At 43.8% G+C, this 144179-nt stretch overlaps 2 protein-coding genes across 2 annotated transcripts; both read right to left on the bottom strand.

Annotated features, from left to right (window-relative positions):
• Nucleotides 1-37442: 37442 nt before the first annotated feature.
• LOC147899087 (uncharacterized) lies at nt 37443-38282 on the bottom strand. Its single transcript, XM_087378212.1, has one exon. The coding sequence runs from the start codon at nt 38280-38282 to the stop codon at nt 37443-37445; it is 840 nt and encodes a 279-aa protein (XP_087234338.1).
• Nucleotides 38283-55733: 17451 nt separating this feature from the next.
• Nucleotides 55734-106142, bottom strand: LOC147899086 (uncharacterized). Its single transcript, XM_087378211.1, has 7 exons — nt 105225-106142; nt 105042-105147; nt 75983-76187; nt 67291-67422; nt 56320-56425; nt 56042-56172; nt 55734-55936 (listed from the first exon to the last, which is right to left on the bottom strand). The coding sequence occupies exons 1-7, from the start codon at nt 106140-106142 to the stop codon at nt 55828-55830; spliced, it is 1707 nt and encodes a 568-aa protein (XP_087234337.1). The 3' UTR covers nt 55734-55827.
• Nucleotides 106143-144179: the final 38037 nt, after the last annotated feature.

Raw genomic sequence — 144179 nt, 5'->3', positions numbered from 1 at the left:
ACGTTCAATGTGACTTTAAGGGGAGAGGAGATAACGTTAAGGTGTAGAAGCTGCAAACGTAAAACTATACACCATTAACAATATTATAATGCAGTCTTATTCAACCCTCAAATGTATACAGAGAAAGATTACCTATGGCAAAGGGACATAGAAAACAAACCATGTATTCACCCATGACCACGCAGTACTGGTTCTTTGTCTGTAAGACCATCTATACAATATAATTGACTTGAAGTTCTACTTTACCATAATTACTTTCTTGCATGTCTATCTATAATTCACCATGACCTGTTGCAGGGCATTTTTGCCCCACATCCTACTGACCTGATAGTGCCCCCATACTGCATCTATTTGCCATCTACTTGGGCCTGTTGCAGCCCTGATCTATGGCCCATGGTCTTCTCATGCCAGGAGCCAATCAGCTCCAACCTTCTGCCTACTGTTTCGCATCTATACCAGCCCTAGATCTTGCCCTAGATCCACCATACCAGCCTCATACATGTTGCTGCAAGTACCTATAGAACCATGCACTCCTAGGCTATACCAGCTCTTCCAAGCCATCCAATCTCAGCCTGATTGCTAGAGGATGTCCACACAGTCTTGCACAGGCCTCCATGCTCCAGTCAGCATGTTCCATGCTCCAAATCGCCCAGAACTATTCTGAATTGTTCCACCTTGTCATGTGTCTGCTCCGTATGAAATCTCTCCATCAAGAGCTCCGCTCTGCCTATTGTTTTGCATCTGGACCAGCCCTAGATTTATCGTACCAGCCTCATACATGTTGCTACAGACATCCATCATGAAGGTGCCTCTAGATCCATGCACTCCTAGGGTGTACCAGCTCTTCCAAGGCATCCACAATCTCAACCTGACTGCTCCAAGATGTCTATACAGTCTTGCAAAGGCCTCCATGCTCTAGTCGGCGTGTTCCAAGCTCCAAATCTTGCCCAAAACTGTTACAAACTATTCCACCTTGTCACACATCTGCTCCATACAGAATCTCTCCACCAAGACCTCCACTCATGGCCAGGTAAGTCTCTAATTGTGCTGTCCACATGGCAGCCTATGTGCTACCCATGGGGCAACCCCATGTTACTTTTCTTGATTGCTGGTATGCTGCCCATATGGTAGCGACGATGCTGCCCATGTGGCAGCCCCCTCTTCTTTGTTTTCCCTCTGAGTTTGCTACCCACATGGGAGCCAATAAGCTGCCCATGTGGTAGCCCTAACCTTGAGTCCACCTCACCCAAGCTCTCCTCATATGGGGGCTTACAGATGGAGAGGTGACACCCTCTCACCGACACATCTCGTCTTGATCCCAACTCATTGATGAAGATGCTCAAGCAACTCCCGTGTTGTAGCCCCCTAGAATAATGCAGTGTCTATGTCACTTCCTAGTCATTCAACTAGTGGCTCCTGCTCCACCATGTCTAGTCTCGCGTGAGCACAGCACCTTGGTACACAGGTCCATCTTTGGTAGCACCAGATTGCACCCCCTCCTTCAAACACATACCCACCTCCAAGCTTGAGCACCCAAGCATCGATCAGATGTTCCCCTCAAAAAAGGTGAACCACCTGAGGTTATTAAGACACCATGCTCCTCTGTTGGCTGAAGTGCTGCTCCAGAGACCTCCTCTTCACCTCGTCCCTTCTCTCCTCTCTTTCTGCCTCCCCTTTGCTTCTCCTGGCTAGCCCTGAGCCTCTTTCTCCTGTATGCAGCCTGCACAGCCTGCCCTACTAACCTCAGGCAAGCCGTTGCATAGGCAGACATCAGGAGAGACCTCATCGGCTTCGCCCCCCCCTCCCTCTCTTTCTCCTTTGGAGCTTTCGTAATTTGTCAGTGCGGTATGGCGGCGTTAAGCCCGGAACCGGTGGCCCAAACGGACCCCTCCCTTCCTTCAACCTATCGCGTAACACTGACAGGTCTCGCTGGTGAAGCAGGCTTCCAACGACTTTACCCACACTTCCATATATGGACGAGTCATTGGCTACTCCCCTTCACGAGCAGACATTAGGGACTGGCTTCAGTCCACCCTATACCTTGAGGACAGCCACATTGAGGAGGTCGCACTCATGGGACGTGGTATCTTTTGGCTCAAGCTTTCCTTGGTGTAGGTTGCGAGCGATATGGTTAGAGGGTCCCCTACCTCCGTGGGTGGGAAGATCATCCTTATGGTCTCGTGGTATAGGGGTTTCAGTGTAGCGGACTTTGATGCCCGCTTCCACATCCCCCCCCATCAAGTTACCCTCATCTTTCCAAACCTCGCAGCAGAGCTTTGCCCGATCATCAAGGACCTGGGGACACACTTTGGTTGGCTCATGCAAGACACCTTCGTTGATGCGGTGGCAGCCCAAGGGTTCCACGCGTGAAAGTGGCAGTCTTAGATCCGCAGAGTATTCCTCAGAGATCGAGATTGAGATGGATGTAGGTGTGGTGACGTAGCGCATCATGGTCACTGGTTGCCCAGATCAGTGTCTGAGATGCCACGGCTTCGGGCACCAGGCACACTCTTGCCCTCGCTTCATGAGGACAGAACCCCTGACGCAGCCCCTAGCCAGGCAGCTCAGGATCCCCCCGCCAGGCGTCGACAACCCCTCCATAGGAGGAAGGTTGGACTGAGGTCAAAAAGAAAAGGAAAAGAAACAAAACAAAAACCAAAAAGCCCCCTCCCCAGTAGGAGACCCTTGAGGTCAGCAGTCAGTAGCAACAGCCTGGTAAGGGGAAGGAGAAGGTCAGCCAGACTCCTCCTCACCTTTCACCCCACCCCCCTCTCCTCCCCCCTCCTCCTCGGTTCCCCTACCTCCCCCCCCTCCGGGACCCCCCCCGCCGCCTTTGGTTTCATCCCCCCCCTCCTTCGAGCATGATCCCGCCGGGACCCCCCCTCCTCCTTCAGTTTTGCCCCCGAAGATAGCATAGGCCTCCCCCACGCCTACCCCTCCCAGCCCGTTGGAGGGGAGAGGCCCTCCTCCTCAGGCAGCTAGCACTACTCCAGCTCTTTCGGTGGCCAGCACCCCTCTTTCTGGTCCTGGCTCCTCATCTTCGTCCCCCCACCCAAGGTCAGCTCCTAGAGCTCTACCCTTGGAGTTCTATCGAGCAAGACCTTGGGACTATTTGGATGCAGCTAGTATTGGCTCCTTCCCTGCATGCCTAGACATCAGCATCTTCTTCCTCCGAAAGAGGGCGGAGGGTAAGGTGTCCGTCCTCGCCTCCCATGATGGTCCCAGCTATTCCTTCACTATCACTAGTGACGGGACTGAGCAATGGACGAATGAAAATGTTTGGGAGACGATTCGTGATCAGTCCCAAGACCAGGTACAGGACTGGATTGGTAGCAGAGCAGTGGAGCTTCTTCAGCAGCAGTGGAAGGAGGGAGACATCCATCTGAGATGGCGCCGCAGTGCCAAACGCTTCCGTCTTTTGGTCATCATTCGTCCGCCTTTGGAGTGGATATACACGGAAGGGCTCTACCCTTGGAGGACCTCAGAGGTAGCGGGCTTCTACAGTATCTCTCTGGCTGAGGCTTCGAGTTGGTTAGAGAGAGCTTACCACCATGGGATAAAGGGCCTTTCCCCTCTACTGAAGGTTTTAGAGGATGGGTCGGATGATTCGGCCTCACCCTCGAAACCCTCACAGAAGCGCCTTCGTCTGCACACCGGACATCCTCCGACCACCTCGACATCGACCGCAAGCAGACAGCTGTTTGCAGCCCATCTCTCCTCTTCATGAGTATACGCATTATCTCTTGGAACATCAACAGGTTCCACTCATCTGGAACCCGTGGCCCCAGGAAGATGGTGCTCAGACAGGAGCTCCAGCCAGCTTTGGTGGGAAGGGTAGATGTGCTCCTATTACAGGAACACAAGCTTTCGGCTTCTCAGACCAGTAAGTGTGGGAAGGTTCTCACAAGGCGCTCCCACACCTACTGGGAACCTTTGATTGGCGAGCAGGGGAGGAGCAGAGGTGTTTGTACCTCCATCGACGCTCCTCTTGTACAACATGTGTGCAGTTTTGGCACCTTGATCCCAGGACAAGCGCTTTGGGTGGGCCTAAATATTGAGGGATCCCGCATTGGCATCCTCAATATCTATGCCCCGACCGACCTGAGGCGGAGAGCCGCTTTCTGGAGCTCCTTGACAGACTTATTGCCACAGATGGATTCTAGGATTGTAGGCGGGGATTTCAACAACCTTGAGGCTCTAGAGGATCAGCAGGGACGGGGCCCAGAGTTCCTCGATATAGCTCAAGTGGAGCAATCGAAGTGGGACTCCTTTTTGTTTGCCATGGGAGGTCGGGACAGTTGGAGAGAGCCCTCCTTTTGCAGGTGGCCAGGGATCTTGGACTTCTCTTGGGGTTACAAAAGGAAGGGAGGCAGACTTCTGGAGCGGTTGGACCGTTTCTATGTCAGTGATTGGGCGATAGGCAGAGGTGGAGAGTCAGGGGTGGTTCCAGGGATGACCCTTTCTGACCATGCCCTAGTCATCCTAGTCCTGGACTCAACCTCTCACTCCTTACCTCCCCGCATGTGCCAGATCATCCCAGACTCCATCTATTCCAGAGCAGAGGTTCGCAGCAGGATAGTGGACCTATGGGAGCAGGATTGGGACCCCCTGGGGGATATGGCAGCTCAGGTATCGCAGGTCCTTGCCGAGTCTAGTCTCATCTGCCAGCAGGAGGCGATTTGGGTCAGGCAGCAGTGGTGGGTGAAGGAGAGGGGCCTCAGGCGAGACCTTGCCTCGATCAGCGGATGCATCAGTCTTCTCCAGGCTCCGAGGAGCTCAAACGACAGGAGGTTAGAGCCCGAGCCATGTTAGAGAAGATCACCCAGAGACGTTCAGAGTTCTCATTCCACGCTTCCAAGTCCTTTTAGGCTAGGAAAGGCGACAGGATGTGCAGAGAGTTCTTCAGGACTCATGGCCAGAGGTCAGCAGCAGGGGAGCAGATCCGCTCTCTTAGGGCGCAGGATGGTTGGTTCAGGACAGATCCTGACTTGGTCCGAGACTTGGTGACAGATTTCTATAGATACCTATTCCAGCAGGAGCCCCTAGACCCTTGTGCCTGCCGCTACAGGGAGGAGGTGTGGAGGCATACGTCGACACTCGTGCAGCTTAGCATGAGTGAGGCCCTTCTCGCCCCATTCACCGTTTCAGAGATGCAGGATGCTGTGAGAGATATTGATGGGCAGAAATGCCCAGGTGAGGATGGGCTCTCTAGAGCTTTCTTCACCACCTTTTGGGAGCAGATCCACTAGCCCCTGCTCGCAGCCTTCCAGCATATCTTTTCCAGCGAACAGATGCCAGAGATCCTTGCGTCAGGCTTGATTTGCCTCATCCCCAAAGGGGGGGACCATCAAGAGATTAGACAGTGGTGCCCTATCACCCTCCTTCCCACTGCCTAGAAAATCCTCGCCAAGATGATCAGTAGCCGCATCCGCCCCCTGCTACATGACCTGATTGATGACACCCATACTAGTTTTGTCCAGGATCATAGTATTTTGGACAACATCTTCACATTCTCAGAGGCAACAGAGTGGGCCCAGCATAGTGGCCAGCACCTAGCCATACTCCTTTACTTTGAGAAGGCGTATGACAAGGTAGACTGGTCCTTCTTAGAGGGCACACTTTCTCGGTTCGGTTTCCCGAACGAGTGGATTAGAGGTATTGCTAGCCTCTACAGATCAGTCGGGTTATCATCGGTGGCAGGATGGGGGAGAGATTCACCCTCGAGTGCTCGGTACGTTAGAGCTGCCCGCTTGCGCCCTACCTCTTCCTCTTCTTTGCGGAGGCCATGGCTCACTACGAGCCCGTACCACTGGTCTTCGTGGGATGCACCTCCCTATCAGGGATGATGTAGAAAATCTGGACTCCGAGTATGTAGACGACATGGCCCTATATGTGCAGAATGATATTGAGTCACTGGAGCGAGTGAGACTGTCTCTAGAGGTCTTCTGCCTAGCCGTTGGGGCGAAAATCAACTGGCATAAATCAATTGGCTTTCTTACGGATCCTGGAGCCAGCTCGCAGTGGGGTATTTTCCTGGAGTAGCCAGGTGACAGATGATACAGGTCGCCAGCTTGGAGAGAGGTCCCATATCCCATGGGCGATCTGGGCAAGTGGGCCTACGCACTCGCTCCGAGTTTGGAGGGATGTCTTTAGATAGTTGGGCCTAGATGAGCTCGTACCAGTAGGCATGCTCTTGGGGCTCTTCAGCGCACGTACCAGTAGGCATGCTCTTGGGGCTCTTCAGCGCAGGCTACCCACCAAGGTACATAGTTGGTATGCCCAGGGGATATCTCTGGTCTTTCTTCGTACATTCTGGAAGACCCTATGGGCAAGCTGGCGGCCGAGGAAGATCTCTTACTTTCTTTGGATGGTGGTCCATAAGGGGCTACCAGTTGGGAGCTGGCTGAAGCAGATGGGGCAGGAGGGGCATTGCCAGATGTGTTTTCAAGATGAGGAATCCCTAAAGCACTACCTTTGGAGCTATTCTCATGCTCAGATAGTGTGGAAGGGAGCCATGGGGATCTTAGCGAGGGCGGCACTCGAGCTAGGACTGGTCACTTGGGGAGCTTTTGGTTGGTGCAGCACCGAGATGGGACATCACCTGGCCTACAAGTTCTCTTGGCAAGATCTAGTTTTCTTCATCACGCAGGCCACCTGGGCACACATGGAAAGCTTCCCTTGGCATCTAACAGAGACAGATGCAGGAGCGATGACTCAGCACCCATTTTGGGAGATCATTGGGAGTATCATAGGCTGGCACATCTGGACCTCCAGATGCGCGCAAACCCTAGGAGATCAGGCTTCTCCCACTACCCAGACCCTCGTGGACATCTGGAGCACGATCATTCACATGCTCAAGGGTCAGTGGGATTAGATTCAGGGGGACTTCCGGGAAGGGAAGGAGAAGAGACGGCACTTCCTTCGCAACTGGGACCATCAAGAGCTTTTCTTCCAGCACTCTGTTCAGAGTCTTCACATTACTCGCCCCCATTGTGGCTGTTTGTCCACACTCAGATGATTATGCCCTGAGAGGCTTGTAATTTAATTTTTGTTTACCCCGGGCTGCATCCGTTTCGTGATTGCAGCCCGCTGGCGTTTAGGCCTTCTTGTACTCTTGTTTTTCAAATAATATAACAAGCACTACTTTTTGCACAAAAAAATTTAAGACACCATGCTATCAGGGTTTGTTTCAACTCGTCCTTTTGACAAGGTCTACAACTAAACAACATACTTGAGAAATCAAATCCAAGGAACAAATCCAGATTACTTGGACCATGAGTTCCCACTGAGGTTCCAGCTTCCATATGTAGTCTTGTCATGCCCCATTCTAACTGAAAGTATTCATATGACTCTGAATCTATAGGTCCTGCCAAAGAATCCTCCTCTATGTTAGCAATACCAACTAAGCACTTGGATAACTCCAAGCTCTCATCACTCTCCTTCACTTTTACAAAAGTTTTTGACTCCTCATCCGATCACATCTCAATATCAGACATCCTTACCAAGACACCAGGGTCTGCATATCTCTCCTCAACATCTCCTAAAGTCACCAAGAAGAGTTCAGCTATGACCACCACATTAGCCATGAGATAAGAGTACAAAAGTTGTACACCTGTCTGAACCTCCGCCTCCCTTGAAAGGGTACCGTCCTTCAGACATCAAAGTAGATTCCCCCAAGCTTTGAATCAAGATCGCCCTTCAGCAAGGTCATTGCCTTCAAGCTTCACTTCTTGTGAGCTTCCGTCATCAGAGCACCATGTTAGTAAAAAGATACGCAGCAGAAAGACTTATAGAGCCTAGGAAATTCACACAAAAGAGGTTGTGTAAGTGGAATCTAAAACTTCTTTACTTTGTGTATTTAATATACATGTGCAATGAGTGAATGAGCAGATGCACAAGGAGATATAGAACCAACAAAGCTTTATATTTTCGTCCAAAGATAGATACAATACCAAAATGGATGTCTTCAATGTGCCACCCTCTACCAGCAAAATGCTTGGCTAGACGTGCCTCGTGAATACACAAAACAGTGTTGTCCTCCTACCTCCGCGGCACTCTCCAAAAACTCAGCATGTGTGCTCCCTTATGAGCTTTGGTGGGCCTCATTGTTGTGCCCTACAAACACACCTTTAAGCTATCCTTTCAGAAAGCATAGGCAAGGCAGTGTCTGACCTTTAATCTTGACCTCCTTGCTGCCCTGACGTGCAGCAAATGGTGAGGCCCAAGCTTCTCCTGATGATCCCTGATCCTTACTGCCCTAAATGTTGGCCGAGTATCCAATCACCCTCTGAGCTATGTCTGCAACACCCAGACTACCTGAAGTATGGCCCCACTCATGCTGTCCTGCACATGGCAGCCAATAAGCTGCCCATGTGGCAAACGGTGGCATCCCTAAACCTAAGCCCCCCCCTATCATAGGGGCATGAAATTCTAAGTACTTTAATGTACTACAAGACCGTGACAACTTTGGTTTTAAAAGACCAAGCGTGGGCTTAATAATGTGTAATTAAACACGGCACGGTGCCTAGCACATAAGCGTAATTAATCCCTAGGCCCAAAGGCATTCCAAGAAATTAAAAGAGTGGTTGTTGGGAAATGATGACGCGGCATTTTTAATGGGCCCCCTAGAGGGCCATGTACCTTCAGTGGCCCCCCTAGAGTTCCAGGTGGCTCTAGTGCCTTCTACATGCTCCTTTGCCATTCCTGGACCTTCCTGGGCCTTCTAAACTTCACATGTGTGGTTTTCTCTCTCATCTTCTCCCTTTGTTGAGATTTTGGACTAGTTTTTCAGCCTCCTTCAGCTGAATTCCGTTTTTCTTCATAACTCCTCACCTGTTTGGATTCCTCGACTTCCGTTTGGCCCGATGGCTTTCCCTCTGCCTCCCCTTCATAGTGATATGCTTTTCCCTCCGTGTGTTTGGTAGAACGGGCAGAGCTAAGAACTTCTTTTGCTGGTTGAATTTGCAAAAGTGGCTTTTTCTTGACCTTTTTGCTTCTACCGCCTCCTGGGCCTCTCCTCTTACAAAGCTACAGCTTTCTGTTGAATTTGGAGTGGTCCCACATGCTGGTTGACTGGTTTTTCTCAGTTTTGGAGGACTTTCCGACGATGAAACTTCTCCAAAACCTTCTCAATGCACTCCTCTCTGAAGCACGCTTCTTTTGAGCCCAAGAACTCCCATTTCTTCATGATAGAAGTGCTTCTTTTTGCATTTTTCAGTGGAATTCTTGCTGGTCAGCTCTTGTAAATGCTCTTTCTTCATGCCTTTGCACTCCTCTTTGGCTGAGAATGCAATTGGGCATTGGCTACTATGTCCTCTTGGCGATTGAGGACTTGGTTCGAGTTTTCAGGGCTTGGTGAGTTGTGATTTTGCTGCTGCAATTTCTTTTTGCCATAAGCTATTGGTTGGCCTCGTGTGCCGCCTCTTTCTTGGCTCACAGGTGCCTAGGCAATGCTACATGAGTCATTCTTTGATTGGGTACTTTGCTGAATTTATTTTGGAGCTTTGAAAAGCTTTGTGAATGCCATCTGGAAACCACTGAAAGAGAGTGTAGCTGGGGTGCAGTGTGATTGCATCTGGACAGCCAATGGAATTACACTCAGAAAAGAGAATGCCTGTGGATTGAGTCTATGGGTTAAGTGCACTTATGTGATGGTGTTCTATGCTTGAAAGCCTTGCGAAGGCTTAGTGAATTGGGGCTATGCGCTCAGAGTTGCAGGGAAGGTCTCCCAGATGCAACTTGTAATCATTTCACTATGAAATATAAAGAAATACTGAAAGGGAAGCCACGGTGTTTGGGGCCAGTCGGGTGCACTTGTCTATGTTTGTTGAGCAGAGGCATTCTAGCCTCCATCCCTTTTTCAGTGGTTTTGTTTGTGAACAAATGGGTAAATGCCAAATGGTGATCATGCAATGGTTAATGGTTGTGATATATGCTTTGTGAGCTGTAAATAAGTGCTGAAGTGATTAAAGGTTTAGCTCCACTGTCCTCTGAGTGATTAGAGGCCGGTTTCATTGGTTCCATTGCCAGGATACCACACACTCTTTCTCAAGAGGTGGGCCTCGGTAGTTTGGTGGAAGGATACCTTTGCTGCACTTTTTGATAGCTGAATATTAGAACCATAAACATGGTGAGTACCCATGAGCAAGAGAGCTCCACATCTCCTCAAAGGAGAAGGCAGGAAAGCCTTAATGATCCAGCTAGTGTACAGCTGTAGGGAGCACAACAAATGCCTTTTGAGCAAGCCACACATGAAGCTACAACTGAGCTCAACGGTGATACTAGTTCTAGCAGTGAGTCAAATGATGCTACTATGTTGAATGCACAGCTTGCAAGTGCAGTGACTGCATTGACTCAGCTGGCTCAAAATTTGTGCTCAGATTGTGCAAACAAATGCCAAGAAGAAGAAGAAATCAAGAAAGCACAAGCACGAAAAGCGTGAGTACACACATGCATCAGCTTCTCATGGAAAACCGCACACTCATGCATCAATTTCCCATGAGGGACAACCGTCAAAAATGACTCAGAAAGTGACTTCCAAGAGACAAGAATCACCCAAAAGAGCACTTGAGAAAGAGGTACAAAAAGTACGGCCAGTGCAACAGTATGAGCAGCCAGCACAAGGCCTTGGTTTGGGTACTTCTACTCCTCAAAATAATAATGTGCAGTCCATAAATGTGGCTCAACCACCTCAGCCATATTTGAGGCAGCAACCTGAATATTTTGGTACATATTCTATCTTTGATGCTATGTTGATTTCACCACCAATGGGGCATAGAAAGCAAGCCATGTATGACAATGTGGGAATGCAGCCAAGCATGCAAGCCACATCATATGCTCCCATGCCTAATGTTTAGCCAAGCATGGCTCTCCCTAGTGAAGGGAATGCTGCAAATATACAGCCATCTTTGGGACAGCCAATATCAAATGTATATAAAGAATTTAAGGATGGTGGTTCTCATGTCAAGTTTGAGACATATAATGGAGTATAGGACAGGTACAAAGCCCTCACATTCCTTCAACAGATTGATGCTGCATTTCTTGGGGGTTTGTTTACAAAAGCATCCAAGATGAGGAAGGTTGCCACATTTTTGAAAGGCAATGCACTTAAGTGGTACACCAACCTTATGCTTCATGGAGATGCACCTGCTACTTGGCTAGAATTTAAGCAAGTGTTCTCTTCTACTTGGCTTACTCCAACTTTTGAAGTTGAAGTACTTTCACACTGGCATGACTTGTCATACAAACTTTGCAAGAATCTTGATGATACACCCAGAGGTTTTGGGATGTTTTGCTGCCATTGAGCTCTTACAGGCGTGTTTCTTTGAAAGAGAAAATAGAGAGGTACTGTTGTGGATTGCCTAGTGAGCTATGTGATTATTGCATCAAAACCAAGGTGGGTTCTATGACTCAATTAATTGAGAATGCAAGGACAGCATATGCATGGATGCAGGAGAAGAATTTGGGCTTTATGGACAGCAACAAAGAAGACAACAAACGGGCTGCCAAACACCAGGATAAGGACATCAAATCTGAAAATAAAAATTAAAGCAAACGACCATTTCAAAAGGGAGGAAAAGCCCAATTTAAAGTTGGTCAAAGGCATGGACAGCCTAATAAACAGCCCCGTACCAAGTTATCTCATGAAGAGAAAAAGTCACTCATGGAGCAAAACAAATGTTTTATATGCAAAGGAGAGGGACACCGCTCTTATGATTGCCCATTCAAGAAAAGAGACAGGCCACATGATGATAAAAACGGTGATAAACAGGCTGATCGGAAGGGCAAAAGGCCTAAACTTTCCGTAGGACTTCTTCCAGATGTGATTGGGAGTTTGCCACATGCACATGACGAAGAAGAAACAAAAAAGACTGAGATGTGCAGAGCATGGGGAAAAATCAGAAATCAGAATTGTTTGTTTTTCTTTGATTCTGGGGCAAAGGCAAATTTCATAACTCCTGATATGGCAGGAAGGCTTGGCATCAAGCTTGAGGAAATGGGGCCATCCGACATGTGTGATATGGCCAACCCTGAACTCAACACACCTATCACTCCTATCATTGGCAAGTTGAGGATGCATATCCAGGGATATCAGGATGCAAAGGAATTCTACATTATGCCTTTGCCAAAGTGTGATGCTTTGCTTGGGATGCCTTGGATGTACAGGGTGGGGGCTGATGTGCAGATGAGAAACAAGAAGATTTCTTTAACTCATAGAGGCAAAAATCATATACTTGATGTAAAGTTGAAAGGGGAGTCCATCCCTAGAGTCTCAGCTTCTTGTATTTCCAATGTAATAAAGCGTCATATTTCAGCATACTTGATTTTTATCAAAGAGGACAGCCAACCCCAGTTCAGGAAGGCTCTACTCTTTCTGCTTTAGATAGAGAAAGGGCTGCTTTTATTTTAGATTTTTAGGACTGTTTCTCAGATGCACTTCCTCAAGAATTACCTCCCAAGAGGCCCGAGGATCATCAAATTGATATAATTCCAAGAAGCTCACCGTCTAATATACCTCCCTATCGTGTCAGTAAGGCACAACAGGAAGAGATAATGTCACAAGTGAAGGAACTCTTGGAAAAGGAATTACTACAGCTAAGTAATTCTCCTTACTATTCGCCTGTGTTGCTTGTGCAAAAGAAGGATGGCAGTTGGAGAATGTGTATTGATTATAGGGCTTTGAATAAAGTCACAATTAAGAACCGTTTTCCAATTCCATGCATTGATGATATATTGGATCGGTTGGAAGGTTCCTCAATGTTCAGTCGTATTGACCTAAAAAGTGGATACCATCAGATAAGGATACGGCCTGAAGATGTCTACAAGACTGCCTTCCACACTTCATTTGGCTTATATGAGTTCCTTGTGATGCCTTTTGGTTTGACATGCACCTGCCACTTTCAATAGAATGATGGATAGAATTTTTAGAGCACACAGAAAGTTTGTGAGCACTTTCTTCGATGACATCATTGTGTTCTCTAAAAATGAGCAAGAGCACAGGAAACATCTCACTATTGTGTTTCAAGAGTTGAAAAGACACAAGCTATTAATAAACACCAAGAAAAGTGAGTTCTTCATGCATGAGATTCATTTTCTCGGTCATATAGTGTCAAAGGATGGAGTCAAGATGGATCCTGCAAAAGTTAAGGCCATAAGGAGTTGGCCAATTTTGAAAAATCAGCATGAAGTCAGAAGCTTTCTTGGGTTGTGTTCATGCTATCGGAGGTTTATAAAGTACTTTGCAGAAATTGCTTCTCCCTTGCATGCTGTACAAAAGAAAGCTATACCATTTCGGTGGGGACCAAAGGAAAATGCAACTTTTGAAGAGCTGAAGCAAAAGTTGTGTTCTGAACCCGTTATTATCTTGCTAGATCTTGCAAAACCCTTTGCTGTAACTTGTGATGCATGTGGGAACAGCATAGGAGACACTTTGATGCAGGATGGCAGAGTGGTTGCATATGAGAGTAGAGTTCTCAAAGATGCTGAATTGTACTTGCAGACATACGAGAAGGAAATGTTAGCAGTGATACATGCTTTGACCACATGGAAACATTACCTTCTTGGAGCTGATTTTTATGTGCAAATAGATCATCAGTCACTTAGATATTTTCTCACGCAAAGAAAATTATCTGAAAAGCACATGAGATGGGCTAACTTCCTCTCAATGTTTCATTTTCAAATTGTACATGCCGGGTAACAAAAATGTCGTGGCTAATGCACTTTCCAAGAAACCACAGCCTGAAGCAGTCTCCAAGAAACTCAGTGTTTCAGTAGTGAGCATTGCTTACAACAATGTGTTAGATGTGATGAAAGATCAATATGTTAATGATGCTGATTTTTCAACTATTTATGATCGACTTTCTGATGGTCAAAGGCATGATCACTATATGTTGAAAGAGGGTTTCATTTTGATGCATGGACGACTCTGTGTCACTGATCTGGTCCTTTCCAGGTTTCTGAAAAGATAAACGAGGTAGCTTATAGGCTGAAGTTGCCTCCGCATTGGAAGATACATAATGCCTTTCATGTGAGCTTATTAAAGCAATATCATGGAGATATTCCCAAGGATTAACCTAATGAGGTGCAGCCTGAAGTGGAAGAACAGGATGAACTTCTGGTCCCAGAGCAGATTCTAGCACACAGAGATAGAAAGCTCAAGGGTAAAGTTATCTGTCGCTACTTGCTAAAATTTAATTAGGTATTCTATGTTAATGTTCTTATATATATTTATGCATTCTCCTTTTTTGCTTGGGAATAAGTTATCTAACTAAACCAAAATATGCTAAATTTTCTTTACTTGATTCATATGTTCTGTAACTTTTTTATTGGGGTAAATTTTTCCTTATGAGGTTAGTTATTGTCGCATTCAATCCTTCCAGTATTTACATACATTTAATTACAATTATATGTTCCTATATACCTATATAATCTTTGCATATTTATTGTCACAATTATGAATATATTGGTACATTTTCTTTAAGCTATGTGTATTCTTTCCTTTTCATGCAATTTTTAATTCTTTCTTATGCAATTTTTCAATACTGAGTATGCTATTAATACTACCATGAGATTATCTTAGTATCAACGCTACCGGAGTATTTTTCAATACTGGATATGCTATTAAATCCTACCATGATATTATCTTACTTAGATAAATTCCTTGAATTTATTTTTAGGGCATTAATTGTTATCCGAGATACTGAGCTGACAGTATTTCTGCTGTGAGACTTCATGATATTAATGCATCTTGACTATTGATCGCCAAGGATCACATAGATTTTAAGCAGTGTATATGGATGGATGCATGTCTCTCCTAGCCATATTTTCACTGTCTCTGTATACTATAGCTGCGGCTTTCTTGTATACTCTTTTATGCTATATTTCATGCTCACTCCTGTGCTTTGGGGCAGCAAACTATGGTTTGCTGTTTCAAGAGAGGGGTATGTCATGGGGGCGTGAAATTCTAAGTACTTTAATGTACTACAAGACCGCGATAACTTTGGTTTTAAAAGTCCAAGTGTGGGCTTAATAATGTGTAATTAAACGCGACATGGTGCCTAGCACATAAGCGTAATTAATCCCTAGGCCCAAAGGCATTCCAGAAATTAAAAGAGTGGTTGTTGGAAAATGATGACGTGGCATTTTTAATGGGCCCCCTAGAGAGCCATGTACCTTCAGTGGCCCCCCTAGAGTTCCAGGTGGCTCTAGTGCCTTCTACATGCTCCTTTGCCATTCCTGGGCCTTCTAAACTTCACGTGTGGTTTTCTCTCTCATCTTCTCCCTTTGTTGAGATTTTGGACTGGTTTTTCAGCCTCCTTCAGCTGAATTCCGTTTTTCTTCATAACTCCTCACCTGTTTGGATTCCTCGACTTCTGTTTGGCCTGATGGCTTCCCCTCTGCCTCCCCTTCGTAGTGATATGCTTTTCCCTCCGTGCGTTTGGTAGAATGGGCAGAGCTGAGCACTTCTTTTGCTGGTCGAATTTGCAAAAGTGGCTTTTTCTGGACCTTTTTGCTTCTACTGCCTCCTGGGCCTCTCCTCTTGCAAAGCTACAGCATTCTGTTGAATTTCAAGTGGTCCCACGCGTTGGTTGACTGGTTTTTCTCAGTTTTGGAGGACTTTCTGGGGATGAAACTTCTCCAAAACCTTCTCAATGCATTCCTCTCTGAAGCACGCTTCTTTTGAGCCCAAGAACTCCCATTTCTTCACGACATAAGTGCTTCTTTTCACATTTTTCAATGGAATTCTTGCTCAATTCTTGCTGGTCGGCTTTTGTAAATGCTCTTTCTTCATGCCTTTGCATTCCTTTTTGGCTGAGAATGCAATTGGGCATTGGCTACTATGTCCTCTTGGCAATTGAGGACTTGGTTCGAGTTTTCAGGGCTTGGTGAGTTGTGATTTTGCTACTGCAATTTCTTTTTGCCATAAGCTATTGGTTAGCCTCGTGTGCCGCCTCTTTCTTGGCTCACAGGTGCCCAGGCAGTGCTACATGAGTCATTCTTTGGTTGGGTACTTTGCTGATTTTATTATGGAGCTTAAAAAAGCTTTGTGAATGCCATCTGGAAACCACTCAAAGAGGGTGCAGTTGGGGTGCAGTGTGATTGCATCTGGACAGCCAATGGAATTGCACTCGGAAAAGAGAATGCCTTTGGGTTGACTCTATGGGTTAAGTGCACTTATGTGATAATGTTCTATGCTTGAAAGCCTTGCAAAGGCTTAGTGAATTGGGGCTGCATGCTCAGAGTTGCAGGGAAGGTCTCCCAGATGCAACTTGTAATCATTTCACTATGAAATATAAAGAAATACCGAAAGGGGCACCACGGTGTTTGGGGCCAATCGGGTGCACTTGTCTATGTTTGTTTTGTTGAGTAGAGGCATTCTAGCCTCCATCCCTTTTTCAATGGTTTTGTTTGTGAACAAATGGGTAAATGCCAAATGGTGATCATGCAATGGTTAATGGTTGTGATATGTGCTTTGTGAGCTGTAAATAAGTGTTGAAGTGATTAAAGGTTTAGTTCCATTGTCCTCTGAGTGATTAGAGGCCGGTTTCAGACCTGTTTCAGATCGACTGGACCACCAATTTTTGAGGAACGTACTTATCCACATCGTGGTCTTGGGAAAACATAGACACTACCATGCTGCGAGGGGCTTCCTCCTGCAAAGCCCAAGCAGCAGCAGTAGCAGTGGAGACGTTTGGCACACCATTGTGCAAGGAGATGAAGGGAAGGGGGATCATCGTCGTCACACGGCAGGGTGAGGGCCTTACTCCTACATCTTTTGAGCGTGAGGTCAGCATGGATGCATTTGGAAGCGGAGGTGAAGATATGGAGGGTGTATAGATGAGGAGAGGACCTCTAACCCCTCGAGCTCTCATACTGTTGTGCTCTTTAAACACGTTTGACAGTTGCTTTGGTTCTTGCACTAAGCGTGCACACGCTCTCGCTGCAGGCTTCGTTGGAGTTAAGGGACTTTGGCTACTAGCTTTGGTGCTCCCCCCTCCCCTCCCCTCCCTTGCCCTGCTCCGTCTTCCCTCATAGCTCTTCATGCCGAGCCAGCTTGGTAGAGTCACACATGTCATTCTCCTCGTAGCTTGGAGGTTATTTGCAAGGAGGAGAAGGAAGCATGGCTGGCTTGTGAAGAGCCTCACATGCATGGTAGAGCGTCTTCCCTCCATTGCGGTGCTTCGTGATGCTCCCCTCTACCTTCACCCATTTCTTCCATTTCGCATCGCCCTTCCGTTTAATCTTGAAGACGATGTGGAGCTATTAGGTCGGCGCGAGAGTTGGTCTATCAAGGCTGGAGGCATGAAGGTAAAACTGGCGCGTGAGAATTGGAGATGGGCAAGAGTTGATGGACAGCATTCAATGCTCTGCGGTGCTCCCTTCATTTCCACAGCCACCCTCTGCCCTTAAGACAGAGCCACGTGGTGCAAGCTGAAAGCCTCTCGAGTCTCCTCCCGAACCTTAGGGAGCTCCACAATGACATGTGGCATCGTCTCGCCTCCCCTCCACACCCGAACCTCCCTCCTCTCCTCCGAACCTCTAGAATGCTCCCCAAACCTCCATATCCCTGCCACAAGAGAAGAGATAAGTAAGAGATGAGAGGGTTGCGAGTGAAAGAAACTTTGTAAAAGACCTCGACCCTGCATAGCTCCATGAGGGCACCTGGTCAAGCGTGATCACACAGGACTGCCCACGGGCCACAACGATGCTCCTTCGTGGCGATTGCATTCCGACCAACCAATCATCCCACGGTGCAATTCATCCAAGCAATCAACTCTACTTCCTTCAATCGATGCAAACCCAAAATTGGGTCGACAACAAGCTTCCAATTGTCAAAGCCGACAACCCAATTTCGAGTCATTTCTATGCGTGGGTCGTCAAGGGAACCTGCTCGATTTTCGCTTTGATTGGAGCTTTATCCTACTCCTCCAGATGTTCTTGGCGGTAGCATCTCTTTGCTCAGATCTTTTTCCACTCGGGCAGAACCCTAAGTAAAGTCTTAAATAGCAGAATTGAATAGAGTGCATGCTTGTGAAAGCGAGAATGGATGCATCAGAACGATGCTACCAAGCTCAGTGAGGCCATGTCGAGTAGCCACCACAATCTTCTTGCATTCGCAAGATGCTACAAATGTGGCTCACGAGCAGCCCTGCAGGTCGCTCGGTGCTGCAGGAAAAACACATAGTTGATTGTTCAGGCAAATTCGAAATCAGGATGATTGGCGAGGGCTTTGTCATAGGACTGCAAGAACTCTCTTGTGAGGGCCAAGCTGGAAACCACGACAGGAGGCATACAGCCGAGTGATGGATGCTGCTGGGGTGAGCAAGCAAGCAATGGAACGTAATTGCAAATTCACAAGGAACTTCTGATAGGGAAAACCTCAAAAACTCGATATAATGATGCATTTTGGTATGTTTATCTAGAAAAGCTCATTACCTAGATAAAATGCATACCTCTATCTAGAAAAAGAGGTGGTCACCTAGGAAATTAGACGAGGGTGTTACATTTCCACATAGGAAATCTCATTCCCTCTCATTCCCTGGATACCTCTATCCAAGAAAAAGAGGTTTTCAGCTAGGAAATAAGAAGTGTGTGTTACATTCCTATATAGAAAATCTCTTTCCCTATATACCATACATACCCCTATCTAGGAAAAGAGGCGGTCACCTAGGAAATTATAAGAGTGTGTTACATTATTCCTATATACAAGGAAAATTTCCTTCATGTAGGAGATTAGACTACATGCATAGCGATTAAGCAAATGTGATCAATTGGATTCTACCTTAGTTTCTATCTAAGAAATTTAGAATGCAAGAATATATCTTGTGTTATGGATGGTACAATAAGTCATTGTTATTGCAGGTTACTTGAGGAAATGAGTTGTTTATCTAGGAAATAAGCAAGAACATTGTATTCTCATGTTGAAAAGCTTTTTTAATTTTAAAAAATGATCATTTATAATTTACATACACAAGAAGCTTATATATTTATATTATAGGATGATTATCTTGATTCTATCTTTAAAATGCTATTTTATTTATTCTATACATCCAATAAACATTAAAAGAATTTTAAATGAAATGATTTAATTCTAAGGACAATACTCGAATTGCCAAATGTGTACTAATAAACATACAATGTGTAATGATCAAAATACATTGAGCAATGTCAAATTGATATTTAAATGAAAATGTCAATGAAGATAACAATGAAATTATTATTCAAACAAAATTCTCAATTATATTATCATAATTTCTAAGATAAAAGTACAAATTAAGAATAAATAATAATAATAAAGGGTGAATAAGTTCATAAGCTACAAAATGCATGATGCACAATGGCAATTTGGTTGTTTAAATGTAAGGTTCGATTATCTCAAACTTTATATGATAAATCTGTACTCAAAATTAATTTTCAAAAACATAAGATAAATAAATTTTATAATTTAATAATGAATAAGTAATCTAAGATAAGTAATTGACTAGGGATATTCTATGCATAAACCTAAAACATCCAGCATCCGCACGTGGAGTTTTGTAGGGACATAAAAAATACTTAACTTTAGGGCCTTGCAAACTTTGGTGCCAATCTGATGGTGGGACATACGGATGTCGATGTCCGTTGCGTATTTTTCCTTTACATACGTAGCATCCACATTCGATACAGCACCAAATGCATCTGATCCTTTGCAAGGACATTAAATCAACTTTTTGTAAGACCCCTAAAAAGTTTGGTTCCAATCTGATGGTGGGATATACAGATGTAGGTGTCCGCTGCACATTTTTCCTTCACATACATAGCATCCACATGCAAATAGGGGCATTCTTGTTTCTTGGTGGAACATCTAGCATCCAATCCACTTGAGACTCTGCAAGAAGACTTGTGCAAATTTTGGTGTTGATCCGATGGTGGGAAATATCATCCGTATAGATTTTAAATACCATACATGCATCATGGATACTATTCTAACATATACATGTATACTTTATGTTTATATGCTTGTCACCTCATGTCCATACCAGGGTGGTCTTAATGGTTGTATGCATAAGGCTTGAAATGTTTATGTCCTTAAGATCCTAAACATGTGGGCATAAGACAATGTAAGTATATAAGTTCATAAGCATACTTACATGCTAAGAATATAAGTATATACATCTAGGCATATAACTAAGACATACAAGAAAATAAGTAATTATTTATATAGAAATATAAATATATAAGTATATAACTTCACAAGCATATAAAATATTAGTGCATGGTCACATGCTCATATGCTATTGTGACTGCATGCTCTTAACCCCATATGCTCACTTGTTTTTATGTAGATATGCTCTTATGCTCACATGTTGTTATGCTCGTATGCTCAAATGCTCATATGTTTTTATGGTCATATGCTAGTATGCTCATGTGTTCTTTTCCACATATGCTCATATGCTCGTATGCTCACACGCTCTTCAGCTTATATGCTCATAAGCTCATATATTCATATGCGCATATGATCTTATGCTCATATGCTCATATGTTTGTATGATCATATGCTCATGTGCTCAGAGGCTATGCTTGAATGATCACATGTTTGATGCTTGTATGCTCATATGCTCATATTACATACATGACCACATATAAACATGTATATAGAAACACAAGAATGGCTATATATATAACTTTTCATTCATTTTGTTGCTCTTAATTCATTATGTTGTTTATAGATCTTCTAGCTATCTTCTGTTGCATTATGTTGCTATGTAAAAATGCTATAAAAAATTTTGAGTAGAATTCAAGAATATTATATGCCCCAATCACTAAAGTAGTGGCATGCTTTGATGTAACTTTGTATGAATGGATGGAATAGACTGCTTCTTTGATGTAACTTTGTTTATGTTATGGTTATTTTCTTGGGACTAGTTTCTTTCATATGACTTCTTTGTCTATGACATATGTATGAAGGCATACAATTTCAACTCCAAATTTATTGTTGTTGTTCCTGATCATGCATTGTATGATGGATTGTGTGCACATAGATGGATGGTGTACCTAGACCAGGCTATAGGCAGGCAGTGCATGTGGAACTACAGGTGCAAACACACACTTAGTGGAATGCAATTTGTGAGTAGGGCAATATATTTTCAGCATTTTCGGTATGATGTACGTGGATCTATTCATCCAGCTCTTAGGAGACAAGTGGAAGAAGCAAGTATATTTGAGGCTATGCCATAAGTACATTTGCAGGGGTCGCAACCTATTCACAATCTCGATAGAGCAAGAGAGAGAGCGAGAGAGAGAGAGAGAGAGAGAGAGAGAGAGAGAGAGAGAGAGAGAGAGAGAGAGAGAGAGAGAGAGAGAGAGGCAAGCACACATATGCAGGAGCCTAGTCCTACTTCCAACCCTGATAAAGATGCAAGAACACATATGCGAGAGTCAGGTTCTACTTCTAATTCAGAGAGATGAGCAAGGAGGGTATGGTGCAATTGCACTGTCTATTGTGGTGGAGGACGCGAGGTAGCACCTTTGACTCTCACAAAACACAAATAAATTCAAGAAATATAGCCAAGGAGACTATCAAATTTTGTGTTCTCATCATTGGATGAGGATCTGGAAGGATGCCATGGGTTTAATGCTGAAGGAGAGGTTGATTTTAGCTACGATGAGGATGATCTCTTCAAGGACACTAGGGTTAGGGATGATGAGGATCCACAAGAGAATACTAATGACAACCTGCAAGAAGGAAATATTCACTTCACCTTAGAGGATAAAATAATAGAAAGATGCATTGACATGCAAGGTTTGTGGGATAGACATCAAGCATCGATACAATTTCAAGATGAGATGCTTTAGCTATTATTTGGAGATATGGGAGGCAAAAGGGTCAGAAGAGAAACACGACAAACAAGAAGCAAAGTCTAAGTTCATTATTGGTTTAGCTTCCACTGATGTGGGATGGTGATCTTGATGGAGTTAGAGTTCCAGCTTGTTGGAATCAGCTAAATAACTTGTACACTAGATTGGGTAAGGTCCAATCACCATGCTTCAAAATGTGCACGGGCACTAAAGACTATGCACATGGGCCTGAGGTGTTTCAGCCCAATAATGAAGATAGATATATAGGAATGGTCATGTATTGTCTTTGTGATAGAGATGTTAGAAAGAAAAAGAAGATGAAGTGTGATTGCATACAATGCTCTGGGAAGTGTCAAAAGTGCAATCGTATGAGGAAGGACATGATTGTGCTTGATTATGTCCCTTTGTGTTAGCAACTATCACTACTAACAAAGAGTTGGTCCTTGTGCCATGATCTTCTTACAAGCGAGTACGACTAGCATTGTTAAAAGAAGACCAAAGGATAGGACAGAAGTGGAAAGTAGATATTGAAGAGGAAGAATGGGGGAGTTGGAGTTGTTGTATTATGTTGTGTAAATGGATCATTATTGCAAGGATGAGAGTAGAGGTTGATGGGAAAGTGAGAAGCTTTCCAATGGCTTGGCAATCCATTGTGTAACTAATGATTTTGATAGACCTATTTATGTTTCTTGTATATTTGTGGCAAATGCATAGGCGAATCCTTTGAAGGTAATCCTAAACTTATATCTAATTTATCCTTTCTCTTTATTGTATTTTTATTCAAGATTTTAGACACTTATGCATTAAATCAAATTCTTAACACTTCTACTTTTCTTTTTATGAGATTTTCTTGAATTCTTTTGTGGTTTTCTAGATTTTTTCTTGATGAAGGTGATAAACTTTGTATTTGTGATAGGATTCTTTCTCTTGCTATCTTCATGGATGCATAACGTAGTGAAGGTGATATTGCTCGCTTCCTTGAGCATATTTTAAAGTCCAAAGAGCTGAGTCCTTTGGTACAAGACATGCTTGCTAGTGTCAAAGCCCCAACCACACATGATGATATTCCTTCTAACACGATAGACGTCAAGGAGAAGATGAATGGTAGATGTAGATCTAGCATTGACCCTTTGGTAGAGACACTGACATACGAGTAAATAATTCATGTTCTAAGAAAAAAATATCATGATGCTACCAAGCTATATGGGAAAGAGCTTCTCTTGAAGCACTTTAAAGAGCAACATTGCGTGTTATGTGTCAACCGACGTCATGTTCATAGTTGGTTTGACAACACCAATCTAGACTTGCACCACAATTCAAAGGAAAAGGGAAAATCAAAGACATAATCTCTCAAAAGCTCCACAAGATATTACCCTTGCACTTTTTAGGAGCTAGCTACTTTTGGAAAGATGAAGACATATATAAGTGGGTCTTAGTGTGGATGCAAGGGAAAAGTAAGTATGAAAATAGGTAGAGAAAAGAGATGGCTATTTTTCCAAATGCAAGTTCAAGCCCACAAGAAATGGTGAGATAAATGTAATAATATGACACTAATCATAGTGCTTTTCAGATCTTCATCTTGATTTTAAACTAGTTTTTTGAAAGATGAAGAGATTCTTGTCTTCTGAAACATGCATATATTAGATTTAATTTCTCATTGGACATGTATAGGATAGTGATGCACTTACAAATGCAAGTCACAATAGCAATCTAGATGGTACTTTCTCAAATTAGGTACTTGGTAGTTTCACTGGAGCTCGTATTTATTCTAAATTGGTTTCCTATGATATGCATGCAATTGACTTTCTATTAAAATTTCACGCGTTTGAGTTTAATTATATTTATCTATGTTTAATTTAGTCATGAGATATATCTTAAACTTTCTTGAATGGAATTTTGCAAGACAAGGAAGTTGTTACCTTGCACAACACAAGCAAAGAAGACATGTGTAATTCACCCTTGGATGAGGTATAGGGGTATACCAATTGGAGTCATAGTACTATTTAGAGCTTCATGTTGCTTTTGAATTAGTTTCTTGATTTTTATATTGATAATCATATTAAATCCTTGACCTTTCAAAGTTTAATTTGGTCATGAGATATACCTTAAACTCTCTTGAATGACATTTTGCAGGAAAAGCAAGTTGTTAACTCGCACAACTCAAGCATGAAGACATGTGTAATTTGCCTTTGTCTAAGGTATAAATTAGGATCATAGTACCTTTTAGATCTTCATCTTGATTTCGTATTAGTTTCTTCACATGAAAAGAGTTTGGAGTCTTCTTAAACATCTAGTACTTTTTTGAATCAAGTACTTGGTGTGCCACTAAAACTCTTACTTATTCGATATTAGTTTCTTAAGAAATATGTGCATCCTAATTTCTATAAGAGCTTTAGTTATATTAATTTAGAATGCCTTTTCATATTGTAGGACAATGATACACAAATTCATATGGGTCATGAGAGTGTTGTTATGGGCACCTTTCTAAATCAGGTACTTTGTGACTTCGAACATGTTAAATCCTTGACTTTTGATAGTTTAATTTAGTCATGAGATATACCTTTTACTTTCTCCAATGAAATTTTATAGGATCATGAGAGTGTTGATGGGAATGATGACCTTGATGAACAAGATGGAGAGACAGGTGGATGGAAGGTATGAAAGCTCAATATTTTATGTCAAGATGTCTCATTATTAATACTAGTTTAATTTTGAAGTTTTATTAAAATACTTAAATTGTGTAGGAGAAAGAATCAAGTATGTATCAAGCGAATATGAGTACCATGGGATCCTCATTTTCGTTTCAGGTATAAGTATGCATTTAATCAACTTTTTTCTTGTGTATATTTTAGATTGAGTCAAACAATATAAATATATTTAAAAATTTGCAACCTTGCTAATTGTAGGATGATTATCGCTTAAGCATGGAAAATGGGACACAATTTCCAAGTTGCAGATCTTTCAAGGTGTCTGTAGCAATGGCACAGCTTTACGAGATGTGCCATATATGCAAGCAAAGATTTATTCTTTCTACATTAAATACACAAAAAATTGTTAATAATTGACATAATGATTTGTTAATGTATTGTTTGTTGTCATCTGTTTTAGAAACAAATAACAAATCAGCAAAAAACTATGCTTCACACTTTTAATAGTAGTTAAAAGAGCCAAGGGCCATGCCAAGTATTGTTGCCTTCACTAATATTTTTATACAAGTCATGTTTAGTTATGTATTACTAATTATTTGAAAGTTGTATTGTTCAATATCAAAGGTTCATTCTAACACATGCTATTTTTTTTCTCAGAATCATGTAGAAAAGCAAAGCATGTCAAGATCGCTACTAGTGATGTCATTAGGAAGAGTGTACGTCCTTGAAAGGTATGAGTAACTCTTCAAATGATTTAAAAAAAACAAGAGAGGGGTGTTAGATTTATTGAGCTATATTTTGCATTGCTAGGTAAGCATGAAATTGAAAAGAATAATGGGCGATGAGATGAAAAAAGATTCCAAGAAAAACTCGGGGGGGTCACTCATCATATGTAACCCTATCACGTGAGTTCAACAGAAGGATATTTTTTATTCCTAAAATTTACAGAAATAAATATACATAAGGGACTATTTAAAATAGTTTTGGAAAAAATTTACAGATTTGTATAGAAAAGGGGTACATTTTATTAATGAAAAAATTTACAGATAAGGGATTTTAAATATAGGCCTTGAACGCACGTGATATAGAGGGTTTATACATAGTGACCCCCCCGAGAAGAAAAATGATTCCTACATCTCAAAAGTATATTCTATACATACAAATGCGTTCTTTACCCAATCCAATTTATGTGAATCAATAAAGCGTCTATCATTATATGTATAAATACTCATAACATTTTTAACTTTCACATAGATTGAGCATGAAAAGAGAGTTTGCCATGACAAGGATTTTAACATTGGACCTATCAAAGAAAAAAGAAAGTTCAAGGTAATTATTTGCTTCTAAAGCTGTTTGGGATAATTCTATTTTCAAATGTATTAATCATTGGTTTTTTCAACTATAATAGGAATTGAATCAGCTTGAAAGCTCCACGTTACAAATTAGTGATTTCACACATCCGAACAAGGTGACACATATTTTTATAGAGTTTTCAAAATCTCTATTATGCTATTTGATACATTTGATTTTGATTAGGTGTATTTGATTTGGATTGATTTATATTTTAATTGTTGCAGGAAAGAGGTTGGAATATAGTCAATCAAGAGACCATACTCATGAAGTTCATTGGTGCTAAGACTGTAGACAAAATGTATGGTCAATTAAAAATCGTATGGAATTGCATAAGGGCAAGTCCAAAAGTTCACAGGATAAAGATAATCATTCCGTGAGAGAGGGAGTGGTAGAGTGGCTTTTGCAAGAAAGCAAACTTGCCATTAGAAATGGTGCATCATCAAATTTGAACCTTGATGATGTAATAGTAACATAGTTGTAACATTCCGACAATCATTTGATCTTTCGAAACTACATTTTTCTTATATTAGATTTTTTTCATATGAAAATTTACATTCATAGTTCTTTGGGATTATATATGACTGCTTCATTACATGTGTGGGAATGTGAATTCCCCTCTGGTTTTATACATGTGTGTGAGTGATTTCATAAAAAAGTGCATGTGTGCCTCTCTGGTTTTATACATTATATATGGTTCCTCTAGGATTTTTTATGCAAAATTTTGCTATTCGAAAAGGATAGAGTCTCTTTGCATTGCATATAACTGCTAAGGTGGATTTACTCCCCCATTATGCGCCTTTTGTATCTTTTATTTGCCGCTCAACCTTACACAATCAAATGGTACCATTGGCTTTTATGGCCACTGACACTCCCTATAATGCTTCTAGCATGGGCTTTTGCTAAACCTTTCAGTGGTGGTCGACACCAACTAGGCGACAGCTTTGAAGTACACACTTGGCTAATTCCTTGATATAACTTCCAAGTAGAGTGGCTTCCTGATCGCATTTAGCCAAGGCTCCATTGCACCCTTCAATTCGTGTATACTAACCAGGTTGGCCAAGTCTACTAGAACCTTCTAAAATCATGTGAATTGCTTGTGCACGCCATGACTTCTAAGTATTCAAGGATAAATGGTTGGATCAAGGATTGCATCTTGGAGGCCCAATTAGCAGGTGCAAAAGTCATTGGACTAGGATTGTTGAACAAAGTAAATACTCGGTGCGTGCTCAAAATTTTTATGATGCTGACTTTGCAGAGTGTCGGAACGTTGAGCTTTCCTGGTTCTTTAGGATCGGCAAATAGACATATTTGCATCAGTAGACGAGCCCAACTAGCTCATGAGTCAAACAAGAAGAGTAGAGAAGGATTTGGAGCAGAAACAACCTGAAATCTGCAAATGATGAAGGTAAGGTGACGTTCCAGCTTCTAAACCATGACTATATACATTTCTTAATGCAACAACAAGATAAAAAGTAGCTAGTTTTCATTTACAGAATCCTTCTAGACGTTTTTCACAATCAGCCCACATCACTACTTTATTCCTTGGAAGGTCTAGAAAGTCTAGTGGATTGGGAAAGGATAATGCAGCTACAGTCAAAAGATGGTTCGTTTTTTAACTCGCCGTGAGCAACAGGCTGCGCCTTCGATGCACACAGTGCAAGCATACTAGTGCAAGCATATCTTCGAAGCTTTCAAAGTCCAAGAGTATGTGGCTAGGGGAAGGGGGGGAGGAGGGGAGCTAGAGGAAGAGGGATCTAGGAAAACAGTACGGTAGAGAGGTAAGGAGCTACTTTCCCTGCTGTGGTACTACAATTGAGGAGGAACTATGGTAGTCCACAAGCAGGTGTAATGCCAAAAGGGTATGGAATGCTCATGTTTCCACATACGGGCACTAAAGACTATGCACATGGGCCTGAGGTGTTTCAGCCCAATAATGAAGATAGATATATAGGAATGGTCATGTATTGTCTTTGTGATAGAGATGTTAGAAAGAAAAAGAAGATGAAGTGTGATTGCATACAATGCTCTGGGAAGTGTCAAAAGTGCAATCGTATGAGGAAGGACATGATTGTGCTTGATTATGTCCCTTTGTGTTAGCAACTATCACTACTAACAAAGAGTTGGTCCTTGTGCCATGATCTTCTTACAAGCGAGTACGACTAGCATTGTTAAAAGAAGACCAAAGGATAGGACAGAAGTGGAAAGTAGATATTGAAGAGGAAGAATGGGGGAGTTGGAGTTGTTGTATTATGTTGTGTAAATGGATCATTATTGCAAGGATGAGAGTAGAGGTTGATGGGAAAGTGAGAAGCTTTCCAATGGCTTGGCAATCCATTGTGTAACTAATGATTTTGATAGACCTATTTATGTTTCTTGTATATTTGTGGCAAATGCATAGGCGAATCCTTTGAAGGTAATCCTAAACTTATATCTAATTTATCCTTTCTCTTTATTGTATTTTTATTCAAGATTTTAGACACTTATGCATTAAATCAAATTCTTAACACTTCTACTTTTCTTTTTATGAGATTTTCTTGAATTCTTTTGTGGTTTTCTAGATTTTTTCTTGATGAAGGTGATAAACTTTGTATTTGTGATAGGATTCTTTCTCTTGCTATCTTCATGGATGCATAACGTAGTGAAGGTGATATTGCTCGCTTCCTTGAGCATATTTTAAAGTCCAAAGAGCTGAGTCCTTTGGTACAAGACATGCTTGCTAGTGTCAAAGCCCCAACCACACATGATGATATTCCTTCTAACACGATAGAGGTCAAGGAGAAGATGAATGGTAGATGTAGATCTAGCATTGACCCTTTGGTAGAGACACTGACATACGAGTAAATATTTCATGTTCTAAGAAAAAAATATCATGATGCTACCAAGCTATATGGGAAAGAGCTTCTCTTGAAGCACTTTAAAGAGCAACATTGCGTGTTATGTGTCAACCGACGTCATGTTCATAGTTGGTTTGACAACACCAATCTAGACTTGCACCACAATTCAAAGGAAAAGGGAAAATCAAAGACATAATCTCTCAAAAGCTCCACAAGATATTACCCTTGCACTTTTTAGGAGCTAGCTACTTTTGGAAAGATGAAGACATATATAAGTGGGTCTTAGTGTGGATGCAAGGGAAAAGTAAGTATGAAAATAGGTAGAGAAAAGAGATGGCTATTTTTCCAAATGCAAGTTCAAGCCCACAAGAAATGGTGAGATAAATGTAATAATATGACACTAATCATAGTGCTTTTCAGATCTTCATCTTGATTTTAAACTAGTTTTTTGAAAGATGAAGAGATTCTTGTCTTCTGAAACATGCATATATTAGATTTAATTTCTCATTGGACATGTATAGGATAGTGATGCACTTACAAATGCAAGTCACAATAGCAATCTAGATGGTACTTTCTCAAATTAGGTACTTGGTAGTTTCACTGGAGCTCGTATTTATTCTAAATTGGTTTCCTATGATATGCATGCAATTGACTTTCTATTAAAATTTCACGCGTTTGAGTTTAATTATATTTATCTATGTTTAATTTAGTCATGAGATATATCTTAAACTTTCTTGAATGGAATTTTGCAGGACAAGGAAGTTGTTACCTTGCACAACACAAGCAAAGAAGACATGTGTAATTCACCCTTGGATGAGGTATAGGGGTATACCAATTGGAGTCATAGTACTATTTAGAGCTTCATGTTGCTTTTGAATTAGTTTCTTGATTTTTATATTGATAATCATATTAAATCCTTGACCTTTCAAAGTTTAATTTGGTCATGAGATATACCTTAAACTCTCTTGAATGACATTTTGCAGGAAAAGCAAGTTGTTAACTCGCACAACTCAAGCATGAAGACATGTGTAATTTGCCTTTGTCTAAGGTATAAATTAGGATCATAGTACCTTTTAGATCTTCATCTTGATTTCGTATTAGTTTCTTCACATGAAAAGAGTTTGGAGTCTTCTTAAACATCTAGTACTTTTTTGAATCAAGTACTTGGTGTGCCACTAAAACTCTTACTTATTCGATATTAGTTTCTTAAGAAATATGTGCATCCTAATTTCTATAAGAGCTTTAGTTATATTAATTTAGAATGCCTTTTCATATTGTAGGACAATGATACACAAATTCATATGGGTCATGAGAGTGTTGTTATGGGCACCTTTCTAAATCAGGTACTTTGTGACTTCGAACATGTTAAATCCTTGACTTTTGATAGTTTAATTTAGTCATGAGATATACCTTTTACTTTCTCCAATGAAATTTTATAGGATCATGAGAGTGTTGATGGGAATGATGACCTTGATGAACAAGATGGAGAGACAGGTGGATGGAAGGTATGAAAGCTCAATATTTTATGTCAAGATGTCTCATTATTAATACTAGTTTAATTTTGAAGTTTTATTAAAATACTTAAATTGTGTAGGAGAAAGAATCAAGTATGTATCAAGCGAACATGAGTACCATGGGATCCTCATTTTCGTTTCAGGTATAAGTATGCATTTAATCAACTTTTTTCTTGTGTATATTTTAGATTGAGTCAAACAATATAAATATATTTAAAAATTTGCAACCTTGCTAATTGTAGGATGATTATCGCTTAAGCATGGAAAATGGGACACAATTTCCAAGTTGCAGATCTTTCAAGGTGTCTGTAGCAATGGCACAGCTTTAGGAGATGTGCCATATATGCAAGCAAAGATTTATTCTTTCTACATTAAATACACAAAAAATTGTTAATAATTGACATAATGATTTGTTAATGTATTGTTTGTTGTCATCTGTTTTAGAAACAAATAACAAATCAGCAAAAAACTATGCTTCACACTTTTAATAGTAGTTAAAAGAGCCAAGGGCCATGCCAAGTATTGTTGCCTTCACTAATATTTTTATACAAGTCATGTTTAGTTATGTATTACTAATTATTTGAAAGTTGTATTGTTCAATATCAAAGGTTCATTCTAACACATGCTATTTTTTTTCTCAGAATCATGTAGAAAAGCAAAGCATGTCAAGATCGCTACTAGTGATGTCATTAGGAAGAGTGTACGTCCTTGAAAGGTATGAGTAACTCTTCAAATGATTTAAAAAAAACAAGAGAGGGGTGTTAGATTTATTGAGCTATATTTTGCATTGCTAGGTAAGCATGAAATTGAAAAGAATAATGGGCGATGAGATGAAAAAAGATTCCAAGAAAAATGATTCCTACATCTCAAAAGTATATTCTATACATACAAATGCGTTCTTTACCCAATCCAATTTATGTGAATCAATAAAGCGTCTATCATTATATGTATAAATACTCATAACATTTTTAACTTTCACATAGATTGAGCATGAAAAGAGAGTTTGCCATGACAAGGATTTTAACATTGGACCTATCAAAGAAAAAAGAAAGTTCAAGGTAATTATTTGCTTCTAAAGCTGTTTGGGATAATTCTATTTTCAAATGTATTAATCATTGGTTTTTTCAACTATAATAGGAATTGAATCAGCTTGAAAGCTCCACGTTACAAATTAGTGATTTCACACATCCGAACAAGGTGACACATATTTTTATAGAGTTTTCAAAATCTCTATTATGCTATTTGATACATTTGATTTTGATTAGGTGTATTTGATTTGGATTGATTTATATTTTAATTGTTGCAGGAAAGAGGTTGGAATATAGTCAATCAAGAGACCATACTCATGAAGTTCATTGGTGCTAAGACTGTAGACAAAATGTATGGTCAATTAAAAATCGTATGGAATTGCATAAGGGCAAGTCCAAAAGTTCACAGGATAAAGATAATCATTCCGTGAGAGAGGGAGTGGTAGAGTGGCTTTTGCAAGAAAGCAAACTTGCCATTAGAAATGGTGCATCATCAAATTTGAACCTTGATGATGTAATAGTAACATAGTTGTAACATTCCGACAATCATTTGATCTTTCGAAACTACATTTTTCTTATATTAGATTTTTTTCATATGAAAATTTACATTCATAGTTCTTTGGGATTATATATGACTGCTTCATTACATGTGTGGGAATGTGAATTCCCCTCTGGTTTTATACATGTGTGTGAGTGATTTCATAAAAAAGTGCATGTGTGCCTCTCTGGTTTTATACATTATATATGGTTCCTCTAGGATTTTTTATGCAAAATTTTGCTATTCGAAAAGGATAGAGTCTCTTTGCATTGCATATAACTGCTAAGGTGGATTTACTCCCCCATTATGCGCCTTTTGTATCTTTTATTTGCCGCTCAACCTTACACAATCAAATGGTACCATTGGCTTTTATGGCCACTGACACTCCCTATAATGCTTCTAGCATGGGCTTTTGCTAAACCTTTCAGTGGTGGTCGACACCAACTAGGCGACAGCTTTGAAGTACACACTTGGCTAATTCCTTGATATAACTTCCAAGTAGAGTGGCTTCCTGATCGCATTTAGCCAAGGCTCCATTGCACCCTTCAATTCGTGTATACTAACCAGGTTGGCCAAGTCTACTAGAACCTTCTAAAATCATGTGAATTGCTTGTGCACGCCATGACTTCTAAGTATTCAAGGATAAATGGTTGGATCAAGGATTGCATCTTGGAGGCCCAATTAGCAGGTGCAAAAGTCATTGGACTAGGATTGTTGAACAAAGTAAATACTCGGTGCGTGCTCAAAATTTTTATGATGCTGACTTTGCAGAGTGTCGGAACGTTGAGCTTTCCTGGTTCTTTAGGATCGGCAAATAGACATATTTGCATCAGTAGACGAGCCCAACTAGCTCATGAGTCAAACAAGAAGAGTAGAGAAGGATTTGGAGCAGAAACAACCTGAAATCTGCAAATGATGAAGGTAAGGTGACGTTCCAGCTTCTAAACCATGACTATATACATTTCTTAATGCAACAACAAGATAAAAAGTAGCTAGTTTTCATTTACAGAATCCTTCTAGACGTTTTTCACAATCAGCCCACATCACTACTTTATTCCTTGGAAGGTCTAGAAAGTCTAGTGGATTGGGAAAGGATAATGCAGCTACAGTCAAAAGATGGTTCGTTTTTTAACTCGCCGTGAGCAACAGGCTGCGCCTTCGATGCACACAGTGCAAGCATACTAGTGCAAGCATATCTTCGAAGCTTTCAAAGTCCAAGAGTATGTGGCTAGGGGAAGGGGGGGAGGAGGGGAGCTAGAGGAAGAGGGATCTAGGAAAACAGTACGGTAGAGAGGTAAGGAGCTACTTTCCCTGCTGTGGTACTACAATTGAGGAGGAACTATGGTAGTCCACAAGCAGGTGTAATGCCAAAAGGGTATGGAATGCTCATGTTTCCACATACGTTGGTGCATTCAGTACAGGTTGTAGGGTGGCAAGCCAGAGAGAAGATGAGGGAAGAGAGAATTGAAGGTATAAAGGGAAAGCTGAAGGGCCAGCTCAAAAACTTGAAGATTGACATGAGAAGGTGGTGGAGCAAACTTTAGAATTAATGGAGTTTTGCAATCGATGAAGGTGTAGAAGGATTATCTAACACATTCCAAATGTTGAAAGAGCTACTGCCAGGCTGAAGTAGTTCGTGGATGCGAATAATGCACCTGAACGCTAAACCGCATGACTTGAAACAAATTCAATAAATGAAGCTCCTACTAGGTTTCATGGTACACATGAAGGTAGTTTGTAATACATTAAATGGCGGAGACCAGTTGAATGTGGAGGCTGCAAAACAATTGAGAAGCAGGATGCCATGTCCAAGGATAGAACTTAGAAGCAAGCAGTGAGTCGTGACTGCAATGACCGGCATGCAGCATGATCAGTCTTTCCCCCCCATGTGTAATAGAGTGTGAGTGCATTCCTTTTCTCTTCTTGCATTGGCGCAATGCAAAAAAATCTGGACTGCACCCCAGTTTTTATTGTGAAAATGGGTCCACACTTCTCAGCCCATGGAAAAACGTCAAATCCTCAGCTGGTAATTTGCCAATAGGGGGAGGTAGCGAGGAGCATGAGGCAAGTAATGTGGAGGATCTCAAGAATGTACAAGGTGAGCATGGCAACCAGAGAGCAGAGCAAGGCAACAAATTTCTTAGCCCCTACCAAATCATGCTCCAAGAAATGGGACTTTGCGATCAGCTCTTAATCACCGACGACCAGGCTCCTCTGCAATACAATGCAAGTGCGGCATTTTTGGCTGCTCCTTACGCAAACTATATGATCATGGTAGTCATAATTCCAGGATGGAGCTACAGGCCGACTTTCTTAACGTCTAAAGGGTTGAGAAACTTCTCAAGTCACAAGTACACTTGATCTACACACATTTCATCAATAGAATGCATCAACAATTTCCTCTTGAACAATTCAACTAAGATGATATTGATGTAATCCATCAAAATATGTAGGGTTTGATGAATGTTGAATGCTACTGTGAAATTTCAAAATCCTTTGCTTGTGATTAGGTGCTGAATTTCCACTCATAATTTCCACCACAAATAGACTATGTTTTGGGCAACAATCCCAACAAGATGAGCGATGTAGTGGGATACAGCCTACAGAAAGCACTACCCAACTCATGTTCACCACTACAGAGCATCAATCCCTAGCAACATCATATCTCATGGATGCATACCCACAAACAAATACAAGGACATGAAATCCCTCAATCCTCACGTCATTCAAGGAGCAATGGTGGGAGAACCTGACAGAGCAAATTATAAGCTGGCTACAATGTCTTAGCTGGTAAGCTGGATTTTTTCTATATGGGAAATGGTCAGAAAGTTCATCTAGGAAATTTCCTGCATAGGGAAAAATCACTATGTAGAAAATATGGCGTACATGGGAAATTTGACAATAGTATCCTATTTGTTTTCCTAGGTAAGGATCTAGAGAGTGTTCACTTTTTCCTACTTAAGACTTTTCCTAGTTCTTTGCATTTGGAACTAGGAAAAACTCTTTTTTTTCCTATTTGGAGATTAGTTAGAAGTTCCTTGTGCAAGCCGCTACTTCAGATGACCATTGGATCTGTAGTCGATGGCCTGATGCTTGAGTAGGAATTATTCACCAGTAAAAGTCTTTTGCCTTGTAAGTTCACATCATGTAGCAGCAAACCAAAATGAAGAGTCAAAGAAGGGATAGGCATTGGGGATGGATGGAGAGCTGGTATTGGCCAAAAATCCAACCATCAGAAGAACAAGTAGCTTGACCCGCCATCTCTGACTAGTTACAGATAGATGGGTAAATATTTCTTACCATTCTTTCGTTTTTTTCAACCACTGAAGCTATGAACTCATGCATAATCTTTGGTTCCTCACATGCTAATCTAAAATGAACTATTTTCTCAAACATTCCATTAGCTATTTTCTCAAACATTTCATCTTCATGAAAGATGAGGCAAGTGTAGCCTTGATATCTACCCTTGATGACCTTAACAGTCATCACCACTTGACCTCTTTTGTTTTGTCCTTCCCTCTCTACTCTCTCCTCTCTTCCTAGATCTCTCGACACCCTTTGCTCTCTACCTCTCTCTAAATTCCCCTCATTACTTCATGATACCTCCCACCTTGCCTCTAGTGTCTCTCTCTCTTCATGACCTTCACCCCCTCACAATAATTGCTCCCCTCATTGCAGCTCCAAATCATTATCTCCCCTCTCCTCATGGTTGTTCCTTCACCCTCCCTCCCCTCTCCTTGTGGCTTCTCCCTCCACCCCACTTCTCTACTCACCATCCCCTTTGCATAATTGCTCTCCTCCTTCGTCTCCTTATTCTTAAAAGCTAGCCTCCTCACCTTTCCTCTACCATCCTCTCCCCTCTCCTTGTAGCTGCTCTCTAACCTTTTCTCCATGTCTCCCTTCTTTGTCCTTGTGGCACGGTTGCTCCCTTTGCCCCTCAACCTCTTCTCCCTACCACCTTCTTTCACCACTTTTTTCTTTCGGATGTCTCTCAAGCCCCATCAATTTTGTCCACCTCCCCCTCCCCACTCATTATGGTTGCTCCCTTAGTCCCTAACCACTCCTTTCTCCCAGAGTTGTTCTCTCGACCTAGAGCATCTTTGCTCCACCTTCGCCTCCCCTCTTCTTATGGTTTCTTCCCCTTGCTTCTATCATCACTCACCCACCCCTCCACACCTCAGCTCTCACTGACTCATTCTTACATATTTTCTCTTAGAGCCCCTCACCTTTTCTCACCAACATTCCTTGTGGCTACTCTTTGAGCCTCCCTCACCTTCATTCTACCACCCCCTTTCCTCTCATCATGGCTGCTTGCCCCTCTTCTTGTGGCTACTCCCTTAGTCTCTCTATGTGCAAGTGTGTGCTTCCATTCCAATGGCTATGTGCGTGCATGCCCTCCTTCCATGTGTCTCAATTTCTCAATGTCATGAGAAGGTATTCAATCAAATTCTTTCTTGGTCTCTCTCTCTCTCTCTCTCTCTCTCTCTCTCTCTCTCTCTCTCTCTCTCTTTATCCATGTTTATATATATATATATATATATATATATAATATCATATTAAGTATATCTTATACTGTACATGTAGATGCAATATATTATATTTAATAATAATGTAATATAATGTTATATAATATCTATATAATATATATGAAATAATATCAAATATACTCTCTCTCTCTCTCTCTCTCTCTCTCTCTCTCTCTCTCTCTCTCTCTCTCTCTCTCTCTCTCTCGCCTTATCCATGTTTATATATAAATATATATATATATATATACATATATATATACATATACATATATATAAATATACATATATATATATACATATACATATATATAAATATACATATATATATATACATATACATATATATAAATATACATATATATATATATACATATACATATATATATATATATATATATATATATATATATAGATACGTACATACACACGCGCACACACACACACACACACACACACACACACACACACACACATATATACGTATACATATACATATATATATGTATGTATGTATATATCATGTTAAAAATATACTATATTCTGTAAATGTAATATATTATATTTAATCATAATGTAATATAATATTATATAATATCTATATAATATATACTCTCTCTCTCTCTCTCTCTCTCTCTCTCTCTCTCTCTCTCTCTCTCTCTCTCTATCTCTCTCCCTCTCTCGCCTTATCCATGTTTATATCAACAAAGCTCCTTCGTGGAATATGGCTACAAGGGCAGAGCAGTGGAGGTAGAAGGTAGCATGTGACAGAAGTTGCGGCTGCATAGCCACTCATAGCCTCTACCTTCTTCGCTCTAGCATTCGCACCTCCCCACAAAAATCTCACCAAGCAATACGTGCTGTCATAAATTGCCATATCATTTTGCCTATCGGAGAGTATGGAGTTGCTTTCTTGGGTTGTGATGAGACATGTCCAATCTTAAGAGTGGAACATATTACCTCTTTAGCTAAGCCTAGGGTTGTGGAGCAAAATATCGCTAGGACCATAGCACACCATGGGAGGCGAGTAGAGAGTGTGGCTGCAAATACAAAATCCTGATCATCCTGAGCAAAGTGTGTATGTGAGCTAGATGCATTGTTCTCAGTATGAGCCACAAAATTACTGTTTGAGTTGCCTTGCCTCTTCTTCTCATTTGCAATGCATTTCTAACATTCTACAATGTAATGGCCTGGCTTCTTGCAGTAATTGCACCTGCCCTTTTTCACCTTAGCATCTTTGCTTGATCTGGCATTATTGGTACTATTATTTGCCCCATGTGGCTGGTTGTTTTTAGGCTTATATTTTTGAAAATTTCCCCTCTCCCCAGTGGCTAAAGCTTGCTCACTGCCATGAGAGCCATGAGAAAAATTATGAGCTCTTTCTTCTTCCTGCAATAACAAACCAATCAATTCTGCAAAAGAAACATGTGCAGCCCTGAGAGTGATGCTCAATAATGTAGCAAATGTACTATATGAAGGAACAAGACTATTAAGAGTGATAGAGACCAATCTCTTCTCTTCAATCTCCTCATCAACATTTGCAAGCTGATCTCGCAAATCTGTAATTTTTGCTACATGCTCTGTGATGGTTTGACCATCAATCATTTTCAGATCCTTAAGCTGATTGTTGAGTGCAATCACCCTGGCCATATTCTTAACATTATGCATACTTGACAACTTGTCCCAAGCATCCTTAGAATAAGTACAAGACTTAATAGTCTTCATGATGTGCCTCTTCCCTGACAAGGAAATCAAAGAAAGTGCTTGAGCATTGCGACGGTCAAACTTCTTTTGCTCCTCAAAAAGAGGATGAGATGAGCTAGCAATAGAACCTTGACTGCTAGGAGTACCAGGAGCAGTCACAGGCCTAATTTCATCTCCACTAACAATATCCCAAAGGCCTTTTCCAACCAAAATATTCCTTAGCATAAAAGACCACAAGGCATAGTTTGATCCATCCAACTTATCCACTTCAGTCAGGGTGCCAAAATTCTCAGAAAGAGACATGATTGCACTTCACAAGTAACCTGAAAATAAAATGCAAATATAGATAGCAAATCTGCCCCAAAAGTGTTGTCACAAAGCACAATTCCCTTCCGAAATCACAAGGCAAAATGGGCAATAGTATTTGCTCTGTAAGTATTCTGAACTTTTAGCCCAACAAAGGCTCGATAAGCATCAACCAAAGGTATAAAATCTGAAGCAAATGCTTGCTTAAAAAGGCATCCAATGATAGCATTCACTGTTAGCCAACCTTTGGCTCAATATGCATCCAATAACTTGCCCCCAATTCTGATTTTTGTCTGCTACGTGTAAAATATCACAAGAAAAGTGATCTCCCAGTCGAAAATAGCTTCAAGATGACTTCAGAAAGAAGTTGACCAAATTTTGGGAGCTGAATCAATCCAAAATCAGCAACAAAACTACCAGGAATGAGGTCGCCCAACCCAAATGGTCCTGCTAGAGAATCGCGAACTAAAAATAGGTTGGAAACTGATGAAAATCAGCAAGGAAATGCCAGATCTAAAGTTGTCCAAGCACAGGAAGCTCCAAGAAGCAATTCGAGCTGATGTAGGGGCTGGAAACTGATAAAATCAACAGCAAAAGTGCCCAAAATGAGGTCGCCTAGCCTAGATGGAGCTCTTGAAGATAGGCGACTAAAAAAAATGCTGTAAATTAGCAAATGGAGCTGATTTTGAGGATGTCTAGCTACGAAATACCTCGAAAACATGAAGTTTGTAGTCGCCTAGGTCTAGTAGTGACCCTAGTGAAGGCACCCAACTACAGGAGACCTCCAAAAAGCCAGGCAAAAATGAGCAGGCTGGGCTGATTTCTTCACGACAGAAGTGACTCTTTGCGAGAGAACTGAAACCCAGGAGTGGTAGAAGCATGGGAAGCAATGCGGGAGCCAAGCTCTGATACCAATTGTTGGAATTGTGGGGAGACACGAAGTGGATAAAGAACACGAGAGTCCATAAATGTTTTGCTATTGAGACATCACTGAAACAATGGATGACTTTGGTATCAAGATGCAACAACCATGAGCGCAAGCTTACTCATCTTCTTTTGTATTATATTCACTCTCAAGGTCGATGGTCCTCCCAAATAAATATGGAAATCATCTTTGATAAACGAGATATTTTTTATGAAGACTTGCCATACATAAAACCACTTACCAATAAAAATATTTTGGGCCATTCATGCCCTAGAAATAATTAAAAACTCACAATAATAAGGCACAAAAGAAACCAACTTCCTCTATGAAATGACTGGCCTTGAGGCATAATAATGCCTTTAGTCAAAGTATGAAGCTATAAAGAACGACAACCATTAAGAGGTACAAAAGAGCCCTTTAATAAGGCTAAGAGGGAGTTAAAATAGGCTGGTCAACCTCTAACTAGCATTAGAACCTTGGAAAAAACCTTTAAAAAGAGGACCTTATCTAAGGTTAATTCACTATGATGTAAAACGTTAGACTCATCAAATTTTGTGTAGGGAAGAAAACAAAGATCCACATCATCATCGCATCAAAGGAGTTTGAAAAATAAACAATGAGCAACAACCTTCCTAGAAAGACCAATAGCCATTAGAAACTCCTCCTTCGGGAAAATGATGAGCAGTAAACACTAAGGCACAAGTCAATTAATGACAAAATATTACTTGAAGAAAAGAATAGTTCCAATTTTTTTGAGGAGATACAAGGAGCACTAAGGCTAAGCAACTCCTTCAATGCATAAACTAACAAAATAGCCACTTCTTAAGGGGAAATCACAATGGAGCAATAGCAAAGAGCCACAACAAAGTAACAAAAACTAGTAGTGTCCTTCAAATTTTCACACCTCCTTTTGTGTTAGAGCTGTAGAAAAAAAAAATCCCATGACAAACGGTAGGAATGAAGACTTTCAAATGATGGTCACGCTACTATCAAAAACAGCCTCTAAACTCTTTGTGAAGAAATAATGATGTGGGACACAGCAACAACCTTTGAGTGAACCAGCAAAGGTTTGAGCCTTCTGAGTAGCACAAACACGAGCCACTTGTAACACAAAGGTAGTTACATATATTAGTGGCCTTAGATATATATAAACACAGCAAGAATCCCAATTGACACGCTTTATTAGCCACCTTTTTGTTAGAAGGTTCACTATATAAAAGCAATTCAGCCTATATATAGAACAATTGCTATCAAACTCAACCAAACCAAGTTGAATGATAGTTATGAATAAAACAAGCCACTAAAAGGATGAAGCAAAGAGACCACCAAAAAGAAATGGCGAAAGAACCAAGTGAAGAGCTGGCAAGGCAAGGTGAGTGCAACTCATGAAGAGGCTACAATTGGCAAGCATAGGAAGGTGAGAAGAATTATGGCTCTGATACCATTTTACAAAACATGTGAGAGTGCAAAGAGGGAATGCTCACAAGAGGTAGAGGGAGAGATGAAGATGGAGGACCAACAAATAGGAGCCAATCAAATGGGATGAGATTAGCTATCACCTTCATCAAGTGGAAGGCTAAGATGATCCACACATATAAAGGAGATGACCACCCACTCAGTAGTGAACCAAGTCTCTGTGATCGACATCCCAACCGTATCCAATATCCACATCCACCAATCATGTGACTATACATTTAAACCACTCCAATCACACTAATGTACAAATCTCAACAAGAGGAAAAGAACTTATGAACATATTTACATCATATGCAAGTGTTGCTTAAACAATTGAGTGTTCTAGGTTCAAAAGTGGAAGAGTATGATGCCAAGCCAAATATTTTTGCAATCTTGCCTCCTCAATATTCTAAGATTTTCACAATTTTAAGAATGGATCATAGTGCAGATTTCATGGATGTTGTTTCCATGTCATTGAGTGAAAAGAGAAGTCCAAAAGCCTTGTTTCCAAGAGAAGAACCTATACACAATAGAAGAGATAAGAGTTTTAAAAAAAATGGTTAAGTGTGGATGCAATTATTGTGGTAAGTTGGGTGTTGTGGAGTAGAATTGCTATGATAGATAGTGGGATGAGTAGGTGAGAAACTTTAAAGGAAAATCCTATCTTGTGGAAGACTGGACATGTGATGTAAATTTGTGCAGCTCAGCTAAAGAAGTGGATGAAGAATGGATGTCTTGAACTTTATGGTGAATTTATTTGTGATTGGATCTTTAGATTAGTCGTGTTTGTTTGATGCAGTTTGGCTATAGAGAGTAAATTGTTCTTAGGCACTTGTCTTGAGGTTGTTTGGTTGTACCATTTCTTTGGTAGCTAATACTATTGTTACAGTTGATTGTGCTGAGTTTTTAGTTGATTTCATTCCACAATTTTGACTTTGGGTGGAATGTAGGCAAAACAATTTTGGGGGGTGCCTTGGCTAAATCTTTGGGGAGGTCTTGTTGAATTTTTTAAGGTTGTGGGTCCTTGCTATAATTAGATGCATTTGGATAGTGGTTTAATGGACAAAGGTATGTGGCTAGAGCTATCGAATGCATGGACAACCACTTGGAAAATCTTATTTAAGCTCTAATTTCATGAGCCTTCCTTACAAAATACCTTAAAGAAATTAAAATCAAAATCCATCCATAAGCTAAAGAATGTTCATACCTTATTGTATTACAAACTAAGTGTCCTTGCATGATCTATCATGTGGAGCTTGATAACAAAGGTGTTTATCCGAGCTTGATGGAATAATAATGAGTGAATATTTTTCAAACTGTTCGAAGCCTTTTCCACCTATTCTATATGTGAAGCTAGAGATACATTTAGAACCAAGTTATGTTAGTTTACCTTTCTATGCTTGTAAAGAAAGGCATTTAAAAAAATGTAAAGCTTGGATCCTTATTGGTCACTCAAAAACACAATCTCATCGATCAGATGTTCAATAGATTCTCTATTAGAATACAATGAAAGGAGGCATGGGATGGTGATTCCCTTCTAGTAAAGTTGAGGTTTGGCTGTGTTTGGTGGTAGTACCAAAAAAAGGCCTCTAGTCCCCTCATTTGTCACCATGTAGCTAGAGGCACTTTTTGTAAAAAGTGACCTCCAAATGCAGTCGTAGCAAATGAAGGATCTAAAGAACTTTTGTATTACTAGATCTCACCATGCAGGTTGCACACTTATGGCATGTGGATCAAAAGAACTTAACAAATTTATAAGTTGTCTACATGCATGAAAACCCTAACTAGCCTTAATGCACTAAAACATAGATTTGATGCAAATATCTACTCCGCATGTAGCTAGAGGGCACTTTTTGTAAAAAAAGACCTCGAAATGCGGCCGTAGCAAATGAAGGATCTAACGGCCTTTTGTATTACTAGATTTCAGGCTTGAAAAGGTGCAACAATCCTACATGGGGAAGGACATGCACCTTGCTTCGTCAAGCAATCAATCGACAATACCCATGCATGTTGCACACTTATGGAACATGGATCAAAAGAACTTAACAAATTTATAAGTTGTCTACATGCATGAAAACCCTAATTGGCCTTAATGCACTAAGACATAAATTTGATGCAAATATCTAATACCATAGGGCCCAAGAGATTGATATGTTTGATTAGCTTTGTACTAATATGCAAGTCAAATAGATTTGGGGAAAAAAAAAAGTAGCATAACTTGTGTATTTGGTCATTCTAGGATGTGCTTTGGATTGATGAACTTTGCAGGTCAATTAAATTTGGAAAAAGTTAGCTTTTTCCTAACATGAAAGTCAATTAGATTTTAACTAATACAAAAGTCAATTATATTTGAAATTAGTCCAATTTGTGCATTTTCTAATTCTAAGATATGCTTTAGATTGATGAATTTTGCTTTCATCAAGTGGGGGGAGACAATCAACTCGGGTGAATATGTCCTCACTTGGACATTATGGACATGTCATTGTATTCCATTGGTAATTGTATCCTAATGGAATTTTAAAGGTCAAGAAGTTGAGAATGCTAAGGCAACTATTGAAGATGAAGATAATAAATTCAAATACTGATAGCGTCTTATTTTAGTGCTAGCTAGTATTAGTTTGCAATATATCACTAATAAGTAGCACTAACTAAAACACTCATTTAGCACTAACTAGTGTTGACTAGTACTAGAATTACCATGAAACGTGGGTTACAAACAAGATTCATACTAACACTAACTAGCACTAGAGCTACAATCAAAATTACCATGAAACGTGGGTTACAAACAAGATTCATACTAACACTCACTAGAACTAGAGCTACAATCAAAATTGGAGTACAAACAAGATTTACACTAACTAGCACTAGAACTACCATGAAAAGTGGATTTCAAAGGAGATTTAGATGAACTAGCATAAACTAATACTAGAACTACCACAAAAAGCTGATAACAAAGACGATTACGCTAATTTGCACCACTAATTAGTACTTAGAACTACGTCACAAACTTCTTGTAGTCTTGCCCCAATCCATTGATAACAATATGGACTAGGCTTTCTAGTTGACCTCGTCAACATGCATCTTGGATCAAATGTGATGGCAAGATTTACCCTACCATTAATCCAAAGGCATGTGTGCATTGAGGTGGCACAAGATGCCATTGATGATAGAGTGTTGATTGTGTAGAACAAATGATGTGTAAATGGCTCTCAATCAACAATGATGATAGAGTTCACTTGAGACAATGTGGTGCATCTAGATCAGAGCATGGTGTCAATGATGCCGGTCGATATGGTTAGTAGACTACAAGTATACAAAAATCAAGGGCAGGTATGACACTGAATGGTAGATGCTCAAACTCTACAAGCAGTGGTGGGTAGACTACATGAGGCAAGGGCACAGTGTGGAACATTGATGGCATTTTGATTGGTTGACACAACAAGTGAGGGCATGATGTGTGAGTTAGTGGGTAAGCGTGCGAGGACTGAGTGAAAGGTAGCATCACAGCATGATGGTAGCTTTTAATACTTGCAAGCAAAATAGTCAATGATAGATTTTTTGTAGGTAGATAAATTTCTCATGGTATGTGGCAATTGTTTGATGACATGGCAATGGTGGCAAAATATTGTCAAACAAGATATGTGTAGTTACACAAATGGCAGTGTGTGAACGCCAGTTGGCATGATAGGCACATAATGTGGTGTGATAGGGGTGCAATGATTATGGCCACTATTGGAATGGATTGATGGATGGCGATGAAGAAATTGAAGCTGCAATAAAAAGGAGAGATTTACAATTTTTTGAGCTCTTTAACTCTATTTAAAAAAAAGCTTGGCAATGGGAATGAATTTGGGTTGTGCAAGTTGGGACCCCTCCACGACACTTTATGGGGAAGCACGTGTTTGATCTTAAAAATTTTACTTCTTCCCATGTCAGTGTCAAGTTGAAGTTTCTATTTCTCTCTTAAGTGGAAGGATATGGTAGAGATCCCTTCTTTATGGGGAAGCACGTCTTTGATCTCAAAAAATTTACAACTTCCCATGTTAGTGTCAAGTTGAAGTTTCTATTTCTCTCTTAAGTGGAAGGATATGGTAGAGATCCCTTCTTTATTGGCAAGATAGATGAAATCCCATAGGGTTATCTAGTTTTGCTTAAATTTGCATTTATGCTTGATTTGTTAACAAAGGATGAATTGATTAAGGTGATTCCTATTTCATGGAGGGGATTGCCGAAGTTTGGTATGAGAAGCAAGTTGAGGAGATTAATAGATGTTGACCATTGTTGATTGCAACATTGGTGGAGCATTTTTGATAGAATGAAGATTTGACATGTGTGATGTGCAAATAGGAGCTAGGAGAGATTATGTGTTGATATGTGTATCAAGAATCTATCCTTTTAAAGAACCTTAAGGGAATGAAGGTTTTTCTTCTAGAATGGCTTTGTATGTGTTAAATAAGATGATCAATGGAGCTAGCAATGAGTTTTGGATAAAGTTGAAATGGAAGGCACCCACCACTAAATAGAGCGGGCAAGGAGTGTTGTAATTTTGATAGAGCCTTTGAAGATTAGGTGTCGAGGATTATTGCCCCTTCCCCCTATGTATTGGATGCTAGGGTAGCGCAGTTTGGTTTTGCTATGGCATATTCTCTTTCTCCTATTGCTACTTTACAACATGTATGTATCCCCCCCAACCTAGAGGGCATTGTGCAGGTGTCTTTTGCAGATTGCTTTGCATAGGTGTCAATGCATTTGGGATAGCTTTTGGCTACACATTGAGTGCAAGTCATTGCTCAGGTGTTGTGCATTTTTGAAGCCAAGTGTTGGCTGTAAGTTGATGCACTTTTGGATGCCTATTGAGGAAAAGTTTGCAATTACATTGTGAGCCATTGTTTGGCTGAGATATAGGCTGATTTTTTGGGCAGAAGCACATTGCATTTAAGCTAGTGTTTGGATGTGGTTGAGGAAAACTTTTTGGGGCATGTATCCCAGAAGGGATTGAGGTTTGAGCAAAATTTTTGGGGCAGATTTATTGCTATTTTAGAGTAGCCACTGTCAAAGAATTCCATTATAATGATTGCATAGTAGTCAGTGGTCTTTCGGTTGTCCATTTGCTGTCTATTCCTTTGATGGTACACTTGTAGTTATTCTTGAGCTTACAATCATGTCTCTAAATGAGAATTTTGGTACCATGACAGAGGCAGATAAGTTGGACAGACCCAACTATGCTTTGTGGTTGTTTACACTCAAGAATATCTTGGTTGGAAAAGGCTTATGGGACATCATGAATGGTGATGAGGCTAGACCTACTGGAGCTAGCAGGAGTGCACCTTCCACTTCTGGCACTACCACTCAATCTTCTACTACCGCTTCCACAGAGGATCAAAAGAGGTTTCATCGTAGGGATGCCCAAGCATTTAATGTGTGTCTGTGAAGACACATATTAAATCCACTATCAAGTCTTGCAAGACTTCAAAGGCAGCTTGGGATAGAGTGAAAAGTATGTGGAATGTGAAGAATGAAGCAAGAAGCATTTCCTTGCATAATAAGCACAATGAATTGTCCATGCAGGAAGGTCAAATATTTTAGCTCATACTACAAAGATTCATGACATTTAGGATGAGTTCACAGCTATTGATGAGGATATAGAAGACAAGAAATTGGTCTCTATCACCCTCAATAGTCTGGCACCCTCATATGATACGTTTGTTACTTCCTTGACCATTATGCTCAGGGCTGCTCCACTCAGTTTTGAGGAGTTAGTTGGCTTGCTCTTATAGGAAGAAGCATGGACTTCCAATTCAGCCCGTTCTTTGGTCAGAGTGAGCAAGCACTTGCCACTCATGGAAAGGGTAAATTTCCAAAAAAGACCAGCCATACTTATTAAACCAAGAAGGAGGGGAATGCAAACACAAATGCAAGGAATGCAGATAAAGGTGCAAAGGTGAAGAAAGGCAAATGCAATTATTGCAAGAAGCCTGGTCATTACATTGTAGAGTGCCAGAAAAGGATTGCCAATGAGAAAAAGATGCAAGGCACAAGTAGTAATTAAAGATCATGTGATAAGGCATCACCAAATAGTGCCAGCATAATTCGATTGCAGAGAGGAAGAACATGACTCTCATGGAGATGACACGGTGTATGCTGAAATTTAGGAGAATGTCAAAAGCATTTTGGGGTAAAGCAATTGTTACAGCCACATATATTCAGAATCACTACCCTACACTGAGGCATTTTATGGGTACAAGCCCAAGGTGAATCATTCCAGAGTCTTTGGGTCTATTGCATATGCTTTGGTACCGACTGAAAATCACTCCAAGCTTGATGCTAAAAGCATTAAATGCATCTTTGTGGGGTATAGGACTGAAATTTGAGGCTTTACGCTTTATGATCTAGCTACAAGGAAAGTAATCATAAGCAGGGATGTTTTGTTTGCATACTGAGGAGTTGCCTCCATATGATGATACACCTCTGGACATCATTCACTTTGAGAATGATGCTGATTTGGGTTCTCTAGTTGATGTTCCCTCTACCTCTCAAACTCCAACAGGGTTGCCAGATATTGAGGGTTCTTTTCCCTCAAATGCTATTCCCACTAGGACACCTAAAAATTTAGTTCCTAGATGGGCTAGGTTGACACTTGCAGGTGCTAAAGATCAGCCTATATTGTGAAGAACCAGGGCCAGCACTCAAAATGCTAAGAAGCAGGTGAAGTTTTCTCTCATGATGCAAGTGATGGAAGTTGACACTAATCCTCAATGCTTTGAGGATGCTCAGGGCAATCCGCACGGCAAAAAGCCATGGAAGCTGAGATTAGATCCATTCAAAAGAATGCCACATGGGGCTTGGTTGATGCACCCATTGGCAAGAATGTGGTTGGCACCAAATGGATCTACAAAATAAAGTATCATGCAGATGGTACCGTTGAGAAGTACAAAGCCCGTTTAGTTCCCAAGGGGTATGCACAAGAAGATGGGATAGATTATGAGGAGACTTTTGCTCCGATGGCCAAGATGACTACCATTTGCTCTGTCATCTCTCAATCTGCGTTTTATGGTTGGTCTGTGTACCACAGATGGATGTCAAGACTACCTTCCTCAATGGGGATCTCAAGGAGGAGGTCTATGTGCATCAGCACCATTGTTTTGTTGTTCAGGGATAAGAACACAAGATATGAAAGCTTAAAAAAGCCTTGTATGGGTTGAAGCAAGTGCCTCATGCATGGTATCATAAGATACATAAGTCCTTGTTGTCCCAAGGCTTTGTCAACACTAATACAAATCCTTGTAAGGGCTGAAGCAAGTGCCTCATGCATGGTATCATAAGATACATCGGTTCTTGTTGTCTTGGGACTTTGTCAACACTCATATAGAGCCAAATTTATATGTTTTGCAACAAAAATCCGATTTGTTCATGCTTGTCCTTTATATCAATGACATCATAGTCACTAGTAGTAATTTGAAGCAAATTGTAGCAGTGCAATCCATCTTGAGTCGGACTTTTGACATGATAGATTTGGGCCTCTTACATGACTATCATAGACAAAATACTCGAAGGGGTTGTTGGAGAAATCTAAGATGGAGAACTGTAAGCCTGTGGCCACTCCATTGGAAAAGGGAATCAAGTTGAGTAAGCATGATACAACTAAAAAGTTTGATGGCACATTGTACATGCAATTGGTGGGCAGTTTGATCTACTTATGCTCCACACAGCCAGACATTGCCTATGCCACATGGCTTCTTTTCCAGTTCATGCATTGTCCCATAGTCACACATTGGAATGCAATGAAGAGGATTCTCAGATATGTACATGGTACACTTTCCTATGGGCTGCATTATGCATCAGATGGTGACATTTCTTTGAGTGGCTTCACCGACTCAGATTGGTCCAGAGACATTGATGATCGCAGGTCCACTTCCGGCTATTGCTTCTAATTATGCTCAGTGTGCATCTCATGGCTCAGTAAGAAGCAAGACCACGTGTCTCTCTCCTCTAATGAAGTAGAATACAAAGTTGAAAATTGAGCCACTATGGAATGTATGTGGTTAAGGAAGCTTCTACATGACTTGCATCATGCACAGGATGGTGACACAACCTTTGATCTTCTATGACAGCCAGAGTTGGATTGCTATTGGAAACAATCCTGTATTTCATGCTCGCATCAAACACATACAAAATCCTATCATTATGTGCAGGATTGTATCGCAGGTGGCTTCATTGATCTCACATATTGTTCCACTGAGGATAATGCGGTAGAATAGTCACTAAAATCCTGTCAGCGCCTCTCTTCACATGACATCGGCATGGCGTGGGGATATGAGACATTCAAACAATGTCAAGGGGGGTTGTAAAATGACATTGTTTTCTTTTGTACTCCCGTAGGTTGCTATATCCACATGTGGATGAATTTGTGCGACCATGGTACTTTAGGTACTGTAGGTGCTTCTGAGATCATTCAAGAGCATTTCAGCCACATCATTGAGGGGGGATTTATAGAGATATATACAATGATATGGTGGTGTAGAATAGACTAGGAACTTAGTCTATTCTAGAGTTTTTGTGTGCTCTAGTACTTGGACTATATATACCAAGTACTTGTACTTCATTTGGTTGAACATTTCAGTTGGAGTTCACTTGCGTTCACTGCTTGTTCTCTTGTGTTCACAACTCCTCTCCATTCTTGTTCTTCCTGCAATGTGTACTAGACTTATCCCCATTCATAGCATACTTATGTTAAGGCATTAAAAACTTCAATGGAATTCATAAAAAGTCAAGCTTAGCACAAAAGGCAATATTTCTTGGGATTTGGTTTCATTGGTTTTGAGGTTTGAATTCAAGGGATTCAAGACTTGGATTCAAGGAGCAGATCCAAAGTAATGGCCAGGATAATATATACCTAGAACCTCAAAATAACTCATTCTATTCCGGGGTATTGATTTAGGTGTATCGCTCAAGTATGTGATCACCCAAATGGGATCTATCGCTCATTAAGTTTTGAATTTCTATAATGATGACATTATTACTGAAGCTTGCGTCATTTAGGTCTATTCTTATTAATGAATGTTCTTGTTTCTAGTGAAACTATGTAGCTCTTTCCCTATTATAATATGAATCTAGTAGTTGGCACTTTAGTTGGAAAATACCATCCATAACAATTCATCAATGCTCTTACAAAAAAAATTTCCCACTTAGTTGAGAAATCCTTATCCTTGAAAAATTCTTTGACAATTCTGTACTTCAATTCAAAAGAACTTTATTCATGCCTCCATAAAATAAGCTCATGTGACTACCATGTCGAAATTTATATAATTGAAGTTGCTTCAATAGTACCATGATCTTAAGTCCCCATTACTCTATGCAGATCCCAAGATTGATATAGTTGGATCCTTAACTCACTCATCCTAAACTTGGTCCACGGATCTTTTGCTTGATGGTCGCTTAAATTTCCTATAGTTTGTTTCCTTCTCTCCTTCCTTGCCATCATTTTCACATAATCCTTCAAAAAATTCCCGATCAAGCATTTCTAATATAGTGTTTATTTTTCACTATAACATCTAATAGAACCAAAACTTGGTCACACATAGCTTGACTCTTTTCTTGTATATCGGGAATATGGTTATTCATGGTCTCTAATATCCATACTTTTGGAGTAATCTTTGTCATTCCATCTATCCATATTTCGTTTTGCTATCTTTTCTACCATAGTTCATTGACTAAAACTTTTGAAACCAACATAAAAGGAAAAATGAAGGTAGAAATGAACACCATGTTCGCATGTAATCCAAAATTAAGGCTATCTATCCCCATTCTTACGAATATTGAAAACATCATTGTAGTAAACATATTCTCTAGAAAAACTAGGATGGACCATCTTTAAAAAGGCCTTAACTCATATTCCAAACACTTATTGCCTCTAGTACAATGCACAATAAATTTTTTAAAGATATTACTTTCTCTATTCACAAGGTATCAGGTTCATATCTGACCACATATCCAAAGATTGTTGAACGTGAGCCAACTCACTTGCTACAATCCCAACAAATACACAAGTTAGCACTTGCTATATTTATTTGGGGAAGACAAACTTCAATGCCAGTGCATAATTATTATTCCATTTAATATTTAAATACATTCTTCTTGATGCACTCTATTTACCAATGTCACTATTATAATCCTATCTCTTCCTTCTTTTTGCTATAATAACCATCTGGTTTGTTCTTCTTGTTACCAATATGGATCTTCTTGGTTTCCATTTTGGTTTGGGCTTTGGAAATTTATGCATTGGGTATATTGAGCATCATGATGTCATCCATATATCTATAAGAATTCTTTTACAATGCCACTATTGTAGTGCCATTACTCTTTCCAATTCGCTTATGAATTGGAGCTCATGTACTATATCAATGAATAAGAAAACCAAACTTATTTGACTTTTGACTTTTTCCACTTGCCAACTTTTGGCCAACTACTTGATTGACTTTTGTCATGATAAGGGGTTGAATCTTGTCATGTATTCCCCCCTTTCCATTTGGAGAAAGGGAAAAAACTTTGGTGGTGCATCATGATGCCATACCACCTTTTAAAATGATGTATAGTAATAATGTGTGCATGCACATGTGTGTGTGCACACATGCACATGCGTGCCCTTTTCCAAAAACCGCCTTCTACTCTCACAAAATTACTTTGATGAGATACAGGGGTGCTTCTCCTTACAGATGTGTATGCAAAAGCATGTGCGTGTTTGGTGATGTGTGTGTGTGGTTTTTTTTTTTTGGGGGGGGGAGGGGGGCGCACACACACATAATTTTTGGTTGTACTAGTTGTTCCTCACTGTAGTATAATTTTTTTCAGCTTCCTCTAGCTTACAAGTAGTAGCTATCTCTCTTTGGGGTTGGGCCTATTCGCTTGGTCTCATCCTCATGGGAAGCTTAGAGATGGTTTGGTTTGAAGGATCCTATGTAAAGAGTGAGGTTTCATTGCTCCATGCAATTTCTAGAAGTCTGGTTGGCTCGGACAGGTGATGGGTAGAAGGAACCAGTGCATGGCGTCCACATGGAGAAGGTTCTCAAGGTGGTTTAGTTCATGGGCATGGCAGTGTGGTGCTGCCCAATCTGTTTGCTCACTTGGACATGGCCTTGTCAATTCACTGTTTGGTTGCAATATCTGTGAGCCGCGACCTTCGTTGGGCTTTTTGTTGTTGTAAAGATCCATGAGAGTCGTCTGTTCTTCTCTCTTGCTCTAGTCAGTTACCTGGAGCTGCTGCTGGTAGATCAAGGTTGCCTTGCTGTCTCTATGGTCCATAGGTTTAATTGATGCTTTGTTACCAAGAACAAACCTGGCAGGAGCGAGCTGATGGCTTGTGTCAAGTCCTGTCAGTGTTGCAACGCACGTTCATGCAATGTCAACTAAATTTTCAGTCGATCTTATTCCGATACAAACTGGCTTGAATTGTTTGATTAGCGTGATTTGAGAGAGATCCCTGTCTTGCATGTGTGAAATCTAAGTGTGCATAAGGCAATACAATTCAACAGGTGATTGAAGGAATTCTGAAAAGGTACATCCAAGCGGAAGAAGGACAAGTGGATGGGAGGTTCTTTGCTACAATTCAACAGTCGGAAATTTGCTTCATGGCAACTCAGTACCCGCCTATATCTCATGTAGAAAGGTTTGTGGGGAGTAGTCGAAGGAACAGAGAAGAAGCACAAAAGTTCTGGTAATGAAGCTAACAAAATTCTTGCTTGGGAGCACAAGAATGAAAAGGTAGTTGGCATTCTGGGAAGAGCCTTAGGCATCATGTAGATGTATCAAAATCTGCAGCACACAATTGGACACTACTCGAATCATTGCTTGGAACGAAGATGAACTCGAAAGCACTCTTAAAGCAAGTATTTCGTATGGGAGAGATTGAAGGAATTGGTACCTGTTTGAATCACATGCAAGGATCGAAGCAAGAATTATTCAAATTTCATATGGGAGAGATTGAAGGCGTTGGTACCTGTATGAATCACATGCAAGCTATCCTGAGGCAACCGACAACACTAGGATCGAAGGTTGACGATGAAGACTCAAAAGCAATTCTTCTTTCTGCTTTATCCCAGGGGTATCTCGATTTGGTTCAGATCCTAAGAATGAACTCAGAGAATCTTGATTTTGTGGAATTGGTTGCCTTTTTGATGAGTGAGGAGAGGCGCATGGAGTCGAGCTTGCTTGTCAGTGAACCCACCTATGTGATCAATGAAAAGAGGAAGGTAGTTGGAGATCCAAAGAAAGATACACGTAGGTGTCACTATTGTGGAAAAGAGGGCCATATAGAACATTTCTGTACGTGACAGAAACGTGAGCAGCTTGAGAACTCCAAAGAAAAGGCGTGTACGCTTGATGAATCTTCGAACGAAGTTGCAGGTCTTGTGGAGACACATTGATGATCACTGGGTGTATTGAATTTTGAACAAAATTTCAAAATTGCTCAGGCTCTTAGTGAGCGTACGGTTTAGGTGGTCTCCGCCCTTTGTGGGTAGATCACATTTCAATTTGTTCAAGATGTTTATGCTCGTCTTCATTTATGGTTATCGTTTCTTTGTTTCATCATTATCTATTGTATACTTCCCATTCGGTTGTAGTAGGGGGGATTGTTGGGCCTATGCGCTTCGTCTCATCCTCAAGGGAAGTTTAGAGATGGTTTGGTTTGAAGGATCCTACGTGGAGAGTGAGCTTTCAATGGTCCATGCAATTTCTTGAAGTATGGTTGGCTGGAACACGTGATGGGCAGAAGGAACAGCTGCATGGCGCCCACATGGAGATGGTTCTCAAGGCGGTTTAGTTCGTGGGCATGGCGGTGTGGTGCTAGCCAATCTGTTTCTCGCTTGGACGTGGCCTCGTCAGTCTATTGTCTAGTTGCTATATCTATGAGCCACGACCTCAGTTGGACTCTCTTTGTCGTTGTAAAGATCCATGAGAGTCGTCTATTGTTCTTTCTGGCTCTGGTCGGTTACCTCACGCAGCTGCTGGTAGATTAAGGTAGTCGTGCTGTCTGTAGGGTCCTTAGGTTTAATTGATACTTCTTTTCCAGTAACAAACCTGGTAGGGTGAGCTGATGTCTTGTTTCAAGTCCTGTCACAGTCATGCAATATCAACTAAATTTTCAATCGATCTCATTCTGATACAAATTGGCTTGAATTTTTTGCTACAAACTAGCTTGAATTGTTTATCGTGATTTGAGAGAGATCCCTACCTTGCCTGTTTGAAATGTAAGTCTGTATAAGCCAACACAAAATCCAACATTTGGGACAGTATGAATGTACAATCTTCTTAATGAAAGGTTCTTTTGCAAAAAAAATGTGTCTCTGTGTGTCTGTGTGTGTGTGCACTAGTGCACATGCAGGTGCATTCTCACACAGATAAATCTGTATCTAAAGATACAACTGTCACTAGCTATTTAGACCCTTGGGACTCTTTTCACTCTACATGTCCGATATTCATGAACACACTTAACTTAGTTTGATTTGACTTTTACACTCACAAGTTGAGCTATGTCCATATAGACACACGACAAGCAATGATACTTGCAAATGTAAATCATTTGTTTCTAAACTTTAAACAATCAAACTGTTGGGGTTTCAAATGTTTCCTCAAAAGTTTGAAACATGGCCCATCCACTTAACCTCCTGCCAACAAAAGCCTGGTGTAGAGTCTGCAAAAGTGGAATTTACAGAACAGTCCACAAACTCAATCAAATTCTTACTACAGTGGTCAGTCTATGGATAGGATATGCTCCAGTACAATCATCAATGATCAAAATTCATGACCAATCATCAATGTACATGCCACAAAATGTATGATTGTATCACCCATCGTGTAATTCCTAATATCTAATATGTACAATGAACATTGATGATTCTAGTCTCCACTTTTCCCATTGATAGATCACAGCACAGGAGTTGAAATTTTGATGCTTCAAGGCTGATGCATGCACATGCCAAAAAAAGGCACTGGCAATGTTTGGATGCCCAAGATCAGATGCCTCTGATACGTGTTTTAACATTTAATTATTTATCTAACACATTTGTCTCCAAATATGACATTGTACATAGAGCTTTCATTGGTCTGATGTGTTGGAAATTAGGTTCTAGATTGAATTGCTGTGGCTTGTCCACCAGTTCAGCCTACATTCTTTATTCTCCTTATCCAAAGGAATAATGAAATTGCTGCATTCTATTTGCTTTGGGCAAGTTTCCCATTGATGATTTCAGGCAAGGAAAATTAGTTTTCCTCTGCTTTCTATTTTTACACCCTCTCTGAGTGTGAGTTTACGATACATCCTGTAGTCTCTCACAGTTGCACCATGTCATTACCTGAGTAAGTAGCTCAGAGTTATAAGGTGAAGATGCTTTTAGTATGCCCATGTAAAGCACTAAAATCCTGCAAGGCAGACAATGGCTATTGAAGTACAGGCAGCTCGTATGTCCCATCCTATCCACAACTATCAAACCTCTTGTGCATGTCCCAAGAAATCGATCAAATCTTACTGTTCATGGAGCACCTCCCTACTTAAGGTACAGTGAGCTCTGGTTAATTTGTAGGACGGCACTTCACCTCTGGATTCTCACAAAGACCATTCGGTGTCTCGTTTATCTGGAGGCTAGCATTTCTCCTCTGCATTTTCTTAAAAAATGTAATCAAGAATCTGTATAAGATTCTCAGAAAATCTTACCTTCACAATTTACCACAGAAAAATATTTAGTCAGTATCACCTTGCCATTGCTAGATTAATTATTTAAAAACTCCCTGAGCAATTATAGATTGTTAACATATTTGGAATCGATTGACGATTAGATATTGCTTATCCACATATCACTCTGAGAAGCTTTTTGCTCTCTCTGCTTAACTGGCCTTTGCGAAATTCATGGCTGAAGTTATCAGTTTGAATATCGCACACCATGTCCATTAGGGGAACAATGCATTCATTGACATTGGTTGAGCTGAAAGATTAAAAGTGCATAAGCCGATGTACATGAGTTAGGAACGACTCACCAAGTTCAGAGGCATAGCCTTCCACTTGCAGTAAAGCCTTTCTATAGTGTCCCAGATTTATTTTTCCTTACGTTCATATCTGATTTGGGAACTGCAAGGAGCGTTTCTCTGTTTTCTGCATATCATCTAGAAGTATCAACTTTTTGTATTTTCCAGATCTTTGCACAGAGCATCAGCCTTGCCATGTTTGACACAGGCTAAAGCTTTGGTCAGTGTTTTAACCATTTGTGTAGTAGGTGCATATCTGTACACATGCATGAATGATGCTATCAATAAGAAGAGCATATGATAGTTACAGAAGAATCGCAGAAAAACCGAGACAAACTAAGGACAATCTACTCATACTTACCCTTCGGATATCATCTGCTTATACACATCCAGATAGTTCTGCCATTGCTCCAAATTTCCCAAACATGCCAAAATGGAATAGTATATCTGTAATGAGGGCTTGAACTTCTCATTTTGGAACCAAGTTAGAATCTGCATAAGCAGAGAGAACAGTTGAGCATAATGAAAATGTATAGGATCAATAGCTGCCTGTTATAAATTGGGAGAAAAGAAAGCATATTGCATTGAAGAAAATTATTAAATTTGTCACAGTTTTCAAAATATGATATTCACACCAACCTCAACACATTTCCTCCATTTTCCAGCTCTTGCAAACGAACTGATCAGCATGTTGTAAATCTGCAAATTTGGCTCTATGCCCTGATCTCTAACTTTATAAAACACCAACAGAAGAAACATGGACGCAACAAAAGTGCGCTTTAGTTATTTACAGAGAAGCTTATACCTAGATGAATCCAAGAACATTCCCAAACTCATCCTCTAAAAACACAACATAGTGCAGTTTCAATCTCATGATAGTCACTCACAAGGTTGAAAACCATAAACTCCATCATGCATAGCAGGGTCTAGCTACTATGACATCCCCACTGACGTCATTAGCGCCCAACAGTGGGTGTAGACCATAGTATAAAAATATGCTCTCATACATACAAATCCACACACCCACACATACTTGAGCATCCATTTATACAAAGTCTTCGTACTGAGTTTCTGTCGGCACTCCGGAGGTGAAGGGCAGACTCAGCCATGATGAAGGCTAGCACTAAAGGAGAAGGCTAATCAAAAGGTAGTCCAAAATCTCTTCATTCAAGCTACAACTGCTTGTGAAGTCTAAACATTTTCATTTTAGTCTCTCCCCAACGAGCAAAATCTAGCTGATAGGGCAACGCACCATTTAAGATAGAAAGAATTATCACAATACCAGCAGGCCGCAACTTGGACGAAAACTTCACAAGGTGAAATTTGCATGTCCGCTAATACGGCAGAAGCATGTACCTAGATGAATCCAAGAACATTCCCAAACTCATCCTCTAAAAACACCACATAGTGCAGTTTCAATCTCATGATAGTCACTCACAAGGTTGAAAACCATAAACTCCATCATGCATAGTAGGGACTAGCTACTATGACATCCCCACTAACGTCATCAGCACCCAACAGTGGGTGTAGACCATAGTAAAAAAATATGCTCTCACACATACAAATCCACACACCCACACATACTTGAGCATCCATTTATACAAAGTCTTCGTACTGAGTTTCTCTCCGGAGGTGAACGGCAGACTCAGCCATGATGAAGGCTAGCACTAAAGGAGAAGGCTAATCAAAAGATAGTCCAAAATCTCTTCATTCAAGCTACAATTGCTTGTGAAGTCTAAACATTTTCATTTTAGTCTCTCCCCAACGAGCAAAATCTAGCTGATAGGGCAACGCACCATTTAAGATAGAAAGAATTATCACAATACCAGCAGGCCGCAACTTTTCAGATAAATACAATAGTGTCTTTTTTCAAAAGCATCAATTACAAATTATACATTATATACATACCTTATTCACCAAGCATAACCATTCTTTTGGAAATACCATCATCTGTGACGTTTCAAAAACACCTTCCAGCACATACATAGATTACACACACTTTTTTAGTGAAAGCTTTGATTGATTATATTACAAGAATAGTCACCTCAGAAAAGAGGCGCTAGAAAATACATCAATTGAAGATCTCAATATAAGACAAATATACATCTGGCGAGTCTGCAAGCAATCAAAGAAAGATTGCTGTAGAGAACGCTTGAAGAAAGCAAACAAAGAAAAATTGGGATCACTAAAGACTTTACGATTGCAGTCTGTCCGTAAAGTCCAAAGCACATTTACGCTGAAACGCGTTTCAGAGCCCAGCCAGGCTTGAAAGGCCGTTTCAGAGAAGCCCCGTTTCCTGAAACACGTTTCAGAGTCTGAAACGTTTCAGAGTCTGAAACGTTTCAGGACCCTGAAACGGTTGGCTGAAACGTTTCAGCCTGTTTGAAATGCGTTTCAGAGCCCTGAAACGTGCTGTTTCAGACAACACAGGCTGCTAGGTCTCCAAAATCACGCGATATCCGCCGCCAGCCCCGTTTTTTGTCTTTTTGCTTTCGATTTTGGCCTCCAGGCTCCTTCCACTCCTTTAGCCTCATACTCTCTCCATCCTCAAGGTTTTCTAGCCCTCCTTCAGCCCCATTCACTCCTCTCCTCTGCTTTCTCTCCTACAGCCTGCTTCAGCCCTCCATCATCATCTACTCCCCTCCCTTGCTGACGTGGCGTTTCCCCGTTTCAGCCCTCCCAGAAATCCCGAAACGTTTCCGTTTTCGTTTCCGTTCCCCGTTTCCCTGTTTCCGTTTTCCCTAACTATGGTCCAAAGTGCCCAATAGCAAGCCCAAACAAAGAAAAGATGAAACTCTGATCGCTGTGGATGAAAACCAAAGAGCCAGAAAAATTTCCCGAAGAGAACAGTTGGGAATCTTGCTCGTAGCCTCTGTCGAAGAGAATCCAAAAACTGCCGAGAAGACGGACAATGCCAGAATAAATGAGAGGCAGTCTCCTGAGAAATCAGACACCGATGACATAAAGCAGGAGCAATGTGCCTACGGACCAGCAACTGTCCAAATGGAAAAATTCCCAGAAGTACTCGCCACAAAAAAACTTGTTGCTGAAGTGGAACCTTGTATGCCCAAAGTTGCCGTAGTCTTTTCCTCCACCACTTAGCTAGCCTATGCATTTGCCAAAGAGAATTACCCCTTTCTGAAACCCAGGGTTGAGGCAAAAGGATTTTGTATAATGCAGGCACAGTAATCTGAGATAGCCTCAAAGGACGACAAGAGGACCCAAGTGAAGTCAATGTCCAATCCTCTAATCGATCCAGGAGTTCCAAAGGGGGAATTGGAACCAAAGGCGAAAGCATACAAAGTGATTTGCTGCCATAAAATACGATAATGAGAACCCAAACCATACTGTGTGGCTGCCAGAGAAAAGGGAAGCATAGAGCAATAACATCAGCAACAGTATTGATCCCTTTAAAAGAAATAAAGTAAAAGCGGCAAGGTTCCTGTAAAGCAAGCAGAGGCTAAAAAACTTTGGACCAGTGAATGCTTTCAGCCTGCATAGAATTACCCATCAGAGACTGTTGACCATGCCATTCCAGGTGAGACAGAATATGCTTCCAGTCAAGAAGCAAGTTGGAGACCATAGGGCAGCCATGCAAAGTGCCATCAATGCACCCAAAAAGAAATCCCACTGAGTGGATTGCCAATGACCAAAAGCAGGAGTGATGATATGTGTGACGAGAGATTGAATCATGAGAGCCCAGGACTGATCACCTTTCAAAAATTGCAGCAACATTTGAGCTTAGCATGCATAACAGTCTCCCGTGTGGCTCACATAAATGATTTACCATAATCCCAGATCACAGCTTGCATTCAAGCAACAAAAGCCTGCCATGCATAATCCATATCAAAAAGCATCTTAGAAGAGAGAGACTGAATGGCATCATAAACCATAGCTTTAAAATCAGCATGTTCCAGAGAGCTGTTATTCACCAACAAAAGCCTTCTGCAAGGCAATCTGTCATTAGGAAAGTCATGCATGGAGAGCCTCAACCAAAGAGGGAATACGTGAAGGCATGATCAACCCAAAGTCGACAAGTAAGGGCCTCACAATGCTGCGGATCAACCTGATACCATCTATCCAGGCGTGCCTGATAGGAAGATTGAGCATTGTGTTGAAAGGTATAGCCCGAGAGTGTGGGCTCTAATTCCTTCCAGAGATCCACCAAATGCAGCTGAACCAAAAAATCATACCATGCCTGCGGCCCAAAGTATTATCTCCCGATTACGGAGCATTGTTGAAATCACCACATATAAATACATAGTGTCTCCACAGATGATTATGCATGGCATCCCAGATCAACGCTCGACCATTGGAAGATTGAGGGGCATAAACCGCTGCAAATTCAACTATTTCTCCTTAAACCAAGCATTCCATAATAATCCATCTACCATGGCGATCATTGAGAGCCACAACAGGCTGAAGATCATGCCTCACCAAAAAAGCCACTCCAGAGAAAGAGTGCTCTCCAGCATAGAAAATATCATAACCAACAAAATGTCCTGTGTGATCAGCATACATATGCTGATTATGTTCCTACAAAGCCACTATGTCTGCCTGCAATTGTCTGATATACATCCACCTATACATTGAGTGTAACGCATTTGATGTGGTCAAGCATATTTACAGATATAGGACAAGTATGCACTGCAAACAAAACAAACTGACTATGTCTGTATCTCCATCTCAAGATCAGGGCCTCTGCCTTGAGAAGAAGAATCAGCTTGAGGAGAAGACAAGAGAGCAGCAACTTCCTCTTCTGGAAAGAGGGTACGATTTGAGGTGACTGTTGCCCAAGTCAAACCAATTCCAGAATTTTCAGCGGGGGTTTTGCCCTATGAGGATGCACTATTCCAAGTCTTAGATGGTAAAGGTCTCCTAGGAGAGAGAGCTTTTAGAGCAATTTGCCATGCTTCATCCAAATTTTTGCCTTTCACTTGAGGCTGAGATGTGGAAGGCATAGAAAGAGGAGCAGGAGCATTCGAGGCAGCCGGGGCTTTGCCTTTATCTTGGACAGCAAAAAACTGTTTGACCCCTTTTTTTTCATCATAGAAGAGGCATTTGAATTCTTACTTGGAGGCGGGACTGTTTCCGCTTGCACTGGTAGTTTGGGAGCTCGAGAAGGGCAATGTGAAGCCATATGCCCAAATTGCTTGCATTCAAAGCAAGCTCTTGCAAACAACCCCCATTTCAGCTTGTAAAAAGCGCTACCCATGGAAACATTATTGATAGTAACCGAATAAGAAGCCGGGGTGGGATTATCTGTGCCCCACAAAATGCAAAAGCGATTCGAATTCCCGTTTGGTCTCGGTGGGCATACCACCTTGCCAAGAGAAGCTGCAATTTTTGGCAATAGAGACACCATGCACTGAGGAAAATCCACAACCTCTACCCATACAAGACAGCGGTGTTGAATCAATGCTTGATAATCCCTGGTAGGAGACCAGGGCAAGACATGGAACATCTGCTGGCCATAGAAGAGCAGAGAGTGCTCCAGCAAAACCTGTCTGTGCTCTTCATCAGCCATGGTGATCTCAAAAAAACCTCTCGCTGCATAGTGGACTTTTTGACATAACACCAGTCAACCAATTGCACACATCCGCAGCAGCAGGCATACGTCCAAGAAATAAAATAATAATGGCATGCTTAGCATATTCCTTGACAGGATCAAAGACGTTGTCCACTTCAACCATGATACCTGTAGTGGGAAGTGGATCTTTCCAGGCCTTGCGGGTATCCTCAAAACCTTCATGCATCACTTCGTAAACGAGCTGAGCCTCTGCAGAGGCATAAAGGGGGTCATCCTAACCCATCACCTGCTTTTGTTTTTAATTCGGAACAGACCTGTCCTTTTGAAAAGTCTTCTCATAGGGACAATCTGCCATTGTATCTGAAGGAGTGGAACTGAAAAAAAAAGGGGCAAAGGAGAAGATGGAAAAAAGCTGCACAAGAGAAAAACTTTGGCAAAGGCTAGAAAGGAGGTTACACCAGGCTAACCGGAAGGGGAAAAGGAAAACAAAGAAAGAGGAGAAGAGGAGGGATCAACAGGGAGCAGCAACAGCACATGAGGGAACACCACCTAGCCTGCACAGGAAAAAACAACAGCTTGTACGGAGCCCCAAAACTGTACAGATGCCAACCAACGCTTGTACGGACTGGCAGATGTACGGTCCTGCAGGAATGTACGAAAGTGCAAAGAGGGACTGAATTGACAGAAGCGTAAAGCAGACCCAACCGTGGGCACACAAAATTGTACGGGATGCAAACAGGAGCCTGTACGAAACAACGACCTGCAGGGAAGGCCACGAAGGCTGTACAGGATGCAGCAAGAAGACCGTACGGGCACCATACAAAAGCTGACAGCAAAGGACAAGGACTGGAAGATGATCCAGAGGCTGGCTGAACGATGGGAGCTCTCCTCTCTTACCCTACACACACACACACACACACATCATACTCTCTCTCTCTCTCTCTTTTGGGTGAAAATTTGAGTTGCTTTATATTACAAAATCGTCATCCTAGAATCGGACGATGAGGAATACATCAAGAGAAAACCTCAATATAAGACAGATAGACGTCATGAGCTATGATCTTTGCGGTCTGTACTTCAATGTGAACTAGATCTTTGACTGTGGAGATTAGCTGGGGGGTAGGGGGGGAAGCCTTGCAAGATTTTACAACCTCATTGATGACTTCTTGCTTGCCAAGTTCTTCTAGAACCTGAATTCTAGCTACTACATCTGCTAGTTGCATCTTTAACTCTCTTACCTGCTCTTATAGATAAAAAATCTGTTCATGGTGCCCAATGATGGGTCGGCCAAGACCTCCTCGTAGGTATGTATGTGCATACGGAGAGGGTGTCATAGCTGCAACAGTGGCGTATCGGGTCCTGCTGCCTGAGGTGGTTGGGGTTGAGAGGGGGGGCTTTGAGGAGAGGAGAGGCCATTCCTTGCTGGCCATGTCTGCTGCTACCCCCTAGCTGAGCTAACCCCCTCGCTGGGCTGGGGGTTCAGCCCAGCTAGGGATTAACCCTTGGGTTAGGTTAACCTATCAAGGTTAGGTTATGTCAAATTTAACCTAGGTTAGGTTAAGTTAGGGTTTTTGAGCGGTTGTTGTCAACGGGGGGTCGAATGTCTTGGTTGCTATCGGAGGTATTGGCTGCTCTTGTCGGTGGCTACTACTGGCGAGAGGGCTGGCGAGGATGTTGGCGGCTAAGGCTGGGCCACGGCGGGCCGCAGCTAGGGCTTGCGAGGGTTGACGACGACATGAGAGAGAGCTAGGACAGCTACGGAAGACGACAGAAGGGCTGGAGCGTAGAAAGAGAGCTACGACAGACGACGGGAGAGGTACGACGGACGACGGGGGGAGGTACAACGGACGATGGGGAGAGGGGCTGAGGGGCTGAGAGAGAGAGAGAGAGAGAGAGAGAGATATTAACGTCCGCGGAAGGCCTCGCGGTCCTATGGGACAAAGTGCAAAACACACCAAAAGGGAAAAGAACTCGTACAAGCCACAAAGTTCTCATTCAAGAGGCATTCAGCACTGCTACAAATATTGCCATGATGCAGACTTCGAAGAGTTTAGGATGCTGACCAGTACGGGTGATTGGGACGCTTCACCATGGTACACAATTGCATTATGCTGGAAGAGCCAAGTGGTGAGCTAGTTGAAACCTTTCAGCTAGAGATTGGGAATCCAAAGGACGAAAGGAGCATACGGATACCTGGAGGAAATCAGGTGGTATTTTTTGGATCAGTTTACAAATGGTGTCGATTCATAGACGGTTGAAACACACTTAGGTGCTTTGCCAGATTTGGAGATGAGGGGGACAGCTGGATTCTTGCTACCTAGATGGACTCAACAAGTTGACATGTTTGTGTTCGCGCTGCATGGATGGAACCAGCCTTTCACGATGGTTCACATGTTGGGAACCAGACATGAGGGAGGGGGAGCTATGGAGTCTTAGAACTGAATTCAGAGACACCTTTAAATTGTTCTAGAGAGTTTCTCCAACGGAGCTGATAGAGCATCTGCATAGACATGTGGGTGTGGGTCCCACGTTAGGTCAGTGATATGGGGTGTTGGAATATTAGGGTCACCTCCCCAAATAAGAGCCCCTATATGAGGAGAGCATGGGGGAGGATGATCTACACTATAGCAGGGGAAAAAGGGGGTCTGTTAAGGGGCTGCCAAGTGGCAGAACATAGACATCCTTGCTGAATTAGATTTAGGGCAACCCTGTTTGGGCAAAGTTTCGGGCCACCTATAGCCTAGCCAAGAGACCACAGAAAGGGTCACAGGACAGCATAATGGAACATGAAGTATTGCAGAAGATACATAGCCTGGTACAGCAGGTACAGTACTGGTCAGTAGTACAGCAGGTATAGTCAGGTACAAAGGCTGGAGCAGGGCCTGCTGACAACGGCCTGATTGCTAGGCAGATAGGGTGGGCAGACAGACACCAAGGCATCTGCAGGAAAGGCCTTCAATAGGCAAGTGAACAGGAGCAGAAGGTTGGCTGATACACACTAGGTCAGTCCACAGACTGCCAGTCTGTGGATCAGATTGGGGAGCCTCGGTGTTGGGAGCCTTGGTATTTCAGAGATCCACAGACTCAGCCTGCAGATCACTACCTTAGGTGAAGAGCAAAGGAAGTTCTGGTTGTACGTCTGAGTTCTCTCTTTTAGATCCGTGTTGCTCTGCACTTTATGTGACCATCAGGAGATCGGGTTGGAGAAGCGTTTCGCTTTCAGATGCCCTGTATACTATGAGATTAGATGTCGCTATCACTATCTCTTTAGGGACGGTTTTGGACCCCTATCTGGTTGCTTGTCCTACTCATATATCAGAGATGCCTGGCGACTTTCATCCATGAGGCTGTCGGACACAGGGTGCATTTGGTACATAGACGAGATTTAAGGTGTACAGACAGACTCCACTGAGAGCGTGATCAATGAGTTGTTCCAGCCAGACAGCACTGACTAGCAAGGCTTAGGGAGATGGCCGGTCTGAGGACCAAAGCAAGAGACAAGATAGGCTCCCAAGCGGGTTGAGGCTCAGATCACAGACTAGGGGCCTCTCCTCCATGCTTACTGATGAAGGGCATGGCCAACAAGGGTGACAATGGCACTTGTTCGCCGCACAGCATAGCAAGGAGACCACAGCGGACTACACATACTGCAGCCGTTAGCACTCCATCACAGGCCTCATGCCATCGCAATCTCATACATCGCCGACCCTGCACCCTTAGGCTTGACATCTTTGATAGTTTCCAGATGACGATCACAGTGTCGCCAGCCCCCATCCTCCCCATGAGTCCAGGGATTCTTTTTATGTATTGACATCGTTATGATTATGGACTTTTTGTATTCGTCATGGATGTTGAAACTTGATGCCTACTTAGAGGCTCCACCCCTATCATCTTCTTTCAGTGTCATAGACCCTTCAGTCTTTCAAAGACTTTCATTAAACTTTCTTTCTTCCTTCTTTTCTTCAGTAAGAACATGTAGTTGAGTTGTGTCTATCATCCGGTGTCTTGTTACCTCTGTGTAAATCTACAGCTGGCAAGGTAGTTGGCCTATAGCAAGCAAACTACCCTATGTTTTTCTACAACAACATGGTGGGTTGGGGTGTCTTCTACTTTCATTTAACAAGTACCCACCTCGCAGTCCTTCCCCTTGTGCCAGTAGCAGATCACTCCCATCTATACTTCCAACTTGGCTGTACATCTGAGTTTTGTCTTTCAGATCTGTGTTGCTTTCTTTATTGTTCAGTAAGCACACTGAGTTGAGTTGTGTCTATCATCTAGTGTATTGTATACTTGGAGCGAATCATCTAGTGTCTTGTTATGTCAGCGTAAATCTTTCACTGCAAGGGAGTTGGCCTATACCAAGCAACTACCCGATGTTTTTCTACCATAACATGGTGGAATACGCCTTGGGGTGGGTGGTCCTACATTCATTTAACAACTACCAATTTCACAGTTTTATGCCAATGGCAGATCACTCCCATCGATACTTCCACCCTGCCCTAACACAGCCTATATAGACCACTCTCACAATAGCTTGCAAATACTACTACTATCGGGGTTTGACCACATGTTGGATAGCATATGCTATAATTACTTAAACACACTCCTCGAAGTCATAGACAACCAACCGACCCTGGTTCTCAAAGTCTAGCGCCCCACATGCTCTACCCATAACATTGTACAATACCCCTTCGCTTACAGGTCCAGTCTATCAAAAGCTTGCTATAGGGAGAAGTCGGACGAGCTCCAATACAAAAGCTTGCGCCACACACTCTCTAACACGGGGCCAATCTGCTATGTTGCTGAAATGTCAATGTCCACTTGGTAGCTTACGTACCTCATTGTTTGTTCTCGCGGACAAGGCACAGCCACCAATTGGATCTCTTGAACCTCCTTAGTCGCTGTGAGGAAGCCAATTGGATTGGTCCACTTGATCCTAGGCCCGAAAGCCAAAAAATACCTCTCTAGGTCTCCATGGACCTCCACAAAGAGTCAAGCTCTGAGTCCAATAGCGCCTCCTCTTGATGGATCAAGAGCCACAACCCAAGGATACCCGTGCCCCCCCTGTGTGGAAGCACATAAAATAACCTAGCGAAAGCCACAAGGAGAGACCCCTAGAATCCATATGTCTAGCCTCTGCATTGCGCCCTCAAGAAGAGGCTACTCCACCCTGTAATAAGCCTTCTTGAAATTCAAGCAAAGAATTGCGATAGGCTGAGACTCCTCCCTGGCCCAATCCATTGCCTCCCAAAAGGTAAAGATGTTGTCTAGAATATTGCGTACCTGAACAAAACCTGTCTGCATGTCGTATATGATGTTAGCAAGAAGGGCTGCAAGCTCGCAAGCTCAAGATCTTGGGCTAGGATCTTGTTAGTGGTATGCGGAGGATGGGGTTCCCAGCAGGCTTACGCTGTCGGCAGTAAGCAGCTCCCACCAAAAAGATGGGCAGAGATATCAGCACCATAGCGCTCGAGACCCAAAAGCCCTGTGCCCAATGCCCACTGTTCTCTACGTACGTAACAATAGTAAGGGATCCATGATTTTATTGACAAAAAATGCTTAATTTGGAAAAAAAAAAATTAATAGTTCCACGATGGATGAATGTTGTCAATGCATGAAGGGTATCCATGGGGAATGATGGGGGCTTGCATACTACAAAGTTTGGTCTCTTTACAACCCCATAGGTCATGGTCTCGATACCTCAGTTTATATTGCAATCGAATACAGGGTATGCTTGAAAGGGCCTAGTTGGCAAAGGAGACAAAGCTGATAGGATTTGTTATGCAATGGTAAGAGGGCCTATTTACTTGCACTGTACAAGAATAGCATAGAAAGAAAGGCAAATCTTGTAAGTGAGAACCTTCTCCTCACGTTTGCCCCACAATCTGTGCAACCCCCCCCCCCCAACCCCCCCTCCCCGCCTCTTCTTTTTGACATCTTCACGTGTGTCTCTTCTTTTGCAACCCCTCATACCTTCAGCCCTCCTGTTTTTCACTTCCCAACTCTTTTTTGCATATTGGAGTGAAGGTAGCAATGATGGAAATTTGTATTTTTTTGTTATTGAGTTAAGAAAATGTACCTTTAACATTTCCTCCACCTTTCCACTCCTCCCAAGTGTAAGAAGCACATGGTGCACCATGCCAGATGTAACAAGTACTCCTGCACCTTGCATCCTTTCAAAAAGAACAAGAGCTGTCTTCCAATCCCTTAACCTATTCCAACAACATCATTAAGCTTCATCATTACACATTACTCATAGAAATGACTTCCTTAGTTAGTTATGGTACTATTCGAAGTGGTTCTCTTTAAAAAGTGCACAATAAAGAGAAAATACATTGCAGTGCTTTTTGAATAGCTACTGCATAGCTCCTATGGAGGACAGTACTAAATTTCAAAGTGACCCTTAGGAGAGATGAACAAAAAAAAACCGACACCACGTAAAGGTTCCTTGTTCCAAGTAGAATTTGAGAAAAGTAACGAGTAAGAACCATATGAAATGAGAAGACCATACTCTATTCAGTATACTCATAGCATGAAAACAATGACAGACAATCATTAGGGATACATGTACTTAGGCCATTTTTGGGCCAGCTCATGTGCATGTGCAAGGACGTGCGTGCAAGCGTGTGTATGTGTGTGTGTGCGCGTGCGTGCCTATGCACACATGTGTGAGAGGCATTTTTGCCTTGATGTTTTGATAGCAAGTAAACACCATGTGCACAAGTCAGTACTTGATTTTGTAAAGGACAAGGCTTCGCATTTTTGCAAACAGTAAATAGGGCTACTTAGACCTTTTCTTCAATGCAAAAAGGATGCATATGGCCTTTATCAACTTCCACGCACACATGCTTTCCGTAAGCGTTCAAGCTTTTACAAACAATAAACAGGCCTCCTTGCATACATATGGCCTTTTTCATCTTCCATGTCCACATGCTCGCAATTAATAAGCAAGGTAAGTGGACATGTATCATATTGTTTAGCCATTCAAAATCCTTTTTGTTTGCCCATATATCGAATTGTATATCCATGACTGCTGTTATAAGTTGATGAATATGCTCTCTTGCCATGGAGGGCTGAAATTTGGAGTGGACCGGATGAGTGGAGTGCGGTCGAACCCGAGGAGGAAGCACTGCTTATGCTAGCCTGCATAGTAGCCAACATTTGTTTGTGTTGGACCAACATAGCTTCCCATTCAAGTTGGTGCTGCTTCTCAGCTCGGGCCATCTCGTCACTGAGAGCAGTTTTTTGAATTCTCAGAGTCCCTTGCCTTCTTCATGTTTGTCCTCCTCTTTAGTTTTTTTTCCTTCAACCTGTTTCTGTGTTTCCTCTAGCTGCTTGTCTTTTTCGCCCAACTCCCATGAAGTTTCTTCACGACAATATATCCTACTATTTGCACTTTGATAAGTCGGCACGACTATGTGTCGACTACAGGGCACTCAACAAAATCACCATCAACAATAAATTTCCCATGCCCCGCATAGAGTATACCTTAGAACGCTTAAACGGTGCTGAGTATTTTTCCAAGATAGACTTTAAGAGCGGTTATCACTAGGTCCGCATCTTTGACGCTGACATTCCAAAGACAACTTTTAAAACAGAGCGAGCTTATTACGAGTTCGTAGTCATGCCGTTCGGTCTCAAAAATGCACTACCAACATTCAACAAGATGATGATGCGGGTATTCGCTCAGCATATAGGATTGTGCATGTTCAGCTTTCTAGATGATATCTTAATCTTCTCAGCCACAACGGAGCAACATATATGGGGTGTGCGGAAATCTCTTCAACTTTTGCATGATAATCAATTATATCTCAACGCCAAGAAAAGTGAGTTCGGCCTGATGGGAAATCTAGTATTTAGGTTACATCATCAGCGCCAATGGCATTCGCTTGGATCTTGAAAAAATTCAAGCTATCACCAGCTGGGCAGTCCCCATGACAGCCCATGGGTCCGATCTTTCGTAGGGGCTTTGCCAGGCCCACAGTTCACATATGCCCGGATTCTCCACCACCTCAGCCCTCTTAACCGACTTATTAAAAGGGGTGAAGACTTGCCGGCAGAAGATATTAGTAAGCACAGCATCTTTATAGGCCTTCCATGACCTACAATGGTTGGCCACAACAGCTCCAGTAATGAAGATCGCATCATGGGATGATCCCATTCTTGGTCATCACAGATGCCACCAGTGTAGCCATCGGGGCAGTCTTACAAATGGAAGAAAGACCTGTGACATACTACAACAAAAAGCTTAACCCTGCCGAAAAGAATTACTCAATCTACGACAAAGAATACCTTGGCATTATCCAGGCATTAAAACACTGGAAGCCGTTCCTTTATGGATTGACCTTCACAGTAAAGAGAGACCACCAAGCTTTAAAGTGGTTGTAGACATGCCCAGCTCCCATTGAGGCGATCGGCAATCTCGATGGAGTCAAATCTTCCAGTAATTTGGGGACACGATTGAGTATGTCCCTAGCAAGAATAACCCTGTTGCCGATGCTCTCTGCAGGAAAGCCTCCATTCAGACCATAGAATAGGACAACTGTATTAGAGATTAAAGGGAAGGGCCTTGACTCTATGAAAATGCAGTAAGTGGGCTCTGCAGATTTTGGCACTCAATATCACCTTGCCTTAACTCTTGCGCCCAGCCATTATTCAATTCAAGATGGATGGTTATTCTATAAGCAAGGACTTTGTGTGCTAAAAGACAAGCAGCAGGCTCTACTCCATGACGCCCATGACGCCTAGCCATCGAGGCATCAACAGTACATTGGAGAAGCTAGAGCGATATTTTTACTCGCCTAAAATGCGGAAGGATGTATATAACTATGTGCAGAGATGCCAAATATGGCAAAAGGAAACGTGTCCCATCAAAAGATGGCATGATTGCTTCAGCCCTTACCAATCCTCAAAGGTCCTTTCCAAGACATCACGATGGATTTTGTGGGACCCCTTCCCGCATTTGCAAGTACGTGAAATAGTCAATGTCTAACCATTGTTGATCGATTTAGTAAATTTTGTATGCTTTTTCCATGCGAGCAAACAGTCAATGCAGAAGATGTAGCCCGCTTATTTATCAGGTGTTGGCACCCAATTAGAGGATTGCCATGGACCATTACCATGGACATAGATTCCAAATTCACCTCACAGTTATGGAGGGCTCTGTTCGAAAACATTGGCACCAAGTTCCAAATGTCCAACCCTTTTCATCCGCAAACCGACGTGCAATCAGAGGTATACAATAAATTGGCTTTTAATGTACTAAAATGCAGTCCAAGTGGAAGCAATTCCTTCCATAGTGCAAGCCACATTGAACAATACCTACTCTTCAAGTATTGGGTGTACCCCGTATGAAGCCGCTTTTGGCAGGAGATTTTATTCACTCCTCACCAGAATGATATCACTGTCCCTCGAGGCCAACAAAACTACAGAATCCATGGCCAAGATCACGGAGTTAGGTAAAGACCACCTTGCCAAAGCTCAAGCAACATACACACACCAAGCCAATAAATCCCGACAGAGGTCAATTATAAAGAGGGTGACTGGGTTTATGTGAGGATTATAACGCAAAGGCCAAAACAGGTGGGCAGGCGATGCCCTAAGTTATCCTTCAGAACTTTTGGACCATTCCCCAACATTAAGAAGATCAACGATGTCTCTATGAAGCTGCGGTTACCAGAAAGTTGGACGATGCATAATGTCTTTCACGTGGCATGGTTGAAGCCGTATATTGGGCCAGCACTTAGCGATATCTCTGATGAGCAGCAACCTGAGGTGATCGACAAGGCAGAAGTCATTGAGCCGGAGCAGATTCTCCTCCACAAATAAAAGCATGGGTTAGGACGCCGGCGGATTCACAAAGTTTTGAGATTGAAGAACCAATGAAGTGGTGTGGCTAGATGAAAGTTTCTTCAAGGAGTTCCCACAGATATTGGCGGACTACTTGGAGGCCATGCACCTACCGCCAAGTTAAGGAGGGAATGTCCCATGCACCCCTCCACTTGGGTGCAAGGTGACAATTGGCTTCATCGACAAAGTGCAAATAGTTCCTATGATAGGATATTTTGTCATTTTGCCCAAGGACAGTCAGAAACGAGCTACGTAGGTCAGTCTCTCAGCCTTAGGTCAAGTCAGACAGTCAGTCCTTGTTCGCTTGTACCCACTAGAGAACAGTAGGTTAGCGTTTCCGTCTTAGGGTTCTAGGTAGGTCTAGGTCTCAGCCTAGGATAGGAGCCCAGAAGGGCGCCCTCAGGGTCGAGCCAATGAGCTCCCATCAAGGGAGGATGGGCTGGGGGAAGGGCTGCCTTTATAGGCTGCACTGTGCCCCTCCCTAGGCTGCCTTTTATGGGGCAAAGGGCCCAACCAGCCAGCCCAAACCAACCGACTAGAAGTCGGCCAGGTTGGGGCTGGTTGACTCACCCCACAGCCCCCTATATAAAGGGGGGGCTGCAGCCCTCATTCCTCACTCAGCTCCAGCCTTCCAAGTAGCTCCACCAGCCCTCCGGTGCACCTCCAGAGATCCCCTACACAACAGCAAGAGTTAGCAGTGCAGGTCAGCCTCTAAGGGAGGAGTACACGCAGCACTACAGCCGGGGTTTGGACCAGCAAACGGAAGAAGGTTTGGTGTCTGTTTCAGCAGCTCTTTTTTACAGTTTTCTCAACTCACTCACAGCTCTTATCCCTCAGCTCTTAGTTCATAACTTCCATTACTCTCATATTTCCGTCTCCCCTTCATCTCTCACACTCATGCAGCTCCACTGTATGCCGGAGGAGAGCACAAGCCTCTTCAATAGCCTTGCTCAATGGTCCACATCTTCCGTGTGGGCAGCGTGGTCTTGGTCGAGATTTGGGTTGCTTCTCAAGCATTTGTGGCTCAGCTGTCTGTATCAAAGGGTCATCCTCAGAGTTGTCTCTTGAACTCTCTAAAGGAGTGTCAATTGTATTCTTTGCAGTTCTCCGAGATATAAAGCAAATTCTTCCCCATCTCGGGCGGGGGGACCTCAGTGGGTACAGGGACCCAATCTGGTGTCGCCTACATTCTCACTCTAACCCTACTCTCTTTCTATCTCTTATGGTGCATACGCATATGCCTCGCACAAAGGTTTAAAGGGGGTCTTGCTCCGCATTACACAATCATTCACTGTTGCATGTTACACCACTCTTACAGAGTTCATGCTCTTAGGGAATTTGTACAAGCAAGTGCATGTATGAACCCCTAAAGGGTGTAGAAAAACATGGTGTAGTTGCTTACTTCAGGCCAACTCTCCTCACCAACAGAAGATTTAACCCGAGAATGCATGTGCTTACTGAATAGTAATGAGGGCAACACAAATCTGAAAGAGAACACACATGTACAGCCAGACGAGAATACATAATGGTGTAAACCAAATACCAAACCTGCCAAGGCATGTATCAACACCTGAGCAAACGAACACTGAGGTAAGGTACCAAAAGATGGCTCTGTTCGCTGCACTCGTAAGTAGGCTCCTCCTCTTCTGCCACATGCCTCTGTACGCCTCAATAGGTGCGCAAAGATAGAGCACTCCTGGAAAAGTTCTGCTCTGATGTTCACTGCACACAAAGCTCCCTTCAACACACTCCTTATGCCATCCTACAAGTTTAGGTTTGCACCTAGGACTGGTGTAGATATCAGGGACTATTGTTGTTGCAAGAATTCCTTCAAGATGATGTTCACTAGGGGCTCCCACTACACTCCACTCCTCCAAAGGAACCCCCCACATGGGGCTCCTTATATAGGGCTCAAAGCCCCTCAAAACAGTTGATTGAATTACGGGTAGCTGAACCTGTAACAGACTCGCTGGTCAGTCTACCACAAGACCTGTACTGCAAACCTGGATATAGGCCTCTGCCAATCTGACACATGGTGTGTCGACAAGTCTGCTTCTTGTTTACGGCCTCAACTTGCTCCTGATGTAGCCTTGCTCTACTCCTACCGTCTTCGTGTGAGGAAATGATACATAAATGAAGACATAATGAAAGGCTATCTTATTCATACTCATGAGAAGTACAAGCCTTATATAGGCTACACATGCATACACTTGCACCAAGTGCACATGGGATATGCCCCATAGTGACACGTGGCACTCACACATAACTCACACATGAACTAGTACTAGATCTCCTAGTACTACACACAACACATCACATTCACAGACTCTTTGGCTATGATATCTCCAACACCCCCCTTCAGAGCAAAGAGTGTGAGACACAACATGCAAAGAGTAGACCGATCCCCCCTTTACCGCAATATTGCAAAGAGCAAGTCCAACTATCCAACACCTCCCGTGTGATAGCGACTTCTCAGTCAGCTTGCGACCTTGTCACCCCTCCTTACTTTGAACTGGGTGGTCAATACCATCATACCAAAGTAAAAAGAAATACATTCATTCTTAGGGGACCCAGGGCAGAGTACCTCTGATTGCCTCCAAATACATTTAGTTCAGAGGGACAACTCAAGGTTGAGAACCTTTATTTGACTCAACACAAACACACATAGCCTAGGGGGCCGAGAAAGCCCAATCTTGGTCGAATGGGGTCCTCGTCCTTACAAGAGGCTGTGAACCTCTGTTGGACTTCAGTTCAACATCTAAGGAGATTTGGGGTCTCCTCGAGACATTGTTTGGTAAGAAAGAAGGAGACTAAAGAGAGCCAAAGGAGTGCTCCAAAATGCAAAGCCACTAGTCGGCTAGAGCAGAGGGATGAATGAGAGGCAAAGAGCAGCCCCAAAAATGAGTGTGAAGGAGGCATCCCTCAAGAATAGAAAGATCACTCTTTTCTTTTGGCTTTCTATTCATGGAGGGATTGCAGTGAACCTGTGGAGATCCAGGTTCGGGGCTGACCCTACTTGTCCTCGATGCCTCGCAACAGTTGAGTCAGTTCAGCATTGCCTTTGGGAGTGCAGATAGGCGAGGACAATTTGGTAGGGTGTTACTTTGTATTTTTCATAGAGCACCCTTCTTCATGACCTGGGTATCACACTATCTCACCCATCCACAAGGCAGGGGATCCCATGAGCCCGAAGAACTACAGGACCATTATTGGACATGTCATGTCCAAGATTTATGCATCAGTACTTGACTCCGAGGTTAGCAGACTTGCAGAGTATCGAGGACTTAGAGCAGTAGGACAGGCCGGATTCCGGTGTGATCATGGAACCATGGACCACATTCTCACGCTCAGATGTATCATCGAGGAGGTGATTCACGAAAGCAGAGGGTTTATTGTTGCTTTGTGGATTTTCGCAAGGCATTTGACACGGTCCCAAGAGCCCGCTTCATACGGCGCCTACAGGACTTGGGTTATGACCCGGAGATCATTTGGGCTGTCATGGCACTTTACGAGAGAGTTTCTAGTAGAGTTCGGGCAGGATCCGGGTGGACAGACGAGATCATGAGTACCAAACAAGGGTGTCCTTTGTCGCCTACCTTGTTTGGCCTCTACATTGACGAGCTTGAGACAGTGATGTAGACACAAGGGGGTGTAGGTTGCTCTCTTGCAGGCACGCTAATCAAGATTTTGCTCTATGGAGATGACGTGGCTCTCTTGTCTTCCTCAGCAGAGGGGCTCCAGAGACACCTAGACGCACTACAGTCCTTTTGTGAGTCTCATGATTTGAAGGTCAACCTGGGTAAAACCAAGGTCATGATCTTCAATACATCTCGAGCCATCATGCGTCAGGAGCAGTTCATATTTGCGGAGTCATCTGTTGAGATAGTTTCATCATACACTTATCTTGGGGTTATCTTCTCCGGACCGAGCTTCACTATGAGACCCGCAATGCAGGCACGCTTGAGTAGACCTCGGGGCGTAGCAGGCTACCATGGATAGCTCTATCCTCTTCTATGGCACTTGCAGCAGGAGGAGATCAGAGGTGCTGGTATGCACGTACAGAGAGATGGTTTAAGCGACTGGGGCTCCACATGGATAGACTACCTCCCTTCCAGTATAGCATGGATGCTCCGTTTTCTCCCCTCTTATCACACGAGGTCAACCAGTTTATCCGTGAGGATCTACTACAGCTACACACTTTTCGGACCTGGTTGGGACCGAGTGAACTCCTCTTCTCTGAGTTTCTTCAGAGTTGAGGTGGCATTTTCAGCCTCCACCTTCGATTTTTGTTAGAACTTTTTGAGCTGTTTATTTTCTTCTCATGCACGGCATGTTGTACTCCCGCATTAGAGCTTGCTCTTGCGGTTTTCAATCATACTTAATGAAGTGATCTTTTTGGGGGGGAAAAAAAACTAGCCATCCTGCATCAAATTATCATCCTGTTGTGTGAAAGCCCAAGGATGTTCTAAAGAACATACAGTACGGACGAGAGAAGAAGTAGAAGCACAAGAGAATCTATCCTTTTCCATTGTTGTTTCAAAGAGAAAGGAATAGGTTTGTCAGGTGAAGGCATAACCAAATTCTGGACAGGTCGAGTCGATGTAGCAACTTGAGAGCATTGGCGAGCAAAGCACTACACACACTTGTCGTCTACCTTCAAAGCTCAAATTTTTCCTTGCCTTTCCAACATGTACAACAGACTTCATTATATATAAAATAGATCAAATCACCAGATCCAATAATCAATACTTTGTTTAAGGACGTGCCAACCCCCAACAAAAGCAAAAGAAATCCTCCATCTTCATAGAATCCTGCTCCAGTGTTCGTGAGCACAAAAGAAACACATAAAGAGTTATCGGCTATATGTTGACATGCATATCAGAAGCTCTGCCATTATCTCAGATTCATATAAAAGGAACTTACTTGCTACAAGAAGCCAACAGTTCCATGTAAGTAATTTCAATTAAAATAACTTGATCGCTCTGCAAATTTTCGGCAAATTCCAACGCCTTCTCTGGATGCCCATTTCTATTGAAAGCAGATATGAGAGCAGTACAGACAACAACATCTGGAAGGACTCCATCTGCAAGCATGTCTTCGAAAACATCCCTCGCTTCCTTCAGAAGCCCTGTACACAAGGCCTTAATTTTTGTCAAAGAACATTTGGGAGAGAGGGACGTGTAATGGGAGAAACAACAAAAAAACTACCAAAAATAGTGAATTTGCCCATATACTATCCAGGGGTCTGACAACAAGTCAATTATTACAAGAACCCTAGCGGATATGCCCAGGTCCTTAATGTAAGGAGGCCATACACATAAGTTTCTTCCAATTTTTAGTACTCAAGTAGTGTCTCTTTGTAGCTTTGCTACTGTTAAACACATCATGTAGTGCCAGCATTCAATGATGTAACAAGGGGGAGGTGCTGGGTAAAGAATTGCGCAGTGGAAGCATTGATTAGGCAAAGGAGACACTGTTACACACGGAAAAACACAGAACAGTTGAGCTGGATAGTACACTCGTGGGCAGGCCGGAGTCTCTATCTTCTTGGACTCTCAAGTATAAGCCCCTGATATTTTCAGCACGTGATGTCCATAGAGTTTGTAAGCAAAAATGTCAAGCTTCAAATTGCCTGACACAAAACTTTTCGTGCTACAGTCTTGAGCGTTAAATACACAATGAGAATTTCTCTCAGAATCCTTATTCAACCACTGCAGGACCTCAATCTCACGGTATGTAATCTTTAAAGAGCTTGCTGGAAGCTGCATGAAGCTTGGATGCTACCTTCGCGAAGTACTTTTGTTCAAGAAGTGTGGTGGGTTCCCTGTTTATAACCAAGTGTCTTATAAGATGGGTATATAAAAAATACAAAGCAGACATACGCCATCTTTAGAAAACCAAGGGGGGAGAAAGGTTGCTTGACACGGAGACTATTGCATCAGTCATTTTCAAGGTAAGCAACCGCAATCTTTTTTTTTTTGGGCCGAAAAAACAGTGCTAATTATATTACTTCGAAAACAAGATACAAGAGGTCAGCATTGCAGCTGACGGGCTGCGTTCACAAATCGGACGCAGCCCAAAGGTAACAAAAAGTAAAGCTCTCTCTCACGGAGGGATCAGGCGAGTGTGAATGAACAGCCAGAGAGGTGGTGAGTAGCGCCACTGAAGGCCCTGCGAAGTATGCTCGAAGAAGAGGCCCTGTGTGTCCCAAACTCGGAGGAAACGTCTCCGCTTCTCCCGGCCGGCCCGGGAGTCCCCCTGAATCTGGTCCCACTGGCCTCTGAGGGTGTGTATAATCTCACTCCAGATGTCAGTCATGATCTGGGCAGTCGATAAGGAGGTGCCACCGAGGATCTGCGCGCAGCGCGAGGTCCAAATGTGCCATCCTGCGATGCTGCTAATAATCTCCCAGACTGGCTGCCTCTCCTGAGCTCCTGTGCCAACCTCTGCCAGGTGCGGCGGGATGCTCTCGAGCGGCCCCCACGTCCCTTGTGTGATAAGGAATGTGGGGTCCTGCTGACATGCCTCGAATAAGTGATGAAAACCAGGTGCGGTGCTGCACCAGCAGAACGCGCCCCAAGTGATCAATCCTAGCTCCGGTGCTGCGGGAGTAAGGATCCCGAAGGTCCACCTCCACACTTCCTGGGCGCGAGTGCAACTCCATAGGCAGTGTTTTGGTGACTCCTCGTCCTCATGACAGATCTGACAACGTCCGTCCTGACCTATCTGCCGCAACCAGCTCCCCACTGGAAGACCTTTGTGGGCAAGAAGCCACAGGAAGTAGGAGATCTTCCGCGGCCGCCAGCTTTCCCACAAGGCCTTCCAGAAGGCCTGCAAAAATAACCTGGAAATACCCTGTGCATACCAACTGGGCCGCTGGGTGGGAGGGCGGCTCTGCATCCTCCCGAGAACTCGCCTGCCCAATGTCGTGCTGTAGGCAAAGAAAGAGGTCGGCCCTGTCACAATCTCTGGCCATCTCCACTCTCCTGGGTCCCAATCAAGCTCTGACAAGGCCCGCCTTTCCCAGAGCCAGAGTCGCCAAAGCTGCAGCTGGTCCTGCTCTATGCTAGGATTGGTCCGCCAAACCTTCCCCACGAGGCCTACGACCCGAACCCTCTGCCAAGGGAGTAGGGGGTCGATGAGCACATCCTCTCTCCTGAGTCGGCCATCCCCCATAACCGCGAAGAAGGAAACAGAGGAGTCATCCATCCGACCTGCAACCACCAGTGGGATGCCACGGGGGGTGAGCTGTCCCAGCCAACGGTCATCACCAGGCATGAGGATCTGAAACTCGGGTGGAACCAACCAATCAGCTGGAATCGCTCCGTCTATCTCCTTACGTCTCGCCTGAGCTCCACGGGCACCTCCAACTGCGTCTGCAAGATCAGCGGTCTCCAAGTGTCTGTACGTGTCCCTCCAAACTCGAAGGGACCGGGCTGGCCCCCGCATCCAGCCGTCCCACCTGATGTGTGATCTCTCCCCCAGCTGAAGGCCCTCGGCATGTCTGACCTGATCGTTCCAGATAAGGGGCTGGCGATCGATCTCCTCCTGACAGCTAGGAGGGGACTATATGAGACTGAGGCGGAGCCACCTCCAAACCATGAGGAGGCTACGAACGAGTGGGAAGCGGGGCTGAGTGAGCGGGGCGGAAGTGAAGATCCACCTGAGGAACGGTAGCCACTCTCCACCTCGGCGCGGGGGATGCGTCAATTTTACGAGCAAAAACCTATGAGCAGGTTTATCCGAGCGTGTTTTTCAAGAGATTTTTAAAAATGTTTTTCTTTAGGAAACATGGTTTTTACACTTTTATTTTCACTAGATTTAGATCCCTTTATCACAAAAATATACAGACTAGTCACTCATTCATTTTTACACAACATAATTTTCTTATTTAGAGACATCCCTTTGTACCCCTGTTATTACCTTAAAAAAGTGTTGATTCCTTTAAGAAACATTCCTCATAATCACTCTCAATGTAATAATACTATGCATATATAATTACTTATTAACACATTTATATCATATGGCAATATCTTTTTAGTGTTTTTATAGCATATTTATGGACATGTTTCTAAAGAAGTTTAAATTACTATAAATAAGTATTAACTTGGGCTTATATATCACTCTCATAAAATACATGTAATATTTAATACTATATATGGAAGATTTTCCAAAATATAACTTCATAGATGTGCTCAAATGGGGTATTCCGATCAATTTGAGTGGTTGAATGACTATATTTGGACATTGGATATGAAAGTTATGTCACTTTTAAAAGTGCTGTCCAAGGTAGTTTCGCCAGCGAAACTACCTTGGGAGACTTGCTTCAAAGGGGTTTCGCTGGCGAAACTACCTGGATGGCTTGCTTCAATGAGTTTTCTTTGAAGAAACTCTTTCATGAATATAGGTTGAGAGAGGGTTTTCAATGTCACCCCCTATTAAGTAAAAGTTGTAAGAAGGATTATAAGGGAATTTTCATAGAGAAGTCTACTCTACATGTGGGTTTCTTCAAAAGCCATCCCATTATGCTCTCACCATTCCTAGAGATTCACCTAAAGATTTTTGTATAAAATAGGCATTGCTATAATACTTTGCATATTTCTAAGTGAAACTATGTTTTCTTCTAATCGATATTTGCCATATTTATGCATAGTTGGAAGCTTTTTTTTTCCTTCGCTCGGACGCTCGGAAGATTTCGCTCAGAAAATGCTCGTCCCCCGGCGCGGGACACAAGAACCGACCCCCTGCTAAAGTAACATCTTCCACGTTTGCCCCCCGGGGTCAAACCGCGGATAACTAGCTTGCCCAACAGGGCCTGACTCTGAAGCTCTGGATCGATGACCCCCAGGCCACCCTCAGCCTGCGGAAGAATGACTGTCTGCCAAGCAACCCTGGCTCTGGTATCTCTGAGACCATCCCCCCTGGACCACAGGAAGTTCCGAACCAACCTCCTAAGCTGTGCCACGCTGGATCTCGAGAAACACCAACAGGAAGCCACATACCAAGCCGTGGCTAGGAGGACCTAGTTGACTACTAGGGCACGACCTGCAAGGGAGAGCTTAGCAGTGCTCCAGAAAGCCATCTTCCGTCGAATGGCATCTAGCACCGGGAGAAACTACTGAGCTGGCGTGATATCCAGGCCGACCTGAAAGCCGAGATATCTAGCTGTCTGTCCCCGCGGGATCCACCTGAAACCCAAAAACCTCCCCCATTGAGAGCACGCCCCGGGGTTTGTGAGAAAACCAACTGATTTGTTCCAGTTGATTTTTGCACCGGCTGCCGAACAGAAGACCTCTAGGGCCATCCTCACCCTCTCCAACATCATCTCATCATCCTGGACATACAGTGCTGTGTCATCCGCATACTCCAAGTCCAGGAGCTCCGTGTCCTCCCGGAGGGGAAGGCGAACACCCCGGATCCCGGTAGACCTCGCCCGAAGGTAGTATGTCATAGCCTCGGCGAAGAAGAGAAACAGGTAAGGAGCAAGGGGGCAGCCCTGACGCACTGATCTCTCCAAACGAAAACGCTCTCCCATCCTGCCGCCAATGATGACCCTGCTAGAAGCTATCCTGTATAACGCTGAAATACCCTGAATCCATCCTGCTGGGAAACCTAGTCGCTCCAGAGTCCCCTCCAGGAAGGACCAGTCCACTCGATCGTAGGCCTTCTCAAAGTCGAGAAGTAGGATGGCTAAGTGTGACCCACTGTGCTGAGCCCACTCCGCCGCTTCTGAGAAGGTGAAGACATTATCCAGGATACTGCGATCCTGGACAAAGCCTGTTTGAGTGTCATGAATGAGGTCTGGAAGTAGAGGCCGAACTCTGGCGCTGATCATCTTGGCAAGGATTTTGTAGGCAGTGGTGAGGAGGGTGATCAGGCGCCACTGACGGATCTCCTGTCGATCTCCTCCCTTCGGAATGAGGCAAATCAGTCCCGAGGAGAGGCTCTCTGGCATATATCCGCTGCTGAAAATCCTCTGAAGAGCTGCTAGGAGGGGCTGATGGATCTGATCCCAGAAGGAGGTGAAGAAAGCTCGGGATAGCCCATCCTTGCCAGGGCATTTCTGCCCGTCGATGGCCATCAAGGCCTCCAACATCTCGTCCGTAGTGAACGGTGCCAACAACGTCGCCTGCATGCTGGGCTGGACCAGGGATGGAATGTGCCTCCACACCTCCTCACGGGAGCGTCGAGTGCGAGGGCCAAGCTGCTCCTGCTGGAAAAGAGTCCTGTAGAAGTCGGTAGCCAACCCCAAGACCTCACCCGGATCAGTAACGATGTGCCCCTCCGCTGTCCTAAGACTTCGTAGCTGATCACCTGCTGCTCTCTGGCCATGCGTCCTGAAGAACTCCCTGCACATCCGGTCGCCCTTCCGAGCCCAGAAAGAGAGAGGCGTGATAGGAAAACTCTGAACGGCGCTGGAGAGTCTCCTCAAGAAGGGCTCTGGCTCGAAGGGCCTGGATCCGAAGCTCCTCCGAGCCCGGGGCTGCCTGCTGGAGTCGCTGAATGGAAGCGAGGTCCCTCCGAAGAGCGCTCTCTCTGCCCCACCACTCCTGTCGAACCTGTAGGGCTGCGAGCTGGCAAATCTGGCTGGACTCCTGCAAAGCCTGCGCCACCGAATCAACCAGATCCACGCACTCGCCCCAATCTCTGTCCCATAGACTGCCGATACTGCTGCGCACGTCCTCCCTCGAGAAGATGGAGTCAGGAATCTGGCACGAGCGGGGTGGAAGGGCCTGAACTGCCGAGTCTAATGATAAGAGCACAGGCGCATGGTCGGAAAGTGTCGTCCCTGGAACTATACCCGCCTGACCGCCTCTGCTGATGGCCCAATCATTGACATAAAATCTATCCAGCCTCTCCAGGAGTCTGCCTCCTTCCCTGCGGAAGCCCCACGAGAAGTCCAAGCTCCCGTGCCAACGACGGAAGGACGGGTCTCTCCAGCTGTCCCTACCTCCTGTCGCGAAGATAAAAGAGTCCCAAGCGGACTGCTCTGCCTGAGACATGCCAGTAAACTCTGGTCCTCTGCCCTGTTGGTCCTCCAAGGTCTCCATATTGTTGAAGTCACCTCCAACAATCCAGGAATCCAAGTCTGGGAGAATCCCTGTGAGTTCCTCCAGAAGGTGGCTCTGCACCGGAGGTCTGTGGGAGCATAAATGTTGAGGATTCCTACTTTGGAACCCTCCAATTCCAGGCCTACCCAAAGGGCACGGCCTGGGATCAACGTGCCATGACCAAAAACTCCCTGGGCTAACTGCTCGCACACGGAAGTACAGACACCTCCACTCCTCCCCTGTGCGCCGATCGAGGGCTCCCAATAAGTGTGAGAACGTCCAGGGAGAATCTTCCCGCAGCTACGGGAATGAGCCACAGAAAGCTTGTTCTCCTGGAGTAGAAGTACATCCAAACGACCAATCACTGCTGGCTGAAGTTCCTGTCTCAAAATGAGCTTCCTAGGACCACGGGTGCCAGAAGAATGAAACCCGTTCACATTCTAGGAGACAAGGTGTAGGCTCATGGTGAGGACTGGGAGGCTGCGAACAACTGTCTGCTCGTGGCAGATGTCGATGAAGAAGCTGATATTTCGGAGTGGAGGCGCTGACGCTTATGAGAAGGTTTGGAGGGGGAGGCGGGGTCGTCCTGCCCGTTCTTCAACACCTTTAGCAAAGGCGAGAGGCCTTTGGTGCCATGAGCAAATGCTTTCTCGAGCCAGCTCGAGATCTCTGAAGTAGTCATCCCGTAGAAGGCTCGGAGTTTCTGAGGGGTCCAGGCTCTGACATCCTGGGGGAGGGGCCATGACAGAGGGGGCCTGAGGATCACAATCAGTCTGAAGCGTTTGGCGGCGCAACGCCACCGCAGGCGCACGTCACCCTCGGACCACTGAGTCTCGAGAAGCTGCCCACCGGACGGGCCTATCCAGGAGCAAACCTGAGCGTGCGGCTGCTCTCTGAGAGCCTCCCAGACCGAGTCGTCTGTCCAAGTCTCGGTGCCGTCACTGAGGAACGTGAAAGCAAAGCTAGGGCCATCCCTCGGGGCCAAGGCTGCTATCTTCCCATCCGCCCCTTTGCGGAGCAGGAAGATACTGATGTCGAGACAAGCAGGGAAGGTCCCAAGGTCGGCCACATCCAAGTAGTCCCAGGGGCCAGATCTGTAAAAGTCGCGAGGAAGCTCTCTCTCCTGAAGCTGAGGCCCACCAGAGTCTGCAACTGAGGGGCTAGCGGACAGGGAAGCCTGCTCCAGTGGTGGTGTAGACTCAGGGTGTCCTGCCTGTGGAGGGGAAGGGGGAGGTGGCTGGGGGGTAGGCGACTCAGACTCCACGGAGGCGACTAGCGGGGGGGGGTGGAGGAGGGGGAGTGGGGGCTGCCCTCGGCTGAGGAACCATCGGTACAGCTAACTCTGCAGGAGAGCTGAGAGAGGCGGGGGGGGGGGATGGGGATGCACCTGGGACTGGGGCTGAGAAGGAGGAGAAGGAGGAGGAGGAGACTAAGGAGGAAGAGGCGAGGGCTGAAGCTGCGGGTCGGGAAAAGGGGGGTGCGACTGGGGAAGGGGCTGGGACTGAGTGGAAAGGGGCTGGGGAGCGGAAGAGAGGGGGACCTGAGGCTGTGGAGGGCGGGCTACCGTCGAAGAAGAAGCTCTCCCAGGACCCTGGGACGGCTGCCTGTTAGGTCTTTGAGGTGCTGCTGCAGGTTGGGTAACCTCTGCCTCCTTGCCTTTATCAGAAAACTTCTTGTTCTTTCCTCTTTTCCTTCTAACCTCAGTCCAACCGCCAGCTAACTCTGGACCGGACTCCGGCTGCCTCTGCTCCTCCTGACGTGGCTGCCCGGAGGGGGGGGGAGGGGGCGGAGGGGGAGGGGGCGGGGGAGGCCGAGAGGAACTGGCGAATCGTGGACAAACAGCAGCCAAGTGCCCAAAGCCGTGACACCTCAGGCACTGGCCTGGCTGTCCGGTGACTACCATGCTCTGGGTGATGCTGCCGGCATCTGTCACGATCTCGATCACTGCAGGGAGAGTCGCAGGGTCCGCCACCGCCACACGGACTCGGGGGGCTCCTGCCGTAGTCACCGCGTCGGCGAAAGTGTCGTGCATAACCCAGCCAAAGTGGGAGCCCAGGTCCCTGACAATCGGCCGCAGCTCAGCAGCAAGACCTGGAAAAACTAGCGTCACTGGATGGCGAGGTATACGGAACCGAGCATCAAAATCCGCAACGCTGAATCCACGGTACCAAGGGACTATCATAATAATCTTTCCATCCACAGACGTGGGGGAACCAGTAATCAGGTTGCTCGCAGCTTTCGCATTGGAGAGTTTGAGCCAAAAGATGCCCCTTCCCATAAGGGCCACCTCCTCAATATGGCCGTCCTCTAGCATGAGAGTGGACTGGAGCCAGTCCTTGATGGCTGATCTGGAGGGGGAATGTCCAATAACTCTGCCATAAACAGAGGTAAGGGCAAAGTCATTGGCAACCTCCTGAACCCGAGACGATTGTTGCTCTGTCAAGATGACGCGGTAGGCATCTGGAGAGGGAGGGTCCGACTGGGCCTCCGGTTCCGGGCAGGGAGCCGCCATACCGCCAAGACAAACTGCGAGACCTCCGATGAAGAAGAGGCTGCCACCCAAAAAAGGGGGGATAGATGCGGGAGGGTGGAGCCTGGGTGTGAAGAAGACGGGTGAGGCGAACCGGGGCGACGTGAGTCAGGTGGGGGAAGCGGAGGCGTAGTCGAGAGCGGGAAGGATGGAGGGCGGAGAGCGGTGGAAACGAGGGCGGGAGGCAAGGAGGCGGAGGTGGCGAGGGGTGGGGGCTGAGGATGGAGGGCGGGTGAGGTGAAGAGGCGGGAGCGGGGGTGGGGCGGGGCGGGGCGGGAGGGCGGGAGGGGGCGGGGCGGGGCGGGGCGGGGCGGGGCGGAAGGGCGGGAGGGGCGGGGGGTGGCGTAGCGAGGGGGCGGAGGGGTGAAGCAGAGGGGCGGGGGGGAGCGAAGTGGGGGGGCGAGGGCGGGCGAAGCGAGGGGGCGGGGGGGTGAGGCGGAGAGACGAGACTTCAGATCAAGAACAATAAATGCACCACTTTGCAGGAGGCCATGAATTATGCGTGCATATATGATGATACCATGGCCAGCGCAAAGGGAAACACTACTTCAGATACGAGTGGGAAGAACAAGAGAAAGTTCTTCCAATCAACTTTTGGAACAAGGGAGTCAAAGTCAATTGACAACGCCCCCAAGAAAAACTTGACTGAGGCAAAGAATGGTAAAGGCCATTTCTTACGCACCCTCGAGTTAAAGAAAGGAGGACGCTATTTTATTTGTGAGGAGCGGGGCCAACAAGGAACGATTGTCCTAAGCGCAAGAACCAAATGCAAGCACAGGCACCGAAGCTCCAAGTAGGCCAAGGAAACAAAGCTAAGGGAGCTAACCAAGCCTCGATGACACGTATTTCTGTAAATGTCATTAGCTGCCCACTTTCATGTAATTGCACTTTTAATAATTCGTTATTTGGCCCCCATGACCTTTTCCGAGCTTATGGAGAAGTGAGCGACAAACGAGTTCACATTCTCCTTCATCCGAGCAGCTCACTAATTTTGTGAATTACAAACTTGTGCAAAAGTTGGGGCTGTTCATGACATCTAGCGATCACACCTATGAGGTGCAGCTTCCCGCTGGGAAGCAGTTTTGGGATCACAAGATTGACGATCTTTCTCTCCAGATTCAAGACTACACAGATACTCTTATGTGCTACTCATGTTGAGGGGGGTATCATGATGTCTCAGTCCAAGTATATTGGACAGCTCCTTGATCGTTTTCAGTTTGAGGATTGCAAGCCAGCTCATGATGGGAGCCCACCATGTGATATCACTCTTTATCAGCAGGCTGTTGGATGCCTTATTTATTTATGTCACACCAGACCTGACTTGCAGTATGCAGTATCTCAGCTCAGCAGATTCATGCACATGCCCAGTTCACAGCATTGGCAGGCAGTGAAGAGAGTCTTCAGATATCTCAGAGGCTCTCAGGATTTAGCCCTCTTCTATGGTGTTCAGGGTTCACTTACCATGCATGCTTACACGGATAGTGACTGGGCAGGATGTTCCGACACCAAAGTGTCACATACTGGCAATTGTTTTTTGCTTGGCAATTCATGTATTTCTTGGCTCAAGTCTTCCGATAGACTTTACACTTGGTTCCCTTTGTTACATGATCTGACATTCCTTGTACATTCATAGGTGGCTATATCCTTTTGGATGAACATGTGCCACCATGACCAGAAACTACCAGGTATTCTGAGACGTTTCCAGAGTACTTCAGCCCATCCCATGGAGGGGGGTTTGTAGGCCATCTTCTGGTGGTTCTAGTGATGCCCTATAGGCCATGGTATGTGCCTTGTAGGCATAAGTGTAGGCACTTATAGTGCTAGTGCCTTTTAGGCCACATAGGACACTTAGTCCTATGTGACACCTAGGACACTTAGTCCTAGGTCTAGGTACAAGTACTTTGTACTTGTGTGTTATCTTTTATCTAAGTTTTGACGTGACTACCTATCTATCGACTCGTTACGTACCTGCACTCTCTCCTTCTTCGTTTCGTGCCTACAGCTTAGTCAAGCTAACTTTTCTTAACTCTTCTCCCTGTGCGCCCCCTCGCCCTCCGCTCTTACTCCCTCGCCCCCTCCGCTCTCACCCCTCGCCTCTCCGCCTCACCCCTCGCCTCTCCGCTCTCACCCCCTCGCCCCTCCGCCTCACCCCGCTGCGCCCTCACCCGCCCTCCCCCGCCCTCTCCCCTCGCCTCTCCGCCTCATCCCCCTCGCCCCTCCGTCTCACTCCGCCCCCCCCTCGCTACGCCTCACCCCCCGCACCCGTGAGTGCTACTGGAACCTTGGAGCACGTGTAGAAGAGCTAGGCTGAGGTAGTGGGTTGTGAAGGTGCTCCTTTCGTCGATGGAGGCGCTGAGAGCCCGTCAGGAGTCGAGCTTCGTTGAAGGATAAGTCCAGCTAGAGCGTGTGTTAGCAGGCTGACAAGTTCGGCTGTAGTAGGGAGCCGCTCAAAGCGTGAGGCTGGAGATTGCTACTGTAGTCAATGATGGCATTGGCGCTGCGTTGCTGGACGAGGTCAGGCCTAACTGAGCCGGGCCTTGCTGCTATTCGATGGCTATTGATGGGAGCGTCAGTCGGCTGAGGAAAGCTTGGCTTTGCTTGGTGATTCATTGCTGGAGCAGCCTATGAAGGTGCTGGCTTTGTGGAGAGGTCGAGCAGCCTAGCCGTGAGTGTTGTAGCTTGCATAAGCTTGTTGTATCACAGTTACGCTGAAACGCGTTTCAGAGCCCAGCCAGGCCTAAAACGCCGTTACAGAGAAGCCCCATTTCTTGAAACGCGTTTCAGAGTCTGAAACGTTTTAGGACCCTGAAACGGCTGGCTGAAACGTTTCAGCCAGTCTGAAACGCGACTCCAAATCAAAAATCTCTCTAAGAAACAACATGCAGTTCTAGGCAACTCTCCACCCACAGCTGTGCCCATCTTTTTGCTCCACTGGCAGACGTCTTTTGAATTCTACTTGGTCTTATTGCTCCGTGGTTGTTCTAACAGCAGATACTAGCCAATATGCAGCACTGTCCATCATGATATATTAAATATATTAATATGTCATGATCATAAGATACAAAATAAGAAAGTAACAAAAATATTAAGAGAATAATTACCTTGGGGAGTTGGCATGATAGCCTTCCATTGAATTCACAAACCACAAACGGTTGAGTTCAAGGTCCCAGACGATCAGACTCCAATGTGAGCTACACGACCAGAATAAAAATGATTATTGTTTTACACAAACTTGCCAAAGAAATAGTAAACTTGTTTGACATAGTGATGATGCATAATCAAGGCTTGAGATCTTCAAGCTCGATGTTTGAGTTCTTCATCTGAATAGGAGAACTTGGGGTCTCCAAGTTCATCTGGTCAAACCTCCTCAAATTTTTGTAATCATGCCTTCATGTTTTGCACAATTCGTCCACCTAAAATGACCGGTTTCATGCAGTGCATACAAACACATCAAATATTCAAGTGTCCTTTTCTGTTGTACCAAGGATGAATGTATGAGGAAAGTGCCTCGGCCACTCCAAAGATGCGTGCATTGCAAGGGCGATTTGAGATGTCAACAAAGCCAGGGCTGAAATGTCGTTTGCATAGTGTAAGAAAGCCATAGCAATACAATAAGATGACCCATAAAGATCCTACAAATCAAGAACCAATAACTAATAATCTAGAAACACAATTAGCATTCGGGCATCCGGAAGTACCGAACACTTGGGCATCCAGAATTACCGAAAAATTGGGCATACGACGGCCCATAAAGATCCTGCAAATCAAGAACCAATAACCAATAATCCAGAAACACAATGTGCATCTAGGCATCCGGAAGTACCGAACACTTAAGCATCCAAAACTACCGAACAAGTGGGCATCCGAAAGTACCGAACACTTGGGCATCCAGAAGTACAGAACAACTGGGCAGCCAAAAGTACCGAACAACCGAAAAAATAACGATCATAAGGCACACATATGACAAGAGGCAAGCTGGTGTGGATTAGACATAGCTTATATAATCATAGTAGGAATGAAATAACAACCTCTTCGCATCCGAAAGCTGCTATTTTTGGCGCATTGAGCCTGAGTCTATAAAGGGGACCCAAAGGTTCAGTCTTCAATGAGCGGATGGGAGCAAGTCTAGTTCCCTAGTGCAAGGTCTGCTCTTGGATCGAGTCGTGGACGCACGCCTGCATCCTAGCATAGCCCAAGGCCCAGCAGCAAACCCAAGGCCTTCAGGCACCACCTGGTGAAATGGGACACCAAGCTGGTTGGGATCTGGTTGAAGAATGTTATCTACACAGTAGATCGCACACACCAAATACAATTCAAGGGAAAGGCATAGTCCCTATGAAAAATTTCACTCGTGCAAAAGGATTGTTGCAAGACATACTCTATACTCCAAATTTTAGTAAGAACCTTTTGCCAATTTGACAATGACAGAACATAACTAAAGAGTCATCTTTGATGGACATGAATGCACAATCAGGGATAGTTCCAGAGGATATCAACTAGTGACAAAAGCAATCAAGAAAAGATGCTCGAATAGAATTCTAGCTTCAGTACCAGACTTGCATGCCATATCAGCCACTTTTTAACATATGGATTATGATATTGTAGCAAAGTTTAAAGCCCTCGATATGTCCAATCAGAACTTGACCTTTGAAGTTTATCTCCATCAGTTTTGAGATTTGCAAGCCAGAGCTACAAAAATGGACCCTGTGACTTTATTGGGATTCTTTGTGGACGGATTGCATGATTCCTATAAACCTTAGCCCACAGCGACTGTCGCCTCCTACAATGGCCCTTTGCGACGCTCCAAAGTCAGCGAATAGCACCGACGGACGGCCAACACCATACAGCGCATAGTGCCATGGTGCCAGCGAACCTGCCAGCCCGGATGGCCACTCCTCCAGCGACGGCTCACAATAAGCGCCTCCTACATACGCGACCTCAAAGCCTCCATCACCAAGCTCCAGCACCAGCGCTGACTAGATGACTCCTACGAGCAACCACCTCATCAGCCTCCGCCAACAGCTCCCAACGCCCACGGCCCAACTACTACAAGTCTTCAACTATGGCCTCCCGCGACCTCTGCAACACAGACTTTTGTAGCCCAGCGATTGTCTACGTGATCGCTCAGAAGCTCCTTGCATAGTCCCTGCAAAGCTCCATAGGCTGCGCCATCAACAGAGAGACGCCTGACGGCAACGGAATCTACACAGATTTCGGTGAATCTTCAAAAGATTCCAGTTTTCCACGAAGCGACACGTGGCAGCTTCATATCCTCACCAAAACCTCACCTCAAAAGGGTTGGATAAGGTTGGTCAAGCCAACCCAGGTAAGGTTTAACCACACCACAAGGCTTGGTCAAGGACTAGCCACGTGGCACCCTTATCTCCTAGTGCCACATCATCAAGGCAATCAGCTTGCCATGTCATCGATTGCCACGTCATCATTGACAACCACATCAACAGTCCACGTCACCTTGTTGACATCATCATCAGTGCCACCTCACCAGTGCCACCTCAGCTGTCCAGTCAGCACTGACCTCTGCAGGCACACACAGTGCTCTATAGTAACTGCATGTGACCACTCCTGCCACCTCAGAACAGAGCTTCACTGGCACACCTCCTGCTAGGCACAGTGCCATATCATCACTGCATGTGACTCACAGTGACACATCGTCATTGAGCACCATTTGCACTCCTTTTGCCCCTCCACCTAGATCAAGTCATATCTCTTGATCTAGGAAGAATTTGAGGGTGCTCCAAAAAGAAAAGTCGCTCATTTTTTCGTGCTCTACGCGCTCGTAACATCACGTGTATATTTCGACGCAAGTTACACTCACATTTTAGCCTCGCCGACAAAACCACTTCCTTCACGCACATTTGCCTCTACATCGACGCATCTGACCCAGCACTTAAAAAGAACAAAAGAAAAGGAATTATTTGTTGTTCTTTCATCGATCATCGATCGACGGTTGGTTTAGATCTAGATCAGAGTAGACTAGATCGCCATAGAGGAGACGCTTTGAATTTCCCCAAGTTGCCAATCTAAGCCATGCCAAAATTTTCGACTAGTACCTACTCGGAGTCAGTCCATACGCTCACATACGGTTTCACATCATTACATTACCTGAAACCTTACGTTCATCAGTTCAGTGAGAAGAACTTCAGAGTTCAGAGGCATTGCAGATTGATTCAGTGGGCAGATAGCATTTGATTTCACACACACATGCCACCATTGTAAAGCCTATTCGGCTATCTCACGGCATCGTGCACATCATTTCAGCCTTTGTAAAGCCTCTTGGCTATTCCCAGCATCATTGCCACAAGCCTTGTAATACAGATCAGATTTTATATATTGCAGTTCTATCTTCACCGACGGTACAGAGTTTTCACTTGGCATATTCAGTGTATTTGCAGTTGATTCATACAGAGATCTTCACGACACTTTTGAGTACATTTCTTGCACCATGTCGACTAGCAACCTCAATCTGGAGGCATCTGCTAAGTTAGACAACTCCAATTACGGTACATGGAAATACCAAATGGAGACCATTCTTGTACTTCAGGACAAATGGGAGTATGTGGATGGGTCTACACCTAGACCATTGGCCGATCCAGCTACCAGTAGCTCTACTCCATTTGTTGTCACAGCACCAGCAACTGGATCTACATCGGGATCTACATCTACACAAACAGTTTCCGCACCAGTAGCAGATCCTGCCATTGCCCGAGCTCAAGCAAAATGGGATAAGAAAGACAAGTACGCCTATCACCTGATCAAGCAGAATGTGCAAGATGTCATGCTAGGACAGCTCAACACAGTCAAGACATCGAAAGAAGCATGGGATATGTTCGCAGCTCTCTACGAGTCCAGGAACACATCCAGGATTCTCACCCTGAGAAACCAGATCAACCAGAGTTTCCGCAACAGTAGTGAAACTGGTCATGCTTATGTACTCCGCATAAAAGACTACAACAATCAACTTGCAGCAGCAGAAGAGACTATGAACCCCGCAGAAATGGTTCAAGTCATTCTGAATGGACTAGGAGAGGGATACGAGAATCTAGTCCAGAGTATTGCCATCCAACGGCAAATTCCAACACTTGAAGAACTTCAATCAGTTCTACTTGGTGAAGAACTCAGGACTCAGGCCATTCAAGCACGTAAAGGTCATTCTAATGATCAAGCATTCACAGCTTCAGACAGAAGCAGAGGCAAAGGCAAAGGTAGATCATACCAGAAAAGTGGTCATCATCAACAAAATCAAAGTCAGAATCAGCATCAGCATCATCAGAATCAGCAAAGAGGAAATCATTCCAACCGAGGAAGATTCCAAGGACGAGGTAATGCATCCACCAATGTATCAAACATTCAGCGCAACTACTGTCACAAGTTTGGACACTATGAAAGAGATTGCCACAAGAAGCAGTACGACCAAGGCGGTCAATCCAGTAGTAATCGAGGGAATTCTCGAGGCAGAGGAAATCATCGTGGTGGACATTCTAGTCACAGTCATTTTGCAAATGAACATGGAAATATGTTTCTTGCAAGCGAGGAATTGCATCAGATTGATACAGTGTACCTAGACACTGATTTCAATCCCAAAGAGGATTTCAGCTATCAAGTCGAGCAAGTGGAACAGGATCCTTGGTACATCGACAGCGGTGCATCATCTCATATGACAAATCATCAGGAATGGTTCACAGAGATGAAACCATTAGAAGGACAGAAAAATGTCATCTACATAGCAAACAATACACCGAATCCAGTTCAAGCGACAGGTGTTATCCCTATGAACAATTTCACTGAGGATTAGTCAAAGATGTGCTCTATGTTCCGAAGCTCAGCAAGAACCTTTTGTCAGTAGGTCGAATGACGGAACACAATTACAAAGTCATCTTCGACGGTGATGAATGCACTATCATAGACAAATCCAAAAGATGTCAGCTAGTAGCAAAAGGTGTCAAGGAAGGATGCTTATACAGAATGCTAGCTACAGTACCAGATAAGCATGCCATGTCAGCTCAACCGCAACAGATGCCACTATCTGCAAAATGGCACAAGAGATATGGTCATGTCAATTTCAAGTACTTGTTAGATCTCAGGAATCAGAATATGGCAATTGGAATTCCGAAGCTACAGTTTCTTGGAAAGGTTTGCGAAGCATGCTGCTTTGGCAAACAAAAGCGAACCAACTTTGTCAGAAGTACCTCTCGTGCACGAGGTATTCTTGATTTGATACATACAGATGTATGGGGTTATGCCCAGACTTGCAGCATCAATGGTTCACTTTATTACTTGACCTTCATCGACGACTATAGCAGATATTGTTGGGTCTACTTTCTGAAAGAGAAATCTGAAGTGTTTTCCAGATTTCAAGAATTCAAAGCCATGGTAGAAAACCAAACAGGCAGAAAGATCAAGGTCATGAGATCAAACAGAGGAGGTGAATACATGTCTTCAGCATTCATAAACTTTTGCAAAAATCACGGCATACGAAGACAATTCACATGTGCAGATACTCCTCAGCAGAATGCAAGAGCTGAAAGGAAGAATGGGACTTTAGCAGACAGTGCTCGAGCAATGCTTAGTGAAAAGCATCTTCCAAATCAGTATTTGCTTAATCGGCTTCCTACCGAACCGATACAAGGTATGACTCCTTATGAAGCATTCACTGGACACAAGTCACGCATTGGGCATCTCCGCATATTTGGTTGCATAGCATATGCCCACATACATGATGATCATCGCAGGAAATTGGATGCAAAGTCACGCAAATGCATCATGGTTGGCTACAGTGAAGAAAGCAAAGCATACAAATTGTATGATCCCATCAACCGCAAAGTCATTATCTCGACAGATGTAATTTTTGATGAGGAATCAGAATGGAAAACCTCACCTACACAGGAGATAGAAGCATCGACTTCACAGTCATCTACAGAACACGTTGATGAAGAAGAGCAAGAATTGCCAACAACACCCCAAGCAAAGCCACAGCAACTCAAACGGTCTACTAGGGAAAGCAAACCTCCAGCCAGATTGACATATGCTCAAAAAGGCAAAGCAATTCAGGTGGAAACCACCAACTATGCTCTTATAACTATCATACAAGCCAGAATGGCAAACTGCTATGAATGAAGAAATGGATGCTTTGTATAAGAATAATACTTGGAAATTATGCGACCTTCTACCAAGAAAGAAGGCCATAGCAAACAAATGGGTATACAAAGTGTAGTACAATCCAGATGGCAGTATTCAGAGATACAAAGCCAGACTAGTTGCAAAAGGATTTGCACAACAATATGGTCAAGACTATGATGAGACTTATGCTCAAGTAGCAAAGATGGATTCCATATGGTTCTTGATATCACTAGCGACACTCAGCAAATGGAATGTGTATCAGCTCGATGTCAAGAATGCATTTCTCAATGGTTATCTAGACGAGGAACTCTAGATGCAACAACCAGCAGGTTATGTTGAACCAGGAAAGGAGAATAAGGTTTGCCATCTCAAGAAAAGTCTCTACGGCTTAAAGCAAGCACCCCGAAGTTGGTACAGCAGAATTGACAAGTATTTTGTTGATCTGGGATACATGAAATACAATGCAGATCATACTCTCTACTACAAAGTTCAAGGGGAAGACATTACTATTGCACTTTTATACGTAGATGATTTGATTGTGATAGGAAGCAAGGATAGCTTCATCACAAAATTGAAACAAGACTTATCTGCAGAGTTCGACATGAAAGATCTTGGACTTATGCACTATTGTCTTGGAATTGAGTTCTGGAGAGATTCAGATAGCACATTCATGAGTCAGCTCAAGTATGTTGACAGTCTCCTAAAGAAGTTTCATATGGCAGATTGCAAGATTGCAGCCACTCCCATGGAATAGAGTTTGAAACTTACTAAAGATTCAGAAAAGCCTACAGTCAATGACAGATACTACAGGCAGCTCATCGGATCTCTTATATATCTGACAATCACACGGCCAGATATTTGTTATGCAGTAAGCTCACTAGCACAGTTTATGGCAAATCTAAAACAGTCTCACTGGAATGCAGCCAAAAGAGTCTTGAGATACATCAGAGATACAAGACAGTTTGGGATAGAATATAGAGGAAGTCATCCACGGTTGCATGGATACTGTGACAGTGACTATGCTGGAGATCATGAGACCAGGAGATCGACACAGGGATATGCATTTTTCCTTGGTCAAGGTGCTATATCATGGTTGTCAAACAAACAGCCAACTGTTTCTTTGTCTTCGACTGAAGCAGAATATAGAGTGCTCACTACAGGTGCATGTGAGGCTATATGGCTCAGAAGACTATTGTCAGAAACAGATTACTTTGATGAGTCAAAGCCAACAACAATATACTGTGATAATCAATCGGCTCAAGCATTGGCAAAAAATCCAATATATTACTCCAGGACAAAGCACATTGATGTCAGAGAGCACTTCATCAGAGAAAGAGTGTTACTTGGTGACATCACACTGCAGCATTGTGATAGCAATGAAAATGTTGCAAACATCTTTACCAAACCACTCGGTAAAGAGTTATTCGAGAAACACCGACTAGCTCTTGGTTTGACGTAGAGGAAGGACATTCCCATTAAAGGGGTGTGATGGAATGTAATGCTCAGTCCTTCTTCGATTCCCCAGAATCATCATCTTGAGGGAAGGCCTACTTCATGATGTTGATCTTGAGGGAAGGTGTTGAGAGTTCACGCTCAACATCATGTGATCATGTGTGCATAGCACCATCACGTGATCATATGTGCATAGCACTAACCTTATAGAGTGCTATAAAGGAAAGGGTTAGGTCCCCTAACCCTAACCCTAAAAGAGTTTGTATATATTCTATATTTTCAACTAAATCTAGTGTACAGTTAGTCATTTGTGGTGTGCTCTCTAGCTGTGCCCTCTCTCCTCATCTCCACTCTTCTCCTCTCCCTTCTTCATATTTTGTCAAGCAGGCCACCCATATCGTCCACCACCTCGTTTGTTCCTAGGTATCCTACTGTATTTGGCAGTAATATGGGCCATACAAAGACCTATAAGAATGAGGATGCAAAGGTATCATGTAAGTCTCCCTCCAAGGATGACTCGAGTGATAAGAAAGAAAAGATGATTAAACAATTATCTCGGGCCCTCATTGATGAGAGGAAAAGACATTAATGTGCTATCTATGTGGTGACAGTGGACTCCGGAACATCATAGTGTATGCAGGCCAGCATGATCCTAGAGATTGATTATGAACCAGCCTCTCATGACCCAGTAGCAGGTTCGGAATTCCATGATTGTGAGAATGATGGCAAGATGGTGATGATGTCCCTCATCCATCCAAAAAAGAGACCTCATTTCCACTTGACACGGGTGGTTCTACCTTGGGAAACTCCATGATTAATGGAGACTACCAATCAAAGTGCCAGAGAACCTGCTAACAATGAGTTGTTGATGAATATGTGTGCCTTGGCAGAGATTCTGAGGGTAATTCAAGTGCTAAGGATGATGAGATTTTCTAAGACACTCAATCAGTTCTGTACATTATCTCTTCAGAGGCTATAATGGGCTCTAAAAGTGCTCCAACTCACAGGTTGAAGGGGGTTATTAATGGCAAACCTGTCCATATATTGGTGGATAGTGGGAGTACCCATAACTTCATCAATTCCAAGACTATTCAAGCAGTGAGACTGCACCCATAACATTGGATCACGGACTTGAAGTAGAGGTAACCAGTGGTGAGCACTCCATCAATAAACGAATCACACTGATGAGCTTCAAAACAGTTATATCATCCAGAAAATTGGCAAGGGACCTTAAGGGTGTTTGTGCATTCTATGCCATACATTTGGCTAAAACAGAGGACAGCAATGGGTTGATAGTGGAGGATAAAGGTATGCAGGAGTTGCTGCAGCAAGTAACAGATGGTTTTGCTGATCTTCCTCATCACCTACCTGCCAAGAGGGATATTGACCCCACAACTATCCTTGGGCCTGGATCAGAACTAGTGAATAAAGCACCCAATAGGCTTTCAAGGGCTGAAAGAGAGGAGATGGCAAGACAAATCAAGGAGCTCTTGGACAGAGAATTCAACACTCACAGCCAATTCCATTTTGCTTCCCCCACCCTCTTGGCCAAGAAGAAAGACAGGTCCTATAGGATGTGGGTCAAGTGTGTAAGAATGGCCACGCCCTCAAAATACCACTCAGTTAAGGGGTGTCCTTGGGCTTCCCTCTTTCTATAGGAGGTTCATCAAACACTTTACTAAAATTGCAGCACCTCTTACTGACCAACTTAAAACCTCTTACTGACCAACTTAAAAAATAGAGGCCTTGTCCTGGACAACAATTGCAGAAAAGGGTCTTCAAGACTTGATGGATGCTTTTGACTTCAGCTCCTATCCTTGTATGTCCAGATTTCTCTCAGCCATTTACTATTGAGGCCGATGCTAATGGTAGAGGCATTGGGGCTACGGTGAAACAAGGACATGGTGTGATAGCCTATGAGAGTCGTAAGTTAGATGACAAGAAGATAAGCCACCACATATATGACCAAGAGATGCTAGCAATCTTGCATGCTATCAAGAAATGACATCATTACATATATGGGAGTCATTTTAAGGCAAAGACTGACAATAGAACTCCCAGATAATTCCTATCCCAGTCTGATTTATCGAGAAGGTGACTTTCCACTGTGCAGAACTATGAATTTGACATTTTGAATACAAGGTGGGGATGCACTCTCTAGAATGTGGGCATGGACTTAATCTTCTATAACTGAAATTTGCAAAGATCGGATCCATGGAATTCAAGAGGAATACCTTGCAGATCCAGTCGTTGCAACTTTATTTCTGGACCTGCAGGACCGTTTCTATTGAAGGGACTTTGGAAAGATGTGTACAATTAAGTGAAAAGCTGCAAGCGTTGTTAGCAGAACTGAGAACTGAACCTTAGCCCAGCTGGTCTACTCCAACCTCTACCCATTCCAGAGAGGAAATGGACACAAAATTCCATGGATTTTATTACGGGGTTGCCTGTGATTGCTAGAGGCTGAAACAGTATTTATGTTGTGGTTGACAGGCTTACTAAGGCTGCTCATTCATACCCACCAAAACTCCTCCATGATTGCTTCCCAATTTATGGAATATGTATTCAAATTGAATGGACTGCCGCAAGAGATTGTAAGTGATCATGATGCCAACTTCATGGGACATTTCTGGCATGAATTGTTCAGGGACAGCCAGGCCTTTTATAGAATTAGGGTGGGCTGTTTTACAATGTGTATCTGGGGAGAGTGCCAGGTGGCATCACCTACCTAGCCTGATTACAACACTAGAGCCAATTAACTAGCCAACTAAACTAGCCACTTTGTTACAGCTATAAGGGGACAAGATGGGATAGAGTTGCAAAAGGGAAGAGAGAGAGAGAGAGAGAGAGAGAGAGAGGAAAGGAGAGTTTGAGAGGGAGAAGGAGATTTGGACTTTTAGGCTGAAGGGGGAGCAGGGAACTTGATGTAGATTGGGAGGATAAGATGTCAAATCAATTGCTAGGTACAAGTGACTGGAGTGAGGTTATATAGTTCCCACCACATCCTCCTTTTTAGCCTTATCTATTGCTAACTGACCCCTAGTGCTAACCCCACTAACTTAGCGTATTTTTCCCTTATTTTTTCCTCTCAGCAATCCCTTTTTAAAGAATATTGCCCTCAATTTACATATGATGTCTGTTCTCATCAGGAGCCTCTAAGGCAGCAAATGGTGCTCATCAATTGTCAAGAGCTGGGGGGTGCTCCTGCTCTGGTTGCCACGATTTTTCATCTTCAAGCAGTTCCTTCCATGCTCATCATAGATGGAAGCCCAGAAAGACTTGCATGTTTTGACCCACATGTGGATTTAGTGGTGAAACATGAAACACGTCGTGGATTTTTAAAGTTGCTGGTAGCTCAAACTGATATGCCACGTTTTGGGGTCATAATAGCTATGGGTGAGCTTGGTATTGCTGTCACCCTTCAAGGAGGCATATTTGTTCTTGTGGAGTCACAAGAACACAAAATCCCCGTCTTAAACTCCAATACTATACTCATTTGCATACTTCTTTGGCAGCCTTTTTCTCCAATTGCAAAAGAGCATCCATCTTTTCCGGATCATCTTGAGGTTGCTGTTTTTCCACTCCCAAACAGGCTCATCCCTATAACAGTGGGAGTGGCCATTGTACCCGACCTTGCATCCATAGATGCGTCAAACAGGCTCATCCTTATAACCACATGGGTGGCTATTGACTGGGCTACCCAACTTGGGTCGCCCATAGGATTGGTCATATAGATTTGCTCAACTAGAAGCTTCCCAGGGACGTAAGTCTGCGTGGTAAGGTCTAGGAAGCTCTGTTAATTAAAGTCAAATGTGTGCCTGGCATCAGCCATAAAACTAAGCATTCGGGCTTCATGGTGTCCTGCTGATAGTGGCATGGCAAACTCATTCTCATACTGGTCCTCCTAAACTATGGGCTGCTTGCGTCGTGACAAGGAAAATGGCCATTTTGTTAATTATAGGGATTAGAACATTATTACAATGATGCACCAATCTAATGGTGCGACATGTATTTGTATTTATGATGGACAGCAACCGAATTATTATGGCAGTGGATCATTTCAGTAGATAGGGCCCGTCAAGCTGGAGCCACTGCTTCAAACAGCATCAAATTTGGACATGTAACACTATTTTAGTTGTGCACCCACGTGTCTAGGTCCTAGGGGTAACAGAAAAGGGAAGGGTCCATTAGAGTGCATTGAATGGTAGATGCATGGGTCATTGGCAAATGATAGGTCTAAATGGGAAGATGGAACTTGAGTGATCTCAAGAGACATTAATGAAGAGGTATCCCCTTCATTGTTTATCTCAGTAGCATTCTTTCTATCACCTTGCATACATCCGCCATCTCTCTCCCACCTTGCATATAGGTCAAAACAGAAACAAGTACTCTCACAAGGGTGCTGTTCCCCCATTGGAGGGCCCAATCAGCGTCAAAATTCTGCATGCATTGCACACATTTGCATCCGTTAAGTCTGGTACTTCACACTTATCTTGGAGGGCTGGGCTAATTGCTTGACCAATCTGGCCAACCTGCTAGATGATCTGCTGAGGTGCTTACGGCTAAGCATGATCCATGCTTTGAAACACGTTGGTTGCATCCATAAATTAAGCCTGCATTTCTGCAAGAGTGTATGAGGTAGGACAGGCATACATACGCATGCCATTATCGGGTGATCCTGCAGTGTTAGCTTATCGCTCAAATTGATCTGCCTCCATCCTGCTTGTCACTAATGGGCATATGCCCAAGTCGGGCAAGAGTGCCTAGTGTTTGTGTGAAATGAAGCCCAAATTAATTGCGAGGGAGCTTACGGTGCCCACCAAAGATGTAACCTCAATGGAGAAGAAAAAGGGTGATCCTGTTAGGATGCTTAAGACACCTAAGGGCTGATAAGACACTCGAGGATACCTACACATAACTAAGGACTTAGAATGATTTGTTAGGACATGTAGGTTTGGGTAGCGAGGACATATAAGCTTAAGCGTAAAGAACCTTAGGTAAATCAGCTGGGCAACAATCGGCAAACAAGAAGGCATGGGTGGTGGTGGAGATGGGTACAAGGAGCATCGTGTGTAGTGCTGATGGCATGTCGATGGCTTTATGTTGAGTTTCAAGGCTCGGCGTGGAGCGGCTGGTGACGCCTTGCTCGCTGGTAATGAGCAGAAGGGGGGTGGTCAGCCAATGTCAAAGAATAGAGGGAGAGGGGCTGAGAAGTGGCTGATGTTAAAGAGGCGCCTCGTCCGTTTTTGAATGGTTGCTGTGATGGGAGGTTGCTGGATGGGTTGTTGATGGGCTGAACAAAAGTGGGCTTGTTTGCCGCATTTGTATAACTTGTGTTGCTGCTGGTCGCTGCATGTCTCTGCTTTGGTTTCGTTGCAGCTGAATGGGAGCTTTTTGTTCACGCTTGATTTCCCCTTGCTGAATGTTTTCCCATACGATGGTAGACATGAAGGTCTCAAGCGCAAGTAGGATCTTGAGGACATGAAAGGGAAAGGAGAAGGGGAATGAATCTGTACATAAGCCCAATTCGATAGAGTAGTGGAAAGGAAGCTAGAGTTAGGTAAGTGAGATATGGGGGGAGGGAGAGGGAGAGATGAAGGTTGAGACTGAAGGGGATCAAGGAGCTCAATGTAGATTAGAGGATAAGAAGCAAATTGCCTAGCTAATGAGAGGGGTAGGGCTTATACAACCTCAATTTTTAGCCCCCTCTTGCTCACTGACAGGTGACCCCTATTACTTGCCCCACTAATTTAGCTTATTTTCCCTTCATTACATACACAGCATTACACCGACCAAATCTTTATGTTCATCAGATAAACATACAGGCTGGCTGCTATGATAAACATGTTGCCATTCAACAACAAAACCTTAGTGATTAGTCACATGGCATGAGTGACTTTGAATCAATGCTCCACGCGGACAAAGAATTTCGGATGTGCACCATGGAACATTAGTTTTTCAAAAGGAAGTTGGAAGTTATATCCCTATGAATAGTGGTGCTTCCAAGCATGTCACATCTTGCAGACAGTTGTTTCATTCTCTAGCTGATGCACCTCGAGGGGGGACTATTACATGTGCTAATAATGCTTCATATGCTGTAAAAGGAGTTGGAGATGTGCAGCTCACATCCATTTCCAGCCATCCTGTCACTCTGACAAATGTTCTCTTTGTGCCTGGCATTGAAGTGAACTGCACTTGGAACATGTGGACTTGTTGATTGGAATAGAGTGGTTTAAAACCCACGATATTCAAATCGGATGTAAAGATCATACTCTCTCTTTTGGATAAGGACACCCAAGTTTGTCTTAATGTGATGATATTCCCTCTTCTCAAGGACCTATTGTATCTGTGATGCAGCTTCAGAATATATTAAACACTTGATTTAAGCGTGTTTGAACACCGAGAATTGAGAACGTTGTTGGATGATTTCCTTTATGTATTCCATGCACAATTGCCGAAAGGTTTACCTACAAAAAGGACAGTAGATCATTGCATAGATTTAGTACATGGAGCTCAACCTATTAGTATTCCACCCTATAGGATGAGCCAACTTAAGGAGGATGAGTTAGCTTCACAGCTTCAAGATTATCTAAACATGGGTTATATCCGCCCAAGTAAATCACCCTGGGGTACACCTGTACTTTTAAGAAAGAAGAAAGATGGTTCATTGAGGATGTGTGTAGACTATAAATGGTTAAATAAAGTGACAATTAGGAATAAATATCATCTTCCTCGTCGGATGATTTGATAGACCGGTTGGCTGGAGCAAAGTATTTCACTAAGATTGATTTGCATATGGGTTACCACCAAATCCATATCTATGCAAAGCACATAGATAGAACCGCTTTTTGTACTATATGGTCACTATGAATTTCTTGTATTACCTTTTGGGTTGACCAATGCTCCTGCTACCTTCCAACAAATGATGAACGATTTGTTCCAAGATTATTTGGGCAATTCGTTGTAGTGTTCTTAGATGACATCTTGATATATAGCCAATCATTAGAGGATCACACTGGACACCTTAGGATTGTCTTAGTTCTATTAAGATATCATAAGCTATATGCCAAGGTGAGTAGATGTGACTTCTTCATGAAGGAGATAATTTACTTAGGACACAAGGTTCCTTCAGAAGATATCAGCATTGATCTAGATTGCATTCAAAAGGTTTTGGAATGGCCCATACGTCAAACAGTGAAACAACTTCATTCTTTCCTAGGATTTACGGTCTTTCTAAGAATGTCTGTACGTGATTCTCGCAAATCACAGTACCCTTGACCAGCATGTTGAAAGGTCGTGCACGCAGGTCTAACCAGCCTAGAACTTGGAATGAGGAAATGAACAAGGCTTTTGACACCTTGAAATAGAGTATCAAGGAAGCACCTGTTCGTGCACTGCCAGATCCTTCCCGGCCTTGTGTTTTAGAGGCCGATGCGAGTGACTTTGCGATTGGGGCAGCTTTATTCCAAGAGGGCAAACCTGTGGCTTTTGAAAGTAAAAAGCTAGATGACACTCAATATCGTTGGCCCACACTAGAAAAAGACCTGTATGCAATTGTGTAAATCTAAAGGTTTGGAGACACTACTTGTATGGCTCAAATTTTCTTGTATTGATTGATCATCCGTCAATAAAGTATGTGTGTGATGGATCAAAATTTTGGGGAAGAAAGGCTAGATGGGCAGAGTTAATGCAAGATTTTGATTTTAAAATATGTTATCGAAAGGGTTCCTTGAATACTATTGGCAGATGCCTTAAGTCGGGTCATGTTCGTAAATGCTGTCATTTACATAAATATCCTCAGACCTATTTCAATCCTTGAGAGGGCTCTGCGCAACTGATAGTCATTTCAGTTCTTATTGGCAGAGGTCCAGGATGAGAGCTCCATGATTGACCAAAACTCAGGGATTGTGCTACCTACGGTACAGGCGGCAAGAGGTCAGTGGATGATTAGGAATGGTTTACTATTCCGGAATGAAAAGATATGTATGCCAGATGTGTCGCATCTTCGATCCAAGATTCTCTAGGAGTGACATGATGCTCCAGCGCAGGACATCCAGACATCCATAGGACTCGGTCTCTTGTGAAACATACATTTTATTGGCCTAAGATGTGTGCATTTATTGAAGCTATGTAGTAGGTTGCTGTGTTTGTCAGGTTACTAAGGCTGAACATCTTAGAAGTGTGGGTTTATTACAACCATTGCAAACCCCGGGTAATAAATGGCAAAATATTTCCATGGACTTTATTACTGGTTTGCCTAGAACGCACAAGGGTCATGACTCCATTTGGGTCATAGTTGATTGTCTGACAAAAATGGCTAGATTTTTACCTACTAGATCGACCATATCAGCTATTCAATTGGCTCACGATTTTGATGAATTGGCTCACAATTCATCAAGTGGAGGGCCCTCCAGATGATGAATGTTCTTGGCAGCCATCATCCATTTTGGAGCAACATCCCCACCAACCCACCCTGATGCAATACTTCGGAGGCTATAGCATCATCATTGCTGCATGGATATGATCCAGTTCCATCTATCCTTGTCACTGTTTTCCCTTTACTGTTCCAGTGACTTCTCAGAATTTGAGCACAAATTCTTTTTGGTGGGGAGGACTGTAAGAAAGGGGCTAGTTTAGTTGGCTAGTTACTTGGCTTTATAATTAGTGCTATGTAGTCTAAGCTAAGTAGGTGATGCCACGTGGAAATTTTGTGGTATTATCCCACATACACAGTTGTAAAACTCCCCACCTTAATTCTATAAAAGGCCTGGCTGTCCCAATTCTATCACCATATCTTACATTCTATCACCATCCTCTTCATAAAATTGGATTGTACAGCAGAGCTCATTGTAAGCTGGAAATTCAAAAAAAATTAACCTTTACTGTCCTTGTGCAGCCCATCACAAGTTCCTGTGGTAGGTCCAGCCCATGACTTTACACTCTCCCCATGACTGAAAGGTACCCTCTGTTTACTTCAGCACTGCTACTCCAAACTAAACTAATGAATGAAGCTGCTAGGCCAGATGCTAGGGTAGAGCTCCCTGCTAGGTCTGGCCATTTCTCTTCTACTGTTGGAGTTAGTCTAGTCTGAGACTAGCTACTAGCTAGAGATAACTAGAGTTAGGGCTGGTTCTGTTTCATTGGTATCAACTTTAGGGCTAGTTCAATTTCACTAGCTCTACTAGTGTATGCCTTCAAGAGAAGTCAAGTATATTGAAGACGTGTTGTATATCCTTGGTAATGTAACAACTTCAAAATTTTCAAGCTTGCAGATCGAAAAAGGTGGACTTCAAGGTAACGGTTGTACTGTGAGTGTTATATATTATAACTTAATGGTGATTGCAAAGTGGCTTAGGCAAGCTGCCTTGGGCAATCTACATGTGTTCTAGATCAACATGTTTTGTAACAATGAGGAGTAAATGGCAATGATCAGATGAAAGATTTGGGCAAACCATTTTCCAGCTATGATTGCTTGAAGAAAGCATAGTTTGGTGACAAGCATGATTCTGATTTATGATTTGCGAACATTGAGTTTAGTTTTCAGAAAGCATAAGCGCAAGATTTCATAAAGGCTGTTTCTTAGAACTGAAAAGAGTTTTGATACAACCCTAGACCCTACTCAAACAGATATAGTCTGAAAACTAAGTATAAGACTCAAACCAAGTTAGTCAAGGATATGTATGTTACAAAGGTCATAGCAAATTTAGAAAGTGATGCAATCACTGATTTCTTCTCAAAAAGTAAACATGGTCGAAAGTAGACCTCCTGTCTCACTTTGACTATAACACTAAAGAAAAGATAGCCATGTTACCTTTGACACCATGAGCATGAAGTAAGGATGTGTATGTTACGACATTTGGTCTGCACCCAAATCTCTTCATACTCTCATACACCGCCCGTGCTTCAAGGTGCATCCCCTGTTTATGTAAGATGTTTGAGTTGCGCTCAAAAAAAGGAAATTATTTCTTGTAAGTGATTAATGTGTGCACCCCACCTTCTTGGCATATATATCAATCATTGCAGAGCAAGCCTCCACAGTTGAACCCAATGCTCCAGAGCATATCTTGTCAAAAATCATCCGTGCTTGTAAATGATCTCCCATTATTCCAGCTCTTCTCATTAACAGGACATATGTCACGCAATCTGGGCGGACCCCCTCTTTTTGCATTGATATAAGAAGACCTTTCGAAGCACCGTAGGCACCTCTTTCCATGAGCGCTGTTAAAGCTGCATTATATCCAGTCGTATCCAGCTTAATATTTTGACTAGCTGCCTCTAAAAGGATGTCCTGTGTCTTTACAAACTGCCCACCCTTACTGCATGCAGTAAGAAGAGTGCAAATGCTCACACTGTTGGGCTGAATACCCTTTGCCTTCATCTCATTGAACACATGAAAAGCATGTTCCACTTTGCCAGCTAAGCCGTAAGCATTGAGTAGAGCATTGTAAGGCACAATACTTGGTTTTATGGAGTATCGTAACATCAAATCAAACATTTCTTGAGCTTTATCTGGATGTCCCGACTTTCCAAAAGCACTGACAAGTGAAGTATATGACACAACATCTGGTTCATGTCCACCTTTTTTCATGAGATCGAAAAGATTCATTGCCTCAGAATGCATACCAACAGAACCATATGCCCCAATCAAAGTGTTGTACGAAATCACATTTGGAACAATACCTTCTCCAAGCATTATTTCAAAAGTGGACTTAACTTCAGAAATCCTTCCACATGCTGTGTAAGCATTCATAACCGTATTAAAAGTGACTACATCCGGTCTGCAGTTACTGCACTCTGATGTCCTCATCCTGTAGAAGACTTGTATCGCTTCATTATACCGTTCTAATTTAGTCAAGCATTTTATGACAATGTTGGATGTATAGCGGTCAATTGGGACCCTGCTCTTTTCCATGCAGAGAGTTGACTGTCAAAAGCATGATAGTGTATTGAAAGGTAATACAGTATAAACATGGCAAGCTCACCTCCATTTCTGCATCTCCTTAAAGAGCCCACGAGCATCATCTATTCTTTCATGTCTGACATGCAGGCGAATCATGAAATTGTAGATGTCATTCCGTGCTCTATATACATCCTGATTTTTCATCCAGTTGAAAACTCGGAGACTATGCTCAATTGCACCTGTTTTAGTGATCTCCTGCTCACAAGTTTTCAACAATCAATTTAGGAAAATAGGGGGCGAAACAAACAAACAAATTGAGAATGTTCACTTGTTAACATTATATTACAAGCCCTCTCTTCTCCCCTTCTTTCCTGTTTTGGCCCCTTTCCCATAGCATTTTGGCCTTGGTTTCTGATCGTCCCCGCTGCCACGAACTGTTGGTGAGAGCTGCTAGTGCTGCAAGCAGCGCTCACCCAGGAGCTACTCCAGGCCCTCCGTGGTCGCACACTGCTCAGGGCTCCCCCAAACTGAGGCGCCTAGCCTCACATTGGTCACACCGAGTAGGCGCCTGGAGTAGCGTGGAGCTTCTTGGTTCGTTGGATCACCCAAGAGTTTCCAGTTGGGTTGTGTCAGTCCAAGCTTCCGCTCAACAGGTCTCAAACTCCCACTCAGCAGTCGCGGCTCTTCAGGGCTCCCATTCAGCAGCTTGAAGTACTTTTTGGTAATGGCGCCAGATCAAGCTGGTCCGGAGCAGTTCATTTGCTGGGCTCTCAATTCGAAGTTCAGTTTGGGAGCTGCCCCTCAGATTGGACTGCTCACTAGAGCTTCCTGTTAATCTCTTTTATGAGCTGGGTACCTGCTGCAGATTTCTTGTGTTTCGAGATTCCTTGGAGCAGCTTGTTAGCTGCATTTGGTGCGGGCTATAGTGGCTGGTGGAGCTTGGGCATTTGGTGTGGTTTTTTGGCAGGAGCAGAAAGTCATTTCTCAGGCCCTCCTTCAGGCCTTTCTTGGCTCTGCTGGCCTCCTTCCTGGTGAGCTTTTTTGCCAGCCCTGTCAGCGCTTGGAGCAGCCTTAGCCCGGGCCTTTGGCTGATCTTTTTCTTTTCCTTTCTCTCTTTCCCTCCCCTCTGCCCCCCCCCCCCGCTTTTTTCTCGAAGCACAGAGTTTTTGCTTTGCTCTTGGAAGGCCGAAGCTTGGTGGTGACCTTTGGTCTGGCAAGGAGGGCTCCAATGGCAGCACTCCCAGCTCCCATTGCTGTTAAGATTCTAGTCTCTCCATAGGACAAGCAAACCGTGAAGCTAGCAGTTCAATCTTTACAAGACAAAGCCGTCATGGGCAGGACTGTCGGTGTTACACTCAAGTCGAGGTAACCTGACCTCGGAAGGGTCAGTCGGCATTTTCCTTTAAAGGATCAATGTTTGTATTATATTTGTTTGGGCTTCATGTAAATGATAAAAAACGAATCAAGGTCAAGGTCCTTGGTGAGGGTGACATGGCACTAGACTAGGTGGATCTAAGGCTAAGGGACCTAAATGCACGAAATGTGCCAAGGGGCAAATGGTTTTAATGATATCCCAAGAGAGGGGTAAATGATGCATTAAGGAAGGACCCTAAAATGAAGACATGTGGCATACTAGATCCATCTAGGGAATTTTGGGGCTTGGTGGAATTTTGTAAGCAAGAGCTTTCACGTAACAGTTGAATTTTTCTGAGAGCTTGCAACCACCGAGGTTGGCTGGGAGGATAATCGATGTGCCTATGCCCGTGATTGGAGAATAACAGAGACGTACCAAATTTTCGCGTATCATTTGGTATCAGAGCGACATGTGATTGGAAAAGTGGGATTACAGACTAGCGATCGCGAGAGGTCTAGGACTGGCTGGGCGTGTGACGATGGACAATATGGAGCCCAAATATTACACAGATCGTAATTTGGCAGTTCGTCAGTCTGGGTAGCGTTGATGAGCAGCGCACGACGAGAGCTACTGTGTGGTCACGGAACTAGCTGTTGTGATGTTTAGGGCATTAATTGTTCACGGACGTCATCGCAATTCAAAGAACCAGGGAGAATGTTGTTAACCTCCAAGCTCTAATAATCAATTCGCAGGATATCAGGGTGGCGCACGCGCTGGTCACGGTTTGGTGCTCCTTGACATCGCGTGAGGAATCTGGTTAGTACTGAAGACTGGGATGGAACATTGTATGATTGGCTGGCGTTCGTATCGTGGGTCAATTGATGTGCAAAGTCCGTGAGTAAAATCGTCACGTAGAACAGTCTTCTTCGTCATCGAATTGATCACTTTGGTGTAGCTGTTAATTACGTTTATTTACGGGCATAATTTTGGAGCGTGAAACAGTTCAGCTTGGGGCTAAGGTCACAATAGTATCCGGTGGAATTTGGTGAAGGAGATCCCAGGAGCAGACAACCGTTGGGACGGTGGTATTGACAGGGGACACGTCATTTAAAGTCTTTGGACCTTGAAGCAGAAAAAAAAAGAAAAGAGAGAGAGCCACATCATCCATTCAGCACAGATTATAAATGCAGATTTGGAGTGGCTTACAGGGACTGGTTGATCTCTTCATGTAGCAGAAATATAACCAGGGAGCTTTCTATACCTTCTAAGCTTTGTTGGAGTATTTGCTTGTTTATTTGCCTCTGTGTTTGAGTCAATTTGGATTGCAGGAGTTTTCCCTAGTACAGGGAAAAGTGGTTTTTGTTACAGTGTTGATATATGCTTTGTTAGCTGTAAATTTGGAAGTTGGACTTTCGAATTGTAATTACAGTTTCAAGCGGTGTTTTATTATTTATTTAAAAAAAAAACACCCATTGACCTAAATGAAAGTAGAAGAAGAAGCTTCTAGGATGGATCCTGTAGAGTCGGGAGTCTGGCTGACCTCGCAAGTGTCGCGCCCAACACGTCATACACTATCTGGCAGAATTGCAATGTTAGAGGATGCCTTGCAACAGATTTTAGCACAGCAGATACAAGCAAATGTAGGGCAATCTGAGCTCATGAAAATGGTGCATAGTATGTCTGCTAGACCATCTCATGAGAAGAAAGGTAAATCTCCAATGGAACCGGAGTCTAGTGTTCATACGGTCAAGCCTAGGAGAGCTAAGGTGCCTAATATTACCAATTATAGGCCAGAAAAGTATTCTGGTCGAATGTCTGACCGTAGTTCCGATATCATTGAGACCTGGTTACACAAATGGGACGAGGCCTTCGCCATCTATGAAATCAAGAATGATATGAAGAAAATCCGCAAGGCCACCCATATGTTTAATGAGGCAGCGGATAGGTGGTGGATAAAACAGCAGAAAGATGGAGTGGCATCCACTACTTGGGAGGGGTTTAAAAAAGAATTTAGAAAACACTTCTTACCTCCGACGAAGCATCCCGAGCTTGGGATCAGTATCGAAACCTTCGTCAGAGAAATTTATCAGTGGCAGAATACACTGATAAGTTCAGAGAAAGTGTAATGAAGGTTGATGAACCTCTACCTCAGTCAATCCAAGTAAAAGATTTTATCTTTGGATTGAATAATCGAATCAAGATGGAAGTTCGGGCTAAGTATGCGAACACGCTAGATGAAGCGATTGCCATAGCCCTGAACTATGAGGATGCAAAAGGGAACAGACCAAGTGGGTTTGTGCAGGTTGGGACTCAGTATGGGTACCCAAAGAAAACTGGGTTTCTTCATGCAGCCTCGCCAGAGACGGGGTCCCATGGAGACCAGCATCATGGAGCCGCAGGATTTACTTTTGGTATTGGTACCAGCACAGGATTCCATGCCTACTTCAGCTGCAGGGCCAGCCTGGGAGGTGATTTTCAGCATTACCCTATGGCGGATATGGTGTTCGCGATGTTCTTTTGTCCTTGGGGACCATTTATGCACGGAGGCTGACACTCTCGCTTCTATTTGGGCAGAGATTATCTTCACTCTTAGTAGTCAGTGGGAGTGGTGTACAGGCACTTCTTTGGCAGCTCGTGGGAGACTTATATCTTTCATGAGGACTTGGGACTGCTCTTTATTTTTTCACTTGACCCCTTTTGGAATATCGTGGCATTTTAGACCACCTCCATAGCTTTTTTGCCACATTGTTGAGGCTAGGGATAGAGTACTTTCTCTCCCACCTGTTGTATGATTTGTTTTGAATGGAATATATCACTCTTTTTTTAAAAAAACTAGGTTTAAGAAGAAGTGGATTAGCAAAGGGAGTGCCTCACAGCCTAGTGGTCAAGCCAAGCAGGCGAAACCAGTTGAGACTCCTAAATCAAGTACCACCATTGCAATGAAGAGAAAAGTAACACCAATGGCAGCCCGGGCTTGGTCGAAGTCTTCTTTGAACCTAGAGCAAAGGAAAAAAGCGAGGAGAGAAGGCTTGTGTTTTGGTTGCCTTCAGCCTTATCAGTGGAAAGATTGTCCACAAAACAAGGATCGTCGGATGGCTGAGATGGTGGTCTTAGAATGCGACGTGGAAATGGAGGGAAGCCCCAAAGTAGAACAAATGCAGATTCAGCTAGCGGGATCTTCTCAAAGGTCAGTACCTGTTTTGTTATGTGTGTCTGTTGCTAAGTTAGTAACCAGTGCACCTGATAATATCCTGTCAAAGCCCGCAGCAACGGGGTATACAGCCTTTAATGATACGGAGTTAATTAAGATGAAAGGACAAGTAGCTAATCATAATGTCATTGTGGTGTTTGACTCAGTGTCAACGCACAATGTATTACTCCAAGCTTGTAAAGAGGCTGAAACTAAAGACTAGCCCATCTGACTATGCATATACAGTCAGAATGGCAGATGGAAGTTCAACTAAAGTATGGGACCAAAGGGTTACCCAGTTGGAGCTTCGAATTCAGGACTATGCTGAGAAGCTTGATTTTGAAATGACTAAGCTTGCTCATGCAGACATAGCCCTGGGTAAAGCTTGGCATTCTAGGAAGAATCCAGCCATAGATTGGAAAAAGCACATTTATCAATTCAAGATGAATGATGTGATGTATGTCTTACGAGATGAAAAGGATATACCTCAAGGACCATTGGTTTCCGTGATGGAAATTCGAAAAGCTCAAGAAGAGTTTTTGTTTCTTTGTACAGCATCGGTAGATCCGATTGATGATTCTTCGGCTAGCACTGATGTTGCTCAAAATGGAGAGATGGCCAAGATGGCTGATCAAATAACAGAGGAGTTCTCTAATTGTTTTAGGGATGAGCTACCTTATGGGTTATCTCCAGAGCGGAATGTTCAGCATAAGATTGAACTAATCCCGGGGGTAGAAATAGACCTCCCTATAGGTTGAGTTTTACTGAAGAGGCGGAGGTGCGAAGACAACTGGAAGAATACCTCAAGTTGGGACAGTTTCTCACCTTTTGCTCCGCCAGTGATATTAAAGGAGAAAAAAGATGATACTTTTCGCCTCTGTATAGATTACAGAGCATTGAATAATATCACTATTAAGCACAGGTATCCGATGGCTCGGATCGACGATTTGCTAGATGCATTACATGGGGCGTAATTTTTAGTAAGATAGATCTTAAATGTGGCTACCATCAGATCCGTATTAGGGCCGAGGATGTGCATAAAACCGCTTTTAGAAGCAAGTTTGGACATTATGAGTTTTTGGTAATGCCCTTTGGACTTACCAATGCTCCAGCTATATTCATCATGCTTATGAACGATTTACTACATCCGTATATCGGAAAGTTTGTAGTACACTTTATTGACGATATTCTGGTATTCAGTAAAAGTATTGCTAAGCATCATGAACACTTAAGAATAGTGTTCAGTACTTTGAGGAAAGCCAGTCTTTATGTAAATAAAAAGAAAACTATATTGTGTATGGTAAGACTTGAATATTTAGGATTCATAATTACTCCTGAGGGGGTAGAAATGGATCCAAAGAAAGTGGCTGCGATACTGACTTGGCCAATCCCTCAGAGTTTGACCGCTTTGCGATCATTCTTGAGATTTGTCCAATTTTATCGAAGGCATATCAAAGGATATTCCGAAATAGTATCGCCATTGACTGATCTGACCTCAGATAAAGTACCTTTTATATGGGGACAGAATCAACAGGAAAGTTTTAACACCATAAAACAAGCTTTGGTCTCAAGACCGGTGTTAAAAATAGTTGATCCCCAGAAACCGTTTTTCCTTGAAACCGATGCAAGTGGCATTGCGGTAGTAGCAGTTCTCCTCCAAGAGGGAAGGCCAGTAGCCTTTGAAAGCAAGAAGCTTTCTCCCTCTCAACGAAATTGGCCAACTCATGAATTAGAGTTGTATGATGTTGTCCATGCTCTGAAAACATGGAGACATTATTTGTATGGGTCAGAGTTTTATGTTGATGTTGATCATGATACTCTGAAACATTTTTATAAACAACTTGACTTGAGAGGCCGCCAAGCTAGGTGGGCAGAACTCATGCAGGAGTTTAACTTGACGATTCGGTACCGAAGAGGGAAGGATAATAAAGTTGCTAATGCGTTGTCACGCATTTTAGAATTGCCACAGGGTTGTACGGTGCACCTAGTGTTTCATGTTTCTCATTTAAAGAAATTTTTGCATACAGGTGACTCACTAATCGAGGGTGTTGTTTTGTTTCACGAGATAGAGGATAATGCAAGACGCAAACCAACAGGAATCCTGGACCGAGGAACAATGCAAGTACGCAATCGGAAGATACCCACGGTGTTGGTTACATGGCATGGTCTACCTCTATCAGAAGCTACCTGGGAATCCGTATACCAGTTACGATGAGTGTTCCCAGACTTTATCATCGAGGACACTGATGCCTGAAGAGGGAAGGAATGTTACGCTCAAGTCGAGGTAACATGACCTCGGAAGGGTCAGTCGACATTTTCCTTTAAAGGATCAATGTTTGTATTATATTTGTTTGGGCTTAATGTAAATGATAAAAAAGGAATCAAGGTCAAGGTCCTTGGTGAGGGTGACATGGCACTAGACTAGGTGGATCTTAGGCTAAGGGACCTAAATGCATGAAATGTACCAAGGGGCAAATGGTTTTAATGATATCCCAAGAGAGGGGTAAATGATGCATTAAGGAAGGACCCTAAAATGAAGACATGTGGCATACTAGATCCATCTAGGGAATTTTGGGGCTTGGTGGAATTTTGTAAGCAAGAGCTTTCACGTAACAGTTGAATTTTTCTGAGAGCTTGCAACCACCAAGGTTGGCTGGGAGGATAATCGATGTGCCTATGCCCGTGATTGGAGAATAACAGAGACGTACCAGATTTTCGCGTATCAGTCGGTCTCATGCCGTAGAGGAGCCAGATACGAGACTGGCTATACACAATGTCAGCAATAGAAGGGGACCATGTTCAGGAGGTCACCATTTATTGGAGAGGAGTTTTCCTTCTCCAGCTGAGCTCGCTTGATAGCACCCTAGCACCTGTAAGAGCAAAGCCCCTTTTCCTAATCCCGCACTTCATGTTTCTTTTCCCTTGGTACCATAGATTTACAGTGGAGGACATGGACAAGACCCATCACATGCCCTTCTTTCCTGTGATGCTCCACTTCCCAGGGCTCCCGAGAGACAGGGCCATCGTCCCTTCCATCAGACGATGTTTTGGCAAAGTGTTGGAGTCTCCGCCGGATACAGCAGCCTCGGTTGTGGCAGATGACAAGGGGGTTCCGCAACTCAAGCTAGTTATAGAGAGTCCACGGTTCCTTTTGGAGGAAATCTACCGCAAGACCCTCTATTGGGGGGAGCTCCATCAATCCGATGCAGACAGATGGGCCACCTGGCATGCAATTGCTCCAGAGGACAAAGACACCTCCCCAGTAGGCTCGATAGGGACAGCAGAGGGAGCCCCAAGCGGACAAGGCCTAGCATAGACAAAGAAAGCAACAGCAGCACGAGTCCCAAACCCCTTGGGTGGAGACTTATGGAGGAAGTGGACTAAGGTGGAGAGGAAGAGGCCAAGTAAGAAGGCCACAAAGAACCGGAGGCAATACGTCAGACTTAGTGAGAGGGGGCGAGCAAGGCCATTGACAGCTTCCCAGCCTCAAGGAGAGCAATCAAAGGGCACCCCCCCAAGCCATCCCCAAACCTCGAAGATGAGACATTTTTTTATCTACCCACTGATCCCCCGGAGCCAGTGGCTCAACGTACTCAGGTACCCTTACAGCAGCAGGCCATAGGAGGGCCGATCACTTCGCCCACTGCTAACCCTTCTGTCTGAGTTCCCCCTCCTCCGGACATCCCCTCCTCTTCGCATCACTCTCGGCTGAGTCCACTCCTCCCCTCCGACTTCCTCCCGAGGTAGTTATCCTCACTACCCGCCCCCCTCCCCCTCCCTCTACCTCTCCACTCCCCCCCACCCCTTCCACTGCAGCCACCTCGCTTTCTTGTTCTTCTACAAGTCCCCATCCGATGGGGCCTCAGCCCCAACCGAAATCTTAGCCCTCGGGCAAGGCGAGACTGATTCTTCTCCCGCACAGTCAATGGCCTCATCCTCATACCAATAGTCTAGCAATATTCAGGGGAGCCGGTGGCCTGTTACCCCCCAAGGTTGTGGCTTCCTCCTCTCAACCGCAGCCCATTCCCTCTCATTTGCAGGACTCCGCCTCCTCGAAGAAGCTGAAGTCAGGCAGCCTGTTTTCCCAGCTTCAAGGTCCGAGGCCCCAACTTGGGCAACCCTTGCCAAGGGAGTTTTGGAGGATTGTGAACCCTGGATTACCTGGAGATTCCATATGAGTATCCTCTTGCCCTAGAGATGACAGTAATGATATCGCAGCCCTAGAAAGGGGGATCCGTCGAATTGGTTGGTTTCCACACTCGGCCTTTTTGGGAATTCCACTAAGTTCTCTTATCACTTATCCAGGGCCCAGTGGGTACTCCAGAGTGACTAGATAGTTTTCCACCTTGGTCAGCAGGGACACAATTAAAGAGATGGGAGCGGACAGATGCACTTTGACCTTCAGGAAATTCTAGAGATGATCACAGACTTCTATCAGAATAGTTTCAGTCCAAAAAGGAGTGTCCTCAAGTATGTGCAGCCCGGGAGGCAGTTGGACCCATATCCTGATGGGTCTCTCAAAGCATGAACATGCAAATAGAGGATCCTTTCACCGACTGATGAGGAGCTTTTTGAGGCCCTCAAGGCCCTCCCTCCACAGAAGTGCCTCGGACAAGATGGATTGACACTATCCTTCTTTAGGTGCTTCTAGGAGCATATCCACACCCCCCTTTGGCCTTCCAAGAGATTTGCAACTCAGGTTCTCTTCCACAACCTTTGAGTCGTGGTTGGATCTGTTTGATCCTGAAGGGGGGAATAGGCCTGATCTTCGCCAACGGAGATCGATTACTCTACTTGACACCGTATGCAAGATCTTAGCCAAGGTCTTAAATTTGCGATTACGGTCCTACCCAATAGATATTATTCACGACACGCAGACAGGTTTCGTTCTCGAGCGCAGTATTCTAGACAAAATCTGCACCTTTTGGGAGGCACTAGATTGGGCTAGGGAGGAGTCGCTTCTTAGACATATGGATGAGAGAGGTCTTAGTCTTATATGCAAGGAGTCCTAGTCAAATGCTTATTGGTGGCCACACTTACGAGGCCTTTTTTCTTCTCCTCGATTCAACAAGGCTTTTCCCTTGCCACCTTTCTTTTCCTCTTCGTAGCTAAGGCGCTCGGTTACTTTTTACAATTTCAGACTTCAAGCCTCACAATGATGAGACTCCCGAGTCAACAAGAGGAGTTGTTGGATTCAGAGTTTGTAGGTGACACGGCCCTTTATGTGGAGGATCAACAGCGAGCCTCGAGGCAGTCAGGGAGGCCTTGGATGTATACTGTGTGGCCTCTAAGGCTAGTATCAACTAGAAATCCATCGGGTCCTTGCTGCAACAGAGGAGGCCTAGGAAATTCATGATTGGGGGGCAGCCTTGGGCTTTCAGTGGATTCCGTAGGGGCAGACAGCACGTTTTGCTTGCTAGGTGGGTATAGACATTTCGGCAGAGCAATGGATAGCCTCGATTTTAGAGAGCGCGGCACAAGCTTCTCTATTGGAGCTCAGCCAAACTCTCCTTAAAGGATAGGGCCTTGGTGGCCAACGAGGTCCTCGCCCACACTCTTGTACATAGCCTCTTGCTCATGCTTTCACAAAGGACGCATGGGTCAGCTTAGGGGCATGGTGCTAACTTTTTATGGACAGGCCTTGATGGCACACCGAACACCAGATCTAGGGTCGCTTGGCAGACAGTGATCCTGCCCACAGGGAAAGGGAGGGTTGGGAGTCATTGATCTAGAGATGCAGAGTAGAGCCCTCCTAGGCAAGCTAGTGGTCGAGGCCTCAACCCAAGCTCAAAACCCTGGAAGGTCTTGCTTCGTAGGGATTCTTCGAAACACACCTCGTATAGAAGGACAGTGGAGGCAGTCTCATAGGTAGATCTTTCAGAGGCTCCCCTCACAAGGAAGGGCTCCCCTCTTATGAGGAGTCTCCAAAAGGTTTGGCAACGCTTCACTAGGGGACTCATTTGGGCCACTCCTATGTGCCTTGACAAGTTTGAGTGGCAACCACTCATATGGCATCTAAAGGTTCGGGATCAAGAGGGTCTCATGCTAGGCCAACGGAGCCACATTGTTGGATGCAGCGGGATAGTGGTCTAGCCAAGTCGTTTGAGACCTGGAGACGTCTCTTTGTGTTGGGAGGGGCTGCACAGCTCCGTAGCTCCTCCTCATTGGTATGGACAGTTCTTGAGGCTAGGGATGCCTCTCAGGATTCAACTTACGGCAATCACTTGGCTCCTACCATCGTAGATACTACAGAGTGGGGTGGGGGGGCCTCCTACAACCCGAGTCAACTGAAGACCTCTAGGATGACAAGGCTTTAGTCTTGCTAGAGTGGCAAAGGGTCAGGGTTGTGGGCTGTTTGGGTAGACCGTGGGCTATCTTGACATGGTAGGAGAAGGCAAGGTGGCAGCTCTGGTTATGAAGGGCTGACCTCCTCAGGACATTCAGTAGGACCAGGTCGAGTAGTTCTAGCCTGCTTGGTGGGGCTTTTGAGCAAGCTTGAGGGGGCAGCCTTCTTTTCATACATCGCCCGCATTGGCCGACGTCCGATGTCTTCAGCTGGAGGCAACAGCATGCACCCCCTCTAGGGAGCGGCATTAGCGGGGATCGCTCCAATATTTATTCCTAATGTTACAGAGTTTTTTTGCTACTGCCTGCCATTTCATTCCAGATTGTGAACAAATCCCGCATCGCTCTTTTGTGGAAGCTGCCCTGCTGCTTACTGGGAGTCTTCTCTGCAGCAAACCTCATCCGTGAGAACATAGACCTATGAGACACATCATATCAAGCCAATCACAGAGGAAATGTCACAGCCTGCTCATAAGAACAGAGGGTGCTAGTCACAAAATCCCCCATAGACACCATAACAAGAATACAGTGATGTAATGCCCGCTCCAGCAGGACAGGAGAAAGATCAGCTAATCATGGCCATGGATCTAAGGTTTAAGCATTTGGGAAACGGGTTGAGTCGTCGCATGTTAGCAAAGGCCGTCATAATCAAGTGGAAGCAGGCACAATAAACAAAAGGATATTAAAACTTTACAATCATATTGCAAGATATACAAGGAGGAATCAAACAACTCCAGTAAGATAATAGCAAGCAAGCCATGCAGGATAACGATGAGGATGAGGAGGATGCCCTATCCAGGAACATGCCCAAACTCATCCTCTAAAAAGACAACACATAGTGCAGTTTCAATCTCATGATAGTCACTCAGAAGGTTGAAAACTATAAACTCCATCACGCATAGCAGGGACTAGCTACTATGACATCCCCACTGATGTCAGCGCCGCCCAAAAATGGGTGTAGACCATAGTATAAACATATGCTCTCACACATACAAATCCACACATCCACACATACTTGAGCATCCATTTATACAAAGGTCTTCATTTATTGATGATATTTTCATATACTCTTTGCACCAATGGTCTATACATACAATAATAAATCCTACACCAAGGACCATGTGCCCAATTGCAAAAAAATTCTCACACATCCTCCCCACCACCCCCCCCCACCCCGGTGTTGAGGTGTATCACACTGAAACTCCTGGCAAGGATGGAATTCCTCGAGCATGATTTCATTAACAATTCTCGTCTGTCTAGGTTGTTGGAAAGGTCACCTCCCCATCTGTAAGCCCCCATATGAGGAGAGCATGGGGGAGGTGGACCTGGGTCCTGAGAGAAGGTCACATGGGCAGCACTATGGATGCCATAGGGCCAGAGATAAGAGAAAGAAAGAAGAACTTGGAGGAGCCATGGTGGCTGCAACAAATGAAGCTCATGGACGGAAAGGTGGCTATGGATGTTCAGCCTGGATCTGGCCTGACGGAGCATGTTTGGAGCAGCACCAAATGGCGGAGAATACCCAGGAGAAAGAGGACTAAAAGGCAAGCCACGTGGCATTGCTTGTGGGCAGGTACATTACCTGCAACAGAGGCTGCATGTGGCACAGCAAAAGGCGCCTGCAAAGGGGCAGAGGTGGAGGCTATGGTGGGCCAGCCACCTGGCCATAGATGTGCCTAAGGGTGGGGCCCAATGGGGGCTGCCCTTGGGGTCTGGCAGCAGCCCAAAAGGGCCTGGCAGAGGCCCTTATATAGGGCTTGGAAGGCAGCCAACCAGTCGGTTGGTTAGGGCTGCAACCAACCAGCCAGTCAGCCCATTTAGGGTTGGCTGGTCGGTCAATTTGACAGGGGGCTCAGCCCCTACAAAAGGAGAGGCCTCAGGCCTCATCTCAGTATCCAGCAGCCAGCATACTTGGGAGCAGCAGGAGCAGCAGCATGCATTCCCTCAGGCCTACATTCAGGAGGCAGAGGAGATCAAGAAGAGCTGCAGACTGAGCTCACAGAGGGCTGGGACTTTGGCTGTCTTGAAGGGCAGCAAGAAGCTGAGATCTAGACGGAAAGTCTACAGACGCTCTAGGTGGAGCGCGCGGGCTCAAGTCTAGAGATATCCGGCAGATAGTAGAAGTACCTTGCAGTAAGATCAGAGGACCACACCATTGGTGGGACTTTGGATCTATCTCTTTTGTATTGTGTCCATAGCTTTGCACAGAAATACATTATTTTGGTGGTTTCTATATCTGGCCGGTTCATTGTCTATTGATGGGTCTGCACATCTATGTGATGCACATTAAGTTAAGAAGTTTGTGATTCCACACCCCACACACTTTGTGTGAGCTCTTGGGCTATTCTATCAGTCTTCCGCTCTGCGTACCCTCTCTTGGTCCATTTCTAACATAGGTTCCTCAACTTACACGTGTTGGTTGGATATTTCTACATCACTTGAAAGGGTCCTTTCCACCCTGGAACAAATTTTTTGTCTAGCCTTTTAGAAGTCGGGACGTCGAATTTCAAGACTAAGTCCCCTTCATTGATCTCCTCTTTCTTCCTGGTCCATTGTGGTAACCAAGCCTGCCTCCTTTGATAACAAGCCTTCAAGTTTTGTAATGCCTATTTTTTATCGCCTTGCATCTTCTTTATCTTCCTCCCAGAGATAATCCGTCCTTCTAAACTTTCAATTCAAGAGGTAGAAGATTTTCACCAACTAGAATGAAGTGTGAGCTATGGAAACTTTGAAAGATGTCTGGTAGCCCCATAAAGCAATTGGTCCCAACTCCTCATATGAGATGAAACCCTTTTCCCAAGAGCTCTGTATAGCATCCCATTAATACTATCTACCAATCCATCACATTGGGGATAATAAGAAGTGAAATGTGTCAATCCGATCTTCAAAGCTTGTTCCTTGGTCCGGGAGTACCTCCAAAGGCACTCCAAATCTAGAACAAATGTTGTTGACTAGAAAAGATGCAAACCGTTGATCCCTATAGTTTCATGCTACCTTCGCTTCCACCCATCGAGTGGCATAGTCAATAGCTACCAAGATGTATGTTTCTCTAGTGGAACCCCTAGGTAAAGGCCCCACAAATCAAGTCCCCAACGCTCAAAGGCTCCATAAGCCTTCACTATATGCAAGGACACTACGAGCATGACAAGCAACATTGATGTTTACAAAGAAAATTCCATTCAGATTAGGGGCCGTAAGTATTCGCCCCTTGCTCATCGTCTCCTTCAAAGGCTAGAATGAACTCCTCATATTCTTTACCCCGATGAAAAGTAATATAGCTCTTCAGTAAAGAGTTGATAGGATAGGTTATCTCACTAACTGCTCCACGAACCGTTGATGGTACTTTGTATTTCCATCATCTTCCTCACTTGATGTATTGAAGTAGGTGGCAGTATTGCAAATATTGCTTCAATTTTTGCGAGGTCCATCTACAGGCCTTCCTTGGAAATCACTTGCCCAAGTAATATTACCTTCTCTACCCCAATGTGGCATGTCTGGATTCAGCCTCCCATTAGTAGCATCCACCCACTCAAGCGTTAAGGCTAGCTTATCACAATGATCTTATCAAGAGGAGAAAGTGCAAAAATCATCCAGAAAAACTTTAATGAGCTTTCCAAGATGGGTGTTGGTGGCCCGTTCAGCACTCCAAATCGCATTACTCCATAATGCAAACACCCCCAAGGTGTACTAAATATGTCTTTAGCTGATCCTCCTCATGTATATGTATTTGGAAATATCCTACATAGCCATCACATACGCCCTGAAGTTGACACAAATTCTCCATTTGTTTCCCTTTCAGAGTGACCACGACAAGGGAGACCCATTCCACGTTCTCTACCGAAAATATGAACCTAGCATGTAGCAAGTTGTAACATCCTTTTCCAAGGCATCTGCTCTAACCTTTCCCAACCTCCTCAATTTTTGAGCCACCGGCTTTCTCCTTGGTTCTAGATCTAGCTTGTGCTTCACAATGGTAACCGCCCTCATGTCTTCATACTGCTTGATGAACAATCTTGAAAATCTATCCAATACATCCCAAAAAATTTCCCTCTCACCTTCTGTGAGTGTCGCTCCAAGCATCTAGCTGTTCTTTCTCCATCGCCCTTGAGTCTTGCCTCTCTTGGTCTTGAATCACAACCTCCTCAGCTACATCACACAGCCTGTTCCTCCTCGGTTTTATCATCTATAGTTATATCCCTATCGGTAGATTCAATCAAGGAAGACGTTCATCACTACTAGCTTCTTCATTCTTAAGATTCCTCGCCTTTGACTACAAACGTTATACTGGATCCTCCTTCCTTGATCTCCTAATTTGAATCTCTAGTGTTCCAATATTGAACCGCACCAACCCTCCAAAACCATGGTCGAGCAAAATAATAGGATATCCCTTTTGGTCTGCCTTTGCTGGAATAACTTGAAAAGTAGAAGCAACATTGATATCACAAATATTTTCCTCCAAGTCTTTGATCCTCGCAAGTGCCTTGACAGTAGCGTTATTAGCCAAGTATATGACGGCATCACATAGTTGACTAGGCCAACGTCTCATACCACACTAATGACATTCGACTGTTAATGATTATGTCCACCGCTGGGGGGCTTCATCATATAGCTCCTCATCAATGGCTGCCACCTTTGTATGTGCACTATTTTTCTTCCTCTGCGCATGAGTACTTACCGCCTTATTCCATTCCTTGCATAGCCTGGGGGGGAGAGACAAAGAGACACAGAGAGACAAAGAGGGAGATCAGTTGTCCAAAAGTGATGTTAGCTATTCTTGATTTCGAGTCTATTACTACATCATCCCAAGGTGAAATTCTCTTGCATAATCTTCCTCTTTGGTCATTACACGCTTGACTTCGGCTGGTTCCTCCATTATCTCACCCTAGCTTAAGGAAGTTTTGGCCACCTTCCCTTTTTTGTCTTGGTCCTTTGAGCCATTATGACGTCGGTTTCCTCTTCCTCATTATAAACCACCTCTTGTCTTAGTAAAGCTGCTACTTCCTATCCTATATTGATAGCTCGTATGGAAGTAGCAGTGCAGAAATAAAGCACCTAGAGGTCAAAAACGAGCTGTGTTATTGCAGCAGCACTAAGTGCAGGAGAAAGTACGATTCAAAGTGATGAAACATTACTTTGAGACAAACCTAAAACCCTAGCCAGATCAACCCTTCTGGAAAAAATTGAGTTATAGGGTTGACTTTATCCACAAAAACTATTAGTACACAATACGCACACTAACAAACTAGCCTACAAGGCAATCCCAAGGGCTACAACCTATCAAAACGTATTGGTGAGTAACAAATGGAATCAAGTGTAAAGTTTGCCAAAAAGCTTCAACTTAGCATTCAAAGCAAACAATATTCTCCAAGCCTCGTGGTCTTTCAATGATTGTTGGTACTGGCTTTCTCTGATCCTTAGCTTCTATCATCCGAAGTCTAAGATCTGCAAATTCTAAAATTAAATGATCGAGTTTACCTTGATTCTCCGATTCTGCCTTTGATGTGCATCCGTCTATAGCTCTCTGCCTTCGATGTGCATCCGTCTATAGCTCTTTCCAACATGGGCAATTTGTACTTACATGTCCCCGCTCCTGGCATTCAAAGCAAACAATATTCTTCAAGCCTCGTGTTCTTTCAATGATTGTTGGTACTGGCTTTCTCTGATCCTTAGCTTGTATCATCTGAAGTCTAAGATCTGCAAATTCTAAAATTAAATGATCGAGTTTACCTTGATTCTCCGATTCTGCCTTTGATGTGCATCCATCTATAGCTCTCTTGTTGCACCTTAGCGGAAGCCTTCTCCCTCATCGCAATCTCAAGTGCCTCTTGCTTTGTCTTGGGAGCTTTAGCTAAGACCTTCACCTTCGATAATACTTCCCATCCAGCCGCAAACTTACTCATCACCTTCAAGTGCTCAAAACAAGCAAGAGCCCTCTTATTGGCTCCTTGCACATCTCTGAGAGCAGCCTGAACTTATAGGCCAGGTAAGTCCTTGTAGCATCGATCCACACTTATTGGCCAAGTCCTTGTAGCATCAATACATGCTAGACATTGACTCACCACCCTGAACCCTGAACACCTCCAATTGCTGCAACATATCCTCTGCCGCCTCTTGCATACTGAAAGCTTCTACCAATGCAATCATTCTTTATGTCATCTGCGAGGGCTTGATACCAAGTAAGAGCTAGTCCTTCTAAGAAGTATGGCAAGACCTCGTGCCGTCGGTCCAATTGCCAATTGTTGTGCGACACCCTCGATCGAACTCCGGTAGATGTGCCACAGGGTTATCCCCTTGCTCTCTGTAGAAAAGTAATCTTGAATAACCTCGCTCCATTGAAATCTCTTCGAGAAGTAGCCTATGAGCGGCTTGCCCCAAAACTCATATACTTTCCTTGAGACATTGCTTCACAACCTTCAGCTTGTTTCCAGAAACTTTCAGCTTTGTATTGCAGGAATTAAAAAGGACAAACCTTCAGCCTCAGCTTGTATCCCAGGCAGCTGACACACATTTCTAGGCTTGCATCCAACTTATATAAAGTGCATACCTCAAAGAAAGGCTTGTAGATATTCAGCGCATACATCAGAAAGCAAACTCGCATGCCTCAGCTTGTGTTCAGCCTGCACATAGTCATGTTTGCACTCAAATCTTGGGAATAGAGTAGTCTACGAGCTAGCGCGGGCTGATTCGACAAAAAGCAATTTATACAGAAGCCAACTTGCTTTTGGGGAGGTATATATCTTCCTGTATAGCACAAATGGGAGATCCAGTTGTAGCTTTTGCGTTTGGCAGTAGAACATAGTCATGTTTGTGCTTAAAATTCTTGGAACTTTCAGCTTTGTATTGAAGGAATTAAAAAGGACAAACCTTCAGCCTCAGCTTGTATCCCAGGAAGCTGACACACATTTCTAGGCTTGCATCCAACTTGTATAAAGTGCATTCCAAGATTCAAGTGCAAACATGACTATGTGCAGGCTGAACACAAGCTGAGGCATGAGAGTTTGCTTTCTGATGTATGGGCTGAATATCTACAAGCTACCGCGGGCTGATTCGACAAAAAGCAATTTATACAGAAGCCAACTTGCTTTTGGGGAGGTATTTATCTTCCTTTATAGCACAAATGGGAGATCCAGTTGTAGCTTTTGCGTTCGGCAGTAGAACATAGTCGTGTTTGTGCTTAAATTTCTTGGAATAGGCCCAGTCTACAAGCTAGCGTGGGCCATTTTGCCAAAAAGAGACATATATAGCAGTCAATTTACTTTTTGGGATAGCTCCAAAGCCCTTACACGGCATCTCCACCAAAAACGATGTGAAAGAAAGAAAGAAAGAAAGTTTATTAAAGTCTTCAGAAGACCGATGGGTCTATGAGACTGTGAAATCCTGATACAACAAGCTATGGTAGTGGAGCTACTAAACGAGTATCCATACCAATACAAAATGCAAAAATGCAAAATGGCAGTATTAAGTCCTAAGTACAACATAGTCATGTTGATGGTCGACTATATATCAATCTCGGCATCATCATCATCATCGACAGCAGCAAGATATCAGGATGGATGAGGCAGTGGAGGCATGAAGTCGGCAATAGAGTGTTGTCGGCCACTCAGAGATGCACGTCTCCTGGTCATAGCTCTGCGTCTGACCAGGGCTACTATGACCCCCGTCGGTCAGGCTCCGACTCTAAACAAGGAGGGGATGTCTCCAAGTGTGATCTGTGTGTTGACCCTCTGTCTGAGTTGTCGGGTCACAGGCTCCGGGTCACGGTCATGTTGAGGCCTCGTCTCGTGGGGATCCATGTGATCTAGCTGAAAGAACTCGGTGATAGAGCTTTGAGAGGGATCAGCCGAGGAAGAATTCTGCTCCTGTATCAGTGCTCGGAGTATCCTCTCGCGGTGTCTAAGTGCCTCATGAATGAAACCTGCCAAACACTGCTGGTCTGGGTAGGAGAGGGAACGGGCCAAAATCCCATAACTATCCCTGAAGAGGTAGTGGAAACGCCCTTGGATCTCATAGTGCACAGGACATCCCTCTATCTCAACCTCCTACATGTCACATAGTGTGCATATGTGCCTCTCCATGGGTAGTCGCTCTGCTCTGCCGCTCTCGATGCGAAGTTTGTGTGAAGAGACCCGGAACTGCCCAAGAGAGATCCTCAGCGAGGGGTAGGTGAATCTGTGTGTATCCTGGTGGGTCAATGAAACCCTCCGCTCTGTAGAAGCTAAGCCTCACTGGGAGTTCACTCGGTCCCAACCAGGTCCAAAATGTGTGTAGCTGTAGTAGATCCTCAAGGGATAACCTGGTTGACCTCATGTGATAGGAGGGGAGAAAACGGAGCATCCATGCTATAGTGGAAGGAAGGTAGTCTATCCATGTGGAGCCCCAATCGCTCAAACCATCTCTCTGTATGTGCATACCAGCACCTCTCGTCTCCTCCTGCTGCAAGTGCCATAGAAGAGGATAGAGCTATCCATGGTAGCCTGCTACGCCCCGAGGTGTAATCCCTATATTCCCTAACTCAATACAGATACGTGATGACCTGAAATGCAGCATCTAGCTGTAAAGGGGGTGACCCAAAGTCAGCCTGAATGATCTGGTGAGGAACAGATGGCTTATCACGAATCATCCATGATAACATGAGAACCTGTAGCCGCTCCACACGGGCCCACTCTGTATCCGACAAGTTTGGCCCCCAACAAGGGCTGCCGTACATCTGGAGTCAAAAAGCAACCCCTTGGTGCGTGGAATTTGAAAGTGCGAGCGGAAGCACTCCCTCTCTAGTCTGGCCAATGAAGCATACCCTCTGCTCAAGCGTGCCTGCATCGCGGGTCTCATAGTGAAGCTGGGTCCGAAGAAGATAACCCCAAGATAAGTGTATGATGAAACTATCTCAACAGGTGACCCCTCAAATGTGAACTGCTCCTGACGCATGATGGCTCGAGATGTATTGAAGATCATGACCTTGGCTTTACCCAAGTTGACCTTCAAATCATGAGACTCACAAAAGGACTGTAGTGCGTCTAGGTGTCTCTGGAGCCCCTTTGCTGAGGAAGACAAGAGAGCCATGTCATCTACGTAGAGCAATATCTAGATCAGCGTGCCTGCAAGAGAGCAACCTACACCCCGCTGTGTCTGCACCACTGCCTCAAGCTCGTCAATGTAGAGGCCAAACAAGGTAGGTGACAAAGGATACCCTTGTTTGACCCTGATGGTGCTCATGATCTTGTCTGTCCACCCGAATCCTACCTGAACTCTGCCTGAAACTCTCTCGTAAAGTGCCATGACAGCCCAAATGATCTCCTAGTCATAACCCAAGTCCTGTAAACGCCGTATGATCTCCTAGTCATAACCCAAGTCCTGTAAACGCCGTATGAGGCAGGCTCTCAGAACCGTGTCAAATCCCTTGCGGAAATCCACAAAGCAACAATAAACCCTCTGCTTCTGTGACCTCGCCTCCTCGATGATACATATGAGCGTGAGAATGTGGTCCATGGTTCCATGATCACGTCGGAATTCGGCCTGTCTTGCTGCTCTAGGTCCTCGACACTCTGCAAGTCTACTAACCTCGGAGTCAAGTACTGATGCATAAATCTTGGACATGACATGTCCAATCATAATGGTCCTGTAGTTCTCCGGGCTCATGGGAAAAGATGAATCAAGAATCATACACCCATAGTAAGCCTTGAGGGCCTTCAGAATTTAGAGCAACATGGAGAACAAAGGAAAGAAGCATTCCTCAATGCCAAAATTCCATCGTGGCAAAACACTGCTTGCGAATCAAACGATACATGCGTCCTCTTTTGCAGCTACGCACTACGATATATGCACGAAGCCTCCATCTCCCTACTCAACATGCAACAAAAGCAGAGGAGTCATAGGAGAGGTGCTCAACCACAAGAGAGAGGGCGAAATGGTTGCAACACGGATGTCAATACTGCACAAGTGCTTCTACCATTGCATGATGCACCTTGCTCTTCTTCCAAACTCATACACCTCTCATGTACATATAGAGGGAGTCCATATGCTATTTCAATAGTAAGCCTTGAGGGCCTTCGGAATTTAGAGCAACATGGAGAACGAAGGAAAGAAGCACTTCCTCAATGCCAAAATTCGATCATCGCAAAACACTGCTTGAGAGGCGCACCTTCTTTGATATTCCGTACGGCCTGCACCGTACGGAACTCCCCGTAGCAGCAGCCCGCCTTAGCCGATATGCACCCCAGCCCCTGCGCAGCCCTAGCCTCGCCAGCACACCAGCCCCCTGTGCAGCCATTGGCCTCGCCAGCACGCAGCCCCCCCTGCGCAGTCATTTGCCTTGCCAGCCACGCCAGCCTAACTGCGCACCCCTGCATCGCCATTGCGGCCCTGGTTACCTGCTATTTCCCTGCCAGCCTGCAGCGTGAAATCCGTGCCAGCCCTGCCTTACTTGCGAAGTCCAGCCCTGGGAACTGCAACCAATTTTTCGCCGCAGCCCGCCCCCTTGTTTCGCCATCTTTTCCTGCCAAATCAGCACCAGTTGCAGCCTCCTCTCGCGATGAAGACAGCCTGTTAATAGCCCGGACCAGACAAGCCTCAATCTGCTCCTTGCAAACCACTACAACATGGATCTCCGGACAGCGATTTGCAGCCTTCTTCTACGCAACAATTTGGTAGATTAAATTATTGCCAGGTGGAGTCTTTCCAATCTGCTTTTAAGGATTCTCTTGCCATTAACAAATTACAGCAAATGAAAGAGTCTCCCTTAAAGCATGGAAACCCCTGGTAATTCACCCGGCATTTCAAGGACACCTCAGGCATCATCTACCACACAATATCGTGTTCAGATTGCACAACCATCCCATTTCGGAACTTTTGCTTCTTGGGTCTTCTGTGTCACGTGCCCTCCTAGTGATTTGGACCACATCCTCTACCTTCTGCGTGAGGCACCTCAGTTACATTACTTCCTTAGCACAGTACAGGTTGTGTTCCACGAGACACGAAGATACCCAGAACCCGATATTCCTCAAGAGTTTGATGTCCATCTTTGGAGAGAATTTTACCCCTCACCTTCGGCGTCTCCGGGGTACTCTCCACCTCCTTCAGCTCCCAGATATCCTCCTCTACAGGTTGTACCTTCTCCAAGTCAGTATTTACATTCTGAAGGCACTCCTTCTCCTGGATATCCTCCATTTCCGACAGCAGCTCCCTATCCCTTCTCAGATCCGTGGACTCTGCAACCTACTCCTGTCCTCTCACGAGCAGTAACACCACTTTCGGCATCACCAGTGTTACCTCAGACAGGACCTCCTTTACCAGATTTCCACGGGTGGTTCCATCCTGCCTCGCCTGCCCCCTCCAACATGAGCAACCTCAGGGAGCAACCCGAATCTTCTTCCAGGAATGGTACAAACTAGAGCGCAAGTTTGCGCTTTTCTCACAGGGATCTCCGATATGTCGCAACGCTCTCGTGAAGCCTCTCCAAAGATCAAAGACTCAAGTCCAAAAAAGAACCCTGAAGTCAACGTACAAGGCGATTCACTACTGCAACTTCAAATATTCCAGCTTCAGGACAGCATCTCCAACTTGGTCCAGAATGTTCAACAACTTCAAGATTCTCGAAGTACCACACATACAGAGGATGACGTGACGCAACCAGACGACTATGCATATTCATTCCCACCAGAGGTAGAAAACACTGAACTACGTGCCCTCTACCGTTTACTTGAAGCTTCCAAAACTAAAAGACTTGACATCAAACTTCCGGAAGCCTACACTAGTCAACGCAATCGCCGAACAGTTGACCAATGGCTCGCAAAAATGCGCATGTATTTTGACACTGTTGACCTCACTGAAGGCAAAAAGATCGCCTTGGCAGCCTCCCTCCTCAAGGATACAGCTTTTCTATGGTGGCAAAGACGCTTAAAGGACGGCAAAAGTGTGTTAACATGGGAACGTTTTGATCACGTGCTCCGTAAGCAGTTCATACCTGCCAATGCAGACTTCCAAGCACGATCAAAACTCCAACAGTTAGAGCAAACGGGCTCCCTGTCTTCCTATATCTCTCAGTTCACCACATTGGTGCTGGAGATCGATGGTTTAACTGAGGATGATCGCCTTCATGCTTTCATCTCAGGCCTAAATCCCTCGTTACGCATGATGTCCTTAAAGCAAACATCACCACCACAGATGGCGCTATTGCTTACGCAGAGCGCATTACAAATTTCCAAAACACAGGGAAGCAGAGTGCTAATCGCACATAGAACTCTCCTCTGGCCAAAGATGCTCGCCCTCAAGATAACACCAGGTTTTGAAACAACTTCGGTAATCAAGGTCAGCGACAGTCTCAAGATCCCCAGAAGCCTCAGAAATCATTTGCTGGATTCCAACAGAAGCACTCCTCCAAGGATCGCGCTTCTTCTTCTTCACAAAGTCATTACTGACATCCCCAACATAAAGGTGCGGCCACTGACAAGAAGAACAGCTCCAGCACAAAAGGACTTTGTACCATCCATACAGGCGACCATAGATGGTTCGATTGTCCCAAGCGACCAAAGCAAAATTCCAATATGGAACCTAGCACTTCCCAAAGAGAAGATGCTACCCTAGCACAAGACAAGAAAGGCAAAGCTGTTCGAATGGCAAATACCATCCACCTGAGCCTTGCCAGCAACCCCGAACCTTCCCTGGCCACTCAAGTACTTTGTGTTCAAAGATCGATTCGTGGAACAACGGTCACTATCCTTATCGACAGTGGCTGTTCTCATAACTTCCTAGCTAGTTCTATGGTCGACAAACTTCGGTTGACCACCAGTCCTAGTCTCATGGACTATCAGATTGAACTCGCAAATGGAACTACTTTCTTGTGCAACACCAGGATCAAAAACTTGTTTTTTCGCATCCAACATTATACGGACAAGTTAAACTTCGACATCATGCCTCTTTCTCGGTACGATGTCATACTCGGACAACAGTGGCTATACGATTATGATCCATCAATCAGTTTTCGCAGCCATACTATCCACTTTGTCCACCAGGGAAAACTTATTGAGCTACAAGTAAAGAAGTGGGTTCGTAAACGTCAAGTAAAGACTTCACTTCTGTTGGTTACGGCAGTCGAGGAGACACCAACAAAGGATCCTCCTGAATACCTCAATCAACCTTTTTTTCCAGCCTTACCTGGATATTTTTCCACAGGAATTGCCAAAGAAGTTACCACCTCAACGACCAGTGGATCACCCAATTGAACTTATTCCCGGCAGTAATCCACCGTCGAAACCTCCTTATCGAGTTTCTTACACTCAAAATGAAGAAATCCAAAGGCAGGTCACCGAACTACTCGACAAAGGTCACATTCGGCCCAGTCGCAGCCCTTTCGGATCTCCTGTACTACTTGTGGAAAAAAAGAATAAGTCAATGCGCCTCTGCATCGACTACCGAGCCCTCAACAAGCTCACTATCAAAAACAAGTATCCATTGCCTCGCATCGATGACCTCTTCGATCAACTTCTACATGCAATACAATTCTCAAAGATTGATCTTCGTTCAGCTTATCATCAAATTCGCATACGAGAAGGCGATGAGTACAAGACAGCTTTTCGAACAAAGTATGGACACTATGAATGTTTGGTCATGCCTTTTGGGTTAAACAATGCCCCGGCCACATTCATGACATTAATGAACGACATCTTCAGGCCTTTACTCGATAAGTTCATCATCGTTTACCTCGATGACATCCTCGTTTTCAGCAGATCCCTACATGCGCACAAACAACATCTTCACCAAGTTTTTGAAGTTCTTCGCGCAAATTCTCTCTACATCAACATTGAGAAGAGTGAGTTCTTCAAGACCCAACTCGAATATTTGGGACATGTTTTTTCAGCTCAAGGCATCTCTGTGGATCCCAAGAAGGTCGAGGTAATCCGAAACTGGCCTACTCCTAAGAATGTTCATGATGTCCGCTCTTTTCTCGGATTGGCAAACTTCTACCATACAAAGGTCTATCAGTTTTTCGAAATCGCAGCTCCTATGTCCGAATTATTGAAAAGCACAACAATTTTTCAGTGGCTTCCCGAAACAGAGTATAGTTTCCAACAACTCAAGCAAGCACTCACTACCACACCAGTTATGGCTATTGCTGACCCAAACCTTCCATTTGAGAACATGACCGACATATAAGTGGTATTGACAAGTGAAAAGAATCTCTCAACAAACCATGATAATTGAGTACATCATTGTGGATTTTCAACGTTCTTCATCATGTAATAATTCATGATGTTTTAGGTTGTCCAATTTTTGTTGTCATGATTTCATCAGAGCATTGCTTCCACTTTTTCTCTTGTTCTAGAGGTAACTTAAAAATCCTAGCAACCAACTCTACTATGATAGAAATCCCTAGGTTTATATCACCTTCTATTTTCTATAAAGACTTGAATTGCATTGGGGGCAAAAAAATTATTGTGCCATTGATCCCATTGTAATTGAGCATGCTCAAACAATCCAATTTTTCATAACCATAAATGATTACCCCAATAAATCAAGGTCAATGGAAAACCAAAGCCCTAAAATGGGAACATGAAGTCTCTTGCTAACCTCTTGATCTGATGAGATCTATCCAAGTTGGATTCATTTGATGAAGGGAAAAACAAAGATGCTTTGTCAATTGGCATGATTTTCACAAAATTTAGTGAACTTGGACAATTGCATTCTTCTACATCTCTTTCATAGTTTTGCTTATAGTGAATAAAGAAACCCAAGAGGTATCCTATAGAAGAGGTCCCACCCTTGAGGTTTCCTCAAAAAAGTGTAGAGAATATTACTGAGGAGGTATCTTACAAAAGAGGTCTCACCCTCTAGGTTCCCTACCAAAAGTATAGAGATTCTTACCCAAGAGGTGTCCTACAATAAAGGTCCCATTGAGAAGTTTGGTATGGATTGAGTAGAAGTCTGGTATAGATCTCTCTCAATGGAAAGAAGCTCCCACTCTTTGGGGTTTAGTGTTCAAGTTCACTCTTGTGTTCATGTGATTGATCTCCCTTATAACCATGCTCCCATACATTATTGTGTTATAGCATGCCTTTTCTATTGCACTCCTCCTCCCATCTCCTCCTCCCACCTCCTCCTCCTCTCTCCTCCTCCTTCCCCTCCCCCTCCTCCTCCTCCTCCTCCCCTCCTCCTCCTTCTCCTCCCTCCTCAGATTATTGCCAAAGGTCAAAAGAGAGGAAGATTGTTCACATTCGATGCAGGAAAGCCCTATCTATAGGAAGCTATGCATGTGCCCTTAAACAAGATTAAGAGGTTGAACTTTGGCACATAAGACTTGGGCATATTAATTATAGATGCTCGAAGGTGATGCAAACCAAAGAATTTTAAGTGAGAGGGCTGCCTACATTTGTCCATTTAGATTTCAGCCATATATGGCCTACATCTCAATTTGTAAAACAAACAAGATTTTAATTTCTAAAGAGGGGGAGAATGAGCAAGTTTTAGAAATCGTTCATTTAGACATTTGGGGACCTATGGACAATGTAACACCTGAGGGAGCAACATAGTATATAACTTTTAAGGATGAATACAATCAAATGACATGGGTCTATTTCTTGAAACCTAAAAGTGACACCTTTCAAGTATTTTTGCCATTTAAGAGAATGATAGAGAAGGAGCTTGGTTGTTACAGTTCTTTGATATGGACAATGGTGGAGAATACATGTCCTATACATTTGATGAGTTTCTATCTGGCCAAGGCATTAAGAGATGGGTCACTTGTAGATATACGCTTCAACAAAATTCCATTGCAAAAAGGAAGAATAGGGTGATTGGCGACATTCCTAGAGCCATGATGGATGAAATGGATATGCCATTGATTTTTTGGACTGAAGTGGTGCATATGGCCGTGTATATCATGAATATAACACCCACAGATGCCATACATGGTGAAAAGCTTTATGAGTACAAACCAACCTTGGTTTATTTGAAGGTATTTGGTTGCATTTGTTATGTGCATGAGATAAGGAAGAACTTGGAGCCAAGGGCTGTAAAATGTGTGTATTTGGAATTCCCATATGAGACAAAGGGATATAAATGCTATGACCCCATTACTAGACAAGTATATGAGAGTTAGGATTAGTGTTTTTTGAGCATGAAGTGTGGTAGCAGCCCAAACCAATTGTTGTTGAGGATGAGCATATGCGAATGGTGAAAAGATGAAATTATAGCAAGATGGAACCTCAAGTAAAGTGATGTCAAGGCCATCACGACATGAGGAAAGTATTGATAGTGTGAGCCCCATCGAGTGGTACATTAAGGGGGAGCAAGCATGTGGACAAAGAAAAGTAAAAATTTGAAGTAGAAGAGAGTGTTGAGGATGCAAGTAGTGATGGAGGGAGTGATTTACAGCTTGTTAAGGCTCAAGAGACAAAGCATGCATCAAAGTATGATGGCAAGTACACAACCATTAAGAAGATTGGAAAGGGTGAAACATCCCATGGATAGATTAACTTACAATGGATATATGAGGATTCACTATGCATATACAGTTAGCAAAATGCAACATGTTGAGCCTTCAAGTTTTGAAGAGGCTATAAAAATTTTAGATTGGAGGGATGCCATGGATCAAGAAATGGATGCCTTATGGTATGGCAGCATGCAAACAAATTGAACATCCACTTGAGCAAAATGCTAAGAATGTTGCTACTTGCAGGATGTCACTATGTTCCAAAAGATGGTTGGGAAGTCCTATATATCTCACCATCACTAGATTGAACTTAAGTTATGCTTTGGGTGTAGTGAGTCAATTTATCCAAAAGCCTTGCAAGGTTCACCTTGATGCAGTGAGAAGAGTAGTTAAATATGTGAAAGCCACAATAAATGTTGGCTTTTTTTATGCGGGGAAGGAGGAATATGCTTGCATGGTTATACCAATGCAGATTGGGCTGGCAGCATTGATGATAGAAGGTCAACTAGTGGGTATGCATTCTCTATTGGGAGTCATGTGATTAGTTAAGCAAAGTATAGAGGGGCTGCCATAGCAGTTTGTGAAGAAACTTGGTTGAGATTGCTTCTTCATCAGTTGGGTGTATGCATCGATCGTCTAGTAGTGATCTATTTTGACAACATAAGTACTATCATGCTGGCCAGGAATCCCATTTACCATGCAAGGACAAAACCTATAGAGGCCCACTATCACTACATTGACAGCAGGGAGAAAGTGATAAGTGGCAAAATTGACTTGCAATATGTGAGGACAGATGCCCAGATTGATGATATTTTTACCAAGTCTTTGGGTAAAGATAAGTTCTATATTTTTAGAGATGCTTTGGGTCTATGTGATATACAAGTTCATGCTAAGCTTGAGGGGGAGAATTGTTGATGTATATATGTTGTATGCATGGATGTAGAGAGTGTATATAGTTGATGAGGTGGCTTCTTGAAAGTATGGATGTGAAGAGTCTTATGTATCATCTCGGAAGTAAAGATTATTGAAAGGAGAATGTAAGTGTAACCCTCTTCTCTCCCCCATAATACATGAAGTATTTTCATGAGTTATGTGAGGTATGTGTATCTTCCTCTTGCCCTCTTATGCATTTTCATATTCATTTTAAAATAACTTAAAAATGCCCCCAAACGCTCCCCCCCCTTTTCGCACTTTCCTCTCTCCCCCCTCCCTTTCTCTCCCTCTCCCCCCTCCCTCTCTTGGTGGCTATAGCCACCAAGCCCCACTGTGCCCCCCCATCTTCTCTCTGCCCCCCCCCCCCCCCCCCCCCCCCCTCCATCTTCCTAATGGCTACAACTACCAAGACCCTGCCCCCCCTTTTAAAACCCCCTATTTTTAAATTTAAATTAAAATGCCCCCTTAATTTTAAATAAAATACCCCCCCCCCCTCCCCATGTTTTGTTGGCAGCCATGAACGTTAAGGGGAGGGAGTGGGAGAGGAGAGAGGAGAGGGGGGATAGGGAGGGAAGGGGACCGGGCCATTTTAATTTATCTAAAAAGGAAGGGGGGAGGGTGGTGGCCTGGGGGTGGGGTGGTGGTGGGAGGAGGGAGTTTTAATTTATTTAAAAAGAGTGGGGATGGATGGGGCTTTGGTAGCCCTGGTCACCAGGAAGAGAGGGGGGTATCTAATTTCTTTACCAAAGAAGAGGGGGGTAGGCAGGGGGGGGGTAGCGACTACAATTGTGGCCACCAAGCAGGGGGGGAGGTGGGGGGTTGCATTTTAAATTTATTTAGAAAGGTAGGGGAGGGGGATTCTTGGCAACCATGGTTTCCAAGGGGGGAACGGAGAGATAGGAGAGAGAGGGAGGTGGAGGGGAGAGGAGAGAGAGGAGAGAGGGAGGGGAGGGGGCAAGGTGAGATAGGAGAGAGAGGGAAGAGAGAGGAAGATAAGGGAGAGGAGGGGGGATGAGAGAGAGAGAGAGAGAGAGAGAGAGAGAGAGAGAGAGAGAGAGAGAGAGAGAGGTTAACATACTCAAAAGGCCCCACGGGCCTATGGGACAAAGTACATCAAGAGAAGGTGAGGCATACAAGCCTTTGTGGGTTTAAGCAAGGGCACGCTAGGGCTTTGCTAAGTGCTATGCTAAGCTAAAGAGTTCAAGCTCTCAAACTAAAAACTCAAACTAAAAACTAAGATTCAAAATAGGAAACCCGATGCAATGGTGGATCACTGGTGGGTTGCAAAGATGTTTTGGACTTGTATTTATTGAGCTATCTCTTGTTCTAGCAGAGGATGTGGTCTCATTGACCTTTGTATCTAATGGGCTATCTCAAGAGTGATGCCCCACCTTTGACAGTCTCCTTTGAGGAGAGCTAAGGTAGACCGTACCTGGATAATTGTGTGTGCTCTGGTCACTCTTTGTGTTTCTAGACTAGTAGCATCACATTGTCTCTTCTTGCTAGTCCAGTATGCCCTCGTGTGCATGGTCTTTGTGTTTCTAGATTCGTAGCATCACATTGTCTCTTCTTGCTAATCTAGTCCGCCCTCGTGTCAAATAACGCCTCCCCCTCCACCCCATCCTAGGTGATGGAGATTGAGGAGATCTAACTATATGATATGGTTAATCTCACCCCAAGGGACCAACTTGCATCCATGCTGTACTCAATGGTGGGAAGTCAATCCATCTAAATTCCATGACTGGCAAACCATGTGGATGTGCATGCATACCATGTTGTGATGTCGCCACTCTGCTAATTGTCTCGATGACTATAGTGCTAGCCTTGGTAGTCTCCACTTGGGTAAGGTTCAAAATTTGTAGAGGAATGTCACTCTCTAGAGGATGGCATAAATCTCAAGTGGATGGCAAACTTTTCCTGTACTATCTAATGGGGGACTGAGGGCTTACTCCGAATCATCCTAGACCACATAATCACTTGTAGCCTCTCAAATATCCTCTAATATGTTGCCGAGAGGTCACTCCCTCAAAAAGATGCTGCATACATAGTCGGCCTCACTAGGGTGTCAAAAAGATAACCCTTCATCGATCGATCTTGGAACCATGCCTAAAAACACTGCCTCTTTGTTAGGCCAAAGCTCCATATCCTTGTGCGAGTCATGCCCTTGCTACATGGACCATCTTGAAAACTAGCCCCTAGTATGTGTTGGATTGCACTATCTTCATTGGCTCACCTCAGTAAGTGAAGCTATGTCGGTGCAATACAGTGTGTGAGTTGTTGAAGATCATAACCTTGGTCTTAATGTTGATTGTCAAGTGTCTCTCTGTAAAACACGTCTAGGGCTTCCATAGTCTCTACAATCCCTCTGTTGAAGATGATATGAGTACTGTCATCCATATATAGCAGTGTCTATGTTATCAAGTTAGTCGATAGTGATACCTCACCTCCTAGGTGGTCAATAAAGGATGTGATCTCATAAGTATAGAGGTTGAAGAGAGTCGGTGAAAGGGGGCCTTCCTACTTCACTCCAATAGTGCTCTCAACCTAAATTCATAGGCATCTTAGGGCACCAAATCTCCCTCTGATGGACTTTAATAGGCTCATCAAACCCCAAATCATGACCTTTGGAATCTACATCTCTTGAAGTATCCTAATCATTTGAGATCGTGGGATAGTGTGAAAGGATTTTTGGAAGTCTAAAAAGCAAGCATATCAAACTTTTTGGGACCTCAACCTTGCCTTCTCAATGATAACCCATAGCATGAAGATGTGGTATAAGGCAGATTGCTATCTTTGGAATCGTTTCTTCCCTAGAGCCCACTACCCATGTACCTCTATGAAGCCATTGATCTCCCTCTCTAATACCAACCCGTAAGTCTTGGCCAAATTGTGGCCAATCATAAGAGTGTGGTAGCTCCCACTGTCCATGGGACCCCTATTTTGTGTATCGACACAATGTTGGTAGTATTCCAAGCAGGTGGGAAGATGTGGCATACATCATGGTTGAATGTCTATGCTAAAATTGGAGCTAGGACCTCCTACCCATGCAAGAAATGCTTAGTAGGTGGTCTCTCATCATCCTAAGCTCTCCAATTATGGAGTCAATAGAGTGCAAGTTGTATCTTTTGTGCAGTAAACAAATGAATAATAATGGTCTTGGGCATAGAGGACATAATAGGTGATGCCTACATCAGGATGTCATAGAGTAAGCTTGCATATGTACAAATGATCGGATCACCTCATCCCTCTTGTGTATGAGGAAGGCTTGCCTCTTAATAGCATGTCAATCACCATGAGATCCACAATGTTTCATGTGCCATCACATGGCCCAAGTCTTTCTCATGTGTAAGGTGAGATCTCATATTGGTGCAAGCCTTGTCATCGAACAATAATTTTAAGGCATCTTCCCAGTTGGGGCACTTGCTATGCAGATCGAGTCTAGGAAAAAATCTAGTATAGCAGTGTTTTAGACTAGTGAAACAAGGGTGTCCAAGGCATATTTTGCATCATTTCCACGTAATCTAGGAGCTCACGAGCAAAGAGGCTCACATATAATGGATCAAGAGCATAGTAAGAATGGATTTGGACATGGGTGGGTGTGGGAGTGGCTCTCCCTGTGGTTAGTGTGATATAGCTGACATGCTAAAAGCTAGGTATGAGTGGTCAATGCCGATGGAAAAGGTGGCAGAATAAAATCATGTATCCATGATACAAGTGCTAGAGAGCCCATCAGATAGTCCACTGTACTTTTTGCCTTGCCATATGTGAGTCCTGCTAGATACCATCTCCGAAGGCTGTTATAAATAATCAAATCATGGACAACCCCCAACTCAAGTAGATGTTGCCCATATCCTATCACATGTGGTGCATCTATTGAGCACCTCACTAGGCCAAGCTCTATTGGATCTAGCTTTGATACTATGAGGGAGTCATATGCAAAATGTAGCAAGCCCACCTATCTATCTCCTATGCATGCATTGAAGTCACCAAGGAGGAGGATGTCTCCTTGCCTAGACAACTCTATGATGTCATGATATATCATCTCATATGGGCTTTGTATCTCTGTAGTAACCTCATGCACATAGATGATGTATTTGAGGGAAAATAGCACACTGTAATGAGGTGGGCCATGCATCTAGTAGATGAACTAGTATGTCATGCATGCTCCTCTCTCTACATCACCGATATAAGCAATATTAAATATGACCTAAAGAGAACTATCACTCTCCAAAGCCTCATATCCACTGTCTCTTCTCATCTCTCTCCTATGGGTTGGCCCCCAAGTGTATCCTATCATGCTGGGCAGCCCTCTCTTGGGAATCTTATGTGTCTAGTGTATCTAAAATCATGTCTATGTCGATGTAGGTCTTTGAGAAACCCCCTAGGCTAGACACAAGTGTGCCATTACAATTCCACACTACCATCTTTAACATAATTTGTGCTCTCATCTCATGATCAGATAACATCATGTGTTGTCTACCTCCCCTTCTTCCTTTTCTTCCTCATTTGCCCTCTCTTAGATGATTACTTCCCCACCTTTGTATGGAGCCCATTACCTTGCTTGTCAAGTTTTCATCATGTGTACCATTTCCCCACTCTGGTGCTCCCACTATAGGAGTGTGAGTTCATCATCTAAGTATATCTTAGTGCCTTTCAAAGTCCCTCATGCTCTTGTGGGTGGACTTATCCATTGCTTTCTAGAGTTTCCTCACTAGTGGCCTTGCCAGTGTCTCAACCTTGCTCAGTCTCCAAGCTCGTGATATTTACATCCATCTTGGTAAACAAAGCCTTGGCGTCTGCCATTGGGGTATCTCCCATTCTAAGACCTCAAACTAAGACATCTATGGCCTTGCTACTCCTCCTTTTATCCTCTTCTAAGGCATTTAAAAAAAACATCTTTGGGGTTTGTTGTGCCTTTTTTGACCATATCTTTCCATTCTAGTATAGCAGCTTCTCCTTTTGTGATTTTTTTGTGTAAATTTAGCATTTTTACCTTGCACAGTGGCCTGCAAAGATACCAAATCTTTTTTGAGTTTTTCATTCTTAGATTTCAGTTCTTCCATTGCCTTGTATGCCCCTTTCGGTGCTCCTTTATTATCTCTTAGTTGTTATGACAAAGTGCGGATCGTACTTAGCCTAGTGCACACAAGATCAACGGAAGAACTAAGGAGGCTCAAAGCACACTAAATAAGACATGAAAGGGAGATAGCAAATCTATATCTCTTGTAATAGGTGTGTTCTCAACAATACATGATAGGCCTCTTATATAGAGAGTGCCCTTTGAATAGTCAACACATGTGGGATCCTCTCATCCACATCTCTCCTTGTGGATATCCTCAATCCACATCTCCACATCATGTAGTCCACATCCTAGGGTGGCTACTTTAATTCTTTCCTTAGCACATACCTTAGCCTTTTAATCTATGTGCTCATGGCACCATATCTCAACACCTCCCCTTGGTGCCATGATCCATTGGCTACTGCAAGGTGGTCAGATGTGAGTTACAAATCCATCACCTCCCCTTAGTGCATACCTTGCTACTTAAGGTGGTCAAGTGTGGTTTACATGTCAATACCTCCCCTGGGTGCTTTCATAGCTACTCTCAGGTGGTCAAGTTTGATTACAAAATATAGGCAAGGTTGGCAAGGTTTTTTGTTTCTCAATACATTCCATTGATGTCACCTTTTGGCTCATGGCTTGATGACGATGGCATTTGCTTCTTTGCTTGGTGTAGCTTCATGCATGACTTTGTTCTTCCATGTGCCTTGATGCTTTATGTGTGGGTGCCATGCTGCGTGCTATGGTCATCTCATGCACTTGTGCTTTCGGCATGCTTATGACAATGATGTGTGCATTCATGCTTTGCTTTTCCATTTGTTGCAAAGGTCTTACCAATTGATTTCTTTCAATATTGGCAGTGTCTAATTGCATACAATGATTCTGACATGACAAGCGCGTAGAGCTTGTAAAGACGATCACTTTTCCTTTTTGGAGCGTGTGCAAATTCTTTCTGGATTGCAAGTTATGGCTTGTTGAAGCATTTGTGAAGAAGAGAGCCTTTGATGATGTGGCACAGGGGGCATTCACATGCTGCAATTCAAATTGTGCTTAATAGGGGCCTTTGTGCTGAGGTGACACTTGGTGATGTGGCAGTTAATCAATCCTGAACCTAAACCAGACCTAAACCAGCTTGTGGTAAACTTCACTGCTGGTGGTGACTTAACTAAACCAGATAGTCTCAACCAAGGTTAAGTATGCTTAACCACAATTACTTCCAATCTGCCATGTGGCACTCTATTGACCATTGCATGGCTAACCAAACCTTGAGACTTAACCAGACTGCACCATGGTTTGGTCCTATCTGCTACGTGTCGTTTTGGTAGAAACCTTAAGAAAATGAAAACTTTGAATTAAAAAAAAAGCCTATGGCGTCGAAGCAGCGATGCGAAGAGGTGCGCTAGAGAAGGAGCTTGGTGGAGTCTGTTGTTCGTCTGAGTTCATGAGGGCTTTGCACTGGATGTGTGCGTTGCTGTGTGCTTTTCCTGTGTCGCCTACAATAGTTGTCTGTGGTCGTAGAAGGCACCTATAGTAGAAGGCTCCGTTGAAGGCTTTGGGAGGCACTGCAGAGGGTCTTTGGAGCCGTTTGGCTGGCACAGCAGCAGGTCGTAGGTGCTGTAGGAGATAGACGGAGCTGCTTGGCCGTGATTGTAGCGGAGTCAATTAGACCAGGAGAGCTCAGTTGAGTCTGTTGGAGCGTCGGGTGCTGGCAGAGCTGGAGTCGTGTAGAGGGCGCACGTAGTCAGAAGATTGCTGATGGAGCTTAGGCGTGGTTGATGGAGGACTTAGGGAGCTTTTGCTAAGCGTTGCTAGTATCCTGAGAGTTGTTGAGCGTGCATTGTGGAAAAGCTGCTATTCGATGGTGAGACGTTGGCAATTCCGTGCTATTCTGCTTGTCGTTGGAGCGCTTGCACAGTCCACCTTCATTGATGGTCGTCAGAGATGGAGGCAGCCTTAGTTGAATCGGATGTCTGCTTTGCTGAGGGTGAGGCCGGTCGGGAGGCATGCTGTGAGATTGCTTGTTACGGGAGTCTTTGCTACAAATCAAGGCAGAAGGTGTTGTCGGGCTGTAGAGCCTTTTCTCGTGCTGCTGGAGGTGTTGAAGCTGTGGAAGAGCCGCCAGATGTTGTTGCCTCTATCATTGGGGGGTTGGTGGAGGCGCTTGTCTAGCACTGTGTGTTGACACAGATAAGGAGCTGGAACTGTGCTTGTTGGAGGGGAGAGCATTCAGCAGAGGAGGAAGCTTGCATGGGTTGCTAACTCACGGAAGTCTGCATCAGAGGGAAATTTCCATTGGCAACCTAATGGTGCAAGTTCACACAAGCAGCCACTATGGTGGATGGAATTCGCATAGAGGTCACCATTCGATTGCACTCCAGGCTTGTAGATGGCGAGCTTGATGCAAGGCTCTAAGGAGATCGCTCTTACTGACCGAAGAAATTGAAATCCTGTGAAGCTGAAAAACATGCAGAGTATACCAAAGAGACTCTCCCTTGGCTCTCTCTCAAAGAATAGAGTTAAATAGCTCTCAATCTCTCTCAATGAGTGGAACTTCCCCAAAACAAACTGAAATTCTCTTCGCCATGGAAGATAACTCTCAATCTAAAACTAGAACTAATCTTGGAGAAAACATAAGCTTCCTAAGGTGTGCCTACAATGGATCTAGGAGACTAGACCTAAGCTCTAATACCATGACAAAGTGCAGATCGTACTTAGCCTAGTGCACACAAGATCAACGGAAGAACTAAGGAGGCTCAAAGCACACTAAATAAGACATGAGAGGGAGATAGCAAATCTATATCTCTTGTAATAGGTGTGTTCTCAACAATACATGATAGGCCTCTTATATAGAGAGTGCCCTTTGAATAGTTAACACATGTGGGATCCTCTCATCCACATCTCTCCTTGTGGATATCCTCAATCCACATCTCCACATCATGTAGTCCACATCCTAGGGTGGCTACTTTAATTCTTTCCTTAGCACATACCTTAGCCTTTTAATCTATGTGCTCATGGCACCATATCTCAACATGTTATATCTCGATCCCCATAGCTTGCATCTGGTCTTTAGGGCTAGTCTTTTTTTATTCCCATGCTACTCTCTCCTTTTCCCATTGATCCCTCTTGTTATTCTCATTCTATCATTGTCTATGGCAACTTTCAAGGCTTGCTTTCCCCATTCGTTTTGTACACATCCTCATGTTGGCATATTATCTATATTTTTTATTTTCATTCTGATAGTTCTTTGTTTGTTGTCTATGTCTACCACATGATCAAAATCCCTTTGCTAGAATGTGATTGATATTCTTATCAATACTGAAATAAGTTCCCTCTGTTTATCCATGTAGATATTAATTTATTTTTTACTTCTTGTAAGTTATATGGTCTTAGTGGAATATGATTCACATCGTTTTGAATCATTTCTGAAAGTCTTATGTCTTGAATTAGTTTTAAATCACATGTTGCTACGCAACCAAACTCCCTCTCTATGTATGGCCTTAGCCATTGTGATTCATATGCACATTTTGGTTTTTCATTGTTATGAAATTCACAAAATAGTGAAATTTCCATCCAAAGCCAACATTATCCCATATGTTCATGTCAAAATTCACATTGGATTTTTGTAACGCATTTTGGAACAACTTCTTTATAGAGATGTTTTCTAACATTCCATCGACAAATAGCACGTGAAAACATAGTAATTGAGATTTTTTATGCTTTTCAAAACCAATTCAACCTTGTGGTAAATGAACAATACCTCTGACTCTGTCCCTGAGATCCATTTGCAGTCATTTTTTTATTGTTGCACTAGTAAGTCATCATCAACTAAAGCATTATCTTTGATGTAGTATAGTGAGATACAACAGCTTTCCATGCCCCCTCTCCATACTTGAGCTAGAGGATTGAACTAGGGAACTATGTTCATGATGACAAGGTCTAGCTGTTGAAGGGGGAGTGGTTTTCTTTGGTTTGAAGTTTTGTCCTATGGCTCTAAGGGCTCTCCCATATCCCTTGCCATAGTATGCCTGCTTTGGGCAAAATGAAATTTTTACTTTTCTCTTTTGGTTGTCCTCATAAAAGGTGATGTGTCCAGTAGGCTTAAGAGCCTTTTAATAAACTTGATTCCTTTGTTATTATCCCAAGAAAGCGATTTGTGTTTTGTTGTCGACAAATATATTTTACTTTATGAATTCTCCAAAGTGTGCAAATACTATCGATGCCTTGACTATTGGTCTTGCATCATTTGCAAACCACATGATTAGCATCAGCATTTTAATTTTTAAGGACTCACACGGCTTCATCAATTTAATAGATGGACATAGAAAGTTTCATGTTTCATCCAGATGCTTCTTTTCTTTTTGTCCACTCTCTACCTCATAAGTTTTGACCAGTGAGAATAGGCCATATGGACATTCACATCAATCGGCATCAAAAGGGCTCATATTGAAGCCTGCTGTTAGCTTGTAGCTCTTATCGATCACATATTCTTGTGCCTTTGCTACATCTCTACAATGTTCCTTAAAATCTCTTCCTTCTTTTTCAAAGTCCCCCATTATTTCCCACATGTCAATAGAAATTGGTGCTAAAAGTGAGTAGTCACCAAATTTCCATGCTTTATTATTAACCATTGCTAAACTATCTCTCAGGATTATAAGGGTTTACATATGGAATTTTGATAGTCTTTAATATTGAGCTATCAAGAAGTGGTAGTCTATGGTATTTGAGAGTACTCTCAACGAAAGCGA

The sequence above is a fragment of the Dipteris shenzhenensis genome, chromosome 8 (assembly GCF_047967505.1).
Source record: "Dipteris shenzhenensis isolate YYH24624 ecotype China chromosome 8, Dip_SZ_1.0, whole genome shotgun sequence".
In the NCBI taxonomy this organism is placed as follows: domain Eukaryota; kingdom Viridiplantae; phylum Streptophyta; class Polypodiopsida; order Gleicheniales; family Dipteridaceae; genus Dipteris; species Dipteris shenzhenensis.
The sequence above is the reverse complement of the archived record's forward strand: the minus strand, read 5'-3'. Positions and strand labels throughout refer to the sequence as shown.

Excerpts from the sequence above, each read along its gene's own strand:
- LOC147899087 (XM_087378212.1), bottom strand. The coding sequence starts at position 38,282 with ATGTCTCTTTCTGAGAATTTTGGCACCCTGACTGAAGTGGATAAGTTG.
- LOC147899086 (XM_087378211.1), bottom strand. The coding sequence starts at position 106,142 with ATGGAAAAGAGCAGGGTCCCAATTGACCGCTATACATCCAACATTGTC. Across the intron at positions 105,148-105,224 it reads TTGATATATATGCCAAGAAG|GGGATGCACCTTGAAGCACG; the intron begins GTGGGGTGCACA and ends TTACATAAACAG. Across the intron at positions 55,937-56,041 it reads AAGCAGATGATATCCGAAGG|ATATGCACCTACTACACAAA; the intron begins GTAAGTATGAGT and ends GCATGTGTACAG.